The sequence below is a fragment of the Prosopis cineraria genome, unplaced genomic scaffold (genome assembly GCF_029017545.1).
Source record: "Prosopis cineraria cultivar Desert tree isolate PC_DT_omini unplaced genomic scaffold, ASM2901754v1 PC9, whole genome shotgun sequence".
NCBI lineage: Eukaryota > Viridiplantae > Streptophyta > Magnoliopsida > Fabales > Fabaceae > Prosopis > Prosopis cineraria.
The window spans coordinates 29,921,684-30,059,059 of record NW_026555340.1 but is presented as its reverse complement, the minus strand read 5'-3'; the positions used below and the strand labels follow the sequence as shown (position 1 = coordinate 30,059,059).

Below are 137,376 nucleotides of genomic sequence, written 5' to 3'. Positions count from 1 at the left end.
GTCACTATGGTTATCCCAATATCAGCACCGAATTCAGCCCTCAATGTTTCGAAGAAGCTTATCATTGCTGCTTTGCTTGCCTGAAACTCAGCGCAATTATAAGTTATAATCTCTGCTCAGAAATCATGTTATTTACGCACGAAAACACTCTTACATTGTAGAAGCTCAGCCCTGGAGTGGGGTACCATGCTGCGGTTGATGAAATCACAACAATCTTTCCTCTACTTTTTCTCAAGTGTGGAACTGCAAAATGTGCAGCATACGCCGAACCCCAGAAGTTCACGTCCTATAAACCAAATATCTCAAAGTCCAACGTAAATTTAGGAATGATGATGTCCCGCAGATGCAGTAAACATGAACTGATTAATTTCACATGAAATGGCAGAATCAGGTAATGTCGTACCATGATTGGAGTCAAATCAGAAAACTTCTCGGAGAATTCTTCAAAAAATTTGACTTGAACGATCCCAGCATTGTTCACCAAGTGATCCACTGTTGCACACATTCAATAGTAAGTAGTAACGAGGTCTTGTTTTCATGACCCATAATGAAAATAAACCATCAGTGTGAATAAAGTTATAGTTACGTTGGCCAAAATGGTTGATGGTCTTGTCGACGAAATGATGGGAGTCTTGAATATTGGAAACATCAGCGGGAATGATGATAGCATCCGGCGAACCCAGAAGAAGAGCTTTATCAAGCACTGAACGTAGACGGTCTTCTCTTCTGGCTACAAGGGCCAAACGAGCCCCTCTTCTCGCATACTCGTAAGCCAATTCCTTTTGATTTAGAGTTTACGTTATGAATCAAAACTCGAGGGGCTTTTTTGCATTTGAGAAAAGATTAGACTTTTGGAGAGTGAAGCGTTGAATGAGAATGAACAGAAAATATGAATACAGACCTCGCCAATTCCTGAAGAGGCTCCGGTGATGAGGACAACTTTGCCGGACACAGATTCTTGGGGTTTGCATCTTTTGAAGAGGAAAGATAAAAACTTGAACACATAAAAAAGAGGGACAAGCAAGAGCAAGGCGAAGAAAATCGAAGAAATAAGTGTTATGTTCAGAAAATCGTGAATCAAATCCATTACTTGCTTAAGCTGAAAATTGTGATGGAAAATAATTCTATATTTATATCCCCAGATAACAGAGAATAGTGCGTTGGCGGATTTGACTGTTAGACGGGCTTGAATGTTAAGCGACCAGGTCTTATTGAGAGACAGGTAACGTTTGTGGGAAAACTATGCAAAAGAATCCATGATTAAAATATTTCAAAGAAAGTATCAGCTTGAATGTGCGTTGCAAATATATAATTAATATCAATACAGATACTTGAACGCCTCTTAAAAATTTAATTGCAAATATTAATATCTTTAATAATTTTAAGAACTTAATCCGTTCTTCTAAATATTTCAATCTCTGTTCCTTTTTTTTTTTTTTGCAAATTTTGCCAAGGTTGAAGGTTGATTTTTTGTTCTAAAATAGGGATGCCAATGCCCCAGCACAGTGGTTGGTTGCTGCAGAAAATAACTTCAAGAAAAAAAAAACGTGAAAATAATAATTTATATATAAGTAGCGGAGTCTAAGAAATAGCGTGGTAGATATGGCTGTGATACAGGGAGATGGATCCATGAGGGGTAAGTCAGCACGTGCATAGGAGTTCGCAAGTAAAGAAACGCACGCGGAAGGTGCGTGGCATAAGTGAGGATGCAAGCATATACGAACGAGTGGGGTAGTTACGAGGGGTGTGATTTGACATGAAGGAATCTTTTCTTTTCTGCCTCTGTAATTCGTCTCGAAATCATTTTGGGTAACAGGCGTGAGATTTCCATCCTTAGTTCGGTGAAACCTGCCATATGTTGGAGATATGCCAAAATTATCGGATTCAAAACATCCTTTATGTAATAATGCATAAAGGGAATGATGAAGAATCCAATCCAAAAGATGGGAGACGGGAAGAGGTTCAAAGTTTAGAGACTTATCATGTCTACTATACTGTGACGGAGAGTGTCATTAGCACATATCGTAAATATGAGTATGCATGATAGTTGATCCCAAAAAAAAAAAAAAAGCTGGTTGCAAAATTAGGAAATATTTTTATTATCTAAATTTAACTATTGTGTAAATATTTAAAAAATTAATTTCAATAACAAATGCAGCCTTAAGAGTTTGGTGAAATCTGAATCAGGATCTTGTCAATTTATTCTGCAACTTGTTCTTCCATCTTTCTCGTCAAAAATGGAATCTGTGGAATTTGGGGTGTGCACTCATTATATTAAACATCAGAAGGGGAGTTTTGAATAATATGTGCTGGAGTCTGGAGTATACTGGAAGGAGAACAATGGTGAATTTGCCCAGAACGAATCAGAACTTTGATCCGAGAAAGAGTGAAGCGAAACTTGGGACAACACTCGTAAATTCACATCCTGGTAGAAATCATACAATGTTTCAAGTAGTTCATGCCGCGAGCAGGAACAAACATCATAAAATGGCCCATCACTGCTACAGAACAAATTCACATTCTGCTTAATTGTTTCTCTTTGCAACAGTATCATTTGGCATCTTAAAGTGAGACAACCACTCCAATAGACTAGGAAAAAGCCAGTTCAACCACACTCCGATTCTGAACCAAGATGGCTCAATCAAATACAAGTCACCCCTGCAGGTGCTCTTCACAATGGCCTCCGCACACCTTTCTGCAGATTCGACTGGCCATGTCTTGGGGTCAATCTATCAAATGCAATTACGTAGTATTCAATAAACATTCATGAAAACATTTCTTTTTCAAGTCAATAAGGCAACTCCTATGAAAATCTCAAGACTTCGGATACGAAAAGAATTCTATTTGCTAACTTGTCAAATAGCAAATGTGATCAGACATATAGTTAAAGAAGAGTATGACAGGCACGCTATACCAATAACTACACATTGACAAAGAAATGAGCTAATTATGAATTATCCATGACATGTTTTCCCCCTGGAAGACCTACTTATAAAAGGTTTAGTTCGAGACGAATCTTATTTACTTATCTTAAGATTGTTAGGCATGTAATGCCGTTAAATTTTTAACAGCTATGCGGTTTCTATGAAATAAAAATTTAGGATAGATACGTGTCAATATATGTATATGAGAACTTGACAAACTTCTGTCTTTCACTTGTTCAACTTATTTTCAGTAATACAAATTTCAAGTATTTTGGTTTTATTTTTAGATTCAAAAATATACTTTTTGTATATAGTGATCAATTACCATTTCTGACTTGACAGGCCCTGGAGTGACTATGGTTATCCCAATATCAGAACCAAATTCAGCCCTCAATGACTCGAAGAAGCTTATCATGGCTGCTTTGCTTGCCTGAAACTCGTCATAATCTTAAGTCATGATCTCTCCTTAGAAAACATAACATTCAACATTGAAAATAAACTTACACTGTAGAAGCTCAGCTTGGGAAGGGAGCACCATCCTGACAATGAAGAAATCACTACAATCTTTCCTTTACTTTTTCTCAAGTGTGGGACAGCAAAATGTGTAGCATATACTGAACCCCAGAAATTTATATCCTACCAGAACAACCATCACAAAATTCAACAAAATCTTAGGAATAATAAGGTTATGCAAATGCAGTGAGCAATAGCATTAAAACTGGCCTCTAATTTTTAAGGAGCTTGAAATGAATTGAATTGCAACGTTCAGGGCTCCATGTATAATTTTATATTTTGGATTAATTAATTTCAGAAGAAATGCAAGAGTGCAGTAATAAATGTAGTACCATTATTGGAGCTAAATTAGAGAAATTGACGGAGAATTCTTCAAAGAATTTGACTTGATTAATACCGGCATTGTTCACCAAATGATCCACTGACGCAGGAGTAGACCACTAATTAATTCATTGTTTTCTTTAGGATCACAAAAAGAGTAGCCGAGTCCAATCACAAATTAGAAGAAAATGAAGAAATCTTGTATATAATCATAGTTACGTTGGCCAAAATGGTGGATAGTCTTGTCAACAAAACGCTGAGCATCTTCAATCTTGGAAACATCAGCAGGAATCATAATAGCATCAGGCGCACCCAGGCGTAGAGCTTGATCAAGAACCGCACGCAGACGAACCACTCTCCTGGCCACAAGGGCTAAACGAGCCCCTCTTCTAGCGTACTGGTAAGCCAAGGCCTTTTCACAAACACCATTCATTCATTCAGCCGGCCAACGTAATGGGTAGAGAAGAGTGCAATGTTGAAGATGAATAGAGAAGAGAATTACAGACCTCGCCAATGCCGGAAGAGGCTCCGGTGATGAGGACAACTTTGCCTGCGAGGGTCTCATGGCGCTTTGATATTTTGATGAACGGAGAGAATAGAAACCTGAACAAGTGGAAGAGAGGAACGAACAAAAGCAACGCAGAGAAAGCTGATGAAGTCAACACTATATCCAGCAAATCCGATGTGAAACCCATTCTCTTTACTCCCAAAACCTGGAACGCTTGATTGCCCAACACAAGCTAGTGTTCTTGTTTATCCTCTGACCACAACTAATATTCTATTTTTGACCTGAGCCACATCTACTCTTCATATGATCATATCATATGCAGAGCCGTTGCCGCTTTACCTACCACTGTATTTTTTGGCCAATGTACCTACTGGCTACTGCAACATCACAGGTGCCTCACTCGACCAACCCTTTATGTTTTATAATAAACTCGACAAGATCTTATGGTTTCGCCACCTCTTCTTGCTCTAAGGTGTGGATGATAATAGGATTGACTCTATATGACCTAGATTCATGCAATATGTCTCGAGCTTGGCTTCCTTTTGCATATATATATATATATATAATCTTATGGTATTAGTACTCAGTATCAAGGGATACGAGAAGGAAAGAATTCACATCAGGAAATCAAATTTCATGCAGAATCATTTGGACATTAAAAATGAATGATTAAATCTTTAAGGGGAATAGTTGGCATTGTACACCAAGATACAACTTTGTTCAAAAAGATTTGCGGAAGAACTAAAAATAGACAAGGAGTACAATTACTGTCAGGTAACATCAGGGCATATTCTTCATTCTTCTCTAAAATTTAAACAATTTTTTTATACCAGATGCAACCTCAGAGTTTGGTGAAACCTGCATGAGGGTCTTGTCGATCCATGTTGGAGGATAAGCAAAAGTTATCGGATTCGGAATTCCGATAAAGAATTAAAGACCGAGGTCCCTCATCATTATTCCTTTGAGAACGTAGGACGAATAATTAAACGACTATAAAAATGGCATCGCTTCTTGCCTTTTGGATGTTTACTTGCTGGAGAGAAATTCATAGATTTCTTACAAACAAGGTATTTTCTGAACGAGCACTTAAATTTTCAAAAATCAGAAATTCTTGATCGCGTCATATTTTATGTATTTCCTATTTTCTGCTATAGGATGAGAAGTTGAAACCCAAAAAAATTATCATTTTGGTTTCAAGTAGTTGAACTGTGAAAACAAGCATTGATTAGCAATGCTAGCTATTCTTCCACTGTGCGTTAAACTCATTCTCCGAAACTGCTGCATTGTAAAAGGCTGAGCTCAAGCTTCCTCTGCTCGTTCACTCTCGCGATGAAAACATCAGCCCTTTTGCTCAATTCATCAGAATCAGAAGCCAAACCCACTTCACCTTCTTCTCCATCCGCATTCTCCTCCTCTACTTCTCCCTCTCTCACATCTGCATATTCTGAAGCTTGTTCCTCCATTTCTCTAGCTTTCATGAACTTGGAAGTTGGAGCTTGGGGCCTTTGGATTTGTCTCTCGACTCTGCTATTGATGAACTCGTCATAGTAAACATCAGAAGTTGAAGAAGAGGATTTTGAAGAGAAGACTCTGGAGTTCACTATAAGGACAACAATGATGAGGTTACCTACTATGAATAAGAACGTTGAGTCCAACAAGGCTGAAACAAAACTTGGGACGCATACAATGAAAAACTCTCTCAACGGAGAGGCAAAGTAAGGCAGCAAAAGTGGGATACTACAGAACAGAATGCAAGTCAAAGTAATCAAGGAATAGAAATAAAAATTATACAGGAATTGATGCCTCCTGTATCTCTTCATGGCTTGAATCTTCTTGATCTGGGTTGGATCCATTGAGAGTCTTGAGTTGGAGAAAATAGGGGAGAGTTAATCAGACCGAACTTGGAGCATGAGAGAATAAAAAGTGAATTATAGATTCGAGAAAGAGTTTTTGATTGGTCAAAATATTCACATGCTTCTTTATCATTATCATCATTGTATATTTTTTAAAAGCATGGCTGACTTTCCATAAAGCCAAGGGACATGGTGGCGTGGCGTTTTGTAGGTTCTTTTTCCCTTTTAAATTTTAATCATTTACCCTCCATCTCTGCAAACTATTCAGCCCTGTTTTGCTTTCACCCTATTGTGCAGGATGAATATGCTAGAACGATCAGCCAGAATACTTCAAATTGATTCTCTGATTGTGATCCCACACCAATGTACGTTGATTCTATGTGAAACAGTATCATCCCCATAATCTGTTCAGAGCAAACATGGCCATAAGGAAAGAAGAATAATCGCAATTTTCTCCTTTTATGGCGGTATTGGAAGAGAAGTGGGACGGGATTTCATTAAAGGAACCCTCATGCTTTTTCTTTTGGATATCTATCTTGTAGCAGAAGGCTCGTTGTCGAGTGGGGCAGAGCCGAATGTAGTCATTGGAACATGTATTCCATGTCAGAGAAGGAATATGATTGCGTTTTGTGTTCGTGGAAATTGAAGTAGCTGATCAAGCCTTGGCTTTAAAAGTGACTCGAAGCAAACTGGTAAGGGAAGTATGTGATTAGAAACTTGAGTTTAGATCTAACAAGAAGACAATTCGTGCAGGTTTCTCTTCATCTTCCGTAAAGATAACTTTCAACAGTTACTAGGCTTTCCAGGCTATCATGTCAATACAATTTTTTTAATTTTTGGTTAAGGAAAGAAAGCTTTGTGCTTAAATGAAATCAGTGGCAGATGCATTAAAATATAAATTGAGCAATGTGATTAATATTAGTTCAAACCCAAGGACGAAGAAAACAACCTAATATGAATATCAGCTGCAAGTGTGGGATTAATTACTCTGCTAGCTCAGTCATGTGATTACTTTATCAGTCTCAGGCTCTTTCAGATATGTGATGGGGCGATTTTATTTTTTAGTGTTCTGCAAAAGTTGCCAAAAAGAAATTTGTTTGGTCGGTATCCGGGCCCTCCCTTCCTAGAAAGGAAAACCAAAGACCATGGACAAAGAAACTATGGGACAGGACAACATTAAAGTTTTGGAGATCAATCATGTTCAAAATTCTGCAGTTTGAAAACAGAAGATTACAACATAAGGGGAAAATTGTGAGGTTTCCTCATTCCTAAACTTTAAAATCTCGTTGCCTTTCTCACGTATTTGAAACTTAATCCATAGGATATTATGACATAGTTAATATAGAAGATTTTAAATTCATGGATTAAACATGTTTTTACATCTTTGTTCAAAATTGTTAGAAATAGGTTTGAGTGCAGAAGAAATTACAATATCTTTAGTAAGCTCTGCTATATTTTATTATCCACGTAGCATTTATGAGATCACCCTAAATAAAATGGGTTAAATATGTAGAATAGAGCTTGGTTGCTTCTTTAAAGTTTGAGACCATGAACATGTTTAGTTCCTCCATAATAAGATGACACGTCATCAGAGAATAACCATCATTCACATCTGCAGTGCAACTATGTAAAACTTGAATTAAATTAATCTACCGGTCCGCTGATGGTGCCAGATTTATTAAATTTACAACTCATAACTAACCTACAGAGATGCCATTTCTATGATCGGTATGAGTTTCCTGAAATTGTTTACGTGTTACTTAAATAAACAGAAATGAATCGATTTCTTATCACGTCTCACATTACTACCTCGTATCGTTCTAGGTCTGTCAATTATTGTTCCCTTTCATCTTGCCTATCTATTTTCCTTTTGTTTCTTTCTTCTTCTTCTTTCTTCTTTCCCACTCAACATTTCACATCACCCGAGTATGACAAGAGAAAAGGTTTAAGAAAAAAGCTAATTATAGCAGCAGGGATCATAATAATTCTCAACTTCAAAAGCATTGAGAAAGAGAGGAGAGAAAGCATAAAAAGGCAACAAGTGGGCTAATATAATTGATAGCTAGAATTGGAGATTGGCAGAATTTATATTCATATATTTGATGGTTAGTTTGTTTTCCACTTTTCTCGCAAGTGACAATTCCATTCGCAGATACCAATATGGACTAACATAAAAAGCAACAAGTGTTGTGTTAAAATGAAGTCGCAATAAACAGTGTGAAATCAGCTGCGTTTTATGCTGCCAAACTTGCAACCTTTCACGCCTTGGGAGTAGGATCTGTGGGGGAAGACAAGAAACCGAAAGTACACTAACCCATTCTTATATTTTCTTTTGCCGTATATCGAAGATATATTGCCTGAACGACGTGGCATGTAACAATATAATATCCAATCAGCAAATTAAATTGAGTACAGAAAACATCAGGTAATTAATATAAGGTTGGATTATTGGAAACGTCTGAACAGAGTCCATCTTCCCGGGAGGTATATGGACGTACATGAGCTATGAAACAAGCAAATGATAGAATTCATGGGCGTGTTGGAAATTACATTGCATTACATGATACAAGAAGGTTAACAAAGTCAACAAGAAGTCATATTTAACAGTATAATAAAAGTTAAAACCAAGCAAAGGCGAAGCCGAAGGAGCGAAGTGACTGAGGATCGCTATGCATGCATGCATGGCTCCTTCAATAGGCCTCCTGATCTCCCTGTCTCCATAACAAGATTACATCAATGTGAGTAGCTATTGAATCACAAATGGTGTGCTAACACTTTTCAGATTTGGAAAACTTATAAATAAATGAGCTCACTTTCTTGGGGGTGATAAACTTCACGAACTTCTAGGCCTTGCCACCATTAGGTGACCTACTGTGGTGATGCGCTCTCTCAGTCACATACTTCCTGATATGTTTTCTCACAAACCTTTCATACAAGAATGCAGCTCCTTTGAACTGTGGCAGAACCAGCCATGCCACCAACAGCAGCTTCACATCGTACCAAAATGGCATCCTACATATTTTCGTACATGATTCTCACAAATCAAAATATTCCAAAACCTCTGAATTTATACAGCAAGAGTTATGAAATAAAGGAGAAGCCACCATTCTAGAACTGGTTGCAGAACCATTTCAGCAAGGGTGAGGAAGGAGTATAGGATCCAATAAGCAAGCCATTGCTCGTCATCCAGCTTCGACGCGCTCTCTATGGCCATCACCGATGCATACCTAAGCATAAATAAATAGCCCAACACCCAAATAATGCATGAATTTATTTACGTGGTGCGAGGAGCTAATTAAGGCGAAGTTATAGGACCGGCGGACACTTACAAGGGGTACAATAACGTGAGCACAGGCCTGCAAATTCAACACGGAGACTCATTTCGGAATTTTCGAGGACAAACTACAAAACAACAAAACGAAGACGCAGAGGGGAAAGGATAGATACCCGGAAAGAGAATGAAGCTGGGTGATGAGGGTCCAGAACTTTCCCATCTTGATAGACACCGAGCAGGAAGAAGCTAACAAAGAGAAAAACGACAAATCAAAGAGTAAAGTGAAAGTGATGATCAGTGAGGATTGTGCGAGTTTGAAAAAACGAAGGACGAGTAAGAAAGAAACCCGAGTGAGGGCCCCAAGGCTGGTGATGATTTATATCGAAGGATGAGGAGGAGGCCACGTGGGAGCAGAAGAGCAGGTATCGGATTCTGCCCTTAACGTGTCCTTTCATCCTCACCGTCTCATTCCAAAATTTTCCTCGGGGTTCCTTGCCCGAAGTGCAAGCCACGTGTTCACGCTTCCCGACCAATCTAGGTGGGTGACACGTGTCGACACATGGTCTCTTCTATTGTCGAGCTGGGCCCGTTCATGTACAGGCCCATATGCTTATGCAAAGTTCGGCAGAGGGAGAATAGCAATTAGGTCCGTATAAAAAAAGTAATTGTTATAAAGTTCATTAATAATTAATAATTGAATTAAATTATATTGATAATTTTAATTTAATTATTAATTAATTTTATAATAATTAATTTTTTATATTAAAATTTAATGTAATTCTTCTTTTGAAAAAAATTAAGGAGTAGCAAGTAAAAGTTAATTCAATTAACAAGAATTGTACCACAAATTTAAAAGTATTATTACATATTTTTATAGTATATTTATTAAAATAAAAATTATAAAATAATTTTAATAAATTTTTTATTTCTGATCTATTTTAGATTTAATCTAGTATTAATATGGATTATATACAGCATAACTTAAATTTAAATTGTACAAAGTATATTTGGATAGTCAATATATAACAATTATAAAATTTTAATATTAAATTAAGCTACTCAAATTAAATCTAAATCATATTAAAAATAAAAATTTATTAAATTATTTTATAATTTTTATAAATTATTAATTTAATAAATATAAAATAAAATAATACTTTAAATTTAATCTAGATGGTTTAGATCTTATCACACTAATAAACACCATCAGTGTGATGGGCACCAAAGTCAGGTTCAGGAATTTGAGTGATAAGTTTATAATCTATAAAGTCATAATATCAAATCTCGTTATTGATGTGAACACCTTCTTGATGAATTATTTATAAATATTTTTGTAAAGAAGTGTCTTGATCCTAGAGGTGGAGCCAAAAAAATTCATTAGGAAGCCAAAATGATAAAGCAAATATGATAAATGAAAGAAAATTAAATTTATATACATTATTAATATAATAAAATATTTCAACTGATATATTTATATTCAATTTTACACATATATATATAACAAAAATAAATATATACTTTTATTTTTGAAGTTTTGCTTATTAATTTTCATGGCACAAGAATAATTAATTATTATATCTACAAAAAATTTTTAACAATTTCTTTTTCAATATGAATCATCATTAAATTGGCAAAGATGTTACTTTTTCTATAAACATTGAATAACTTAATTGCATCATAAAAATATAAAGTTCTGTTCCAGCTAAAAAAAATTATTTTTTACTTACTGAATTTATTATTTAATTGTTTCAATTAATAATTTTAATAAATAAATATATCAATATCGCAATGATACTCAATTGTTACAAATTTTTTATGTGGATAAAATCTAAGTATATCATAGTAAAAAAAATATTCAAATAAAATATAATAAATTTTAATAACTTGGTTATTACAGAAAAATATTTTTTTTTAAGAACATATCTCAACAATAACCTCTTAATTAACTTTTAGATAAGTAATTTTATGGTATATATTAAGCACATGGAATTCAATATATCTTAAAATTTTTGTTACAGTACTTGACAAAATTTGTTAGTAATAATTATCATAATTTCTTTCATTAAATATAAAATAAAAGCAAAATCAAATAACATGAATGCTTTAAGAGTAACTGTAACATTATTTTGTTAAAAATAAGTAGATATTATGATAATTATATTTTTAAACTATTGAAATAGTTGAATTATATATACATAAAAGACTACTATGAAAATGAAATGAGAATTCTATCTAATAATATCTCAAGGCTTTTATAATATATTAACTCAAGAGAGTCGAAAATATATAACCCTTAAATTTTATTAGGAAAAAAATTAAAAGTTAGGAACCTTATTGGTCTTCCTTGCCTCCACCCCTTCTTGGTCCGATAAATTTCCCGGCATTCAACCCATCTAAATTGTATACTTAAAAAACTAAGAGGTGAAAATCCGATACAGCAACATTTTCTGTTTTTTAATTCCATGAGTAATGCAGTTCTGATACAGATAACCTGAACAAAACTTTACCCACTTTAACTCCCTTACTTTTCTTCCACTTCCGAGCCACCTTCTAAATTTTTAGAGTTATGGGTTGTTCCATTTTCGTAGCATGAGCACGCTACGCCATGATTGATTGATTAGTGTTACATTAATGCACATAAATTAAGAACTTACTTGCGACAGAGCCCATGCAAATCAACCCACCCAAATAATCCTCTTTTATTTTTGCGTGCAAGCTGACGATTATGGAGGCTTCTCCTCACTTGCCCCCACCCCCCCCCCCCCCAACGATGCCCTCTCCTCAAATATTAAATTTATTTCACCAATACATATTACGAACACAAAGCTTCCTTTTCCTCCTTTAGTCTCTGACCTGATTTATTTCTCAACCTAATTTCTCAACGAGTAGTTACACCTATATTTTATTAGTCTCTGAAAAAGACAATAATAATTTGCTCCACCTCACAAGATACACATACATGAGCTGCGTTTTATATGGACATCATTTTCATTTTCCCCTTGTAGTTGAGTTGTTGATCTTCTCGTTTTCTAATTTTCATTAATCACTACTTAGCGAGCAACCATGGCAGCAGCCACGGCCTTAACTTTTCCTGGAAAACTGATAGGCAGGAAATTAGAGAAGCAGCAAAATGGAAATATCTTGCAGCTGCGTTACTTTTCTTCAGCAAAAACACTCTCATTAAGGGATCAACGAAGATTGTCATCGATAACCCCGAGTGCTCGGAGTGATGTTGGGATATTAGGCACCGTCAACGGGAAAAAGTTGAACTGGAAACACGTGGCGAAGGAGGCTGTTACAGCGGGAAAGTTGGCGACTGAAGACGCAGCAGACGCAGCTCTCGTTACCAGCCTGCATGGAAGATTTGTGGAGAGCAAGTTCGTGTACAGGCAGATTTTCGTCATCAGGTCGTATGAAATTGGTCCTGACAAGACTGCCACCATGGAGACACTCATGAATTTTCTTCAGGTTAGCTGCAACAACTCTCACCTAATCATATATATACCCGAATCTACTTTTATCAAATAAACGCAACACAAACACGACCAAATTTGAAATATCTTGAGCTTTTATTTATGAGCTAGTGATTAAATGCTTCAGGAGACAGCTTTGAATCATGTCACGAGCTCTGGGATTGGAGGAAACGGATTCGGAGCCACCCGGGAGATGAGCATCCGGAAACTCATATGGGTCGTCACCCGTATTCAAGTGCAAGTACAGAGATATAGCAGCTGGTAATTAATTACGATGCTATTTTAAGTAACTTCACAATGAAGCGGGCACGTGTGTGTCTTAAGTTTGATGTTTTAAAAAGTGATTGATGAATGTGGCAGGGGAGATGTGATCGAGGTTGATACATGGGTTGATGCGGCCGGGAAGAATGGGATGCGCAGAGATTGGGTAATCAGAGATCACCACAGCAAAGAGATCATAACGAAGGCAACAAGGTCAAATATTTCAATTCATAGACAAGAACCAGAAATTACGTACTGCATGGGTACTTATATATAATCATTAACGGTCAAAAAATTCCTTGGTGGTGTAGCACATGGGTGATCATGAACAGAGAGACGAGAAAATTGTGTAAGATACCTGAAGAAGTGAGGCAAGAGGTTGTTCCGTTCTACCTCAACCGAAGTTCCATTTCCACGGAACAAACTGACTCTGAAAAGATCGACAAGCTCACCGATGATACAGCTGAGAGAATTCGATCCGGGTTAGCTGTAAGTTAATTAAATTAATTAAATTGCTTATGAAATATGATTTCCTTGTCCAAATTCAAATTGTTGTACTTATATGAGTGTTATTAATTACCTCAACTTAATTAGCCGAGGTGGAACGACATGGACGCCAACCAGCATGTGAACAATGTGAAATACATCGGATGGATTTTAGAGGTACCGGCCGAATTATAAGATAATGATTTTGAAAAACAAAAAGCGGGACATGCTAAACTAATGATTTGTCACATGTTGTACTGGTAGAGTGTGCCGACCAAAGTGTTGGGAGATTATAATATGACGAGCATGACTTTGGAGTACAGACGAGAGTGCAGGCAATCGAATCTGTTGGAATCGTTGACGAGTCCGACGGCCAGGGTGATCGGTGACTCCAATAATAACTCCATCAACAGAAAACCAGACCTTCAATACACCCACCTGCTTCGTCTTCAAGGTGATAAAAAAGAGGTGGTCCGAGCCAGAACTGAATGGAATTCGAAGAACTGGCACTGAATGAGTAATTCCATTCCCGGTATAAGCCTTTTTAATCTCTTGTCATTTCTACTGCACTTGCTGTTCTTCTCTGTCTTAATTTTGTGTTGAAAATTTAGTCCCTGTACCGTACGTTAAAAAGAGGTGATGATGAGTGCTATCTACCAATAAACTGATACTTTTGTTAGTGTTATTTGTAAATAATATCATATTGACTTAAGAATAACTATAAATGAAGAAATAATAGACTTTCTTTAGCAGCATGAATTGGAAATGGCGTGTAGTCAGCTTCACGACCATGATGATTTTGAAGCAGGGAAAAGGAAACGAGGAGGTTGAAGTTGATCAACTAAAATTAGTAAATTACTGATGTTTTGAACCAACATCACGTTGAGTAAATGGATCGCATTATGCTCCTCCTGACTTCAACCCATACCAAACTTAATCTGTAGTGCCAATTTTATGAAAAATTCTAGCAAGATCAGAGGGGGACAGGTTATAAAGTGAACCGTACAAGGAAACATTATCGTGCATGAAAACACCCAAGCTTTTGCTAAGTCATGATCTGCATGTTTTTAGTTATAAAACCCTCGTTGGCTAGCAACATATTGAACCCCATCCAGAGTGGCCCAATTACAATTTAAAACCCACAATTAAGTAAGCTAGAAAGCATCGCTGTTTCATTCTCTAATAAGACGTCCCATGAGCTTTTAGGCCTAACCCAATATTAAAACCATATCCACATACAAGGGGCAACCCAAAAAAAAAAAAAAAAACCTCGCATGTGGAGGAGTAAGTGGATGATCCAATGTTGTATTCTTTGAATTCTTTTTAAAAAAAATTAATCATTTAATTTATATAATTTTAATTCAATTATAACTCAATCTTTAAATTTTAACTCATTATAATTTAATTTTGATAATTTTAACTCGATTGTAACTTGACCTTTAAACTTTACCTCTTGCAATTAAATTCTTATAGTTTTCAACCACTTAAATATTGATTTTTATATTTTAAAAATAAAATTATAAATATTAAATATATCTTAAACTTTTGATATTTATAACATTTAAAATTGATTAGCCAAAAAAAAATTAAAGATTAAAATATTAAAATTATATTATTTTGAAATTTAATATTTATAATATTAGTAATAAAAATATTTATAATATTATTAAAATTTATTACTAATATTTTAAATTATTAAACCCTTTTAGTTCAAAATATTTTTACTTTTTATAATTTTATTTTTTAAAATAAGGACTAATATTTAAGTAGCTGAAATTATAGGGACTCAATTGCAAAATATAAAGTTTAGATTGAGTTATAACTAGATTAAAAATAAAAGATTATGTTACAAGTGAGTCAAAATTAAAGGGACTAAATAATTAATTTTTTTCTTTCTTTTATAATCATATACTCCATCCATCCCAAATTATTAAGTACTTTTGAAAAAGTTTCTCTACCCTAAAATATAAAATATTTTAGATATATTAAGGTTTCATTAAATATATCAATTTTAATATTACTCTTTTTTTTATAATTAATTTCCGTCAGTTTTTTTAATAAATTAAATTATGATTATTTTAAAAATTTTATTTTTATTTTAAAAAGATAATATTATTAAGTATATTTAATAAAATTTATTAATATGTAAGATTTTATTTAAAAATATTTTATAATTTAGATAAAGGAAATAATATAAAAAGGTAAATATAAATAAAGGAATGGACGAGGTGAAGAGGCATGGGAGTAAAAGGAAGAAATTTGTTATTGGGGAGTCATTTGAACGGGGATTGCTTTCCGTCCTTGTCGTTGAAAAGGGCCAAACTAGTAAACAGGCAGTGGTGGTAAGCAGAAACATTGAAGAATGAAGAATCCGGTGGGATCTGGTCAAAGCGGGTAATCAATTTCCGCTGCTACTCATTGTATGTTAATTAATGATTCTATTATTGCAGGAAATTTAATTAATGTGAATAATATCGTGAAATAGGGGTCCCTTCGTGCCTTGATTAGACACGCCACGCTAAAATGATTGGAATTGCAATGCCTCTCCCCCGTCATTTTGATTTAAGCACATGCGCTTTAAATTAAAGAGTCCTGCAAAATTAAATTGATGATAATAACATTTTTGACCAAAAAAAAATTTAAAGAACGTGTTGCCAGTATCAGTTTAAAATAGTTACGGAAGAAACTCAATTACAATCAAGATCACGTGTGAAATTTAAATATTTTACTTACAAAAATTTACAATTATTTAGATCAATAATTTTAAATTTTTTTGAAGAAATTATTAAGTGTGATTGGGTTTTATGGTGTGTTCCATGAATCACACATATCGTGGCCCTTATGTAGTAGCGTCATTGGAGAGGGGTCACAAACACTAGTGAAAATTTGGTTATCTAAGGCACCCTTTTTAAATCGGTTTCTTCTACATCAGTTTAGATAGAAACGATGACAGTGTCATAATACCTAGCTTCGCATAAGGACTTTCTAAACTGGTTGAAAGAGAAATCAATCGTAAATAATTTCTAAACCAGTTAGGTATTTAAGTGGTTTATCAAGTGTTTCTAAAAAATAAAAAATTTATTTTAAATTGTTGTCTTAATCAAGTTTATCTGTAATTGGTTCGAAAATTTTTAATATTTTTGAAAAATAATTTTCTTATTCATATTTTTAGACTGATTATTTTAAATAACCAGTCTAAAAAGTGTTATTTTTTTAAAAAAATATGTTCTTTATTACTTTCTAAACCAATTATTGTAAAAAAAAAACCGGTTTAGAAAGATCTTCAAAACCCATTCTGTTATTTCCCCCCCACTTTTCTTGCTCTTTGTTGAAAATTTCTCTTTGCCTAGTTCGCTTAGGAGCTTCTCCTCCCTAATCCCAATGATTCTCCTTCTCTAAATAGATCATCCTCGCTTGTGTTCACCTTCTTTGAGATTGGGTTAGTGTTCGCTTCACCTTCCGTCAATGGGTTGGAGTTTGCTTGTTTGTTCATCAAGTTTGGTTTCATCTTCTAAGTTCGCTTGGTTCTTCATGAGTTCTGGGTTCCCATGGTTTGTTCACTACCTAGAGCTTGTGTTCTTGACTCTAGGTTTCCTTGAGTTTATGTTCAGATATTTGGTTTTAATCACTTTCATTTAGTTCCCGGAGGCTCATGTTTGATTTTTGTGTTTGCTTTAATTTTTAAAGTTTTGTTGTAATTCTTGTGCTTAATTGCTACAATTTTTGGGTAGAAAGTTTAAGCTTCCATTTTCTGCTTGTTGCAATTTTTGGAGTCTCTCCTTCTTCTTCACGTGAATGTGCTACTTCAAGCTTCATTGTTTTGCTTTAAAGTATTTTTTATTTTTTTATAATTTTTCATCATCTAATTTGCTGGTGCTACTAGGATTGTTGATGGCTAAATATAAATTTTATTTTAACTTGCTATTGATCATAGTTTAAATTGAATTTTTTTTTCTAGTATCATAGTTTAACACTATTGGTGCTTGAATTATTGCCAAAATTATGTGTAATCTCGATTATTACTGAAGAAATATTGGGATATTGTTACAAGATGAGATTGGAATTCTAGACAGGGACTTTTTAATTTAATTTTTGTGTGACTTGCCCCTATAAAATTGTGGAAAAGTCTAATTCTTAAGCAAAACTTTGCTGAAATTTCTTATAAACTTATGCATGTAAGTTTTTTTTTGAATTGTTGACATGTTTTGGGATTATTGTTTGTCGAAATGTAATGTTTTCAATTATAAAATTATTAAAAAGTTTAAATTTTAAGGGAGATTCTGTCAGCATTTTAAAAAAAAACTTATCATTTGGCCCCTTCTTTTATTTGGAGAGGGCCAAAGAATATTGCGTAGTGTTCTTCAAAGAAATAAAAATATGTTAACTTAAACTGAAAATTTGAAAAAGAGCCCTAATAATCTCTCAACTCTGTTCCCTTTTAGGAACTTAACCATGGATTGAAGTTGGATGAATGCTAAACGATATACCAAAGAGTATGATAATGGGTGAAGGGTTTTTCAACTTTGCTAAAAAAAAATGTCGAAGATAACAATGGAAGTTTTATTATCCTTATGTGGATTGCTTGAATGAAAAGCGACTGAATGCAATAGAAATGCAGACACATTTTGATTTGCGAGGGATTTTACAAGAGTTATATAATATGGATAAGACATGGTGAAGAAGTGGAAAGAGGCTGAGTACTTTGCAACTGTGGATGTTGATGGTAATGGTGATGATGACATGAAAGATTGATTAGAGGACATGATTTATGATATAGAGAAGAGGCTTTTAAACAGTCACACACATATAAGAATATGAGCAGTAATGTGAAGAGGCCTTTATATCTAGGGTATAAAAAAGACCAACTATTGTCCGGTATTATTAAAATTGATGGTCTTGGAAGTAACATATGGATGGAGCAAGAGTTTTATAGAATTACTTGAATTAATTAAGGACTTGCTTCTGAATAAAATGTGTCGTATGATTGATATTATGATGAGCACAAATACTATGTCCACTAGGCATGGAAATAAAAAAATATATGTGCATGCTTTAATGATTGCATATTCTATGAAATAGAGTTTAAAGATGAGGAAGTGTCTAGTATGAAGCAAACACCAAGTACAAGAAAAAAAAAGCTCCTGCAAAAGTGTTATGGTGTCTTTTGTATCAAGAGCAAAGCGCTTTTTTACTAATGAAAGGGATGTAAGAAATTTAAGATGGCATTCCAATGAGAGGATTAATTATGAGAAGTTTCGGCAGTCAATCAATTCCACAATGGAAGAAAATTGATTGATTATTTCCTGAGTTCGGCAATGACCCAAGGAATCTTAGGCTAAGACTTAGTATGGACGACATGAATCCTTACAATTATTTTAGTAGCATTTATAGTTCATGGCCTATTCTTCTAGTAATTTGCAACTTATCTCCTCTATCATGTCTGAAATGCAATTACATCATGTTTTCTATATAAATCTCAGGACTAAAACAATTAGGGAATGACATAGATATTTATCTAAAATCCTTGATTGAAAACTTAAGAGTCATGGGAGATAAGTATGAATGTATTTGATGTTAATCAGAAAGAAGTCTTTAAAATGCGTGACATGATCTTTTGCACTATAATTAACTTATCTGCATATAAAAACTTATATGAGTGTAGTATTAAAGGGGCATAAAGCATGTCTTATTTATATAGAAAGCACCTGTTATCATCAACTTTAACATGAAAGGAAGATATTCTATCTTGATCATAGGATTTCTTAAACATGATCGCCATTATCATATAGTAAAGAAAGCTTTTTATTGTGGTCAAGAGCATGAAAATGCTCTAAAGCCATTAATCGAAGAGCAAATTTACAAAAAGGTAAAAGGCATTAATGCTATTTTTAGCAAGAAGATGAAGAGTATGAATGAAATGAATGTATGAAAGAAGAGGTCAATCTTTTTTAAACTTCTCTATTGGTATCCTCTTAATGTAAGAAATTGTATTGATGTCATGCATGTTGGGAAAAATGTGTCTGATAGTATTATTGGAATACTTCTCAACATATCAGGCAAGTCTAAAGAAGGTGGAAAGGCAAAATTATAGATTTAAAAAGATGAGAATATGAGAAAACTCACATCCAAGGTCAAATGATAAGCGAACTTATTGTCCATAAGTGAAACACACATTGTCTAAGGTCAAAAAGAAGAAGCTTTTGTGAATGTTCACATGGTAAATCGGTTGTGACCTTAACCAGTTAGAAGATAAACTTTCTAAACCGATTGTGACCTTAATCAATTTAGAAGAATGCTTTCTAAATCAGTTATAATTACACAATTGATTTAAAAGTTGTTGTTTCTTATTTATTGGATATCTTTCTAAGCCAAGTAAACAATGGTTTAGAAAATTATTTTCTAAACCAATGGTTTAATCAATTTAGTCTAAACTAGCTTTATCTGAATTGATAGAGGTTTTTAATCAATTTAGAAAGCATTTTCTATACCAGTGAAAGCTCAAATAATGGGAGACTTTCCAACTATATAGGTGACCCTCTTTAGCTCTTATGTATAATAAATTCTAGGTCCATAAATCCTTGAAATTGATTATGCTGATATGCATGTATTCCCCATGTCCCCTTATTTGTTCCTTAATATGCAATCCTAGATTACTGAAGAGGAGGCCATTAACACTAAAACCTTCGAGAGGTCGCCAATTACAACGGCATTGTCATGGTTGAAAATGAAATCGTAATGTTACCTTTGGTTGCCTCTAGGACACGTGATTCCTACATCTTGTTTGACTTGCCCCTATTACAACTTTTTTGTTATCTAAGAATAATTCAAAAGTGTTATTATAAGCTTGAAAAATATTGTTAAAGTCACAGGCAACTGTTTTCTTATCTTTAACTACATTTTTGTAAGACTGTTGCCTAAAATTATGAGAATAGGCAATAATCTTTGGGAGACCTACTACAACACTTTTCAAATGTTGCTTATCACATAAAATAGGCAACATTTAAGAATTATTGTGAAATAATTAAATAGTCAAAATTAAATTTTCTTCCTCCACGCCATAAATAAAAAACTATAGGCAACATTTACATTTTTGTTGCCTATTTGAAGAGGAAACATTTTTAAAATGTTGTCTAATACAAAATATAAATATATATTATATATATTATATACACACTTGTTAAATTAATTTTTTAATTCATCTAAAAATGAATTGAAAACTTAAGCTTGAATATAAAAAATAAAAAACATAAAAAAATTTTGTAAACCCATATTAAGCCATTAAAAATATTGCAAATAATTTTGTTTGAAGAAAAATTTTACTGTCAAACTTTTCTCTTAATATTTTTTTATTGTTATTAATTATTATGCTGAACTTCTTTTCTATTTTAAAAAATGTTTTTAATTTCAATTCGCTGAACGACATGCATGGGTCAATTTGTGTCTGCAGTTGCTGGCAGCATAACTTTTTGAGATTTGTTGCTGGGTAGCTTGGATCCTGGGCTTGGTCCCATGATTGTTTGTACAAAATACTTAAAAAAACAGTTTTTTCCATTTTTCGAAATATTTGCATGTGGTTGAAAAAAAAAATAAACAGAAATTTGACTTGGTAGTACTTCTCCCATTTTAAATGTAAAACATGTTGTGTAAAATCCTATATTTAATACAATGATATACAAGCTACTTTACAGGGTTCTAAAAACAAATAATAATTTTAGATTAAAGTATATTTTTAAGCCTTTAATTTTATATAAAATTTTAATTTAATTATTTAATTTGTAAAGTATTTTTTAATTCTTTAACTATAACATCAACATTTTCAAATATTGTTTCGTCAATCATTATTACTTTTAAAAAATAAACTTAATATGTCAATGTCTAATGTTTTGTTGATATTTAAAAGTTTAATGTAAAATTTATTAAATAAAATTAATAATGTTAAAGTTAATAATAAAAAAATATTTTATGGATTAAAATAAAATGTTTATAAAGCTAAATGACTAAATATATATTTTAACCTAATTTTTAGCTGAGGTATCCTAATAATATATCAAATCACTCGCCTTCTATAAAATAAATAAATAAATCCTATAGCATTAAAGAAGAGTAAAGTTAAAATTGAAAACATTAATTACAGGGCTATTTTCTGTCATTTGCTCGTTTTAGTTAAAAAGATTTAAAAACCGCCGACAATATTAATATAATGTATACGGGGATGAAAAGGAAGAAGGGATGAGATGGAGGTATGGAATATTGCAGAGTTTGGGCGTCACCCGTCCCGGCGGCTAGCCCTTTTCCCACAGGCCATACCACCTCTCCTTCCTAATGATATGGTCCCGCGTTGCCATCCTCGTTTCGTTCACCATTTAATTTAATTGTAATTTAATTTTCATGGAAGGATGAAGGGCCTCCTTGATTTTTCATTAGTGAAAAGTAAGTGTAATGAAAGTTAATTGCTATAATAAAATTTATATTTAAATATATTATTTAATAATTAATTATATAAATTGAAAGTTGTTTGCATTAATAATAATTTTATTTTTAAAGTATGTTTGTGAATATATAATGAAAAAAAACATTTATTATCATGATTTATAATATTTGCTATATAAATATAATATATTAAAGATGTTTAAAAACACGGATGGCATGGTCGATTATAAAATTAGGTATATATTTTTTTTCTTCATTAAATGCTCCCAACCTTCATGTTCGTTTGAAATTTAACTTAAAGTTGCTTTTAAAAATTCACCTTCAAGCCACATTATGGAGTACTTTTTAAAAGCATAATTTCCTACTCGTGTAATATTCAAACTTAATGTGCTTTCTAAATGCCAGAAGTGGTTTACACAAACAGGCACGAGCTTTTCGGTTTCCTTGGAGAGAAAGCAAGGATAGATTGAAAAGGGAGAATGGGTGGGAGAATTTCACTACAGGTTCCTAGTAGAGATTTAATTAAAATTCATGACAAAAAAAATTTGATAATACACTGCAAACATTTGGGACTACAATGAAAATCATTTATATAATAAATGATTAAATTACCTTTAACTTAGAGATGAAATATAAATTGACAAGTGATCAGGCATTATCAAGTAATGTTATTTGATTAACAACTAATATTATGTAGTTTACAATTTAAGACAATAATTTACAAGTAATATACTTGTCACGGTTTGATGTTTGAGAAGAAAAGATATCAAGTGTCATTTATTAATAAGTGATGACAGGCAATTAACAAGTGTTGTTATGAATTAATAACCAATAGAGTTACATAATTAATAAGTAATTTTAGTTAACTCTCTTAGCAATAGATTGAATAAGCCTTGTCATAATATTAACAAATTAAGTCAAGAAATTAACAAGTAAAATTGAACATTAACAAGTAATGTAGTTGAGCTTAGAGAATCATGGATTAACAAATAAAATTAAGTAGTCAATGAATATGTTGTAAAATTAACAAGTAACGTAGTTTAAATAAATGATTTATAAATTTAACAAGTGAAGTTAAGTGATTCACAAGTTTTATTAATGAATTAATAAGTGAAATTATGAAATTAACAAACGATTCAGCTGCTTTTTTTTTCTCATGCAGAATGACATTTCAGTCATTTCAAGTAACAATTTTATTTCATTTCAGATCAAAATTCTTGCAGAGTATTTTCATAATTTTTTGGACCTCATTAATAAACAACTCTGTTCATGGTCCAATATTACAATTCTCTCAAAATAGATTCAATATACTGTTTCTTTGCATTCTCGATCTTTTATTTTTTGAATAATTTAAATTAAGATAAAATAATCAGTTAAAACTTATCACTAGGAGACAGGGGTTCTGTGAGAACGAGCGAGTGCGTTGCCGTTGGAAATTGAACCCAGCCATATTTTTAAAAGATGTGCTTATGTTAAATAAAACTAGATACGAAATTCAAATTCCATACACACATATACATATATATGAAGTGATTATATGCAGTACTTGCTGTATTTAAAATATGATGGTCTTATTAGGAAAATACATGCATACAATAAAAAAAATTAGATACGCAATATAATATATATCTTACAATACTAACTATCACACTTTACAAAAGAAAAAAGAAATTTTTGAGAAAAATAAAACATGCAAATTAGAATGGCAAGAAGGGAAGCGTCCAAATTTAGGCAATTAATCGGTGGAAGGCGTGTGGGTGTTAAGCTTTTCCAACCTTAGAGCCTCATATATATATATATATATATATGTATATGTATGTATACATATTCTCCAGGATGCACCTTCCTCATCCTCACAAAATTAAAAAACACACAAGGAGATGGAGAACACAGTACATATAGCATGAAAGGGACGTATCTGAAATGGAGGAGCCGGATGAGTCATGAGGGGCATGGATTTTGGGGTGTTGCGTGTAGACCCAGAGCCTTTCCCACCTGCTCCTGAGTCCTCACCATTTTGTTCGAATCCTCGACATTACTTCTCTTTTATACCTGCAAATTTTGTTTTTTCTCTCTCATTTATTACGCACTCGGCTTACTAATCACTCTGGAGTTCTCACATTGCTAGTGCAGATTAAACCCCTTCCTGCAATTCTCTTCTCTGTAAAGCTTGCACTGAAATTCATCACACTCCTTTCACTTTAAGAACGCCACAGTTCTGGCTATATGTGCATCTCTATAAAATGTTTCATAATAATACTTTGAGTCGAGATCCATGTAATTGACCAAACCAAAAGTGATTAGTTAATTAATAAGACTTTTCGTGGAGAGTGACAAAAAGCATAACTATTCAGCAGTCTTTGCATGCATACAGCTAACAAAGTGTATGTATTCACCGTCTCTTTGAGTGCTAGCTCCCCTTAAGCGCCTGAAACTCTCAAAACGGTCTGTAAAAGACTTCGTGAGCGTTAGAGTTGATTAATTAATTGTCAACTGATACGGTGAAGATGGCAAGAAAATGAAAACAAAAATAAAACAGAGCAAACTAATCTGGAACCGTGGAGGGAGCATGTGAGGGTGGAATCTTTTAGTTCCCTGACCAAACTATGAAGAGAGAATTTCGAAGGATTATTATTAGTACATGGTTGCATGATTGACTGGTAATGTGTTGAGTGGTGTGGTCTGGTGTCGCGGCCATTGGCACGCCCCAAAAGCCACTTTGGACGACAACACGAACACCAACAAAGCATTGCATGTGCTTAGAATTAGATCACCCCCTTGCTCGTACTATTATTATTTGGTCTTATTCACTCGCCAGCCAGTCCCACTCATCCCTTTTACTTCCCTGCAACTTTGTCAGACATCCGGCTCTCTCTCTCTCTCTCTCTGTTTTTTTTTTTTTGCCCTTCTTTTTTTTTTTCGAGTCCTTTTGTTTTTTTGGGGGGGGGGGGTTTGATATAAATCATTGAAATCGATGAAAACCAGCTTGGGATTTTATCCTTTGGTTCTGTTAGGGACGTTAGGGGTATTAAAAGTCAGAGGGCAATGTTGCCCCAAGCTGTCAAAACTAGAATAAATTATCCGGACAAGACACCAGAGAAGAGCTTCCCATACACAAGAGGCTAAAACAAAAGGCATGTAATGTAGGACCCAGACTGACTTGCATTCACTTATTTGCCAATTGCAACCAGACCTGTGTTATGCAAATAGTAAAAGTAACAATAGCCGGGGAGGCGAGTGAAATATGGAGAAAGGGGCCCAGGCTAGGGAATCAGTTTGTTAGCTTGCATGCAGTAATACAGGACCTGCAAACAATGTAGGCGCTTTTGAGTTCTGAGATTTCCCAAAATCAGTCATTTCGCCCCTTAACTCCTGCCTGGGAAATTGAGACCAATACACCAAGTTAGGGTGTGGACGTCCGTAAAGTGGACACTACCGAGAATTTCAGGTGAAAAACTATGAACCGTGATTAAAAAAATAACATTTAAAAATCACTGAACAATATTTATATTTCAAAATGATCAAATAATTTGATAATGCTACTGCAGCTCTCTAGTTGTTTTGATATATTAATTTTATAGACAAAAAGATTAAAATGCCTTCATAATTAAAAAAAAAGATTCTATCATCCTCGATAGTTGGACCACCATTGGCTACGAGTAGCCAGTGGATGATCATCGAAGCTTCGACGCCAACAATATTTTATTTAAAATTGAGATTTTTTAGATGGTTAATGATGGATTTAATTTCATGCTAGCCATTAGGCCACCGAACTCTTTAATATATATATATCTCAAAAAAGTTTATAAGTAGTAAACCAAGTATAAAATTACTTTCAGTAATAACCTAATGTATGTTGTTAATTTCTAAACGAAACTTGTTATTTTACAAATATTATTTATTAATTTGACATGGACAGTTATAAATTGAGAGTTTCAAAACTTTACTCATTTTATATATAAACGTCCCAATGTCACGTTATCAATTATAAATAAGTTGTTAAATTAAATGGATACTTTTAATGAATGACTAACACACACAATTAAACCATTCTCATCATTTTTTTAACTTGTTAAAATCATAATAGATTCTTATTAATTGTAAATAAATTATTGTTATTTTACAAATGTCGTTTGTTAATTTAACATGAATAATTATAATTGAGGGCTTAAAATTTCACTCATTTTACTTGTTAAACATCCCAATATCTTGTTGTCAATCATGAATATAAACGGATAATTGTTAGTGAATGACCAACATGCACAACTAAAATTCTAATAAGTATTCGTTTGATTTTGACAACAACCTATTCATGATTAACAGCAAGACATTGAGATGTTTAACAAGTAAAATAAGTGAAGTTTTGAAATCCTTAATTTATAATTGTCCATGTCAGATTAACAAGTGACACTTGTAAAATAATAATAACTCATTTGAAATTAACAAGAATATATTATGATTTTAACAAGTTAGAAATAATGATGAGAAGGGTTTAATTGTGCGTGTTAGTCATTTAGTAACAAGTATCCATTTAATTTGATACAATCTATTCGTAATTGATAATAAAATATTGGGACGTTTAACAAGTAAAATGAGTGAAGTTTTAAAACCCTCAATTTATAATTGTCCATGTCCAAATTAACAAGTAATATTCCTAACATAACAAGTTCAGTTCAAAATTAACAACACACATTAGATTACACACATATATATATATATTAAAGGGCTTGGTGGCTATGTGGTTAAGAGTCATAAGATCAAATTCACCTTTTGATTACCTAAAAATTTTAATTTTAAATAAAATATTGCTCGAGCTCCAGTGACCTCGCGATAAGGTCTGACGACTAGCACCAACGATAATGGTTTTTTTTTTAACTATAAAGCATTTTGGTCTTTTCGTATATCAAATTAACATGTTAGAAGAACCAGAGAGCTACAATAATATTATCAAATTATTTAATCTTTTTAAAATATAAATATTATATAGTGACTTTTGAATGCTATTTTTTCATTAAAATTTCCGAGGGAGAAAAAGCCATTGCACGCACGATTGTATCGCGGAATTCACAGACAGAGGAAGACGGATGCATAGACGGAGGCAACCAGACACTTACCCGAGGAATAATCATACAATAATCACGTAGATGGTCGTGCCCTTCTGCTATTCCCTATACCCTTAGAAACACGATTCACTTGTCCTGATTGTGGTATATAAATCGGATTCGGATGTGTTTCTAATTTGCTCCTCACGCCGCAAAGCCCTAAGGCCGTGGCTAGTTTCGTTCCCGACCTTATCTCTTCTTTCTGAAACCTACCAAACCGAACACATTGGATTCAATTTCAGAGTACCCAACTCACCATGCCCTCAGAGTGACATGGAAACTTCAGCTCCACCTTCCACAAAAGGCAAAAACAGGAAAAACTAATTTAAGTGGAAATATAAAAGGTGTTGGACTGTTGGAGTGCGGTTATTTATATTTTCATTTATGAAGCAGTTGACCAGAAAGTACAAGTCTTACAAAAACTCCACAGCAGAGATGGTCTGTAGATTATACTTATAATTCTAACACAGGAAAAAGTACAGGGGCACATGTAGTGGGTGCAGGACAGATAGGCAGGGGTGGAAATCACCCAAAAATTTTCCTTATTCCCGTATTACCCCTCTCATTTCTCATTTTTTACATAACAGAGCAAGCATTTGGGTTCTCGTCGCTGAAGATCTGAGGCGGGTATGCGTACATCTCCATGGTATACCTCGGAGGATAATAGTAGTATTCGTTCCTCTTCAACTCCACCACCTTGGTCTCCTCTGTTTCTGCGCCTTCTTTCCCTTCGCTCCCTCTTCTTTTCTTCTCTTCCCCTTCCTTTGCTTTCTCTCCTCCTTCCCCTTTCTTCTCCTCTTTCCCTCCTTCCTCTGTTTTCTCCGTCTTCTCTTCAGGCTCTTGCTTCACTATCACCGCCTGCTTCCCGGTGCGTTTGTGCACGTATTCAACCAACTTCGCCGTTTCAAACACCCCCTTCACGCTCACCTCCGATTTCTTCAGGTCCGGCTCCGCCGATTCCACTCCTGCACCCAATCATGGAGTTTTTATTAATATATAGATTCGATACATTATTAAATTAGATCGAATGACCCGAAATTGGCCTCAACGGGACCACTTTCGCTAGAATCTCATGATTGTAATCTACACTATATTGTTTATTAATTTGAAGCACAGGGACGAAAATAATCTAAACTCGCAGGAGACCGTTATTTGATTTGCACGAACGAGGGAAAGGAGTGTGAATAAAAAGATTGGGAAAAAATATGAAGACTTTTTACACACCCTTCATTCTCTGGATGCATCTCTTGATTTCCTGCGCGCAGGCTTCGCAATGCATGTGAACTTTCAGGACGACTGTCACTATCTCAGGCTGCTTGACATGAAGTGTTTGGCCGTTAAGAAGGAAGAAAATGCAAGGGCAACAAAATAAAGGCGGCTGAAATGTTAACGAGAGAAAAAAAGGCAAAAACCTCTTCTTTCTTCTCCTCAGACTTAGGGTTCTCTTTCTCTTCGGGTTTTTTCTCCTCTTCCACCGGCGGTTTTGGGATCGGAGAAAGAAGCTCGACCTGTCTGTGACTCTTCCTCTGTACTCTTTCCAAAACCTTAAGCGGATCTGCCTTCTCTCCTTTCACAACAACTCTGTGGGCCTTACAATCCGTGATAATTTCTTCCACCCCTAAACCAGAGCACCCACGAACATACTCAGATAATGCCCTTTATTACTCCAATCAATCAAAAAAGGGTGCGTGATGAAGGCATCTAATAACTCACAGCACCTCACCTGGAAATCCCTTTAGCGAGCGACGAACCTTGCGAGCACAACCTTCGCAATGCATGTAAACTTTAAGCACAATATCAGGCGGCGGCGGCGGCGGAGTTTGTTCTTTAGATTCCTTGCCGTCGCCGGCGTCTTTGGATTCATCCGGTTTTTTCTCATCCTTGGCGTCATCGACCGATTTTTCCTGCTGCTTGGCTTCCTCTGGCCCTGCCTTCTCTGGCTCCTCAGGCTTTTTCTCCTCCATTTTGGTTTCCTCCGGTTTCTTCTCCCCCTGAATTCAAATTCAAAATAAATAATAAAAAAAAGAGTTAAGGAGAAGGAGAGATGGGAGAAAGAAACAAGAGAAGGAAGGGAAGAAAGATGAAGACCTCTCCCATTGGTTTAAGTTTGCCTGGGAATTCTTGTTTCGCAGGGTTGTCTTTGCCTTTAAGAAGGAGCGTGGAGTGTAGTGCGTGTGTGTGTGGGACTGGGCTCACTTCCTCTTTGCAGAGAGTGCATGCAGCAATATACAAAAAAGAAGTATAAAAAGCGTGGGTTTCAATCTGCGAGGGGCAAGAGATGAAGGCGGCGAGATGAGGAGTAGGGCCCACTGGCATTATCATCATCCTCATCGTAAGGTGACGTGGCACGTGCGGCGGAGGCGCGGTGTACTTGAGACACATGGTGCTCTCTGGTTTATTGGTGTATTGGGCTTTCACTGTTTTTGCAATTCCTCAGTAGAAATCCCTAGAACCTACAAATCTCACACTTTTGAATTTAACGGTACAGTTTCTTGGGAAAAAAAAAAAAAATCTGCTCACGCACTCGAAGTTCCAACCTTCGCTTCACGTAGACTTTTATTCTATGGGCCGTCACGTCAATCCGTCAAATTAATTCATGATCATGTATAGTATTTTTTTCATGGAAAAATATCATTTAAAATTCACCGAGAGTATTTAATATTTTGACATTAAGAAAATTAATTTAAAATAATTTTTAAATGAAAAAAATTCTAATACCCTTTTTTTAAATCGAGTAATCACTCATGAATTAATATTTATGTATTTAATAAAAAGTGATTTATTGGTTAATAAATTTAATAATTTTTAAAAAACTTAGTTGTGAGAATAAATAAATGTAAATTATATTTTAATAAATATTTATTTATTAATTAGTAAGTACCTGTTTTCATTTAACAAAAAGCCATGCATTTATTAGTTGACGAGTTTAATAATTTAAAAAAAACTTAATTGTTAGACAGGATAAATGTAAATTATATTTTAATAAATAGTCATTTGTTAAATAACAATTGTTCATTTATATCTAATAATAAACTATTATTGGTTAACAAATTAAAAAAAAATAAAAGTAGGGATGCTATAATCTTTTGTTATCTAAAATTATTTTTAAATTAATCCCTTAATCTTGTAATGATATTTAAGAATTTTTTGATCCTTAATGTTAAATTACTTTCATAGTCCTTAAAAGATTTTTTTTCCTTTTTAACCTCCTCGTGGATCAATCGTGGAAACGAAATAAGATGAGTGAGAGAGAGAGAGAGAGAGAGAGAGAGGACAAAGCAGAAGAAAGGAATGGAAGCTGAAGACGTTGGGGTCCAAATGATGATGGTGGATGGACCAAACTCCAATATGGCATCCAGAGAGAAGGTTTTCCGTTTCATTGTGTTTGGCTGCTTCAGCTCCCGCTATTGCTTCCCAAATCCCCATCGCTATCCGATCGCACTCAAAACTGATGTAAATCTATATATACATAACTTCTACTCTCTTTCTCTTTATACATAAAAAATCTTTTAAGGTTTTTTTTTTATTTCTAAACATGAGAGATTGTTGGCTTATTATTTAATGAATGAACTATTATACTCTTATTAAATTAAAAAATAAAATAAATACTTTCATTAATTTACTTTAAAAAAGATATTTATTTTTTATTTACAATAATTAAAAGTAAAATTAAAATATTAATATACTTTTAATTAAATAATTAATTTTTATTAATTTATATGATTTGATTAAAAATATTTTATATATAATAACAGAGGGAGTATGTTATATTATTAGCTTTTTGATGCTCATGTTGCTACTATCTAATTCCAACTACAGCCAAATTAAATCACATACAGCGCTTATGACTCTGCTCCGGCATACACACCGCATACATACTTACAATTTATAATAATAAATTGTACCTATACGATGCTTTCATCTGCTGACGCCTTTTCAAATGCACGGATATTACACGATAACCAAGTCATGTTAAACCTGTTCTGCTACATCTTAGAGAAAATTAATGACAATCAACATTAATCTGTTGTGTGAATGGCTTTCATCACGACAATGATTGAGAGTGTTGAAATAAAATGGATCATATGGTGAAAGCAAAGCATTCGAACCTTACATGTATGTTTGGTCGATGCGCCTAACAGGGGTCTAAATGTCCTCACCTCTCGGCGTCATGAGGGTCGGGTCAAATTAATCATTAGTTTCCTGCAACGATCAATTACTCCACTGACTCGTCTAGTTCACATTAACTTTTAATGCAATACTCACCTAGTCTTACAGTAGAGAAAAAGTATTTATGTTGGTTTTATTTATATGATACGTTAATAATTATTGTATCCATTGTTACTCTTTCACGCTTACCAAATAGTGAAAAAGTTATCAAACATTAGAGTATTTTTATTTTTAAATCACGTATATTTAATAAAATAAAGGTAATTTATTAAATTTGTAAATAAAATTAACGAAGTTTAATTTTTTATATTTAATTTTAATAAAATATATTAAAAATTTAAAGTGACTTATAAATTAAGATAAATATACATTATCACGTGAACGAGAAGAACATGAAATTTCATACATATGAATGATTGATGCGAGCAAAAAGTTGCCGTAATTGCAAGCTATTCTTTAACCGTACTGAGATTCGCGATGATAAACTTCGCCTAAAATTCACTGACACGAATAGTCATGCACTCTAGGGCCATGAGCATTGAATAATAATGAGGACAGGTGGGATCACCAAATTACAAGATGACGCTATTAAAATTAATAAAAATTAAAATTTATAATAAAATGCAACTTAAATTATCTCTCCAGAAATTAATAAATCAGTCATAATTATAAAAAGTTAAATAATGAAAAAAATTTTATGATAAAATTAATTTAAAAAGTTAATTAAATTAAAATAAATAAAGTAAATTCAACTAAAAAAATTATTAAGAACAACGGTCACAACTCAATCAACTAAACTTAATCCTTATCATCCACAAAATAAATTAATTTTATTTAATTTCATTATTTTGATTTTATTGTATATTTTTTAAATTATTTTTTAATAATTAAATAAAAAATTAATTCATAGATTAATTAAAATTTTTTTTAACCCACATCCTAACAACTATTTCTATACTAATTACAGTAAAAACAGAGCATAAATAATCATTCAAATAAGTTAAGTTATTATTATATTATTACATCAATTGATTATAACAAGTAAAACCTTAAATAAAATTTATAACTCAAAAATTACGTAATAAAATTATTTTAATCAACAATAATAATTAAAATATAAAATTTAGATGTGGGGAGAAGAAGAAAAAATTTAAATAAAGTTAAAATAAAATCTTTTATTATAATTTATAATTAATCACATTATAAAAATTAACTTTTTATAAAATTAAAAATCAAATAAAAGAGAGCAGCCATCACCAAAAAAATAAACAAATTGGAGGATAGAAAAAGAAGATGAAGAATAGCGATAGCCTCTCCTCTCCCATTCCTTCGCCAACTCCGTTTCCACCCTTCTCCCAATTCTGAAGGTGATGCCTCCGGCGCGTGCTCTGTTCCTTCCTTCACGTAGCTCCCGCCGCCAACTCTTTTAAATAAAAAGCCGTATGTCACGTGCTGCCCACTTTGTTAAATAAATCTAATAATTTAATAAAATTAACAAAACAATCCTAAATAATTATAATTAAAACTACACTAAAAAATTTAAAATAAATTTTAATAAAATTTTCACAATTTGATTCTTGATCTAATATTTAAGTATGCCCATATTTTTTATTTAAAATAATTTCTATCAATATCTTTTAAATTGAATCTAAATAATCTGTATAAATAAAATAAAATAAAATAACAAATGTGTAAAAATATTAAAGATATTGTTTATATTTTAAAATTTAGATAGTTAAAATTTAAAAGTTAAAGATTGGATAATAAAATTAAATAATATCTAATTAAACTTGATTAACCTCAACTAAATATTTAAAAGTTTAAATTAAATGGATGAAACTATATAAAATTATCATTTATTACAAGATAAAAAAGGGATGCAAAAGTTTCAAAATAAGGACAAAAACCTTGACTTAATTGATGACGGAAGGAGAAGAATATAATACTAGTGGTTAAGGGTAAGGGATAGGATAAGAAGAGAATTAGTGGCCTCTCATTCATATCCAAAAATGATCATATGTATCAAACCTCATCAGAGCATGTATTTTAGCGAATCAGAGTGCGATGCCACCTTCTGGCTTGACGTCCAAACAATTTTATTGTCCACTGTTTATCCCTCCATTACATTCCATGCATATATGCACCCTGTATCTCTAATATTCTAAAGCTTTAATCATTCTTCCCTGTGATCTGACTCAGTAATATACATAACTTATCATCAAAGTTAAAAGGATCATTAATCAAACTAGGTACAAATTTCGTGGACCCAACTCATAGCAGGAATCAAATTATTCACTCCCTTGCTTCATCTAGCGACAGTTCCACTGGCTTTGGGCTATGAAAGTGATACTCCAAATCTGCAGTAACAGACGCTAGCTTCAAAGGGTGACGTGTACGCACGATTTATCAAACAGCTAGTGACTAGCAGCAATACAGTTTGTAGTTATGTGTAGATTCCTAGAAGAGACTGTTTATGGAAAATGAAAGTGATCGTTCGAAAGCATACTTTCCAGTTAATTTTTGACTGGAATTTAATATTTTTATCAGTTAGGCAGGGCAGGATTATCGGCGTCAGTTGGAATATTAACGTGTCATTGGTTGGTGAATGGTGAGGGTGTCCCTAACCATCATCGACATGAAAAATCATGTATGGAGGGAAACAAATGGTATAGCAGAGTGTGATCCAAGGGGAATAAACTCTGAGAATCATCCCAAAGTGCTGGCATTCTCATGCGTGTCTGTCTCTGATATATCATCATCCCTGAGAACACGAGATATTCCATTCCAATAAGCAATATTGACTGTCTCTTCTTCTTCCTTCAACAGTAAGCCCCACTGTGCTGTGCCGCCATTTTAGTACAGGGGAACACAAGGAAAGCTACCAACCAGCTCAGTGCAGAGAAAGATGGCCACAGAAAGAGATGAGTGAAGGAGCACTGGGCCTCACCGATGAGGCCTGGATGGGCCATGTCATTTTCTTGATGAATCTTGTTGTGGAAACTATTTTCGTTGGGCTGAGCCATCAAATCAATCTCTTTCGACTTCGCATTGCACACATCATTCGTGTTTGTTTTGTTATGTTTCCAGGGAGAGTGACTTGGCGATGGAAGCCTCTAGTTTTCCCTTTTCATCGCAATTGAGCGGTTCTCGGCTTTTTTTTGGAATGGTGACTGATGATCTATGTTATCGTTGCGTGCTCATGTGACCAAGGCACTGCGAGTAATTTAATTATATATTGAATGGTATTGAGATAAATGAAATATACCTGACGAAGTTTATAGATCTAATGTTTATAATTCATAAGATCTTTGATGTGGTGATGGCCTGATGGGTCCGGCATATAAATGATTTATTACTGCGATTCTGGGCTGATCCGTGATTTCATCTATCAAGTCATGAATGAAATACTCTCGATCACTTTTGATAGTTAAACTACTCATTCTGCTCGTATTTATACTTCCTTAACTAATTCGTATGGGTTAGGAAAGTTAGTCAAAGCTAGTTGAGATTTTAAAATTACCGTCTTTTCACATATGCCCTTAGTTAAGTGTAATAAATTATAACTCAATTTACTCGTGTCTTGTAATTTAGTCCCTCCCCTACTATAATCACTCAAGAATGTCCATATCAAGAGCACTACTGAAAAAATATCAATTTTTTCATAGTTTCTCAGCATAACTCGCAAATAGGGAGAAAAGGCATACAGAAGGCGATTTATAAACAGGAACCAGGAGGGTATCTGGTTACCATGCATACCAGCAGATTTTATCTTTAACTCTCTGAGTGCAAGGAAAAAGGAGGAATAAAATTAAGAAATTATGCACGAGAGTAAATAATTTGGAAAAACATAACCTTTGGCTCCTAGACTTTGTTCAAGTTTTGTTATTGGTCCCTGTATTTTTTTTTTTTGCATTTTAAATTCTTACAATTTTGTTGTTTATTATTTTAGATTTCTTCAAGATCCCTACATTTTGTTGATTGAAGAATTTAAAACAATAAAAAATAAAAGTGTATGAATTTAAAATATAAAAAAATAAAAAAAATTAATTATAAAATTCGAACAAAATGTATGAATCAAAAATTATATTTTTTTAAATAATTTTTTGAAAAAGATGAAATCAGTGTGAAAGAAAGTTGATGGTGCATTTGATGGGCCTGGAGGCCGGGGGGGAAAGAAAAGGCGTTTTATAATTGAAGTTGGGTCAGGACTCAGGAGAGATAAGTTTTTTATTTTATTTTTTTTAGCAAAAGGGGTGGTAGTTGACTGTATTTAAAAAAAAAAAAAACGGACACGAGGACAGACTGATATATGTTGACGAAGACTCCAAATTCAATGGACGATTCAGCGGCCCAACAACTCGTTGTCAGCGTCAACCCTCCCACGTCTCCATGCTAGTTGCATCCTTGATGACTATATTCCTTAAGGCTTTGTTTGTCTCACAGGATTCTTTCGTGAAGGAATGAGAAGGAGAATGGGAATGGCCGAATGGGAACGATAATAATGGAATAGAAATACGAGTAGCTTGAAGTATAGAAAAGATTAAATGCAATTATGACATATTGATTTTAATTTTAGTTGATATTGAAATGTAATGATGTTTTTTTATATCGTATTAATGTTACAAGTTGCTTTGAAAAACTTTTCTTAAACATTTCAAATTGATAAAAAATATTCTACATTTTAAATTGATGAGATAATTTCTATTTTAGATCATTTATTCTAACATCATATCACCATATTAATCTTATCCACATGTTTGCCTGAAATGGAAATGATGCCAGAGGCGTGTTGAAGGAGCTGGTTCTCAATCAAAATGTCATGAATCTTATTATTCTAGATGAGGCATGGTATAATTTTAATCCAAACACCATCTCTGATGAAAAATTATGAAAACCCAGGAAACTTCAACTATCACGGAGAAATCAATCCACGATCCCAATAAACAATTTTCATATCTCATAGGTTTTTGCAACATCCTTCAATAAAATTTCATCTAGCAAATTACATGTTCCTCAGCATCCATTACATCCTACCAACATATAATTTAGTGACATGTTTGGATCAATGAGAATTTAGGTTTGGATTTGAAGGAAGTTACTCATCTGGATACACAAAAATTTATGAATTCACTTATGGTTTACGTCCAAATTCATCTCTTATTGCAATTTTTTGTAATTCAAATTATCTTTGTATCTTAATTATTTAAAATTCTATTCAATTTAAATCTTTTGTTTTCTTTGCCTTCCTCGTTATTGATGCATTGATGACTTTTATATCTTTTTTTTTTTAATTTTTAATTATTGTTTCTCATCGATTGAAAAATGGAGATGAATTCATCGTTCTCAATTTTTCATTTTGATTTCAAATTTCAACTGATTTCTTTTCTTCATTTAAAATTTATTAAACTATTAAAAAAATTATATATATTTGAAATCTGAGATTTAATTCAAATGCAAATATGTCCATCTGTATGCTACACGAGGCTGACTGGCTAGCTCCATAGGCACTTTTATTTTCCATGTTTCTTCTCTTGTCAATTTACCCTTTATTTTCAGTTATTCTTTCGAGGCCCACAAAAAAAAAAAAAACTTACTGCAGCATGTTTGGTACAATCAACATTGCATTATGGCTGAAAAAGTTGGCTGGTTAGCTTTTTAGGTAGGCTTATGGTAAAGATAATTACACATTATTACCATAAATATGATAATACTCATCCACAGTCATAGCCCTTGCCCACTGAATTTTCATTGCATCTCATTACTATCTTCTTATTCTAAAATTGCTTTCTTCCACTTTTGCTACCTCTCCCCACACCTCTTCCATCTTTGAATCACAGCCCCTCTTATCTCATCGTTGCCACTAATACTATTGTCCGCCTCCCTTGTTATCTCTGCAGTCATCTGTTCCTTCTTCCTTGTAACTCTCTCCATCGTTGCGACCGCCGATCCACCCCTCTTTTTCTTCTTCACCACTTGTGTCTTTTTCTTCATCTCTCTATCATCGTCAAGCTCTTCTCTCTCCATCTTCCCCCTCCCATCTTCATATAATGCTAATGATGGCGGCCTCCTCCCAGCCATTGCCAACCACGTCTGTGTCAGCCTGCCTAACTTCTTCAGGTATGGTAACCTTTACTTTCAATAACTAGGTCGAATGCCACCACCAACCTTCACCCATTCCCATGCTAGCGTTAACAACGTCCATGTGCGCGACAAATGTGGGTTTCCTTCTCCCCTGATTTGGCTCTCCGTTTGCGAGTCTATTCCAGTTCCTTCTTGTCATTCAAGCTTATTTTTGTGTTTCTGTTATTTTCCACTGATCTAGTTATTGTAGCATGTTTGTTTGTGGACTTTGTTTGAGGTTCTGGTTGATTTAAAATAAAAATTGTAACGGAAGGCTTTGAACAAAAGAAATTTAAGAAATGAATGACTTCACGTGGAAAAAGGTAAGAAGCAATTGAAACTTTCCAGCAGGTCATGATCAATAGGAAAAGGTATAGTGGAGGCATGATCGTGGAGAAGCAATGGAAAATTTCAATTATCTTTTAAGTTGAGAAGAGAGGAGGGATGGAGGATTCTTCTTGGTTGGGATTATTTTGGTCTTTTCATTTTTGACGCATCCAATTAAATATAAAAACCAGAAAAAATTATATTTAACCTCTTCTCATATGAATTAATTATAAATAAAGATTAACAACAAATCTCATTAAAAAAATCATATTTTAATTTTAACAATAATTTATTTTATATTGGTTTTCATTTATAATTAATTTTTTTAGGAGGTGGTTAACTATAATTCTTCTTAAAAACTAACCCATAACTACTAACATACCAAACAAATACATGATAATTAATATTACATTACATGGCATGGGGTTATTAGAACGGAATATAATTGAACCAAACGGGTCCTCCTTCCTCTCGCCCTTGGTTCATTCCTTGCTTGCCCTCCGAGTCCAAGCAATCCACGAGACAACAGCAAATGCAATATTTTCTTATTTATGTCAAAAGGAGAATGCAATGACATTATTTACTATTAATAATGAAAAATTTATCTTTTAATTCTCTAACTTTTAATTTACTTATAACTTAATCTCTCAACTATAACTTACTGTGACTCAGTCTTTCAACTTTTGAATCACTTATAAACTAGTCTTTAAATTTTTATTAATTTTTTTTATGTTAGCTTATATCTTATATCAATGAGTAAGAAGAGGATATTTTAGAATAATATATGAGTGTTTTTTTATCTCTATTATTTGATAAGAAATTTAAAAAAATTTAAAAATAAGGATCGAATTATAGGTGAATTAAAAATTGAGAGATTTAATTGCAATGAGTAATAATTGAAAGATTAAGTTGCAGTGAGTTATAATTAAGGAATTGAGTTATAAGTGGGTTCATAAAAAAAATTATAACTGAATCAAACGGGTCCTCCTTCCTCTCGCCCTTGGTTCATTCCTTGCTTGCCCTCCGAGTCCAAGCAATCCACAAGATAACAGTAGATACAATCTTTTCTTATTTATGTCCAAAGGAGAATGCAATGACATTATTTACTATTATTAAATTAATAAAAAAGAAAAAGTGTGTTGATTTCTTTATTGGCACATTTGCAATTTTGCATCTTGTTACAGGCACGTAGGAAAACTGGAAAAGTAAGCCTAATGGTTTTCACCCTTTATTTATTATTTTTGTATTCACTATTCATATTCATTATATTCATTCATCGTTCATGTGCCGAAGCTTAAAGAAAATCAAATATCTTGCCCTATTCTTCAAGTTATTATTATTACCCGCTGAAGTTGTAGCTTGAGTGAAAAATAAAGGACGTGGTGCTATATTTATTCATTTATTACCTTTTTCCAATTCCAGGTGCCAAAAAATCCTTTATTTTTTCACTTTTGAATTGAAGAAATTGGATAATAATCAATTACATGTTATTTTCCTTTATTTTTCTGGGGGAAAAAAAGTAAATCCATTTCCTTGCTCTTCAACTGTAGACGTCTGTCGGAAGATTCCCTCCGATCTTGACCGATCGCCTAACACCTGAAGTTTGCGACCTTGTCTCAAAGAATTTGCTCGATCTCAGGTATTGCAGTTTCGGAATTCTTTTTCCTCTTTTTCAATTGTTCGTCATGTAATTGTACGCGTGATTGTTCCAGTAGTTCTGTTTATACCTCGAGATCGAAACCCTAGTCTCTTATTTGTTACTGTCAATGTATGTTGCCTGCGATGACCACGATGTTTTTAGGGTTTCTGTGAAATTCTAAAATATAGAATCCTTTAATTGAATGTTTCTATATGTTTGCAAGTATTATCTGTGATGGATAGGAGCATGAATTGATTGTCAGTGATTCTTGTACTCAGGTTTCATTTTTTATTTTTTTTATGGCTGCGAATTAATTTGTGACCCTTCCAGTTTGGGAGACGACTCGGCTTAACAACTGCCCCCCTCCCAAGAAAAAAAGTTGGGATTTTTTCTGCCGCTGTGCCCATTTTTCTTCCTGTGTTCTGATATCCTGACATCTTACCTTCTCCATGTTCCCAGGCAGCTGAATCTGGGCTTGCGCTTTTTAGCATTGGCTGGAGCATTATAAAATATGAGCATATGCTAAAATATGCAGTCTACAGCGCAGATCTCTCTCGATTCTAATTCTCACCTTCATCCAGAGACTGTCTCAATTCAAAATGGTGGTCCTGGAGTTTCGTCATCCATCATGAATATTGTCTTGCCGCAGCTGCCTGGTCAGCTTTCATATTTGCACCTTATTATTATTATTTTCTTAATATAGACATTTTGATGCTTGTGATTGTTGAGACTTGAGGAGTGAATGGTTCCATTCTTAACAAACATTTACAGCCCCTAAAAAGCCGACAAGGCAGTGGGCTGCTTGGACTCGTCAAGAGGAAGAAAGCTTCTTCACTGCGTTACGACAAGTGGGCAAGGTAAGTGTGTGTGTGTGTGTAAATTGATATGTCCTTTATGTGATTATAAAAGTTTTTGCTAATTACATTATCTTTAAATGCAGAATTTTGAGAAGATCACTTGCCGTGTGCAAAGCAAAAACAAGGACCAGGTATCTATTGCTAGGCATAGTTCTTCCTTTTCCCATTTGATTTTTCCCAAGCAAATTTTGTTTGAAATTTTCAATAATTTCTTAAACTGATTTCTTTTTCCAATCCTTTGTGTTGGTTGCTCGATTTCAGGTCAGGCATTATTACTATAGGCTTGTAAGACGGATGAACAAGCTTCTTGGACCAGAATTGTGTTTGGATGCTAAAAACTCTAAAGATACAAACGCTGCAATGCTTCGCTGGTAAACTTAATTACACTATGACCGACTGTTTTCCATATGGATACTTGTTTGTCTGCAAGATAAAGAGCATCCTATCCTATCACTCAAAAATTGAAGTTTTCAGCAGAATGATAGATGCTTTCTGCTTTCTCTCATTTTTGTTGCAGGTGGTCATTATTAGAAAAATATAGCTGCAAAGCCTCAAAGCTTCACCTGAAGCCTCGGAAATTCAAAATATTTGTAGAGGCCTTGGTTAGTAAAATATCTTTGACCATCTGAAGGTATTATATTTTGTGTTTCAGTATGTGGTTGAGCTGACCTACATATATTGCCATGAAGGAGCACCAACTCATGAAAGACCGGAAGAAGAATGTGCGCAGGAGACCTTTGCAGGGGGAAAATTACCCTCCTGCTGCCACCAATACTGTCTCTAATCAAAATAGAACCTTGGGAAATGATGCTCGAACTGTTAAACTGGTTCTTGTTGATAGTCAAAACATTCAAAGCCTTGGAACTTCAAAAGCATCATTGAAGCGCAATGTAAACATGGGTATTAACCGAAACAACACTAAGGGAGAGTCAACTACCATGAAACCTTCAAGGCAACGAAAGAAACCAGGTGATTCTTTTTTCTGTTCCCCTTGTATCTTCTAACCTTCACGATTTATCTACTTTATACTAGTTTCGTCATTCATATTAGTATTGTTGATATCCAATAGAAAACATCCTACATAAATGCTTCTTATATTTTTCATAGTAAGGGATTTTTTATGACCCTTGAGACTTGAGTGACGGATTGTTAGCAGGCATGATCACAGCAGCTGCATATAAAAAATGGGAAAAGGCTGCAATGGCTGGTGTTTCTTTAGTTGCAGATGCTGCAGAACATTTGGAGCGGGTTGCCACTGTCAAGGACGTTGAACATGACCAGGGGACTTCAGGTAGTCATCTTGTTGGTACTTTTACCTGTTAGTTGCACCCTAAAGGACTTAAAACTTCAGAGATTTATGACTTCACACTGATTCTTCCATTTTATTGCAGTAGAAAAGTGTTTTGAACCTGTTGACAGTGTTCTGCCCCTATTGCCCAAACCTCCTCAAAATGACGTTGTTGATAACAACATACAGAATATCGTGAAACTTAAGCTCCAGTTGTTCCCGATTGATGATTGTACTCGAAGAGCCTTGGAAAGGGTGAGAACAAACTGCAAGCATCCAACTATAGAATTTCAGATGGCTTCTTGAATGTTGTATATTTATCTTGCCCCCTAATTTCTTTACAGGATAGTCACAATCCATACCTGGAGCTTACTCTTAGTACTCGAAAAAAGATATCATCAATAATAGATCATCTGAACCGTAAATGGGGTAATTCGAGCATGGCAATTGGACAATTAATGCTTTTTCCTTATAATATTCAGAAAGAGAATTTGGCTAGTTATCAGAGATGGACACAAGAATCTACTGTTAGTGCAGGAGATGTATATGGAATGATTGGAAGCCCACCTATATTCCGTTTGAGGTACCCCTTGACTGTTTTCCTTCTTCTTGGCTTCTTTGTTAAATTTGAAGCAACTAACCAGTAGCATTTAAGAAATTTAATGAGTATGATTTAACCTTAATAGTCTGTTAAATGAAAAAAATACTTGTGAAAATTTGTTGCGTATGTTTTCATCGAATAGATTTGCCTCATTATGATCGTGTTTACTGTTGTGTTTTTTGGCTAATGGGTAAAAATGTGGTTGTCGATGCAGTTCTAAGTCATTAGGGAATGGCCAGGAAAGAAAGACACGAGATAAAATTAAGAAATATCACACGGACCTTCAATGTTAAGTTATCTCACTCATTTTGGAATCTCTGGAGAAGAGTTAGAAACACAGATAAAATTTTCATGCAGAAGTTTTGAGATAATCAAATGTGAAGGTTGGATGGATTACAGTCACATATTTTATGTAGTACAGCCTACTTGTTTTTACTGAGAGAAGCCTATTTACTATGTATTGGTGAACCAATCGTTGCAAACCTTTTCCTTACCAGATACTGATTAGATTGTTATTATGTCCACTTTTTTTTTTTTTAATGAAGGTATGGATGGTTTTCCCATGCCGAACTTGGACCTTCAAATAATCAAGGGCCTATTGCATTTAACTGCATGCCTGGACAATCCAACATTAACACGGTCAATGTGAAGGGTCACATTGTGGATCCTTCTCTCCCTACAACATCAACAAATAATTATCACCAGGATTCTTGTGATGATCGAGGAACATCCACAGCCAAGAATCTTGCTCCTGCCACTACTTCAACTGATTTGCCTAATGCAAGAGATGACAATGTTTCCCTAAATCCAAGCATTAAGGAGTCTGGCAATGCTACACTCGCTGTTTCATCACAAGGAACTGATGCTGGGGATGAAATCATGACAAAACAAGTAGATGAAATGGTAACCCCCCTTCTCTTTCTTAATTCAAAGATATGCTGTAGATTTTCGTCTTTTTTTGAGTCATGAGATAATTCGTTTGCTTTGATGGAATAACATTTGTTCCTGCTTCAGAGTACTGAATTTTTACTCTCTTCTGAGTGTTATTACATAGCTTTTCTCTTTTTTGTGACCGGCAGTTGTCAGCTGTCTTACTGGCCCTATTGTTGTTTGTCAAGTGGCAGATTATCCATCATTGCTAGCATCCAAATCTATGTTGTCTTTCTGTTGATCTTTACCTTCTACTGTGTGCTCAGGACGAGTTGAGATTAAGCAATGGAACGGGTTTTTCAGCTGGTGAATGGGCTGATAGCCTTACCAACATAAGCGTAGGAGACCTACTTTCAGGAGCATCTGAGGATCTGGAAGATAGGTTCATTAATCCAACTGGTGCTGAGAATTGTAATGGTCTTCTCCAAATTCCTTTTAGCAGTGATTCTTTTGATGCTGCTATTGCCGCTCACATATCTCGACATCGAGAAAAGATGGGGCATCAACCAACTTTGGCATCCCATACATCTTCCATCTGGGATGCTGAAGAAACGTGTGATGCATTTTTGTTTAAAAAAGATCCTGTTTCTCGTGAAGTTGGTTCCTGTGTATCTCCCATTACTTCTCCCGAATCCCACAAACAGGTTCCAGGAAGAAACTCCATTTGCTCTGAGCATTTGGTTGAGGTAATACTTTATAGTTTTGGTAGTCTACTGCTACAAGTTTATTGGGAATTGATATTAACTTCCCTTCTCATTGCAGCAGTCACCTAAAAGAGAGAGGCTTGTGGATAATTTTGCTCATACTGTCCCTATAGATGGTTTTGAATCTAAGGCAGATTTCCAGGATCATTCAGCAAAAGATTTCAGTGGGCTAGTGGATGTGTACTGGGTATGTTGCTTCTTTCCTCCTCCTTTTTTGTTTTTTAGGTGAGGGGTAGGTGGCTCTTTCATACAACTGTTTTCACTGTGTTTCAAGCCCGTGGCCTGTATGCACCTTGTGAGGCTCATCTGCTGCTGGGCAATTTCAAGGAATAGGTTCATCACAGCCAAGCATTACAAGTTTCTTATTATCACAGTGTGAATCATTAATCAAATCAATGGAATCGAGGCAGCTTTAAAGATTTTAACTATTATACTGATTTAAACAGAAAATGAACTTGTATTTGATTTTTGAACTTTTTGAGTAGCTATTTGACTTGTTCGGAGATGTCATTTTATCATGTTGCAGCCTGATTCGTTGGGACCACTGGATTTAGATGTACCATCAACGAAGTACCATAGCCAAGATTTAATTTTAAGCGATAGTGGTTTGAATCGCTTGATAGCCAGCAGCCTAGATGCATTCCAGAATTGCTCCTTCTTTGGGATTGACAAAAAGGAATCCTGATGAACGATTGAAGTTTTAGAGAAACTGCCGTCTTTCAGATTTTAAAGTTGGAAATGGTGGTTGCGGCTCGATCTGCTCGGATGTCATCAAGTACTACCCCATTTGTGGCGTGAGCTTCGCTGGCAGAAGTTAGCTATAATTAATTAACCTTTTAACCTTTGACCGACTTGAGGGGTGATGTTCAAGCGACTGCTTAGCTTTTTGCTGTACATACTACTGTAATCAGGGTCCCTTCCCTTTTGTACAAAGAAATGGCCCCGTAGGAATTATACGATACTCTCTCTCTCTCTCAGCGTATGTACATTGTACGTGAAAAAGTAGTCTCAAGCTGATGCGCAGTAACTTGATTTACTGGTAATTATCATATGAATACTTTATAGTAAGTCTTGGAATTCACCATTAACCCATGTGGGGGCGCATGCATGCACGTAAGTGTGTAACTAATGCAATGAGACTCGCGACAACTCGACCTATTTCAAATGTTTGCTTCAATGAATCATGAAATAAGAGGTGAAAAGGCATGCAGCTGAGAGAAAGGCCTCGTCTATTTCTAAATCTTAGTCATCCTGCGCCTGAGTCTCCCCAGTTGAACCCGATTCAAGATGTTCCACTAGGCTTCTTGTTAGATCTTCGTCAGAGATTAAGATGAAAAGAACGTCATCTAGAAAAGTCATGTCATAATCGTAACAACCCCCCCCCCCCACCTTCCCGGGGGTGGGGGGATTTTTTTTCAGAAATTACTCTCCGTCGATGAGACGCTAAGCACGATATTAACAAGCCGCTGATTGCATTAGACTTGTTTAAATTTCATCTTACACCGAAAAGAAAGAAAAGAAAATGCGTGAAGAAGTGTGGTAAAAAATCAAATCATAAAATTGAGACATGTAGCAGCAGTTACAGAGCACTTAAGAAGGAGAGGTCAGGTTGGGACTAGAATCCCTTCGAATCCACCATAACTTGTGGCAGATATCACACAGACTGCAAATATAAGCAAAGCAATGCCAAAACCACCTAACATTACAATGTACCTTCCTCCATTCATCCTACTCCTCCTGTCTCCATCTGTTTCCACACAAACTGATTCCTTCCCTCCCTTCACCTTCGCCTCTTCTTCGCCTGACCCAAAAGGTGAAGACGACGAGGACGACGATGAATGACGTTGCCCCTTGAATCCACTGTCCTCGTCCTCTGAATAACAAAACGACAACGATCTCCTCGCATGACTCATGTCCAGTTCCTTTTCAGTTTCTCCCTCCATAGCCTCAAAAAGCCGCCGTCCCTTCATCTTCCTTCCGTCTCCGGCAATCTCTGTGGTGATGCCCTGAAGCTGAGACATGAGATGTCTTGGAGAGTTGTGAAGCAGTTGAACGGCTTTGACGGTTATGCATGAGTCCGCACAACAAGTGCGTGATGTTCCTGGGTTAGATTGCTTATAGGCGTTCCAGTCTCGTACCAAATTGTTGTAAAGCTCCTCCAGTGTCTCTGTTTCTTTCCCTTTCGCTTCCAAGCTTCTCATGGCGGCCTCTGCGTCTTCCTTTTCCTTCCTCAGTCCTCGCATCACATCATGGCCTTTTTTTTATTGGGCGGTTCGTTTTTTTTTTTTTTTTTAATGGGATGAGATTATAGCGGGATTATGACGAATCACGTTCTTCCCTTGTTTTCTTTTAAAATTTAAGAAAAAGAAAAATAGATTTGGTGCTATAGTTTGTTTTGATCATCTAGATTTTTATCCAAATTATAATATAATTTACAAATAAACAATATAATCATTGTGACACTAAAAGAGAACAGGAGAGATGGAGAGTAGAGCCCGATTTGTTTAAAATTAAAAAAAATAAGTAATTTTCAGGTAATTTAAAGATTTTAAAAAAATTATTTTGTAGAAATTTTATAAAAAATAAATATTATTTTATGTTTAGTTAGAATAAAAAGTGATCATTAGTTATTGGTTAATTATTTTTAAATTTTATGATATCTTCCTTAATTTTTATTTTATAAAAATAATTATTATTATATTATTTTAAAACTTTATAATATTTTTATGTATTCGTCTTTTTAAAATATTCTCTCTCATCCATTATATTAAATTATTTTTAAAACTTACTCAAAGTAACTTTTTAAAATAATCAAAAGTATATTTTTGTTGGAATTCAAATTTTTTAAAAATTTTAAACAATTACTTTAAAAAGTTACAAGGTAATTTTTTTTTCAAAAAATAAGTAATTTTTTTTAAAAATAAACTAAAACAAATGAGTTCTAGAAAAATATCAATTCTTTTAATCAAATAAATCAATTATTCATTCATCAGGCGAAAGAGATCAAAGAGTGCAATGAAGTCAACATATTCTTTCTGATTCTATTCATAAATTGCTTCAAACATATTTCATTAAAATCAAGAAAAAATTTAAATCTCATTAATTTTATTTTAAAATTTAATAACTTTTCATTTTTATTCTTAATAAATATTCTTAAATCTCATTTTTAATATTTTTATTTAAAATATTTAATAAGAAAAAATATAAAGAAAAGTATTAAAAATTAATAAATATTTTATAAATAAAATTAAAATTTTTTGCCCTTCTCTCCTAAAATTAGTATCAAAGGAGTAGGTTAGTTAATAATGCACGGCTTAGAGCCCGGGCCACCCCCCCGGGGGGGGGGGGGGTTAACGGAATTAACAGACTTGAAGAAATTCCGTTTGATTAGTGCATTAGTCCGGTAAGCTCATCGTGGGGTCCTTTCACGGCGTCGAGGAATTGCTATCAAAAAAGGCTCTCGCGTGGGGCCCACTATCTCGGTTATTACTCATTAGTCTTCCGCGGTCCTCGACTGGCCCACACTGACTGGTAAATAATAATGATGGAGCAGAAGCCAATTCTTGGATTGGATGTCAGATATGTTCGGAGGAGTTGGGAATGAAAATGAATGGATGGATGAAGGGAGGTGGAGGTATATGATGGAGTGTCGGTTCCGCGATATGAAACCATGTCCACGACCCATCTGGTTCCCGCACAGAATGCCCGCTTGCTTTCAGGGACAAACCCAGTTAGAAGATTTTTTTTTTAAAAAAAAAAATTTGGGCCTGAATAAGAAGAGTTATTTTAGATTGTATATAAAATATGGAATATAATGGGCATCCTAGTCTTCCTCAAAATATCCTCTGGATCATGAAAATTGAAATTCGTAAATACTCTGTGCAAGTGACGCATATGTTTCGGCATTGCTGAAGTGAAGATACCTTTCAACAGGAAGGAAGAGAAGAGAGTGGCCATTCCCAGCACATTTCTTGCGTGGCGTCCCCAAGTCAAGGAAGGGAACTGATCATTCATTTCCAAGTTGATGCCCCGTGTTTATTGAAAATCAATTTGGTCTCCAAAAACTGCTCCCCGATCTCGCTTTATTCACACACACACACTTGTCACGTTGTCAGGTTCTTCTTTCAATGATAGGCTGCCACGGCTGTGCACTGGGCAGCATCCAGTTTCAGGACACCCAATGCTTCGTTTCAACTTGCTTCCTCAACCGTCAAATACGGAAATACCACTTCTCATTAATTTATGATCTCCATTTTAAGCCCTGCAAACCTTTTCACTTTGACTTGCATTATTGTTTCCCATCGACTTGGACTTTTCATCGTTTTATCCCTTCCTTTAAAAAATATAAAAATTATTTTTAATCAAATATCATAGTCATTTTTTTTAAACTAGTATTTTTTATATTTATTTTTATTTAATAAAATATTTTATTTTAAAATAAATATAAAGTGTTTTTGTTTTTTTTTTTAATCGAAGCAGGCGATTATTGGAAAAGACTGACAATAGCAATTGCAGCTGCCACACTGACTGGCGGTTGTTGCAGTTTTAAAGCCCTTGTCTCTCTTTTCTCCAGCACCCCCACTTTACCCTTCCTCTCTTTCTCCTTTTACCATTTCCTACCCTTCCCATTATTATTTTTTCATTGTATATATATATATATATATATTTATATGTTTACTAGAGATAATTCTACTCCATATCTGATGGGTCATTAATCATGGACTTCCCTTCACTTGAAAAATTGCACACGCGATTTTTTATGTTATTTTCTATAACTAATATCCAAATTTGCACAGAGCATTTTAGCTCGCAGTCAAAGAGATAAACAAAAATAATTAGGGGAATGAGTCGTGTGCCCAACAAACGCTACATAAAATGGATGGATTGAACACCACTTTTTCCCATCTATTCTATCACACCAAACAAACTACTGTTGTTTTATCTCATAAAGATGGTGTATAAAAGTTAAAGTACTATTAAAAATATAAAATAAGAATTTTAGTAAGCAGTTTTTTTTTTTTGTCAAATAGCAAGTAGTGAAATTTATATTGCCTAATTTATCGAAAAGCAGAATTCAATTTTCACACTGACTTTCATCGTAACTTGTAAAATAACTTTCAGGTAGTCGTGTTTTTTTTTTAATAAAATCATTTCTGCTAACTTCATTAATGTCAATAAAAAATAAAAAAATGTAACATTTTAAATATATGTTCATGTAAAGGTAAAAAAAAATAATGTTATGTTATCTTTTTAAAAGATCATTTTTAAAATATTTTTAAATATTATTTAAAATATCACACCATAATTTATAAATAAAATTAAATGAATTTATTAAAATATGTTCTATATAAGATCAGGCAGAGTAAGTTTTACTACTCCGGCAGTTATTGCATGTTTCCAAATTCATCTTCAAAAGGTATAAAATAAAATTCAATTGAAAGGATATTTCAAGGTGGTAAAAACAGTAAATTAATTTGCATAAAATTTTAAAGTGAACTTCAAAAAGAGTGTGTTTTAGAAAGTTAACTTTTTCAAAATAATTCAGTAAATTAAACTTATAGTACTCTTTTTGTTAAAAAATATAAAATATTTTTTGAGAAATTTGATGTTAAAAATATAAGACATTTTTTATCTTTTGATATATAATTAATATCTTTTTTTAAAAGTGTCCTTATTGATAATAATATTATATTTATTATAGGATATTTAATAAGAATAAATATAAAAAGATAGGGTTAATTGAAAAGTAGGTACAACTTTATTAAAATGTGAGATTCGATTAAAAATATTTTATATTTTTTAACGAAGGGAGTACGTCCTTAGTAAAAGTTGGTCTTTGTTAGGAATGAATTATCTGAAATTAAAAATTCATAAATTTTATAAAATTTGTTGTTTAAAGAAAGAAAAACATTTGCTCCTTCCATTAAAAAAATATAAAGTATTTTTAATTAAATCTTGCCTCTAATAAAATAGTTGCCTACTTTTTAATTAACCTTATCTTTTTATATTTATCCTTATTAAACACCCTACAATAAATATAAAGTCATTATCAATGAGAGCACTTACAAAAAGATAATAATTATACTTTAAAATATTAAACATGTATTATATTTTTTATCATCAAACTTCTCAAAAAATATTTTATATTTTTTAATAAAGAGGGTATGTTTTATACAAATTAATAAAATTAATATGTTTAAAAAAAACTTGACCAAAAATTTAGGAATCAGAGTTGAAAAACGTGAAGTGGTGACCAATGACAGGATGGGTTTAGGGGGAAGCAATCAGACATGGAGGCCTCTTAAATTGAATAGAGGGAGTGTCCGCCGTTGGCCCTACCACCATGCATCATCATTACGCACTTCCAACTCCGACCGAACCGCTTTCAAATTTCTACCCTGCGTGGCCCTCTCTCTGACTCTCCTCAGGATCCATTTGGTATCTGGTGTGGATCCCATGCTTGGGCAATTGCAGGCATTAGATGTCTATTTATACATAACAAAAACTGCACTGTCTATTAAATTATGAAACACATGAATTCAAATTCATATAAATTTCTTAGACAATTCAAAATTCACATGTTTCTTCTACCCCATCAAATTCCTTGTTTATTGTTTCTATAAAATCTTCCCCCATTTCCTCTGACATTGAGCAACGAGTGAAGGAAAAACCAATAATATTATAATATAACTCCATTCATAAATAATATATAATATGAACTCATCTATCATAATACAAAAAACAGATACAAAACATCATAATATCACATAAAAATATTAATATAGGCATGAACTGTTTACAAAAGTTTTAAATTTTATGCAAGAAATATAGTACGCATTTACTATGTGATACTCCTTTCGTTTAAAAATATAAGACATTTTATTGAGGAGATGGATATTAGAAAATATGAGGCAATTTTTAATTTTTTAAGATGCAATTATTGTTTTTTTTTTCAAAAGTCTCCTATCGATAATAACTTTATATTTATTGTAGGATGTTTAATATGAATAAATATAAAAAAATAGAGTTAGTTTGAAAGTAAATAACTTTTTTATTGAGAAGTGAGATTCGATTAAAAATATTTTATATTTTTTTAACGAATGGAATATTATTTAAAGGATTTCATGGATTTTGCCACATGGTACAGGCATCCAACACTTTTGATTACTACACGACGTGATCCATAATCCTTTAGCATTATAAAATTGAAAGGTATGAAAATAGAGTTGGAGATCATATTTTAACTCATTTCCTATGTCCAAATTCTAATTTAAGGTGAAATCAAATTTTACTTAAAAAAAAAAAGGTTGAATTGATTTCTATCATTGACCCATGAAAATTTTCATATGGAAATGCCAGTTTTGACATTTTTCTCCTCCCATTTTTTCTCCCCCTCAGACAAAAACACTTCAGCGCAGGTGGCAGATCTAATTCTCACTTCGATCAAAATCTTTTTTTCCAATACCAAATGGACAAGTCTCCCCCCTTCTTTCAAATTATTGCTCCCTCAGCTTCCTCATCTCACTGTTAAGTTATTTACAACATGTTTTTATTAAAATCAAGAAAAATTTTAAAACTTAATAATTTTATTCTTATAAAACATACATTACTTAATAATATATTTTGTTTCACCAAAATTTAATAAAAAATTAAAAAATTATAATAAAAAATTAATCACATGACTTATTAATGAGATGAAATTTTTTTTTCCTATACATAGGACAAGAGAGAATATTGTTATATTATTTTAGAGATCATTTTCAATACATTTTGACTAAAATTAAGAACAAAATTAGTTTAAAATTTAATAATTTTTTAACTTTATTCTTATTAAATATAATTTATTTAATAAGATATTTTTTACCAATAATTAATGAAAATTAAATGAAAAAAATTAATGATATAATTTATAAATATAATAATAAAGTAATTTCTTTCACTGCCTTGAGAATAAGAAGGTAAGAGCAATATTATATTCTCTTAATGTTTATTAAAAAAACAAAAAGCCATGGAAAAGACATTCCATCAAATGTGAAACACAACGCCACATGGCCTGCCTTGAGCACCCCATACTTTGTGCTTGTTTCTTTGTATCTTCCCTTGTAAGTTAAAAGCAACCCCCACTGTGGCCTTATTATTTTATTAATTCATGTGTATCCCTACGCTTCCTTTCTCTGCCCTCTACATACTGGCAAGGCAACAACCCCTATATATGGCAATTCTATTCTATTCAATTCTATTCATCACCCCCTACTCTCTTTGACTTGTGCTCGCCTCCCTTGTCCCTTCCTTCCTCCTCCTCCTCTCTCTCCCACTCACAGTCACAGGTCTGTTTCGTTTCATTTCCTTTTCTTTTCTTCATCATTTGTACTTGGCCTTTTTCTACCTATTTTCTGCTCTTCCACTCTCCCCCGATTCCTCTAGCTTCCTGTTTCATAGCTTTTCCTTGTTCCCTCCATTTTAAAACTTGCCCCTTCCCTTCCTTCTGGATTCCCGGTTCCCCCGAACTCTGCTTTTGTCGCTGCTGCCCATTCACTCAAGTCTCAAACGCATGTGTTCCTGCTCCCTCCTGGGGGTCTCGCTAGTTTTTTTGACTTTCCATATAATATATAAATATACCTTTCACTTTCACTTTCCAGTTTATTTGATTTAGATTTTCTTTTCCTTTCTCTGCCATGGTTTCGCTATAATTGAGTGGTCCGCAATTGACGGGGCTCGTTTTCTCTGTTGCTTTGGATGCGACTGTGAGGCTTCATACATCATCCAGGGGATCAAGAAAACAAACGTAATCTTGATGGAGTGGAATTTGAAGGGTGGCTCCTGGGACTTGACGGAGTTAGATGGAGGAGGAGGCCTGCCCAACATAGAAACAACGGTCGATAATTATTACTGGTCGAGCACACTCGGATCAGTGAACCCGAGTGGCGGGGAATTTTGTGTCGATTTGAAGCTGGGTCGGGTCGGGAATTCTGGCACCGAAGGCTCAGGGCCCAAGTGGAAAGTTGCGGCCGCAGCATCAAAAACGGCATCCTCCGCTGCTTCAGGATCATCGAAGAGGGCTCGAGCAATTCAGAACGGGACCCAAACGGCGTCGTGCCTCGTGGATGGGTGCAGTTCAGATCTCAGTAACTGCAGGGAGTACCATAGGCGTCACAAGGTGTGCGAACTCCATTCCAAGACTCCTGTGGTCACCATTGGCGGCCAAAAGCAAAGGTTCTGCCAACAGTGTAGCAGGTACTATATCTCCCACTTCTTTGTTACACTCTATTTACATTGGCTTCGCGGTCGCTCAATGCTAGGATTTTTTAAATCTGAGACATTCAGAATTTTTAGTTGCCGAGAGGAAGTGTCCGAGTTCATAACTTTCGCCTTGTTCCAGTTCGAGGCAAAATTCCCTAGCGACAAGAATTGCATGACAAAGAATCCTATTCTATCTCGGCAACAAAATCCAAGCCCATGTGTATAACAATCACAACATTCTTGGTGCATGGAATCTAAGACTTAAAAGCGAATTGCCCGTATTTGGAATTTTATTTTGCAGGTTCCATTCCCTGGAAGAATTTGATGAAGGGAAGAGAAGCTGCAGGAAGCGATTGGACGGGCACAACCGACGGAGAAGAAAGCCCCAGCCAGTGCCTCTTACTCGTTCTGCTGCTTTATTCTCCAATTACCAAGGTTGGCTTTAGCTTAGCTTCCGATCGCACATTATCTGACTAGACCACTGGACCCTCGTATCGTACACGCCCAATCTACATTATCTTGTGCTGTATTTGAATTTTGAAGTGAATTGGTGTGTTTGTTGATAGTGTTTGGCGATTCACATTTTCAGGGAGGCAGTTAGTATCCTTGACATCATCGGACTCAAATCTGTATCCTTCCGGTGCTATGGTGAACCCTGGTTGGGAATGGGAATGGGATGGTAGGGCGGTGGTACGTAGCAATAGTAAGCAGCAGCTATATCTCGGGTCTTCTGAGAGCACCAGAATGAAGCATCATGAGAAGCCATGTGTTGAAGCTGCTTCTGCGTGCCACACGCTTCTGATGAGGATGACGGCCTCATCAGCGGAGGAGTCTCCTCCCCCTCCCCGTGCTCTCTCTCTTCTGTCATCACCGGCGCCGACGCACGCACCCATATACCTGTCACAGCAGCCTCTAGGCCCCACCAGCCATGAGGCTGTGGACGCTACGCCTCTGGTTAACAATGGGACTCATCTTTATGTGTATAACTCGTTCGGGTCTGATGCGTCCCAGGGGTTCCATACTTCCCAGTCACTCCCATTTCATTGGGAATAAAATTCAGAAGCACTTCGTTAAGTTTGAGCCCACTTCTATTCTAAAATTGCAATTAATTACATTTCATTTCCGAATATTTTTTTTATCTTTGATTTTTTTTTTTTTTGGCTTTCGTTACAAAAACTCAAGCATTTATCGCAACGACCAGTTAATTCTACAGTGTTATCGGTTAGTGTATGTGAACATGGCCCTGGCTCACACCGTGACTTGCTGGTTTTTTCTCTCTCCAAGATTCAGTCGCTCTCCCATTTTGCCTATACTCAGGAGTCAGGATGTTACTTTCTCATATTTTCATATTTCCATTTAAAGCAATCTACGCTGAGCCCCGTCTTTGCAGTGGCACCCATAGCTCCTTGTTGCGGCGCAGCCATGACCAAAATGTAAAACATCATGTTTGGAGCCTCAAGCATTAATGGATGAGATTCGCGTTTCTCACAGACATCCCAAAGTAATGCTATAGATTGAACAAAATAAATTTTAAAAAAAATTAAAATATTATTTTGGCATTCTTATTTTATAGTATAAGTTTTCAATCTGATTTTAAATTTTATAAAATATATTTTCAGTCCCCTAATCATAACATCGTTAACTTTAAATTATTATTTTTAGGCCAATCATTATTATTTAAACAGTTAAACTTAATATATCAACATTTAAAAATATTTTATTAATATTTAAAAGCTTAATGTATAATTTTTTTATAAAATTAATGGTATTAAAGTTAAATGATTGAAAAAATATTTTATAAAATTAAAAAAATTAAAATAAAATTTTAAATAAAATTAGATAAACAAAGATATACTTTGGCCATTAAAAAAAATAGAAGTTGTTATGCAATGTGATTGCAGCGGATAAAATATCGTTTGATCTCTCCAACGGTTAATAGTTATCGTGGCACCTAGTTGGCAAGTCGCGGCAGTGGTGTCGAGAATTTGCATCTTTTGTGTGAAATTTGTAATATATATATATATATATATATATATATAATCACCTAACACTTTTTACGTTGCCCAAATAGCAAAGAGATATATTTTTTATTTTTAAAACTTAGTACATTTTAGTATTTTAAAGATTCTGAAATATTTAATTTTCTATTTGGATTATGTTGAAATTTTTAAAGTTATTAATTTACTCTTATAATCTAATTCTCTACTCTCTCTCAGTTTTAAAAAATTTAAACAATTAAATATATCAATATTTAAATAAATAATAAAAAATTATTTTAAATTAATGGATTTAAAAAAAATAAATTTAAATTATTCTAAGAAATTTATTTTTTTAAATACTTATTTTATTTCTGAGTCAAAAATCCATTATTTTTTTTAATTGAGAATTTTTATATAATTACCTATTCTTTTTTTAGGATTTTATAGACATAGCTCGTGTTAATAGAATTAAATTGAAACATATTGATCTTTATATAATAAATAAATCATGAAATTGAGGTTTTTGTTCAGGATTCAAAATTAAAAATTCATATTATTTTGAACTTTATGATAAATAAATTTGTATTCAATGTTATTTAAAGTTAATCACATATGTAGGCATTTAAATAGGGATTAAATTTAGACATAGAATTATATAAAAAATGTTTATTATATTAATTTATGATATAATTAATATATATATATATATATGATTATGACAAAAATATGTGATATAATTAAAAAATATATGTAAAGCATAGAAGTAAATAATAATAATAATAATAATAATAATAATAATAATAATAATAATAATAAATAAATGTGGAACCCACATCCTGTTATAAATAAAACCTCCTTCTCATTTTTTTTTCTCACACAATCTTCCTCCTCCTTCCTCTTCTTTGCATTTCAACTTTTGTGCAGCGTTATTCATTATATTCAAATAAGGTTCTAAATTTGTAGATCATTTAAGTATTCAAAATGACTTTTATTTTTCATTATCTCTTCATAAAAATTTGCCACTCATCAAGAGCTATTTAACAATGACATTATTTTGCTGAATAGAAAAAAAATTAATTAAAATTTTTTATAGGATAGTTAATATGAAGTTATGATAATTTAAAAATAAATGTTGATATTGTTGGAGGTGTAATAAATGTCAAAGAACTTTTCTTTAATGTTGAAAATCAAATTTGAGAATTTTTGAATAAGATTCTAGACATGTATAATTGAGTTTATGCTAAATATGAGATGTTCTGATAGATTTTTAATTATTAGATGTTTATTTAAGTATAAATAAATGTCTTTTAATACTATGAAATGGTGATTTGAGGTTTGAGGGTAATTTTTGATTTTTTTATTTATTTTTGGACGAATTGTTGAAAAATAAATTGATAAAATTTTTACATTATGATTGATTTAAGACTTAAATATAGTCTATTGAGGTATGAGAATTTTGAAAAAAAAAAATAAATTAAATGAGGCACTAATTTTGAATTAGTGTTAATGTGAAAATTAGGCCTATACATTTTAACTCCTTGAATTAAAATTGTTTATTAATTTCAATATAAAAATTAGTATTTAGCACTATAAAATTAATATTATATATATTATTAAATGGTTATATAAATTATGTGGTCCAAGAGAGTGGTAAAATAGATGTTATATAGAGGAACATATTATTTCAAACAGAAGATAACCATTATTAATGTGTGATAGTGTATGTTTGTGTGATTAACTGCATGATTAATTGCTTCATGTGCATTATTATATATCAATATTTGATTATTGGGATTTTTTTAGGAGCAAGTTCGGTTAGAGAAGTACTTGAGGCATAATTCGGTGTACGAGATACCGTTTTCTAATTCAGCCGCTTTGTTTTTATTAATGATGTATATTATGTCAACTTAGGATAAATATATAAGGTGAGCATGTAGATTTTACTTATGAATTATTGCATTTTATATGTCAAGAGAATTCTATTTGTTTCTCATGGCTCGGGCTTTTATGAAGTGAAATTTTGACCAAGCATGTAGCTATGTGGTAGTTTTATTTGAAGGTAATCAATGTTTGAAAATGTATAATTAGGCCTAAGTCAAGTATTTATAATAAAAATATTGTACGTGAAGTGTTGCTCGTTTAACCATGATTTTGAAATCGTAATAAGGGTATGCATTTGAAGTATTTAATAACTATTTTTTTAATTACCATGATATGGTAAATTTATTATGTTTAAATATTTTTATCATAATAGACCTTTTTTTATTATGGTAGACTATTTATAAAATATTTTTATTATAAGAAAAACTCCTTTTTATCAATGTAAGAGTTCAAAATTATTAAAATAATTTACTAAACTATTAATTTGTGAAAAATAAGTGTAAAAATTTAGGGTGCACGTATTAAGCAAATAGTTCAACATTTGTTATATCTTGCATTATGATCGGTTTGTTATTTTTGTTAATAATATATTATTATATATTAATAATAAATGCCTTGTATGTTAGTGTAAACTAGCCACACTCCCAATTTTTTAAAAAATTAGTCTATATTTTTCAGGTATGGGATTTTTTTTTTGGCCAATGGGCCAATTTATCCTTTTTTTTATACAGCTGAGTTTTTAATAAACGCATTCATAAAAAAATTTAAAATAAAAATATATGCACTAATTTTTTGGATAACCTGAGTCATTTTTAGATAACATTTATATTTTAAAAGGGTTGTTTTAATTTAATATATGTAATTTACTATTTGGGTGGATGAAAAATGAAATCTTCGATTTGAATATTTGTGTTTTTATTACTATTCATAGCAGGAGAGATTTGTATGGGTTTTAAAAATAAAAAGATGTATCTTGGAAAATTAAAATGAAATAGAAGGAATGTTAAAGCATGTTAGTCTTATACATGCATTCTCTATACAAGATCCAACTCATTTATTAAGCGGTCAACAAAATTAATTATTTTCAGTTAGAGATGTTTAATTAAATGAATCTTAAAAAAATTAACAAAACTCTCAAAAGGTATACTTGCATTGTACTTTAATTAGAGATATACTGATTTAATAAATTAATAAACAAAAAAATTACCTAAAAATACGTGTTTAACATACATTAATTGATATATTTTTCGAAAGGTCTAACTTTCCTAAAAATAAAAATTAAACAAGCATATCATATATAAACTTGAACCAATTAAACCCAATGAGAACCTTTTTTTACGTTAAATTTTAAATGAGTCGGATCATAAATAATTATGACAATCAAGATTGGTCTCATAGTTTTAGAAGTACTTATAAAAATGCTTACATAATATTTAGTAGTATCATCCCCGCATCAACAACAAAATTTCAACTTACACTTTCGCTTTCACAGGATAAGAACTTATTTCATACCATGCTTTCTTTTAATCATATGATTGATGCTCTGCTTTTGATGAAATTTGAAGGTATAATTAACCTTAGGGTGGTATCTTTTCATTGCCTTTTTTTTCCTTCACTACTTCTCTACTATAAATTTAAACTGTAAAAATTAAAGTTATATTTTTAAAATTATCAATTTTAAATTACTAAATTCAATTTAACAATCTTGATTTGCATGATTCCTTCTCTTCTCTCCTTTGTAGAGGAGGAAAGCTAACTCCATTAATTTTACCTATACCAAGTAACTCCTAATCCCACCTGATTATAGAAAAAAAACTTATCACATTCATTCTATTGTGCCCCATCAACGTTATGATATTCAGCAATACATAATACTTAAACAAACTCAACCACAAAAACTAATCAAGACATTACTATAAAATCTTAAACAAGACGTTAACTTCTCATCACAAACAATCAGAATTTTTAAGAAATTAAAAAGTCTCTGATTATTTGTGCGTCAAATTAAATATCTTACCAACCACTATAATTTTGTGTTAAAAAAGAAAAAGGTAGAAACAGTAGGCCTGATATATGCAAAATCCAATTCCTAGAAAAATACACAAAAAAAAAATCCTGTTCACAATCCAAAGTATTAAAGAGAGAACCCATGAAAATCTGGAAATTGAGGAATTCCATTAAAGTTGGAAGCGTTTCATGGTGGTGTATGAACCAGTCATTAATTGTCAAAACTCATAACGCATCGCCTTCATGTTCCATAGAAAATGAACTCCTCCTATATATACTATATATAGAGAGAGGGCAAATTAAGTGCATTAAGATCACCTCGTCGGAGCATACGGCGGAGAGAGAACAATGAGACGGTTCAACGATGACATCATGCGCACTATTCTGGCGAGGGTCCCAGCCTTATCATTTGCAGCCGCAGCTTGCATCAACAAAACTTGGCGCACCGTAGTTCCACCCAAATTCTTTCCCGTCCCAAGCTCCCCTCTGCTTTTCCCCTCAATCCCTCCCTTATTGTATTCACTAATCACTATACACGCCTCAACAAGACAAATTTTTATTTAATTTTTTAATTTAAATTACTTATTATCTATGTTTGGTTGTTAACAGAATGCAGTGAAAGAGGTTCTTGACAAGGTTCTGAGCAAGCCAATTCGCCCCCACTTCGCTGTAGCGTTTATCAGATAACAATATGGTTTGAGACTGATTCATATGCTTGTATATCCATCTTTAAATACTTTCTCTTGCTTCTTTCATGTCTTGATTGCTCTTAGTTCTTGACTTGAATAATGGTTTATATGATGTTGCAGATTACTGACAGACTAAAAGCCAGAGTTCCTTTGGTTGTTCACATGAGCCATGGTGATGGGCAAGGATGCGCGCTCTCTGATGAACTTCGAGAAGTATATTTACGCAACTATGTTTGTTTTGATGAGCTGCATGCGTGCTTATGCGTGTCACACACACACACACACACATCACTAATGATAGTAAATATTTAAGATATTAAGAACGCGATTGAGGGGAAATGCAGGTGAAATGGGAGTACTTTCATTACAGTGCTAATCATCCTCGTGAGTGCAACGTATATGGCAATATGAATCAAGGGATTGTTCTGGTTCTTGGATTTGTTCCTGGACTCAAAGTTGATGCTATACCCTTACATATAAGTTCTCTCTTTGTTTAAAATAAAAGAGAGAGTAAATTACATCATTATCATGTAAAGCATTGAGTTAAGTATTCATTCATTTACTTCGTTTTTTCGTGTTGTGGTTACAGGATCCTGATGTTGACAAGACTGACAATTTTTCAACAGATATTAAGGATTTCACAGCCGCAGCTTCTGGCCGTGAGTCTCCCTCCGCCATCATGATGTTTGGAGTTAAGTGTTGCGTTGTTCCTCAACAACTTCCACAATCCACATACCCTGACGCATTGATGCTTCTTGGTATTATTATTATTATTATTATTATTATTATTATTATTACTATTTGTAATTATAGGATTGTAGGAGTGACTTAAATTCCGTTGTTGCCAAAATGGGTAATATCATGGTTTCCTTTCTATCTTCCATAATATCATGGTTTCCTTTCTATCATCCAACGCTATAAAATTATTGTGTTGGTTACTTCACATATCGATGATTTCATGGAGCAGACCATGCCATGCCAAAGGAGACCGTCGTGATCGGAGATGCAGGTGGTTGTTTTTTGTTCAACAGTTTGAATTATATGATAACTTCTCCGAATTCCTCTGTATGATACGCTGTCCGCGTTGGTGTTTGCCAAGGACAAAGACAAGTCTACTGGTAGTATTTGACTTACAGTTAACTAATCATAGAACCATATTAATGCCGATCGTATTACTGGTCAATAGCACAATGCGCGTACCCATATAGATTCATTGCATTTATTAATTATTTGCGCGTGGTTGCGTGCTGTGTGTGAATTGATCAGATAGTGCTGTACAAAGGACTGAACGATATTAAAGTTTAACTTAACCCAAAATGTAATTTCTTTTATAAAAAAATTAAATTAGGAAACCCATAATTTAATATTGTCTAATGATAATTTTATAGAATTGAGAGATTAATTCTGTTAGTTCAATACTCACTTAGCTATTTGTTTTACTTTTTTCTCTATGAGAGGCAATAATTTATTTCAATCTAATAAACTTAATTAAAATAATAAGATCACTTATAATCATAATAAATTTAAAATAATTTTCAATAAAAAAAAATATTTCAGTTACAATCTAAATAATTTAAATTTACAATTTCAACAAAAATAACACGCAGTAAACTTTAACAACACTATATTACAATAATAATTAAAAAATAAATTCAACAAATATTTATGCAGTCATCTTCTTAGCGTAAATTACATCTGAAGTATTGGTCAAAAATAAATTAATTATAATTATATTAAATAAATTAATAAGATTGAATTGAATTAAGTGATCCAGATGTCTAATTTTTTGTCCAGTCTAACCCGAAAAAATAGTATGATTTTTTTAATCTTTTTGACCTTGAAGGACTAATATTTATAAAGATAAAAAAAGATTAAATCATCTTAAATTAAATTGGGTCGACAGGATCAGAAAATTTTTGCACAGTCGTATGATCAGACGTTGGGGGAATAGAGTTCCATGTGATATTGACTGGGAATTTAATGCCATTTGGTCCACCATTCGAGGTGATCGTTGTGGGAATGAATCCTTCTCGAGAACGCTCCGTTTTCCCTGCTAGAATGGAAGGATGTCAAGTCATTTTGAGCAGTGACACACTTTCGGAGACACTTCTTGAAACTGTATGTCATTATAGCAATATTTCACGAACTCATGATGTGTATTATTCTAACAGTTTTTATCTTTTAATTACATTATATTAAAACAAGTGACTGCGCTTAATTAATTGCAGGTGAGTAATCCCCACTTTGAATTGTACATCGGTGCCGCTCAACGAAGAGGATGAGGAGAATCCCTGGTCTTCTATTGGCTTATGGTGTAAGACTAGAGTAATTAATTCACAAGCACTGATATAATGTATGATAAAAAAACTGATATATATTGTGGTACGGTGCAAAAACAGGGGACAAGGAATCAACTTCATGGTTGAAGGGACAGGCTTAAAGCCTGGTGATTCCTTTGTGTTTTACCATACAGACATGGAAACTGCACTAACAAGCAGAGACATAGCCTGCGAGAATCTCAGGACGTTGAGGGAGAGAACAGGTGGTGGGAATGAGAGTGGCGTGTTCGGGGGCTTAATATTCTCGAGTCATCACTGTGGGAAGGCATTTTTTGGAGAGGGCAACGTTGATGTGACGCCATTCAGTGACAACTTTCCAGGGGTACGGTTGCAATGGTAGGATCATTCTGCGAAGGAGAAATTGGACATGGTTGTTGTAGCTTCATCACTGGAGCAGAAAATGAACCTGAAACCACTGCTCGTTGTTCTCTTCATGCCTCTTCTGTTCTTTGTTTGGCTATGTCTTATGTTCCTGCTTTCGTTGGAGCTGATGATGATCACTGACATAACCGTTTTTGGATTCAGATGTTGTTTACAATCTATTATGACATGATGTTAATATTTTCATGTTTGGCATCCATGCATTTGCACAACTTCTGTTGCCCGCTATCAATCATTTTAAGTTGCGACTTTGTACTATTTGCATGCCTTTTTTATTTTTTCCTGAGTTTTTTTTTTTTAAGTTTTAACAACACACAAGGGTTTCCTTAATTACCCAATAATTCCATGAGCTTGCATTAGTATATACTCCATCTGTTCAAAAATATAAGGTATTTTTTGAAGAGTTAAATATTAAAAAATATAAGACATTTTTAGTCTTTTAAGATGTAATCATTACTTTTTTTTTAAAAAAAAAGTACTCCTAAATAAATATAAGGTTAGTTTAAAAATAGGTAACTATTTTATTGAGAGTGAGATTCAATTAAAAATGCCTTACATTTTTTAGCAGAGGGAGTATTTGAATAATGTGAATAATATGAGAAATAAGTAACATTTATTTGTTATATCTGAATAATGTGGCTTATTGATTGTACACACACACACACATGTTATTAAAATATTGAATATTATATGTTCATATTAATACCTATATCGTTTCTTGTCAACACTAATTAAGGATATTTCATCCAGGCTGAAGATTGTATTTAAATTTAAGAATTTCATTCTTTATGACGACTTTAAGCATGTCTTCGAATTTTTGATGTCCAAGATAAAAAAAAAGCATGCCTTTCAATTGCTGTTTTAATATAGGGTTAAAATGCAAATTTTTTTCTAAAGTATTACATGAGATGCAATTGATATTTTTAACTTTTAAAAAATACAATGTTGCCCCTAACCTTTCAAAAGCATTGCAATGTCATCCAAAATTAATAGTTCCTCAATGTTCACCGCTAACATGCATCTTGTGACTGTTTTTATGCTTTGGTGGCATGCCTTGTAGGATTGAGTAATGTCTGTACGGCATTTTTTTTATTAAAACATGTTCATAACAAAAAATAAACTTTTTGCGAAACTGTAAGGAAGAAGAACATGCAAGGTAGATTTGGATTAAAGGTGAAGGGAGAGAAGAGGGAAATGCATGAGATGAGTCCAAATTTAAAATAAAAGTCTAGATTTAAATGGAAGTCTGAAGCAATATTTATTTGGGGTTTGAAGTTCAGGGCTTACGACGTCATCACTTTCAAATTTAAGGTTTACAAACGACGTCATCACTTTCAAATTTAAGGTTTACAATATGTGAGGGAGGTGAAAGCAAGATGAAGTGTGACAGAAATTGTATAGAGGGATTAGGATGAGGGAAGTGGGACAAGTAGGTGGTATTGGAGAACCTAACAAGAGGTCTAGGCTATGGTTAGGGCCCTACCATTCTGGCGATGGCTGCTTGCACTTACAACACTGTTGTTTTCTATCTCAAAGGCCCATTTACTCTCCTTTATTTCTCTAAATCCACCTTCGATGAGCCTGAATGAGTTCTCCAAACTTGAAGATCTTGTTAAGGATTACAATTAGATCATGATATATTTACACTGATCCCCTCTTTTATTTTTTGTTTCCTTTTTGATGATTATCTCGTGATGTCGTGTATGTTGAATCTAAGTTCTAGTGTCTTGGCTTCTTCCACTTAATTTCATGGACAATCTTGTGAAGGTTCAAGGAATATGGAGTAATGCTGACCACAGTTTCAATTTAATGGAAGCATGTGCACTCATTGATTTCTTTGAATAGTTGCTGCTCCAATTTTGGAGGAATATTGAAGCCACTACTCTTTTCTAGTTGAAGGAATTTCAAAGCATAAATTTTCTAAAAGTGAATTTTGTTGATTTCTTGTTCCACATGATTATAAATTTCATCAGCAGATAAAAGCTTTAGCATTTATGTCGAACATGGTTTACTCTGATCTAGGAGTGATTTTTGCTATTTTTAGTTCTCTTTGTTTTTGTTTTTTAATTTCAGACTTGGTTTTCAGATTTAGTTTCTTTTTTTTTTTCAATTTCAAACATGGTTTGCTTATTTTAATTTTAATGGTTTTAAAATTTTATTTCAAATTTTATTTTTTTTCTTTCCCTTATTCTAGCCACGTCGATGTTACTGTCACATGGCATGTGCTAGATGTATCTAGCCAACAAAGCATTTTTCAGTCAAATGTAACTCATCCACAATCAACAAATGGGATCTGTTAGCTTTAGGCGAAATTGCACTGCTTTTGAAAAGTTAAGGACAACATTGCACTTTATAAAATTTAAGAATACAAATTGCTCATCGCGTGATACTTGGGAGGTAAATTTACATATTAATCCTTTAAAATATGTTTGTAAGTTTAATTCTTACTCAATTTTTTTAGTAGTTGGCAATATTCAATATAAAATATCAATAACGTAGATAGTCTTCTTATTGGTTAAAAATGATACAAAATGGGACATTTAAGTTATAAGAAAAGTAAGGAAACCGAACAGTTGAATTAAAAAAAAAAAAAGTTCCGTGGAAATAGAAGCCACTTATGTTTAAATGCTTGCTGATAAAAAAAATTCTTTTTTCCCTCGAATTTCCGTTTTTGAAATGTATTAACGAGTTTAATTCATCATGGTGATTTTTTTAGAATAATAAATCGTCATTATCGTTATTAAATTAAAAAAATACATCAAACAATATTAATAAATCATCATTATCATTATTAAATTAAAAAAATACAGCAAACACTATTGTTTATGACCTATAAATGGTTTATTTCATGTTAGATTTCGTGCGGGATAAAAAAAGCTGTTACATTTTCTGCAAAATTATAGATTGATTATTCATATAAAAATGGAGAAGAGAGAATTATTCTGCATAAAAAAATATTTATTTTGTATAAATTTCACTTTTTTTATATCTTCATTTATGATATAAAATATTGTGTGTGTGTGTGTGTGTTATTTCTGTGGAATTTTTTATTCTTTATTCATATATTTCTGTTTTATTCCTTTGCCTTTTTTTGGTGCCAAATATTCCTCTTTCTTTTCTGGATGCAGGACCTGTTTCTATTTTGGGTCATAGTACATAGATGAATTCGTTTAGGGCTAAAACGATGGGCCTTAAACCTGGTATGGAAGCCCATATGCTTCGATCCTTCACCACTACTTCCACTACTAATCGGAGACTGAATTCAGGGAAGCAGGACACCGATGGAGAAGACGAAGTCATCATCGACGGCCAGAGCCAAAGCTAAGGCAAAATATTCACCTATGTGTTTTTCGGGTTTTGATGCGATGAACGAGGACCTTCTCCTCAAAATTCTGAGCAGACTTCCTGCTCAATCCTTTGCTTCAGCTGCCTGCGTTAACAAATCCTGGAATCGCGTCTGCAATCGCGTACTTTCTCGTCCTAAGCTCGCCTCTGCTCTTTCTCTCAAACCTTCTTTGCACGTAAGCCCCCCGTCTCTGGTCATGTGCATTTCATGTTTTCTGGCAATCCCGTAGTAAGAAAGAAAGGAAAATTCCACAACTTAAATTGCATTCCATCATCAAATGGTTAATTCCTACATTTCTAGGAAATCAAACGCTGTTTAATGGTTTTCAATCACCATTTTGCCCCGCTTCGCACCTGACAACACAATCGGGGGCAAGTAAGCTATGACAAATTGGCACCTGATACTTAGGTTGATGACATGTTCGACGTTGGTTAGCAATGAAAATATAAGATGTGACTTACATCAATATGCACTCTCACCTAATAGGATGGTTTTGTGGAATGGGCTCTTCTCATCATGCAAGTCATTTAACTGGAATCAAGGCATGCTGTATTCTCGGTGATTTCGGTATTGCACTATTTGCATGGGGGCAGGAAACTAGGACAAAGCCAACTTAAATGGGCGCCCATGGTGGATTAGAGACCAAAGGGCCTAACTTTGCCAGTTTCCGAATCAGAGAAGTTCATAATCAATTATGAACAATTTTTTTATTGCTTTCGTTAGACGGTTTTTATGTCAAAATTTTCTTTTTTGTATTAAATAATGAAATATACCGATATACGTTGTGATTGCTTCCCTTTGATGATTAGTTGAGTTCCGTTTTGCTTCATACGTGGTATTAAATCTTCTGAGTTTTGCCCAACTAACAACTTACAACTTGCTTATTTCTCTTGGAAAATATTGTACATTCAAACAGGACGCTTTAAAAGAAGTGTTTGATAAGATTCTGTCTGAGCCGATCCGTCCACATTTTGCCATTGCAAATGTTGGCAGTGGATTTGAACTACAGATGACTCTAAGGCTTGTATGGAAATTCTCTCCTCTTCTTTTCTGAGTCCAAGCATTGTTTGTATTAAGCCATTGATCTTAAGGTCTACTGCACAGATTAGAATGAAACTGGGATGCCTTGTTCCCATCGTTGTTTCTGTGGCTAATGGTATCATTGGAAGGGATGCTCTAACTGATGAACTTAAAGAGGTTCAATATCTATTGACCTTTGTTAATTTTTATATTAGCAGTTTGGTAAACTAAAGTACTGACCCACAATTATTATGCAGGTCAACTGGCATGCTCATTTCAGTGACTTCAGTGATGAAGCAGATGCTGTACAGATGAATGAAGGCATAGTTATGACCATTGCCTTTTTCCCAGGATTAAAAATTGACGCTATTCCACTAGTTCGACGGTCAACAGTAATCAATTTACCCTTATTGGGGTTTAAGTTTGAACTTCAATATATGCGTTGTCCTTTATCAAATTTTGCCTTGCCTATTCTGATTGTTGCATATGCAATGTATGTTGTTTAGCCAGTTTTGAAAATGAAAGACCTACCAATTCAGGATTCAATCAGGACTATATTGAGCTTGATGTTGACCAAATTATTAAAGTTGTTAAATTTTATCCTACCAGACACCTCTAGAGTCAGCCATTGACAAGTTTGTAACGGATATCAAGGAGTATTCAGCATTCCCTGAGGGGATTCTTTTATTTGGAGTAAGTAGATGGTAGTCACTTATTCATCAGTTGTTCATTTTATTGGATTAAATCTTTGTTTTCCTTCATTTAAATCACTCCTTGGTATTGTTGCTAACACTATTTAGCTGCACAGGAAGGAAGTAGTGACATGAAACCAGTCATGGAGAAGTTGGGTAAGTGACATTTTACATGTCCTTATAATTATACACATTCTACTCTTCGCTTCTGCCAAACTTGCCTTTATGATCAATCAATTTAAGAATATCTTTGACTGCCTTGTAATAATTTTGTGTTACAACTTATCATTGTGGGGGATTTACATAAATAGATGTAAGTATGGAACAAATGTGTATTTTGTGTTAGTTCTGTAACCGTGAACGTGAAGTGAGAACTTTAGTAACTTCAACACACACCCCTCTGTTCTTGGCTTCTACTTGTTTAGCCTTTGTTGATGGTAAATGTTATGCAGATTACGCCATGCCCAAGGACACATTCATTATTGGTAACGAGAGAGGCTGCGTTGCATACAGAAGTAGAAATGACTCCAGAAATGCTTGTACTAGAACAGGGTACTCTGTAGAAGCCGTTGCTCTTGTTTTTGCTCAGGATATAAACAGATCTTCTGGTACTTCATGCTATCTTTTTGGTAGATCATTCTGCCAATACACAATACGATTGATACAATTGCTGCAGTTCATATCATTCTATTTTTTGTTGACGAGGAAACTGGATCTCTCATCCCTTAAGACTAGACATGTCTGCTCTCTCAAAGGAAAGTTCCATGCGAAATGCAATTGTGTTCTGTGGTGTTTCCTGGTTAAAAATGAAAGAAAAAAGTATTGTGAATGTTGTTTTCTGTCTCTTTGTCCATTGTTTTAAAAACTGGACCACATTGGCCAGTTCAACTAGAAAACTGGTAAACCAGTTATTAATTTGGTCTGAAACTAAGCCTAAACCGGCCTAAAAGAAAACTGGTCATGGACTGGAATAGCTTGTCAAAAAATGTTGAACTAATTAAGTACCAGATGGCTTATATAAACCAGTTCAAAAGAAAAAATTCAACTCTCAGGACCATGGGCCCTTAAAGGGAATAAGAACCCAATCCAAGGTTTATCAAATGAAGCTGCCCTCTCTTCCTTTATAGACTCAATGCCCCCACTTTCCCTGCATTTGCATGCTTACCCGATGACGAACCATGACTAAGAGGGTTTGCAAGCTAATTCCATTTCATTCTATGCAAGCTGTGGGAAAAGTTTATTTTCTCCCAAATAAAGCACTCACGCAAGAAGCTGCTGATTGTGGAATGGATTCCCTTTTAAGGCTCAAGTCTTCATATTTGGAAATCCTAATTACATATCCCTTGTCATGCACTAATATTTGTTGGCTCTTTATCCAGCTAGATGAAATTATTTTAACCTAGAAAAAGCACTAGCAAATGACAAGCCCATAAACTTGAAAAACCAATTGCTCTCCCAACTATAAAATAACTCTTAACCCAGATGAGGAAATATTCAAAATAAACTTAGAAGCGACTCATTCACATGAGTAGAACATTTAAGAAAACTCAAACTTCATTTTCTTGTTACCCAGAGTCCCTGCGCGCATGCCCCTCAAGCACAAAATTGTTCCTATCCAGCTGCACATCTTGTATGGACTTTGAGAGTGAGAGAGAGAGAGAGAGAGAGAGAGCAAGGCTCAAGTCATGTCAACAAATGTTTAATTCTTCTACTGTAGTGCCAATTAATTTGTTGGTTTAGGATTAAACTACTAAAATGGAAAAATTGATGTAAATCTCTTGCTGAAGGCAGCTATGAATAACCAGTTTTCGTAACAATTTAACATTGGCGTTATCTTGCCTCCACCCTTCTTTGTGCTACTTTGTATACTAGTCGATGCTGAAAAATAGAATCTCTAAGACAGATAACGTTATCAGTGTGCTTGGTTCAAGTGCTATGAGGCATTGTCATAGTAACATGTGGCTTGAAAGTCTTCTATTTGATTTTTTTTTAATATGTTTTATTTATTACTTATATATGCCATGGATTAATTAAAGCTCCAGGAGAAATTAAGTTCCACGTTGCATTGTCAAATGGTATTTTGCCTGTGGGTGACAAATACAAGACAGCATCAGTGCGAACAAGAAGCTCTGAGAGTTCTACATGGCTGACTGCCAGGAGGGAAGGCCAACAGGAAATTCTTGATGGTCAAAGAATATTGGATGGTGTTAACGATGAGGTTCACAATTCTCTCAAAGTTTTAAGTCGTCTTGTTTTGTTTTTCTGATGAACCAAAAGTTTGTTATGTTAATCACAGAACAGCACTAAACTTTTTATAAGGTCATTCATCTTGTTTTCTTTCCCAATATTCAACAAGACCAATGCAGTAAGGAGCTTGTGATTTCTTTGAAGTTCAAATGCAGTGAACATAAATAAGTAAATAAATCTAGTTGCTATTGATGCTTTCCTATTAATGGATTTTTAACTGATCACTTTTGAGTGAAATATGCGCATGCTATTACATCAGCCTCTGATTTGATGTTCTGTTGCATTTTTTACCTTCTCTCACGTCAGCATAACTTTCTTAAATTACATCAATGACAACTAATCTTCAATTGACACTGATGATGAGGGAAAAATTAATCACTCACTTGATTGCTGAATTGGAGGAAAAATGGAATATAAAATATTATGGTGCTAACTGTTACTCTGCTTTGGCTGGGAAGCCTTAATATATGCTGCAAGTATTTTGATGATAACCTTGATTTAACTTGTGTTTACAACTGTTATTTTCTTCTATCTTTTCTTTTTAACCTATGCATGTTTTTTGACGTTGAAAAATGTGGCAGCTAGCAAATCATATTGAGACTCCTGAATTGTACATCGGAGTATTCAAACGAAGAAAACTGTCCATTGGATCAGAGAAGCCAAGACAAGGAACATCTATTGCTTTTCATGGGGTTGTGAAGTATGTTGCATAATAATTGGATTAAAGAACAATTTACGAGTTGCCTAAAAATTTTTCAAATTTACTGAGTTTCAGATATTTTAATACAAGTTTCAAAATTTGTTAAAGTCAAATCATGTACTAAAATAGTTAAACCATGATGGGACTGGTGAAACATCCAAGTATATTGAAGATTGGATTTCAGACTCATAGCGATGTTTTTATTTTCGATTATTTTGATCTACCAATCTTCTAATTCCCAAATGATCATTTAGAGTCAGTACCACTAATTGAAATAACATCTCTTGTTTTGTACAGAGGTGATGAAGAATATCTGTATGTTGACGGGGTCGGCTTAAAAACTGGAGATATCTTTCAATTCTACCATTCAGATTGTAATACAGCATTAGCCTCATGCGCTAGAGTGTCTGATGAACTGAAGAAGATTAAGCTTGAAGCAAATTCTAAGAATCTCAATGTTGGGGCCAGCAATGGTACTTGTGTGTTTGGAGGTTTTGTTTTCGCATGTTGTGGTCGTGGTGAATCATTCTTTGGACGCCCCAATGTTGATAGCTCCCCTATCTCTGAGAATTTCCCTGGAGCACCATTGTCTGGAATGTTCTGTTGTGGAGAAATGGCCCGTTCTTCTTTCATAGTGGATGGCCAATGCGAAGGAGAAAACTCTATTGCTTGCTGTGTGCATGCTTACAGCAGCGTATATTTGTTGATGTCCTATACGCCGTCGCAGTAATATGGGATGCTGTTCATGGTCTTCGACACGAACGGTTCTTAGACGTTGATGTTTTTTGGTCCTCTGCTGTAGGCATAGATTTGACCTTCTAGTGCATAGTCTTCAACATGTACATGATTCAATCTTCCTTTTCAGGGAGTTTGGTGCAGAAAGAATCTTGTGCAACAGCAACAGATATAGACCGATCTAATGTCATCAATGCATGTGGTTAGGAATTAGTTCCCTTTTATATGCATTTATTTGCTTCATCATCATAAACCTAAGGGGATGTATGGTTTAATCCCAAGCCCCAGTTTAGGTGGCCCATACGGGTTGGATCTCAAAACTGACATTAGACCATTTTGATTTTTGGCTCAAAACTGGGTTTAGGTAATAAACCGAATTTTTTTTTGGAACTTTTGGCTTTTAATTTCTGTGCTTATCATCAAATAAGAAAAAAAAATTTAAACATAAATTATGTTGAATTGATTTTTGAGAAAAAATTATTTAAACATAAATCACATTACACAAATTGATTTTTATCTTAACTTCAATTTACAATCTTTAATTTATGGAAACTTTAATTTTAAAATTTTTTAGCCAAACACACCCCAAATTCCTAAGGTGACAAGGTTTACTCAACGGGATGGAATCAAGTCATTGTTTCCATTTTCCATCGATGGGATTTTGTTAAGGAAATTTCTTCTCAGTTCTTCTGGTTAACGGCTGTGGCTTTTCTGGCGTTTACTGTCATGTTATGTCTCAATAAATCAACGCTCCAGAAGTCATTCTTTGAGCTTTTCCCACGACCGATTCTTCAGTATTGTAATCAAGAATTGCCTTGCCATAGATTTACCCCTTGAGCACATCATTGGGGAATTTTAGTACTATAATTTTGCGGAACCAGGTTTCTCTCTTCATGTCCAGCTAATGTCTTGAAATCTTTTTAATAATATAGTGAAATATCACCTTGAATGATTCTTAACTTACGAGAGTTCTAATATGTTTTTCACACGGTTCATTATTCCCAAATCACTTGCAATTTTGTTTTTAAAAGAAAACTCGCACGCAATTTTATTATACATTTGCTATTAGAGTTCATGTTACTGTGCATTCTTTCGTCTAATTTACATAGCAAGTCCTCTAGTTTTACATGGACCCTTATTCCCGGCCAGAAATAAGCTCTGTGGGGAGGTGGAGCATGTAACATAATAAAAAAAAAAGTTAAAATTGCAATTTACACAGGAACAGGAGATAACTCAATGAGGAATGAGGGTCAGAACTTATTACTTGAAGGCATATAAAGTTATGTAATGTAAATCCAGTGCTATGCAATTAACAGCTATCGCGCTGTGTCGTTGCAAAGATATTGGCCGAGCAGGCCTTGATTCGTCGGTTTCAGCTTTTTAGTGCTCCTTTTGTGTTTCAAACAAATGGAACATACAGCATAAAATTTGGAGTTAAAAACACTTAAATGGTAATAGCATAGTATTCAAAGGTATCCCTTGAAAATTACTCCAGTTGATCATATAACACAACACTTTCAGAAGGGCAAACAAAAGAAACAGAAAAGCTTGCTCTTTGTTTGAATTCTTATTTCCTTACAAGCAAAATTCCAACTAAAAGAGAAGAATGACGAAGGGGCCATCTCATATTGAAATGCCCAAGGACTTCTTAAACTTCTCAACCTCCAAGTATACTGTGGAATAAGGAAGGAACTCTGAGAAATACTCTTTGCTAAGATCATTTATAGCAACCGCAAGTTTGGGGATTTCTAAGGTTTCTTCATGGGTCAAAGTCCTTACAAACCTAGCTGGATTTCCTGCCCAAAGTTCACCCGACGGAATTCGCCTCCCCGGGGGAACTACCGACCCAGCTTCAAGGATTGAGTGTGTCTCCACTAATGAGCCTTCCATCAGGATGGAATGCTGGCCAATAATGCACTCTGGCTCAATTGTGGAGGACCTCAAGAGGCTATATGCACCAATTGTCACAAACCTCTCTATCAAAGACGCAGCCGGCAGGCCTGAATTACAGAAGGATGCATGTATGATAAATAATAATGCATTCATTCATTATTAATTGTATCTAAGTATGCCCCATTTGCATTTTATGAAGGATCTTAAGTTTCATTTGAAAACTAAATTCAAATCCATAAAACATGATAAAAGGAAGAAAAAAAAAACCTGCAAATAAGTATGATTATAACTAACTCCACCAAATAACAGAAAATAGATCGTGCTAAAATTAAATGGAGGAGAGACATTGGAAGCTTTGTTTCAGGGAAAATCACAAATAAGAACAAGAGATCAAGCAAACCTCCTAGGGATAATACAAGGTAGCAGGAAAATCTTCGCTAGATGTTAATCTAAACCCACTTTAATATAATGGAACAAAAATACTGGCAGGTTGCAACTACTATAGTAACATTTGCTACAGACATACCACTGCAATGTACCTTCATATTTAAATAGAATGGATTCTCTGCCAGTCTTACTACCGCTGGAAAAATCGGATGTGGTAACTATTAAATTAAGATTCCACCAAAGACATGTTAAGATTAAGGCCTTTGACGTAAAATAACCAAATCAAATAGGGTTTTGCGTTGAAACTCCCATCCCCATATATGTTTAACTAAAATAAAGTTAAATATAGATAAGAAATATATTACCATATTAATTACGGCTAGTGACTGAATATCATCCCGGGTAACAGTACTTTGGTGGCTCCAAAACCAAGGGAATGAAAAAAGGAGCGATGTTATGATATACACGGGGATATAACTCTTACAGGTTAACCCAATAGGATTAGCTGATCCATTGAAGGAGAAAATACATCAAAGAGTAAGGACTTTGTAAGCAATCCTAAAGAAGATAAATGCAGCTAACTTGTACAATTCCAACAACAAAAAACTACATTTTTGAACCACCGCCAGCTATAGCGAGATTAAAAAGGGGGAGAAAAATATAGGGAATTGATATATACTACAATAATCAACCATGCTGCCTCAGTTAAACCGAAGTGATTAAAAAAAAAAAGAAGAAGAAGCAACCAGAACTAAGCAGAGAAGGCTCCAGCTATCCAGCTTAGAAGCAGCAACTATAAGATAATCGAGAATTCTCAAGCAGATCTTTCAACATAGAATGTGCACAGGCTATTAACCCTGCTTCCGGATTATTAATCACCATTGCACTTAAATTACAACCTAGACAGCCAAAGGCCTAACTGTGTTAGACTTAAGCTTATTCGTAAGAATTATAGGAATTCCATACCTAGTCATATTAGATTTTATTTGACCAACAACGCATTAGGATTCCGCGCAGAAACAGAATTTCCTCCTTGACGTCACATTTCCTCCACTTGAAATATGCATGAGAATCTAATGCTAAAATACACCGACAATCAAAATAATTAAGGCAAACCTGTGGGAGAAGACCAAGCGGCGTGAATAACACAGCGTTCCTGGACATTGGAGCAGAAGCCGACAGTGATCTTATTGAGATCGCCACGGAGGACGGAGCCTGGCCAGACGGAGGCTCCATCGCAAACGGTGACTTGGCCAGCAAGAACCACGTTGGGCGCCACGTAAGCGTCGACGGCGACTTTAGGGCTCCACTGCCCCAGTGGGATGATCTTGCGCTGACCTCTGTAGTCCCATTTCACCCGATCTGGCGAAGGTGTGATGGCCTTTGTCCCCTCGGTCGAGAGAGCACGACCTAATAGCTGCGGTTGCAGGTGGCGTTTTGATGCAAGCACGGCTGCTAGAGCTCTTCTGGAGAAGCGACCTAGAGTTGCCATGAGTCACAACTCACAACCGAAACAGAGTGGCCAATGGAACTACACGACAGGACAGTGAAGTGGAGGAACCCCTCTGTGGGCTTGAAGATCACTATCGCATTTCGGCCTCAAGCCCAATACCGAAGCCTTATTAAGAAGGAGAATATGACGGCCCAATTGGCAGCCCCACAAGCTTAACGGTGCTGGTGTCCAACAATCTAAGGACTTGTCTGCTTTTAAAAACAAAATTTTTTTAAAATTTTATTTGGATAAGTACTTTAATTTAATTATTTTTAAAACTTTTTTATTTTTTTATTTTAAAAAAATAAAAAAATAATTAATTTATTTTTATTTTATTTTTTATTTTTAAAATGCACTACATATGATTCTTGAAAATTGCAATTACTTTGACTAATTTATATCATAAATTATTATTATTAATCACATATAATTATCACTATCGATTTATTTTTAAATTTTAAAATATTTTTAAATTAATATAACTAAATGATTTTTTATTTTATTTTATTTTAAAAAACAATTCTAAAGTAGTTTTTAAAAATAGAAAATATGAATAAAAACGAAACAGACCCTAATTTTCTTTCCAACAAAGTCTCTCAACTTTTTCCTCTTTCTTCATTACCCTCCAATCAAATGCAAGCAAAGACATTGGTGCGGGCGGATTAGATTTGAAACACAACTCAACATCCAGGTTGAATCTTGTCATTATAATTCCCTGGTGAGTCAAGCCAGGTAGGGTGTGTTTGAATTTCAATCAGCGAAAACTGATTATAAAAAAATTAATTATCAAAATGTGATGGCGTTTGAATAAATATTCAAAAATTAATTTTGTTAAATTTAAAATGTTTAGATAAGTTTTTCAAAATTAATTTTAAATGAATAAATTATAATAAATGTCGGTCATTTTTATAATGTACTAATATTTTTTGACTAAATTTTTCATAATTCAATTTTGATTGATTTGAAAACAAAAAGAAACAAATTCCAAGTTGTGTAGAGTTCAGTACAATATCAGGAAGCATGGATCAACGTGTAATATATAAACGCACATATGTTCTTGTATTAGAAATAGAACAGTGGTAATAGTGGTGATTTTAAAACAAAAATGTTTATAGAAGAGATTTTTGTGTTTTGTCCGGGTCGTAACGTTTTTCCAAAAACATAGTTTAAAGGGAGAAGGTGAACTGATACAGCACAGACTTCGCAAGAAAGGCGAAGTTCTTTGCCATTGTCAGTGGGTGGAGGAGTAAAGGAAAAGATGCGAGTCGAAGTGGAGGGGAGGAATGAGTTTTAGGGCGCGTTTGCATTTCCGTTAAAAAATTATGTTACATGACATACAATTAATTATAAAATTAATTAATAAAATTAATTTTAATTGAAATTGAAAAGTAAATTTGAAAATCACTTAAAACCATTGTTTATATCCAAACACTTATGTTGCATGTTGAAAAACACATTTTTTAAAATATTCAATACTCATTATACATATCAAAAGTAAATATGAACTTAAAATTATTATTTTTTATATACATGTCAAAATTAATTATAAATCAAAATCCACAACTATCCTGTAGGTTATTATTATTTGCTTTTCAATTCAACTTTTTAATTATATATTTCTACAAATTTATCTAAAAATTATATAAACTATTTACAAATCATGCTTTTGGATTCAACATTGATTTGACATATATAGATGTGTTTGAACATTTTTTAAAAAAATCATAATTTTAGATTTATAATTAATTTTGTCATATATAATGAGTATTTAAGTATTTTTAAGAAAAATCATAATTTTAAATTCATAATTGATTTTGATATATATGAAAGATATTCAAATATATTTTTGCAAAATTATTGTTTTAACCTTTAGAATTTATTTTTTAAATGAAACAAATTTCAACTTATCTCAAATAGAGTTTTGAGAAGCAAATTGAGTTTGAGAAAATTGAGGTATCCGTAGAGTCATAGTGCATATCAAGAAGAGGAACATAAACCGTGAGCGTTACGGGAATTATTCACTGGTGAGAGTTGGGGGGAATGAGAAGAGTCATGGATAATTTACCTAAAGCATCAGTCTTGTAACTATATAAATATATTTTTTGAGGTGTGAGGAAAGTCAGAAAATAATTTATTTTTTAAGACATGTAAATATTAACAAAAATATATAAATTAAAATCTCTATCTCTGTTCTCTGGTTAATCAAAAGGTAACTAACTTCTGAATAGATTCCAAACTATGTTACACGTCTTTCTTTAAAAGAAAAACCCAAATACAAGGATCATTTGGTTTGCTCCTTTGCTTAACTTCATAAAACAAATGTTTGATACTTATATTTTTATTGAACTATATAATGGAATAACAAAATTTTGGAATAAAATAAAATACAATCAATTTTGAAGTCTTTTATAATTTTTAATTTAAAAAAATGTTCATAATAAAAATATATAATGAAAAAATAACTTTTGTAATGCTATTTTTAAGGTTGTAGATTTAGTGCTGTTTTTTCGGTCCACTGTCTTTTATACAAGGCTCAAGTTCATCTCATCAATTTTGGCTTTTTAATGTGTAATGGCCGCTTATTTTTCTTTCTTTTATGGTTGTCATTTAGGTAGCGTAAACTTTTTTCTTAAAAAAAAACAGTAATCAATTTTATTAATAAAAATATTACACCCACTAATAGGCAGCGTAAACTTTAATACAATCGTTTTTTTTTAATACTATCTGATCTTTCATCTAAAAAAGGTGTTATAGGGTTCTAATATTAAAAAGACCGAAATGTCCCTCGCTCAGCGACCAACTCACATCATGTAACTTTAAATTTTAATTTTTTTAATGGCAACTGAAGATTTATTTTTTCTTTTTGCAATAACGAGAAAATTATACATCAGTTAAAACATAAAGATAAAAAAAATTAAAATATCAACTTTTTATCAGTAATCACAAGATCACGATTCACAGTGCATGGGCTAAAATAAGCATGCAGATTTTCACTCGAAAAAAATAAAACACAATGATCAAACTTGGCCTGTCATTAAAATACATTTCTCACGGCAGCCTCTAACATCATTTTTACAAAAGGTGAGAAAAGTAGGAAAGTAAGTGAGAATCATATTCTGCGTAACAATCAAGGTCACTTTTTTTTTTTTCAAATGAAAAATGACAGACGTAAATCAAGAGATTACACATAGTTTGTTACACAAAAATAGGAACCATCATCACCCACCACCTCATGACAGTAAGATGGGGGTTGGTCAAAATAACAGAAACTACTCATTCTATCATTAACATTACAAGCTAAACACAAAGTGAAGCGCACTCAACATGTTGCATATAAGAGATATCTAGCTCCGTCGATAATATCTCTATAATCAAATTGATAACCTCATCACAGTAAGAGTAAATCTTGACTTCATGCAGGCCCAAGTGGCGGCAAAGTTCCTGAATTATATTTTTGATAAAATTATTTCTAATTTTTTGGATAAACAATTTTTCAGTACCATTAAAAATTGAAAAATTAAATTTCATCAGAACACCAAGAAGAGCACGTGGGATGCGGGAGAATTCCGAACTTTTTTCTTCATATGAAGACCTGTACTTATTCAGGTGTTCTAGTTTGACGACTAATGAAGATGTTTAATGCAAGCCACTTTATGCCGAAAAGAAAAAAGAAATCACACCACACTTGAACCATCATTTTGAAAAGGAGGAATGAAAGTTCAGAAAAGTGAAGCACCATAGCGCCACCAACGTACCAAACAATTTACATCGACACTAAAATTAGACCAGTAGACTTGAAGCAAAGCATAATACTACCGAACATTATATTATTCGATTCTTTTCCTCCTCCCACCATTCTTTCATTCTTTCTCAATTTTTGTTTTCGGTTTTTTAGGGTTCGATGGGAGATTTGACGATTTAGGGGAAATAAATTTGAAGGCAGAGAAAAATAATCAGAAACGCAGACATCCAGATCAAGCAAGCAAGCAAAAACAAATACACCTTTGATTGAGATCAAGGAGACGTAATAACAGTAGCAGATCAAAGACATGCAATCTTAAATTTGCGATCCTTCAGAAGTTTATACCGAAGAACAAGCACAGTTAACTAGCCAGTGTAGATGTGAACGCCAATGGCGATGAGGAAGATGGTGATGAGGCCGAAGTAGATGATGGCGTGAACTAGAATAGAAGCACCACTAGTACGCATGTTGCCGAACTCAACTACCCTGCCACCCGCCGGAATCTGAAACAGAAGACCCGGGCTCAACAGCACAAACAGGAGCACCGCAATGATCACTGGACCCCAATCTGCCATATTCCTCAAGCTTTTTGAACACAGCGACAGAAAGGATCACGGGATCTGGCAGAGAAAAGTAGGCGGTGAAGGAGATGGTAGAGAGAAGCTTTGAGAAGGAAGGATCTGTAACGCAGGAGTGGGGGGGCACAGTTGCTGAAGAGGATGTGAACCGACACATCGATTATTAGGAAAGAGGAGGGGCAGACGGGAAGTTTCTCGTGACACGTCAGATCAAGAGTGATAGCTTAGCGTGGCAATCGTGTCGCGTGTGACTTCAACGGTTCTGATGCTCCACATCACTATTCTGGGGATACTTAATCCCGAACTTCAAAACCTTTTTGGAGTTTACAACTTTTTTCCCTTATAAAAAATTCTAGTGTCACCGTACGTCCATTTCAAAAAAAAAAAAAAAGAGTGTGATCTGTTTTGTCCCCATCTCTCTGTTGTTTTACCCCCCCCCCAAAAAAAAAAAAATCTCACCGTTGCATTCCCTATAGGCCTATCGTACATTATTTTTTTACGTTATTTATAAAAAAAAAACATAAGACAATTAATTTTTAACTAATATTTCTTTTCAATATGTTCGGAGCAGTAATATTTGATACGATATAATAAAAATAATCCTATATTACAATGATCCTGTAGGCATGAGTAGAGAGTTGGTCAGGAAAAATGAGTAAATTTTATAATCTTTATTATTGAAAAGTTGTTAGATCTATATTATATTATGTAAGAAAGTTTATTTTAATTTTCTATTAAATTTTTAGACTGGTATACTTAGTTTTTATTTTGAGCTTAGGATGTAGAAGTTATTGAAAGTTACCTTGTTCACAGAATATAAATATTGCAGTCATGTTGAAAATACAACCCTTCCGGGCACTTCTAATCTAATCTAATTAATTAGTATAGGAAAACACAAAGTATGGATAATGATTGCGTTACATATTTGCAATGTTCATAGGTTTTTCATATTCCAGGTATGGCTAAACCCCAATAGATTAAAGAAAGAAATAAATTGGTTTAACTTATCCCGGATCATCAATTTCACCATCCGAACTCGAACATTATTTGACAGACATACATGGCTTTGCTACCAAAAAAAAAAAAAAATCAACAGAGCGTGGAAAGATAACAGAGGAACTGGTGAACACAGTGAAGACAAAAACAAAAGAAGGAAAAGAAGGAACGAAACAAAATAAAACCAACATGGTTTGGTTGAGAGTTGCGTCAGTTACACGATGAGAATGGGCAACAAAAGAAAAAATCAACATCGATCAAAAAAACACCTGAAAGCCGAAACAAGTGAGGCTAGGATGAAGATGGAGATATAGCTAGCCAGCGTGAATATGGATACCGATAGCCAAAATGAGAATGGTGAAAACGACAAAGTAAATGAGGGTGTGAACAAGAATGGCCTTGCCATTGGTGCGAAAACTGCCAAATTCCACGAGGCGTGAGTTCCCTGGCATCTGGAATAGCAGCCCCGGCGAGAGCAGTATGAATAACAGTAACCCTATCACCACAGGTCCCCAATCCAACATGGCTCTTTCTTCTCTATTCTCTTTCCCTTACTCACACCTGCAACACTTCAATCCTCAACAGTTACTTCTATTCTTATTCATGAGCATCATGCTTCCGCTTTATTAAACAACATTCTCACGCAAACCTCTTTTCATCTTTCTTTCCATCAAAGCAATGGATCATGTCCATGAAAAGAGTGCCCTCCAAGTTTAGCACATACTGTCGAGTTGTCGTTTTATTCAAAAAGTTTAATTACTTTTAAGCCATAACAAAATGTTACCATTCATTCTTTGATCGTATGTTAGCCTATTATTCATCAGAGAAATTTTGCCAACAAAACAATGCCCCAAGTTAGAATTTTTTAGAGATCAAGGGCCATAAACTTCGGTCACCAACTGCCGAATTCACCGTTCGTCACGTGGATACTGAATTTAGAGTTGTTTCTGATGGAGGATCGCTGACGTGGAAGATTACTATTGGCCCCACTATAATCGCTTTAAATTTCTCGTGCTCCAATTTTTCCAGGTCCTCTTCCCGCGCTCGCTCGCTCCCTATCATCTTTCCCGGTCGCCGGCTCGTCCGTGAGCCTTTCCGGGCGACAAGAGTACCGATCACTACAGTGCCATTTCCCGGACGAATTTTGCGCTTTCGAAGTCGCAATATCATTCTTCTCGTGCATGAACTCGGTATCGTAGTTTTTAGGTAATTTTTCAAATTTGACTATAACTTGGAATGTTATTAATAATAATCGCGCCTCAGTTTGATCAAGAAGGAAATGTAGCGAGATCATAAAACCGGATTTATGGGAGAACACCGTTCCTTTTTCCCTTCCCCTCGAGGATTCGGTTTTTTGGGCTTCGTTGGACGAAAACGAAAGGAGAAAGATGTTTTACGTTGTAATATTGCTTTGGTTGCAGCTACTGGACCGGATTGTATTGATTAGTTGGCAAAGATGTCCACTCTAGGAAGTCCTCTTCGAAGGAATAACTCTACACCGAACATTGGGCTGGCAAAGAAGAAACCCCATGAGAATGGATTTCCTGAATCCCTTGCTCGAAAATCTATTTCGTCTTCGCGCCCGCCAAAGTACGTTGCTCAGTTTTATTTTGCTATTCTAAAGACCTACCGTATTTTATTACTGCATATGGATGTCTCTGTACGTAGTCTATGCTCGTGCTTCTTCGAAGAGATGGTCCTCGTTGAATCAATCCTATTGTTACCCCTCTATGTATCAGGATCGAAATCCTTTTTCATCAAATTTTCAAATTAACGTATGTCGCTTTCATCATCCTCTGTTCTGTTTTTTTCAATGCTAAAGGGAAAACATAAATTGTGACATTCCGATATCATGATTATAGCCATTCTCTGCTATCAGTTATAACTTGTGACTTTGCACTAATCTTGTGACTTTGCACTAATCAGATATAGAAACAGCTGTTTAGCGTATGCCGTAATTGTGAAGGTCGGTCGGTATTTTCATGATATCAGTGTTAGACAAATGTGATTGTACAGCTTGTCCAATCGATTAGTTTACAATGATATGAATGAAGGTTCTTGATGTTGTACTTCTTCTGGATCAGACTCTAATCGTTATTTTCTTGTCATCGAAATCTGTGAGTCTCACTGCATTGCCATACGATGCTTGGGTGTGTGTATGCGTGAAGAAATCTTATCTAGAAGGGATTACATACTAATTATTAAGACTCTTGATTTAGAGGTGCTTTACATAAATATCTAGAGATTTGTGATGTACTTCTGCCTTTTTTTTAGTCCTCTGTCCCATTAAAGAATTTGGGTGAATGATCAGTGATAGTGAGAAAAGATCGTGCGATGCTATCTAATCCAAAGCTAATCAGAGATGAAAGACAATGGCAAATTCGTTTTGTCTAGAAGCTTGAGCAGAGATGCTTGAGCGCTCTTCACTTTGGAAAGAGTCCCATAATCATAGGAGTTGGTAAAACGAAAACATTCATTTAGAGAATTTAAATAATGCGATGATACCGTTGATTGTTTTGGACTTGGATTAGGGGATTAACGGGAGAGAGAACAGTAAAATCACTTAGGCTTTCAAAGGCCTTGACAGTACCTGAAACAACATCTGTATATGAAGCTTGCCGTCTGATGGCCGCCCGTAAAGTTGTTGCTCTATTACTAACAGATTCTAATGCTTTACTTTGTGGAATTCTCACGGACACGGTATGATCTTGCCCTCGGAACAAGAAAAGTTTGTATCTATTTGCTTGAACGCGCATGACTTTTTTTTTTTGGTTGTTAAAGGATATAGCAAAAAGAGTTATTGCTCGGGAGATTAATCTTGAAGACACACCTGTTTCCAAGGTTATGACCAAGAACCCAACATTTGTCCTCGCTGATACTCTTGCTGTGGAAGCCCTTCAAAAGATGGTGCAAGGTTGGTTTTATCCAGGGAGGCTCATACGCCTTTAAATGCTACTTGCTATTCTGTTTCTTGGTTTTTGAATATAAGGCTGATACATTTCACAGGACGATTCAGGCATTTACCTGTGGTGAACAATGGAGAAGTCATTGCTTTACTTGACATTGCAAAATGTTTGTATGATGCTATCGCTCGATTGGAAAGGGCATCCGAGAAAGGAAAAGCAATCGCAGCAGCTGTTGAAGGTATCGAAAAACAATGGGGAACACCGGCTTCTGGTTGGTTTGCCAAGCTCTTGCATTTTTATTCTGGGCATACTTTTGCAATTTGCAGTAAAGTTTTGGCATCTCATTAAACTGAGCACTATATTTTGTTTATGTTAATTTGCTTATTGTGCAGGCTCCAATGCATTCCTTGAGACTCTTAAGGAGAAAATATTCAGACCTTCATTGTCTACAATCATTCCTGAGTTTCCAAAGTAGGTAATACCTTCTTTTATTTGGATTGAAGAGAAACTTATGTTCAATGACATGTGTGCATGCTTGGAATACCATCCTAGTTCTTCCAACCGATAGTAACACTTTTCAGGCTCGTAAGAGTTTCACCAACGGAATCAGTTTCGACGACAACAAAGAAGATGCTTGAACACGGTGCAAGCGCTGCAATTGTAATGGTTGACAACAAACCTCGTGGAATCCTCACGTAATTATGTTTCGAGTGAAATTACCATCTGTCCCCTTTTCTTTTTATTTTACTCAAGTAGCTTTAGTTAGACTTTTAATTCCGGTTTATGAAATTGACAATTGGAGATTTTTATTGTCATTATGCATCGTTTGTTTAATTCTATTGGGATATCATCTATGCAAAATTCCAGCTCGAAGGATATCTTGATGCGGGTAATTGCACAGAATCTCCCCCCCGAGTCAACTCTTGTTGAAACGGTACTTTTTTCTTTTCATATGTGTAATTTCTTGAGATAATTTATTTTGCTAGCATTTTCCACTGTTAGATGATGAAACAACTTGTAGTATTTAGGACAATGTATTTCTTGCTGCGTGATAGAAGAAAAAGTGGCCATTCTGGGTGTTTACCCTTTTCTTGTCTTCCTTTCTCTCCTTTTTAATGCCTATACGACAAAATCTACAGGTCATGACCCCAAATCCAGAATGTGCAACAGTCGATACACCAATTGTTGATGCACTTCGCACTATGCATGATGGAAAAGTTTTACACCTTCCCGTGCTTGATAGAGGTAATGTAGTAACATATTGGGGGGAGGCTTTAAGTTTTGATACGATTTCTGATTAGGTCGGTTGAAAACAGATGGCAGTATAATTGCTGTGGTCGATGCGCTTCATATTACTCATTTTGCCATTGCAACGGTAAGTCATGTGTTAGCCTCCACTATAAACACTGCTCCTAACTACTACGAGTGTCTGTGAAGTCCAAGTTGCTTGAAATGGGATATATATATATATATATATATATAGCTCGATATGTGTGAAGTTTGCACCACACTCCTGTCAGCTTAAGTTGTGAATTTTATACTCATTGATTTTTTCAGTTCGCTAATATAAGATAAATTTTCGGGTTTCCTCTTCTAAACTGGTAAGTTTTAAGTGTCGTCTCAACTTGTATGGGTACTTTACTATAAGCAGTCTGCTTTCCGATCATAAGTCTGACAAAATAATGCTACTCATGAGAGCTTGGTGTTTTAACCACCAGAAATGTTTAACCTTCCAAGTTGAGTAATTGGTATTATCCTTGTTTCATTACATAGCTTACAAAACTGGACTTAAAGAAGAGAAAGGAACTAATGTTTCATGCAGAAGATGATATTTATTTTTCCCCTTCTTTTCCTTTTCTCTAATGGGAACAAAATGTAAATGAAAGCGCAATTTTTTACTTTACTTAATTCCGAACTTCTTTCCTTCCTTCAACATCCACCGCTAGTCATCTACTAAGACATGAAGGATGCTGGAAAGAGTTTTGAAGTTCTACAACCTGTTTCTGATTCAGAACAGTAGAGAGAATGGAGGTAAAGGAAGGAAGAAGAGGAGATACGAGACAATTAGGGGGAGCGATGAAGTTGGGAGATAAAACCGATAAGATAAATTAACTTCAACTTATCTCTTAGAATTGACACAACTAGTGAGAGCATTATTTAGAATTTAATAATGAAACAAGTCTAATAAACATTGGATAATACTGAACTGAAACTAAAGAAAGTTTGAAATGAAGTTTTAATATGCACTAAATAAATAATTTAGAATTTATTATACTTAGCGTAAGTCTTACACTATCACATTTCTCCTAAACCCTAGCTTCTCTTCCTATGCTCCATCAGTTTCCCTTTCATGACCATCAGAGTCCTGACTACACACGAGGCTTTTTTCTCATTAAGACGTTGATTTTGGATCTTGTATCTTTTTTTCTCTCCGACCGTTGTTGAGATATGTAAGACCATGCATGTGTTGTTTTTTTCTTGATGTTACATTTGTAGACACGTCGTTATAGGAGATATATATATTTATATATATTATTTAATTACTTTTCCCAAAAAAGAATGTATTAGCTGCCAACTGGATTGGGATTAAGGTTGATGTACAATAACAAATGATTCGGATAGGGGGAGGAACAGAAAACTCAATAAATGAGGGAATGAGTCCCCCCCCCCCCCCCAAAAAAACAACAAGTGCTCAATGCATAGGAGTGGAAAAGGGTTAAGAAATTAAGTTGGGAGCTTAGGACAGCTTTGGTTGAGATATCTGCTGAAGAATCAACATGCTGAATGACTATAGCTTCCTAACTAAACTATTCTGTCAACAGTCAAAGGTTGAATTTACAGACGCTGTGATGCCAAATCTGTTTTTCTGAGATCTAAATGTAATATATTGACAAATTCGTATTGATTGTTTCGTTTTCTCATACTAATCAGGTTGGAAATACTGCCAACTTAAACAACGAAGCAGCTAGCTCAATAATTCAAAACTTTTGGGAGTCGACCATGGCCTTAACTTCGACTATTGATGATGGTGATGATGAGTCGCGAAGGTTTTATATATGCATTGATGTTGTTGGTAGAAATAATCTCAATTGATTAGTGTACTCATGCATTATTCATGACATACCAGCGGCAGTTCTTTGAAGATGACTTTTGAGGTCGGAGAAACTGGGAGATCTACTGGTCAACCTTCGACTAGGATGCCAAATGCGTTTTCCTTCAAACTTCAAGATAAAAGAGGCCGAAAGCATAGATTTACATGCGGTATGCTACTTATCTCTGACAGCATGCAGATGATGGTATTGGCCTTCGCTGTTCACTTGCACATGACAGGGTTCATGTTGATGAGTTAATCTGCATGTCATTATATTTTTATTCAATGTTGCCCTGCATCAGCTGGAGCAGGACTGTAGTGCTAAGCGAACACTTCTTTATGTGTTTTTGAGTTATGAGCAAAGGGGGCTACCATACGACTGGATTCCATGTCAAAATTTTACTCCGAATCAGTAAAAAGGTAGGGGTTGAATGATTTTGATGTTGTTGGTTGCAACTTCAGATACTCTGAGCTTGGTAGAGGTTATGAGTTCAATCATCCAGAGAGTCAATGACGTTGACCCATACAACATGCCCGTAATTCTGGTATGCTTCTTCAAGAAGTTGTATTTTCTCCAGCTTGACTCAATTCTTCTGCTATTTTAACCCAAGCTGGTCAAATTTATTGTTTATAGTATGAGGATGAAGATCATGATCACATTGTAATGGCTTCAGACAATGATCTTGCTTCAGCTGTGGACCATGCAAGGATGGCAGGTCTAAAGGTACGGTATTTGTTTATGCTCTGAGGCACGCTACAAAATTTTTATTTAAAGCAGGAAAGATTAAAGGATTCTGAGAAGTTTCAGAATGGAATAGAAAAACCAGTAATCTGACTCTTTGAGTTATGAATTTTGTAGGCCTTGATGTTGCATTTAGACTATTCAGAAGTAGGACGTGGTGGGAGAAAAAACAGCGCGGGAAGCTTGGATTATGCTCATTCAGATAGATGGAACTCAGCATATGGTGCCGTAACTGCTGGAGCTGCAATTCTTGCTGTCTTATGCTTGTTCACGTACTTGAAGCGAGCTTAAACGACAGCAGCAGTGGCACTTTTTGACTCCAAACTGAGGTTCAAACTCGTGCAAAAAATTCTTATGGAGACTAAATCTCAGAGAAAACAAAGAGAATATACAGCCAATCAATACAAGGAAGTTTAAAATATTTCTAACATACAAAGGCTATGTTAACATGCTGGCATTTTGCCATTCTTTTTCGATGATTGGCCTATTGCCAGGGTGTTAGTTCTTGTACATGCGGTTCTTGTATGACAAAAGTTACAGTGTATCACTGCACTATACGGTCCGGAACTCAATGCGTCATTCATACTGGCGTCTTCATCTTGTCAAGGATAAATGATCTTTATATTACATTTTAAAATTGAGGTTTTTCTATTTTAAAAAGGCAGTTGTCAATCTTCTCAAGGGCTTCTCGGTCAGTTTAGGATTGTGGACTCGTGTGAGGCATATGTAGTTAGTTTCTTTGTTCCTCACAGGCGTAAAGACCCTGCCGGGCCTCCTTTTTCTTTTCTTTTCTTTTTTTGTCTGGCTCATGTTCTTGGGTCCGAGGGGAGGCCTTCTTGCAGAGGAGGGGTTGACTTTTAGCAGTCATCACAGTTTTTTTATTTATAGATCATGACATTATATGTCACCCCTTCTCCCAAATTATAATACACATCAAAAAGATTTGGCATTTTAAAATTAAGATACTTTAAAAAAAAATTTATTAATAATATTTTTTTAATATTACTGTTCTCATTATATTCTCCTTGTAGTATTCTTTCATAATGAAGTATATATTAATGAAGGATATTTTTAAAAGTTTATATTATTATTTTTTAAAAAAATAAATTTATATAGTATATTTAATGAGTTAAGTGCTCTTAATCACCCTAATATAATAAGGTGGTGTTGATGGAAGGAATAGTAATCAGCCTCTAAATCATGGCTACTTTAACAAGTAAATTAGCACATTGATTAGCCTTCATAAAAACAAAAGTTAGTCTAATATCCCAATCTGTACAAATGATATTTCTAGCTATTACTCTGTTTTTAAATGTAAAAGAAACTATTATATTTTTCTTTATAAACAAAATTACAAATTTAGAAAGCACTTATTATATTTTTTTTCAAATTGTTTCTCATGAAGTTAATACTTATTTGTTTCATTAGTTATATGGATAATTTAATATATTTTTTATTTTTAGATATAATTATTATATTTAATTAACTTTCTTAAAATGTATGAAGTAGTTAATTTCTTTTTATATATTTAAGAAATGAAGGGAGTAACTCAAAACATTAGAAAATGGGGTGGTCAGTTTGAGTTGAGGATGCCTATTAATGAAACTAATAGCTTCTGAATAATGACTACTGGTGGAGAATCTATTTCGGGTTCGCACCCACCAAACTAAAAGCACAACTTCATGTGCCACTTCTGGTCCACGTTCCCCCAATCTTGTGACTAACATTTCTGTTTCTCCACTTTCACTCTGTATCTGGCACTTCTCAGCTTCCACTGTAACAGTCCTTACCTCACTTTTTTGAATCTTTTAAACTAGAGCCTTAACCATTAACGCAACGAATCTAGCCTTTTCTAAGATGATATTTGGACTGCTCCTCACTCCACCAAAAAAGTCTTTTGGTCCACCAATCCCAGACTTCACAGATTCCTCTACCTACATCAGAATTCTCGGAATAGCTATCACAACCTTGGATCCCCTGCACTGCACACTTGGTCCCAGTCAATGGGGATACAGAGTTGCTTCATCGTGATCGTAGCAGAGTCTTCGGCCAGGCGGATAAGCTCTTGTGGCTTCTTCTTTCTTCTATGTAACATTTACTGCCTCTCTTTCAAGATACTTTAGACAAGATTCGGTATTTTAAAATATAAAAGAATAAAATTTTATTAATAATATTTTTTCAATATTCTTATTTTTTTTATATTCTTCCTCTTTAATATTTATTTATAAATGAAATATTAATTGAAAGATATTTTTTGAATATTTATATTATTGTCCTAAAAAAAATGAGATTGTCATTTATAAAATATAGTTAATAAATTTTATTAATAAGTATAATCTTATTTTAAAATATTTTATAAATCAAGACAGAGGAAATAAATCACAAAAGGTAGCCGAAATAATGATGCTCCATGGTTAAAGCTGTCAACTTAGCTTTTCTTGGCTCTGTTTCGGAGGGGAGTGAAAATAAAAAGGAGATAATATTTTTTTTAAAGTGTTTTTCCTACTATTTTTTACAGTCTTCCCTTTTTTCCCCCATCCAAGCAAAGAGTAAAACAAATAAAGTTAGATTTATGATCGCAAGTCCCAGCCATTCATTACTATCACTCTTTTTGTAATAATTTTTTGTTCACAGTAATATTTTGACCAGGAAGAGCACCGACAGGATGTAGTTTGGTGGCTGAATTTGGGAAGGACCAAGTTTGTCAACAAGTTGTCCTCCATGGACTTCACCGCATGATATTATTAGTTTCCATCTATGATAGATTCTTGGATGTATTTCATTTAACAAAACAAACTAAATTATAATTAAGGATAAATGAATCTAGAATATATCTGGCCCAGTGTTATATATACACTCATTCATTCATAGTTAATATGTCCTTTATATATTGAATAAGCGTTTCGCGTGCATCGTTGTTTATTGAATAGCAGCCAATCTGAGTGAAGATCGGCTTTCAATTACTGATCACCCTCAAAACGCGCTCATTTAGCAGTTCCGCTTTCCAGAGCCTCCAGAATTATTGTATTATTATATTATAATTACAAGCATATTAACACAGTCTAGAGTCAAGGGTCCCCCCAACATCCAGATAATGCCAGCCCTGAGAAATGCTTTCATCCTTATAATTTAACTTGAGATTCACGTCCTTCAAATCGATTCCTCCCAAAATGTACTCAGAATCTCCCTCAAATTCTGTTCTTTTCGTCTTGTGAAGCCAACTCATACCACACCTATACTATTTATTTTTTTATTAAAAACAAATTCACCTACCAATATTTTTATTCATAATCTGGTCCTTCGACCTTCGTTGCTCCTTTTTTGTCTTTTAGAAAAGAGATTCTCAGCGAAAGATAAAATAAAAAGCCAACATTGTCTCCTTCATAGTTCACATGTTTATGTGATTCCACTACGCGGATTGACTTTAGCCACGTAAGAGTGAAATCTGGGGGCCAAAAGACACTTAAAATCAATCGCTTCACCTTTGTCTGTAGGCGCCATCAAGGCTAAGCTAAAGCACACTAATCCCATTTCCCACGAAACCAGATGCTTTTAATCTAGTCTCTGCTCTCTACGTTCGAACACATTGATCTAGTAGACAGCATCTCGGGCTCGGGGTGATTGGATAAGCAGCTCCTATTTGTCCAGAGAACTACTTCCGGAATTGAACATTGCAGAGAGGAAAACCCACTTTCCTAAAAACACCATTTTTGCGAGCAAGAATGAGTGGAAGAACCAAACCCCGATCACCACATTTCCCCTCCTCGGTTTTCTTGTGCTTTCTCGTCCTGTCATGTGTGTTGCAATCGTGCCATGTTGCAGCTTCGCAACCCATCAAAACCATCGTAGTTCTGGTCATGGAAAACCGGTCCTTCGATCACATGTTGGGATGGATGAAGAAAGGCATCAACCCATTGATCGACGGAGTCACCGGACGAGAATGCAACCCGGTTTCTACCAAAAACCCGAGTGATGATTCCATTTGTTTCACAGATGATGCAGAGTTTGTGGATCCGGATCCGGGTCATTCGTTTGAAGCTGTGGAACAGCAAGTGTTCGGCTCTAGTCCCATTCCTTCCATGTCTGGATTTGTCGAACAAGCATCCTCAATGTCTCCCAACCTCTCTGAGACAGTCATGAAAGGATTTCGACCCGAATCCGTGCCCGTTTACGCCGCTCTGGTTCGTGAATTTGCAGTATTTGATAGGTGGTTTTCTTCAATTCCAGGTCCAACCCAACCCAATAGGCTTTTTGTGTACTCTGCTACTTCTCACGGTTCAACAAGCCATATTAAGAAGCAATTGGCTAAAGGGTATCCTCAGAAGACCATCTTTGACTCTCTACACCAGAATAAATTGGACTTCGGAATCTATTACCAGAACATTCCAACAACCTTGTTCTACAGAAATTTAAGGAAGCTGAAATACATATTCAAGTTCCATCAGTATGATTTGAAGTTCAAGAAAGATGCCAAGCAAGGGAAGCTTCCACCATTGACTGTAATTGAGCCTAGGTACTTTGATTTAAAGGGGTTACCTGCAAATGATGACCATCCATCCCATGATGTGGCAAATGGACAAAAGCTGGTTAAGGAAGTGTACGAGACACTAAGAGCAAGCCCTCAGTGGAACCAGACTCTTCTGGTGATTACATACGATGAGCATGGTGGGTTTTACGATCATGTGAAGACTCCTTTTGTTAATATTCCAAGTCCAGATGGGAACACAGGACCTGCTCCGTACTTCTTCAAGTTTGATAGATTAGGGGTTCGGGTGCCAACTATTATGGTTTCTCCTTGGATCAAGAAAGGGACTGGTAAGCTTTCTTCCTCATTCCTATTATCCTTTGTCATCTTCTACTCTTCACAGTTTAGCAGTGGCTAAACTTGTATTGGGAAGACAGTCTCATCTTTTTATTCTACTGGACTAACTTCAGTTTTAGAGGATCATTATTTTTTCATCTTTGTGTTAGCTGATAGTCGATACCTTTACTTTGTCATGTATGTTTTGACTTCTGAGTGGAGCACGTAGCAAGTGCTAAGCAGTGAATCATTTGGGCTTTTATGTTTGCATTCTCAACCTCTTGCCTTGTTGTTTTCATTTGGTTGCTTTACAGTGATAAGCAGTCCCAAAGGACCTTCTGAGAACTCGGAATTTGAGCACTCTTCCATCCCAGCTACCATAAAAAAGATGTTCAACCTGTCATCTAACTTCTTGACTCACAGAGACGCTTGGGCCGGCACGTTTGAGCACGTTGTCGGGGACTTAACTTCACCCAGAACAGATTGCCCAGGTATATCTATTCCCCACTTTCATCTAAACTTCTTCATTTATTGAGAGGCTAGAGAGGTTTCCAAATTCTAGGAGAAGTGAATAACAGGTTGAAATGTGTGACCTAGTGACATTGCCGGAGGTGAAGGCTCTAAGGAGCAGCGAAGCAAAAGAGGAGGGTGGGCTGTCGGAGTTTCAGAGTGAGGTGGTCCAATTGGCTGCTGTTCTAAACGGCGACCACTTCTTAAGCAGTTTCCCAAACGAGATGAGCAACAAGATGAGTGTGAAGGAAGCTCATGACTATGTTAGGGGAGCGGTTTCAAGATTCACGAGAGCCAGCAAAGAGGCCATCAATTTAGGTGCTGCTGACTCTGCCATTGTAGACATGAGATCGTCCCTCACAACTAGATCCTCAATTCACAACTGAAATGTGGTATTCAATGATTGCTTTGTATTGTATTTAACTAGATATTTCAACTCATGCAATGTACAGGTCCATACAAATTGGAAATAATTAATGAATTGTTCACTACATATGTGTGTCCGTGAATGAGTTGGTAATTAAAAATGGTGTCATAGATGTTCAACAGGTAAGAAGTTAGGCATGTCAAGTAATGAAACACCTTTGTCATTGTTTTTAAAGTTACTACTTAAGAAGTTGAATTATTGTTTTTCGATCTTTTTTATAAGTCATTTTTATTAATCTCATCAATATCAATATAAAAAAAAATACAAAGAATAAAAGTCTATTAAATTTTAAATATGTCCTTATATAACAAATCTAAAAAGTGATGTCATGTTATTTTTTTCTTTCATAAAGAATAATTTTAAAAATGCTTTTAAATATTATCTAAAAAGTTGCATTGTGGCTTATAAATGAGACCAAATAAATTTTTTAAAATGTAACTTATAAATGAGATTGTAAAGAGTAATTGAGATGAATGCGTATTTTAACCCCTGCATTGAATCCAATTTCCAAGGTTTATTTTGGTATCTTAGCAATGTAACACATGGAGTACCCATGCTTTGTTTACATTGACGGAATTTCAATACTGCTCTAAGGTTTGATTTATACTATTAAAAATTTAAAATAAATAAACATATTATGGTAGAAAAATAACGACATCAATAAAAACGCTAAGTTTTATTTCACTGAGTGAGATGAGCTTAATGTATCACATGACGTCTGTGTAATGTTGATAACCAATTCTTTAGATATAGTATTCATTAATAAATCCCATTCGATAATTCTCTTAAGCATTAAAGGGATAAATTTCATTGGACAACATTAATTGAAAATAACTAGAGTTTACCTTGTGCTGTGAGCTAGCTACTACAGAATATGTTTATACATTTAGTTTGCCTAATGGATGCAGATTTTGAAATATCTTTTTGTTGATGACATTCTTAGTATTTGGTTTTGCCATATTGTTATTATCATGAATTAGAATCTTGCGTCCTTGCATCCGTCTTTACTCTCAAAAGAGTAACCTAATAGATTACGCACAATGATTAGCTTTAACTTTGTTTATTGTTTCGCAAATGTGAGGGATAAACTGTCTTGCAAGACATTTGTTAGACCCATTTGAGTGAAATGATAATTGAAGCTTGAGCGGTATTTGCCTATTTGCAGCAAAGACAGAACAACTCTTGATTAGCCACCTACAACTGAGCCTTGGAATCCGAGACTGCAAACTATTTTGGCGATGATTGAGTCTGACATGTTACAAACGGATTAAAGACTGACAATTAGCAGTTCTAGAAGGTTGCACAATCGGCTATAGCATGCGTGGACGTAACTTGAATTTACCAATTGTCAGGAAAATGTGGAAAAGATTATCGAGACCAGTCTTATCCCTGATACTACAATTTCCCTACTAAGGAAAACGGCATGTGTTAATGTTATTTGAATGAAGGATTACATGATGCGGTTAGTAAAGATACAATTCATAAAGCGATGAACATTTACAAGTCAATGCATGCTCACTTCTCAAACTAGTTTCAGGAAGGTAGACTTTAAGCTATTGATAAGGCTAAATTGAAGATACTAGGAAGCATAGTTGCCATTTACAACACTCCATATCCAGGTTTCTGTTACCAGGCCTCACTACCCCATAATCGAAGTGTTCTCATTCAATTTTAGATTGAGCAAGGACTTTGCCATGTGGATATATCAGTGATAAGATCCCGCATCTGATCTATAAGAGCCTTCAGGTGGATGTTCTTGTTGGCAAGCTCCTATATTTATTAACAGAAGTTTAGTGGAAGCTGAACACAACAACTTTTGACTCATTCAAGAGCAGTAAAATCCTTAGGTAAAATTAAACTATTTCAGAAATAGCTTACGACCCAAAATAAAATTTTATTGATACTAGCCATTTGCGAACAGGATTTTACAAAAATCAAGTTATTTTCAAATTTCAATAAACTAAAACCTGGGTCCCAAGGCCAAAACGCCAATTCCTCCGTTTAGGCCTTTTCATAAGAACATGAACATAGAGGTTGAGGTTTAAACCATTAATTAAAACCTTATCACAAAAGTTACCTTTCTTAACCGCAAGGCTCGTTCTTCCAACTTCTCAATGTCAGTTTCATCCGCAGGGCTAGCAGCTGAACCACTATCAAATGCTTTAGCCTGTTGCAATTGAAAGAGCCGAATTAGTTTCACTGGGAAAAACGAAAGCCTCACTAGACACTAAAGTGGTTCAAAAGCTCATTCTCACATCACGCGTACGAATTTAGAGGCAGTACAATAAAACAAACAGAGAACCAAAAATAAAGTATGGCTGCCAATAAGAGAAACAACGTAGTGACCATAATTTTGACTGGTTGCATCATCTCAAGCAAAATCAATCCAAATTCCTCAAACAATTTTTTTTTTTTTTTGGTGCGCGCAGAGCGCAGAAAATCAATTTACTGAATGTCTTAGCGCAGATTCAGTTTAATAAAGTGAATAGCTTCAACTTCGAGGACATGCAAATTCCATCAATTCACTCATAATAATTTTCATACAAAGAAACACAGATGCCAATGATTTACAAGATACGTTAGACAAGAGAGTTTTATTACATTATTAATCACGCTTCCCAAATATGAAAATGAGAATAGGGCAGAAAAATTAAGAAAAGATAAAACAGATGAAGACATTACGCTCTGAGAGTTGGGAATTGCAGTGAGAATGGAACGAAGTGCGGCGACGGAATTCTTGTAACGAAACCGAGCTTCTTCAAGAGCACCTCCAGTACCGGCACCAACGCTACTCTCCGCGTGGTGGATGGAGTTATCGGAAGTGGCATCACTACTAACGGCGCCGCTAGAAGAGTGGGAGGAAGGCCCGTTAGGAAACAAATTAGCGGATGCCGCTGACATGGGAAATGTAGACCACAAGGAAGGGTTGCAGAGCTCGTCGTTCATGGAAGAAAGGATCTGGAAAGCGAACTCTATGGTTTCTTCCAGATACTTCTGGCCCTCCATGGCCAGCTCTTGCGTCGTTTTGGGGCCGGACATCATGCCATTTACGGAATGTTCTTCCATATCCAAACAGCTAGGAACCAGTGATCCAGTAAGATTGTTGAAATTCAGATCAAATTTATGTCTGATCCTTGAGAAAAACAGAAGCAGGTGCGATTATGGTAGACCTGTGGCTTAATCTGGAGATTGGAGAGGGAAAAATCTTTGAAACCCTAACTATTCAAAAATAAACAAAGAGAGAGTAGATAGATGTCAATAGCTGGATTGGATAGGACGAGTCGCGAGCCTGCGGATAAATCCGTTGACTCCACACCTAACCGTTCGGTTATTAATCTTCTGTGAGGTGCTTTTTCCATGGCCAAGTACTTCAGTGATTGATTGAGGATATTGGGAAAAAATTCACCACTTCATTCACCTTTTCCTGTCATCATACTCCTTACAGTCTTATTTTACAAGGCACATTTTAAAAAAAATTAAAATTAAAATATATTTTTAATGTTTAAATTTTATATAAAATTTTAATTTTATTCCTTAATTTTATAAAGTACTTTTTTAATTTTATAAAATATTATTTTAATCTTTTAATCTTAATATAATTAATTTTAAATGATTATTTTTTATATTAATCATTATTATTTTAAAAAAATAAATTTAATATGTCAATATTTAATAATATTTTATCAATATTTAAAAGTTTAATGTAAAAATTTATAAAAATAAAACTAACAACATTAGGGTTAGGATCAAAAAATATTTTATAAAATTAAGAGATTAAATAAAATATTTTATAAAGTTAAAAAATTAAATATATACTTTAGTTAAAATTTATTTAATTTCATTTATAAGTCAAAGTGTAGCTTTTAAAATAATATGTAAAATATATTTTTAAAATTATCTTTCATGAAGAAAAATAATATGATATCACTTTTTAGATATGTTATATAAAGGCATGTTTAAAAATTTATACACTTTTATTCCTATTATTTTTTTACATTGATATTAATGAAATTTGTAGAAATAACATATAAAGAAGACTAGAGGAGTATTACATTATAGTAATATACTCCTTTCATTTTAAAATGTAAGGTATTTTTAATCGATTTTTGCTTCGATGAAGTAGTTACTTGTTTTTAAACTAATACTATCTTTATATATTTACTCTTATGTAATAAAGTGTTTTATTCTAAAATGAAGACAAAGTTATTTTTTAATAGGTGCATTTAAAAAAAAGCTATAATTATAAATTAAAATATTAAAAATATTTTACATCTTTTAATATTTAACTTCTTAAAAAATATTTTATATTTTTTAATAAAGGAAGTATATGTATATATATAGAGAGAATTTCTTTAAGGAAAATTTGAGATAATGCAAATTTTATTATGTTAAAGGATTTTAAAATTAATTCTTGTGATAAATGTCCAATTACAAATAAACATAGAAATATTTACATAGTATACCTGGTATGCACTGTTGGTAAAAGCACAATAATATATGAATTTCATCACACCTAAATCTAAGCCACCAGTCCCTTCAACCTGCTAGAAGAATAACGCACTTGAGTTAATTAAATCTATCATTATTCTATCATAATTTTAGAAAACTTATTATCCATGAGTAACTTGAGGTTGGAGTAACTTCTTTTGACCCTGGGTTCGGAAAACAGAAATGATAATGTTTGTAAGGTAGAAAGGAGAATGGGAATAGCAAAACAACTGAAATGGATAAGGGAGCCCAGAAAGCATGAGCTTCATTGGCCGTCTTCTTCTCCCAATCCTTCCTTCTTCACCCACAATCTCTACTCTGCAACTACCGACTCCGATTCTGAAATCCCACAATCAAAACCCTACGCCCATCCTACTCTCTTTGGTTCTCGCTGCATCCTTCACTTCTCCACTACCTGCTTCCGCTATCCCTTCCCTCAATTCTCAGTCCCCTCCTCCCATCTCTCTCACCACTCCCTTTTCTCAATCTAAGAACTTGCAGCTTGGACTAGAAAATGGGTATGTCAATTTTCAACCCGATACTCATTTTTCTTTACTTGTTGGTTTATTTTCAATCTTTCTTGGTGTTCTTATGCTGGCAGAAAAATTTTACCTTGCCCTTCGGTCAATCCGGGCTGTATATCCACAAACCCCAGGTCATCATCGTTTGCATTTCCTTGGGTGATTCCCGAAAATTCGTCGGATGATGTAATTCAGGTCACTTCAAGACTGTTCAATATTTCCAATTTCTCAATCTATTCATGTTTTCATTTGGATTATGTTAGTCAGCATTCCTGATTGGTAAGTGGTAACAGTTGTTCCCATTTTCCCTTTTTGTCTTCTCCAGAAATTGAGCGAAGCAATCCAAAAGACCCAGAAAAATGTGAAATTACAGCCTGTGGAAGACACTCCGTACGGTAATGCTAACCCCTAGTTTTTGGAATCTGATCAACAACAAATGCTTTACGTACAAGATTATGGAAAAACAGCAAATAAATGTGGCATTAAGCCCAAAGAACAAGCAGAAGAAACCCTGTTGTCCAGCAGAATGCGATACTGGAATGAGGAAGAAACTAGTATAGAGTTCAGGTCTTACAGTCGTAGTTTTGTATTATGAAAATGAGGGGTTTGCAGGATAATAATATGGCAACCTACTTTGAAGTGATAACTTCACTGATAATAAAGTGAACGTGCAGGGAGATATTTACAAGCTGAGGTTGATGGGGGATTTGGCAGAGACGTGCTTGAGTTTCTAGTGAAAGGAGATGTGGTTACTTACAGGTGTATGGCTACAAAAGTAACTTACGTGTATCCTTTCACTACGGCTTTTGGAGATTCCAAGGGTCAAGAAGCAAGACTCGAGCAAATTAGGGATCAGTTAGGCTGGTATGCTCCTGGTTTTGATTCCGAGGAATAATGGCGCTTCTTGTTGCTGGATTAGCTCTCTGATAATGACTTGACGTGTTGCCAAATGGCTCTGTTTCTACATTTTGTATTGGAATGAGTCCTCTACCTTTATTCAATCCCACAGTCATTAACCTGCCTTTTTTTCTTCTCGTTCATTTTCCTTTTTGTTTGCACCATCTTTTCCTGCGTCGTGCTTAAGTCAATAAAATTCTACAGGGTGCTATAGAAATATCACAGCTCAGTTCAACAGGACATAGCACGATGCCACCAATAGATTCACTGTGAAATCCATTCTGGTTCTTGTCTGCCATCGCAGCAAGCAGTTAGTTTCGACCGAGACTTCACGGTCATGGTATGTTTCATGGTTCACGAGCTGTTTTGTTGCTTTTAAAGGACCGTTGATTTAAAAAAAAAAAAAAGGAAAATAAGATAGGAGCTTATGGACTAGTTTCGAAGGCATGTCAACATTGTTGTTGCTTTTTTGATAAGGCAGTATGGAACTTTGGATTTGTGGTTCTCCTTCATAAAGATTCTGCCGGGACATGGATATCGTTCTTGATTGTTACGGAAAGGCTATGTAAAGACCAAACTCGTGATATTTCCCAGCTCCTTAAATATCTGATTCCATCTCAACCTCATCGGAAAAAGATGTTGTGAATTCCATTAAATATCTCCTATTGAAGGCATTCTCCAAATAATTCGTTGCTTAAATTAAATTACATCGAGAATCATCCTCCAAACACTCTTAAATTTTTCTGAATTGTATTATTCGTAATTAAAAAACCTTTTTTATTGACGAGCTAAAAAAGCAAGGAACTTGAATAGAAGAATAGGAACACGTCACTAGATATTTAATAAGAGTGTCCCTCCATATATATATAAATTATATTTATGGAGAGAAGCAAGGAAGAAGAGAGAAGAGAATGGAGAGGAGAGAGAGTGAGAAATGGAAGGGGCTGATGAGGGAGAGATGGGTGGTGTTCGTGTGTTCGATGTGGGTGCAGTCATTTGCAGGGATGGCTTACATGTTTGGGGCCATATCTCCGGCCATCAAAGCCACCATGGGTTACAACCAGAAGCAGTTGGCTCTCTTAGCCGTGGCCAAGGACTTGGGCGACAATATAGGATTTGTCGCCGGCAAACTCAGTCAGGTTTCGCCCATCTCTCGAGTTTTGATCGTCGGGGCTCTTCAGAATTTCGCCGGTTATTTCCTGCTCTGGCTTGTCATCACCCAAAACATCCCTTCTCTGCCCCTCTGGGCGGTAAGTCACTTCACTTTCAAAACTCGTCTGTGACGTTATAGGAAAAAAACAAATAGGATGGTATTGGGTGTCTTGCCTATAAGGCTATAAACTTACATTCTGCAAAACCCAGGATCTGGACCTGTTTCAACTCTGCTTTCTCATTATTTCTCCTGTTTTTAGAATATTCGGTGGATGTCATGCTCCCTCTTTTGCGGTGTTTAGGATGGCCGAAGAGAATATAGGAAATAATAATGATAATAATAATTAAAAACAAAAAAACAAAACTTTCTTTGAATCTTTCCTATGTTTGCAGCACTCCTTTTGTCCTCCACCAATAATGGACAATATAATATATTAGCCTTTGATTGCTTTTTAAAAGGCGAAAAAATCAATCCCGTGCTTATCATGCCTTTGCATTTTTCCCATTAATTACTTTTTAACTCCAATGACATGACAGGACACGTCAAATAAAATCCTAGAGCGAGATCTTTTCTCACATAATAATGTTGGAAAATGCCAACGGACAGCTTGACTCGGTTATATATATATAGCGCTGTGAATTAGAGTTATGCTGATTCTAAGAAACACCTTTAAAGAGTCAAGATTTAAATAGGTTGATTCTGTTAAATTTAATTATATTTTAAAAATTTATTTTGCTTGACTCCACTCTAACCTTTGAAGCCTTGACCTTTTATATTTTTTATTTTTTAATTTAAAAATTTAAAAAATATACTCTCTCCATTAAAAAATATAAAATATTTTTAATCTTTCAAGATGTAATTATTATCTTTTTTAAAAAAATTTTTATTAAATATCTATTTTTATATTTATTTTAAGGTGAAACACCTTATTAAATAAAAGTAAATATGAAAAAATAAGTTAATTTGAATACAAATAATTATTTTATTGGGTGGTGAGATTTGGTTAAAAATACTTTACAATTTTGACCTGAGAGAGTATTTACAATTTTTAAAAAGTTAGTACGTATAACATTCAGTCTATAAATATAAATTTAAGAGAATACATATGATAACAAATTCAAGTATAATCAAAAGTAGTAACACTACAAAATTAACAACGATAACAATTAAACTTTGCTAGCATTACTAGCTAAATTTTAATAATTTTTATTGCCATCAATGTCAATATAATCTAATTATTCTTTTTATGGAGTCTCATTAGTGGCAAAGATATTAAGCTTTTCATGTATTCATTTTTCATCATCATTATTTGTAACAAATAATAAATTAAAAACATAATTTTAATATATTTAAAACATGAAAAAAAATTTAAATTAAACCAATAATAACAAGTTACCATTCAATTCAAAACCATGCAAGGAACATGAATAACGAAAATCAAACGACTGTGAGGAAGGCAAGCTAGGATTTTCAGTTTTTTAATTCTTTTATTTTTATTGTGTAGTGGTTATTTTTATACTAAATTTTTAAAAAATATATAAGAGAGTTTAAAAGATCCAACCCTTTTATTTACAACAGTTTTAAATTTAATTTATCATTTTACACCTCAAAAGAGCAGCTTGTCCTCTAGTAAAATTTGTGTAGATCAAGTTTTCCACAACAAAAGTAAAATATATGGGAGTGGGGTCTTGGCTCTCCCAAATAATTTGTTTCAATCAATGTAGTTCGTTTTAAAAAATTAGCTTTTTTTTTTTTAAACAAGGATGACATGTTGATGTAGGCATTTAAAACAGCAGAAGAGTAAATTTGCTTCAAAATTATAAATTTATGAGTGTCTATAATCCTAAGCTTAATCTTGGTACAGTGTTTTCTTTTAATTTTAAAAAATGGTACGAATCAAGCCTTATCAAAAAATTAACTTTGACCTTTACTTAATTAAAAAATGACCTCAAAAGTAAGGGGGAAACCAATGAAATTTTCTTGACCTTTTTCTGTAATTTTTTGAATTATTGTCCATAATTTTGTAGCATTTGTATGTAATTTTTTGATCATTTTTTATAATTTTAAGGTAATTTTTTAACATTATTGGTCAACTAATTATTGATCAAATTTAATTTTTATTAATAGTAGAAGTTAAATTATATTATTTTTAAAAGTTAAAGTAAAATATTACATAAAAAATGAGTTTGAAATCTCTTAAACTTATAGTTTAAGAGTTAATTTGTCATTTAATTTTGTAATTTTTTTATTTAAATTCGCTGAAGTTGAGATCTGAATTTTTGTTAAGTTTGCCTTTATTAAGAAAAAGAGAGAAGATGTTATAAAAGAAATAGGGAAAGAAGAGAAGATTTTATAGTTCATAAAAAATAATAAAAAGAGAGAGAATGTTTAAAATTGAAAACTTGACATAAATTCACAATATTACTTCAGGATTTAAATCCATAATTTTTTCTCTCATTTAAGAGTACAAATATTTCTTCCTCCGCTATGGCCCACAGTCAAAAGAAGCTTAATCACTCATCCTAAATCTGTTGACACATCAGTAGCTTAATTATTCATTAATTCTTATGCGTCAGGGATTGATTTTGACTTGGAGTATGGTAGGATTAAAGTAATGTGTTAACCAGGTGTTAATTTGCAGTTATGCATCTGTATTTTTGTGGGAAATAACGCCAGCACGTACTACAACACAGCCTCGCTAGTTTCGTGCGTAAAAAACTTCCCGGAAAACAGAGGACCCGTGGTGGGGATATTGAAGGGCTTCGTTGGGTTAAGCGGTGCAATTATGACTCAGATTGTTGCCATCTTCAACGCTCCTGATCAGGCCTCTCTCATTTTCATTATAGCTGTTGGACCCTCCATGGTTTCTCTGTCTCTATCCTTCATCATCAGACCCGTTCATAATCACAAACAAGCTAGACCCTCCGACGGTCCTGGCTTCTTGTTCATCTACTGCGTCTGCCTACTTCTGGCCTCTTATCTTATGGGAGTTTTGATGCTGCAGAATGTGATGGACTTGAACCAGACCACCATCAAAATATTTGGAATCATTCTCATCATTCTCATATCACTTCCCATTACAGTTCCCATTTTATTAGTTTTCTTCTCAAAACCCAGGTCTCCAGACGAGGAAGAGACCCTTCTTGTTGACCCAGCAATGCCAGAAGATGAGAGCGAGACTGCTGTTGTAGGAGATACAGTGGAAAATAAAAGAATTTCAGCAGCGGAAGGACCCAGGCAAATTGTTCAATTGCAAGCTCAGATTTTCCAGGCATTGACAGAAGCAATGAAGAAAGTGAAGCAGAAAAATGGGCCACAAATAGGAGAAGACTTCACCTTGATTCAAGCACTGGTCAAGCCAGAGCTATGGCTTGTCTTCTTCGCTCTGGTGACGGGGTCCGGAACGGGCTTGACAATTATAAACAATATGGGTCAGATTTGCCAATCTTTGGGAGATAACAATGCAAATGTATACGTATCCATGATCAGCATATTCAACTTCCTCGGTCGCGTCGGTGGAGGCTACTTCTCCGAAGTAATCGTAAGGTGCACATTCAATCAAACTCATCACTGCTTTGGCAAAATTGAAAGGCTTGAATTTTAGAAGATTTATTGAGAGAGAATTATGTATTTGAACAGAAAATTTGCGTACCCAAGACCAGCGGCGTTGGCGGTGGTTCAGGCGGTCATGATAGCGGGAGTGTCATATTATGCTATGGGATGGAGTGGGCAATTGTACGTGGTGACCATATTGACTGGGCTTGGATACGGGGCCCACTGGGCCATTGGGCCAGCAACAGCTTCGGAGCTATTTGGGTTGAAGAATTTCGGGGCGATCTACAATTTTTACACGTTAGCAACTCCAACAGGCTCTTTGATTCTCTTGGCTTGGTATCAAGCACTATATACGATTATTATGCAGAGCAGCAGCGAGAAGCTGCGTCAAAGGATGGGAATGAATTGCTTGTTTGTGAAGGAAACATATGCTACTCCTTGACGTGTGTAATCCTGGCAGGGACTTGCTTGTTCGGAATAGTGTTAAGCTTGACCGTAGTTCACCGGACTAAAAGGGTCTATGCCCGACTCTATGGAAAGTCTCCTCTGACTTGAGAGGGGAATCAATCAGCCATATTCACGTTATACGCATGTGTGCATACCTGAAGGGCATGTTCTTTGGTGGTGTGATTCTGTGTGTGTGTTTCTTTTCTTTTCTTCGTTTTTTCGCAAGATTGGAGGGCACGCTCTTGAGGATCCCTTGCTGGCTCTTACGACCATTGGCAATGAGAGAGAATGGTTTTTGTTTGTTTCTGAAGCCATTCTTTCATGTATGATTCCTTTTCTGTAATTATAGTGGATATAGAACTCGTCGGCACATTTTCTTATGGTGTCAATAATGAAGGAAAGTTCCGCGCTTCAAAGATGTTCCCTTTCTTGTAATCTCGTTTATGCCCCTAACCTTTTTATTTTCTTGCTTGATCTCCCGCAATCGACCGAGCCCTTCAGAAACTGATCCATTGATTTAATTTCTAAAATGTTAATATTATTTTCCTTTTCTGATATCAATAAAAAGCTACAGTACCAATGTACCGTTTGAGATTTTTGTCAATACTACGTTTGGCCAAAAAAAAAAAATCCATACATTGTTCCCATATCTCCAAATTTAGGGATAAAAAATATCGCGACCACAGTGGGAGTCGAACCCACGACCTTCTGATCCGAAGTCAGACGCGCTAATCCACTGCGCTATGCGGTCACAGATGTTGTAGGTCTGCTTTTAAAAATTATAATAATCTTATCTGATCATGCATCATTAGCATACCTTCCACTGCTCCAAAAAACATGTTCTCTGAAAACACTGGGACGTGAGAACTAAACTTGTCATGCCTTGTTTGTGTTCGAGATGTTATCGGGAAGGATCAAGCAAGGTCCTTATGTTGTGACAGTTTCTTTAAATCAATATGTCATCAATTAATGGCATTTAAAGTATATAGTTTATGCCAAACTTTTATGAGAGTGCTAGTTGGAGGCTTATGATATCAGTAAACTCTCACGTTTCATTCGCATTTGTTAACAAAAAGCAGCTCAGGCATGGAACAATGCTGCTAGTTGATTATTTGATTCAATGTATCCCCCTTGGCTATGTGATGCAGAATGGGGAGGGAAAGGGGACAGAGACAGAAGAGTGAGGATGGAGACAACAAGAAATAAGGGGAAAATAAGACAAACTCGAGGGATTGGGTATGGTTGATTTCAACTTTCCACCTTTAATATTGCTTTCGGGCCGTTAATATAATGCGTATATCAATTACTCGGTTAAGGTGCGTTGGACAAAAAGTGAGACATAACACTATAATCTTGGTGTTGCTGTAGCTTGATTACTAAAATGAAGTTGGCTGCGACCATATAAAAAATTTTTACTGCAAAAAGTGTGTGTATTAAATATTTACGATTCTGTTTTTCAGTTCAAAATAATTAGCTTAACCATTTACTTTGAATTAGCATGCCCGTTTTAGTTAAAAGCCTTGCTTACAAAAACACCTTAATCAAAAGCATGATGCAATCTGCTTGGGTTCAAATAACTTGGCTAATGGATGGCTGAAGTCTGAGCTAATAAGTGATGCAATGCATTATATTTCAACCGACGTGCCCTGTACTCCAATTGGATTTAATCCATTCCTTTTCCTTACAAGATTTTATCTGTCACAATAAAATATATTTCATGTCTCGAGTCATTTATGTATCTCTAATTTCCAGGCCCAGCTTGGAATTTGCAATGTTGAAAAGCATCATGATCTTGTTGATATCCTTGCCTAGCAGTTTACTATTAATCCAACTTGAGTAATCTATACAAGGACTCTTGAATCAGGCGTTAGAAAGAACAAAAAGAAATATTGGAAACAGTTTATTTATATTGATGACCAATTATTGTTTGGTTATGCATATCAATACAAGGAGTCTGATGTATACTCTCAAGATTTTAGCCATATTAGTAGCAATGTACACTAGGGAGTAGGTAGGGACATTATTTGCTTGCCTCCTTATTCATATTTGGATCAAAGAATCTGTGATAGACCACCACTATTAGGGGGAGGGAGTTTACAAGATATGCACATTTTAATGCCTTTGATTCACACACACTTATATTAATGGCTTCTTTATATTATTTTTTGAAAAATTCTTGCAAAGACGTGGTTCGCTACATTATCTATATTTTATTCAATAAAAAGATGCTATGTAAAATGATTGTAAATATAAATTAATTTCATCATAGATGATGATAAAGAGAGTAAATACAGGAAATTAAATATGCACTCTATTTCAAAAACAAAGTCATTAAAATAATTGCATATAAAATTTTATTTAATTGAATTGGTATAATTTTATTGAACAGATCATAAATGATATGGTGTGCCGGATCTAGGCAAAAATTTCTCATCATATATATTCAAGAATATGTGATTTGAAATAAAATATGAGCTTTAAATTGAGTACATTTTAAAATCCTCTAACAATTAAATTCTGGTAAAAAAACAAGAACATACAGAATCTCTAATAATTAAGGCCTCCTTGTATATAGGATATTATCATTTATTGATATAATAAATGCTATTAACTTGAGTAAATATCTAACCACAGTCATGTATTTGGATATAGCCAAAAAATCAATTAAAAAAAAGCCTTGCCGCTATGCAAAATTATAAATACAAGGCAAGAGAAAAATATTTCATAGCTTATTTTCAGGGTAGCCTCTTCTTACACAGCTGAAAAATATTTTTACCAAGAGAAACTGAAGTCACGATTCTTTCTTTCAGTGGTTGATCTGGATGTTATAACTGAGGGCGAAATCAATTTGTGATTAAAGCCTCATCAATGCCGGTGCTGCCAATCAAATATCTACTTGTAGGTAAATTTTCGTATCTACTCCAAAATTCTCATTCAACTATAATGGAATATGGTGTCTATTATTGCTTCTCCGTCATGAAATTTGTTGTCATTGGGTAGAATCTAGGGTTTAAATTCAAAACTATTAAAATTGAGGCATATTGGGTGTATAATTATTGCTAGTTGTCTAAACCTGCTGAAACTTCGACTTTAAGAAAGAGATTTTAAGGCTCTTAGAATACATGTTTGGCGTCTTAAAATTTGAGAGTGAATGTTCTTATACCATTTTTCGTGGTTGTTTTTGTTTTTCATTTTCTAAAGCTGTCTCTGAGAATTTACTTCCACCAGAAGTCTCCCTTGTTTTGTTTTTCAATTACTAAGAACAATAATTATAATAGTTGTCTGGTCTTGCATTTTTCAAATTTATAATGCGTTCTGGTTTTCTTTGCCAATGAAACATAAACTAATCATTTTGTTTAATCAGAAAGGTTTTGGCAGTTCCAAAGGTTAATTAGAGAAGATAGTCAAGATTGAGGATATGAAAATATATTGGGAACATCATACCAAGAAACATGTCATTCTTATTTAGAAGCTCAACATGAAGTATATTGAATTTGTGGATCACTTAGTCATTTTGTAATTAAATAGTGTGTTAGTAAAATCTGAGAATTAATGTATCACACTGAATAGAATTTGGATCTCATTTAATCGCTATATATGTTATTTTATCAATACTTTCACTTGTCCATTGATAATAAGACCGTTATGCCATTATCTGTTTGTTTTTTCTTTCCTTTCACTGCCAAAGTTGTTCTTTCATTGCAGACTAATTATTTCTCTTGTTAGGATCCTATAATCGAGAGAAGCACCTTTACTGTGCATGTGAATTTGCTGTATTGTGCATGTAAGTATCAGTTGCCAAGTCCTCATTGATATCATCTTGGCGCATAAGTGCGGAAGAGCAATTAAGGAGGAATAGTTAGAAGTCATCTAGAGAAGTAAAGAACCAAGAATGGAATGCAATAAAGAGGATGCCATGAAGGCTAAAGAGCTTGCTGAGAAGAAGATTTTAGAGATAGATCTTGCTGGTGCAAAAATGTTTGCCCTAAAGGCTTGAGACTTGTATGCTAATCTTGGTGGTCTTCCTCAACTGCTAGCAACTATCGAGGTTTATGTCTCTGCTGAAAGAAGAATAAATGGGGAAGTTGATTGGTATAGGGTTCTTGGAGTGGACCCAATGGTTGATGATGAAACTATTCGAAGACATTACAGGAAACTGGTTCTAACACTACATCCTGATAAAAACAAATCAATAGGTGCAGATAGGGCTTTTAACCTAATCTCTCAAGCATGAAATTTGCTGTCTGACAAAGAAAAGAAAATCTTATATGACCAAAAGTGCAGTTCATCATGCACGCATGAAGAAACACCGTATGGGAAGCCTTCTGTACCAGCTGGTGGAAATGGTTTCTATAATTCCTTCCATAGTGCTAATTGGAGAGATCGAGACCCTAGGAGTTTTGCTCATCCCAATCCTCCTCATATACCTCCTGTGACCCCAAAGCAAACATTTTGGACCATGTGCAGTTTTTGCAGGGCACAGTTTGAGTACCCTTCAGCCTATCTTAACTGCAATCTTGCATACATGTTCTGTCGTAGGCTCTTTGTAGCTATTGAGGTACCGACCCCATCTATACACAGTAATACTTCATCCACCTCAACAGGAAGAATAAAGAAAACTCCTGCCAAGAACTTATCAAAAAGACTGCATAGATCGAGTCCTTTCTCCTTGCCAAGTGGTATTTCTAGTGTACCAACACCAACTTCATTTTCTGGCACAGTTTCTAATGGTCTCAGGGTATCATCTCAGAATTTGAAGAGAGGGCGTGAGGATAAAACACCTCCTGTCGTGATGGAGGAGGCCTATTGTGGGAAAACTCAAGCTGTTAATACATCCGATGCTGGTTCAGCTTTTCAATCCTCTTGTTTTGGCTCCAATTCCATTCTAAAAAGAGACAGGCCAAGGAAAAAAAAAGGCACATAGATAAGTACAGAGACGATAATGATAGAAGAGAGATAGAAGCAGTAATGGCATCTAACAATGAAGGAGTAAGGATTGGTGATAAGCATGGATCTCATAAGGGTAGTTGTGAGACACGGAGAGTTAATACTACTAGAAACTGCAAGGGTGATGGAATGAAGGATATGCCCCAACTGCAAATAAGGAACATGTTGATGGACAAGGCTCGAAAGGATATTCAAATAAAGCTTAGTGAATTAAGAGTTGCTTCTGTATTAAGGAATTTAGACAAGTCGAGGTATACTAACAAGAAAGTAAAAGAGGACAAAGAGCAGAGTGGGAATGCTGTAAAATCTGGTGTACAAGAATTTCAAGAACTAGCTGATTCAGAAACCAGGGGCAAAAAGTCCTCCTTTGCTGATACAGATATTCCTGCTGCTGAAGCAATTGTTTCTCTATCCATAAGTGTTCCTGACCCAGACTTTCATGATTTTGACAATGACCGCACCGAAAAAGCCTTTAGTGAGAATCAGGTTTGGGCTGTTTGTGATGATGATGATGGCATGCCTCATTACTATGCTTTGATCCATGATATAATTTCTTTAAAACCCTTCAAAATGAAGATTAGCTGGCTTAACTCTAAAAGCAATGATGAACTGGCGCCAATAAAGTGGATTGGCTCTGGCTTTCCCAAGACTAGTGGCGATTTCCGGATAGGCAAGCATGAACTTAAGCTCTATGAATTCTTTTTCTCATAGGGTTAAGTGGAGCAAAGGTAAAAGAGGGGTGATACATATATATTCGAAGAAGGGGGATGTTCGGGCTTTATATAGGAACTGGTCTCTGGATTGGAACGAACAGACTTCTGATGAAATCATACATGAATATGACATGGTCGAAGTACTTGACGACTACAACGAGGGACGAGGTGTGAATGTTGCTTCACTTGTTAAAGTCGAAGGTTTCAAGACAGTATTCTGCCGGCAAGTTGATCCTAAAAATATCAGGAATATTCCCAGCGCTGAGATGTTTTGTTTATTGCACCAGGTTCCTTCATACTTGCTTACTGGTCATGAAGGTGTTATTGCTCCTAGAGGTTGCTTGGAGCTTGATCCTGCAGCTATACCCATGGAACTTCTCTAGGTGGTAACAGAAGCACCAGAGCAGGGAACAGGAATGCAGATCGAAAAATCTTTAGAAGATAGGACAGGGCCTAGACAGACTTCTGGAGAAAATGAGGAGGTCCAGACGTTTCAGATAACCAAGGAAAGGGATTATGTACCAGATATTTTGAGGAAAGCAGTTGCTGTAGCAATGAAAAAGAAGGGAAATATGCAAGAGAATTTGATCGTATATAGGTGGAAACGTACAAGGGGAAATAGAGAGATGTAAAATGGCAAGTACTATGTTAGCGTCACCTCTTCTTGGTCAGGCTTATGCAGAGTTTCTTCCATTTATGGTTTCACAGCAGGGAATAATAGCAGATATCAATCTCACCAAATCCATACCTTACCATCAATAGTTAATATAAATTAGTCCAGAATTTGATGTTTATATTTTGTTTTTTTTAATTTCTCACAAGTATGCTCCATGTATTTTGTTTCTAGTCATACATTAGAGTATGGATTCGGCTCCTCAAATTTGAAATTTGTTTCAATGAGCTAGAAGCTTTTGTTATTGCTGTTGACTGTTGAGTGTAAGTTGTCTTGCAACTTTGCAGAGAAGTTCCCAGCTTTCTCTAAGGATAATTCGAGCCAGCATTTCATTTTGATTCAAATAAATAAAAACAAAAATACATTTAAAAAATAAACTATTTTTTTATCTTGAGATAGTGTTTGGTTGGAAGGAAGGGGAGGTTTTTAAAAAAATTTTCTCCCTTCCAAAACCTCCCCTAAATTTGGGAGAATGCCCTCCTCCTCTCTCCTTCCCTCCTCTCCTCTCCTCTCCTCTCTCCTTCCTCTTCTTCCATTCCCTCCTACTCTCTTCCCTTGAATCAAAGACTTTGAAAATTTAAAATGACCAATGATGCATGAAGCCATGAACTGGGGAGTACTATTTTTTTGGAAGCTTTTTTTAATAAACTAATAAGTGATTGATATTTTCTTTTTCAAAAATCACAGGTAACTTTTGATTAATTTATGCGCATTTATGTAACAAATAGACTGATTGATATCGACATTGATTGAAGTGGTGCACATTTAATTAATTAATTAATAATATTCTAGATTCTGGTGCATAAAACGGAACCTGAATCGATTGTCTTTCTTTATACTTGGTCAAATATTATAATATTATATCACATCTGGTTTACTCCATCGCTATGAAGTTAAGAAGTCTCAAATGTTTCATTCTTGCTTCTTCTTTTCAGGTAAAAAAAAAAAAAAAATTCTTGCCTTTTCTTTTACAAGAATTTTCTCAAAGATTGACAAGCTTCGGGGAGTAATAAAACATTAAAACACAATAAATTACTCCTTTTATTTTTATTTATAAAAAAATTATTTATTTATTTATTTATTTTTTACATAAATAAAATTACTTATTTCAATAAATATTTATTACATATTTTTTAAATTACCTTTCATAATTTATATTAATAAAAAGTGATTAATGCATGTCTATGTTAATTAACATAGGATATTTTATTTTAATTTTTTTATTTTTAAACATAATTATTATAATCAATTAACTTTTTTAAATTATATAATATAATTTTTTTATATATAAAAAGTTGTTCTGTTCATTTTTTGAAAAAGATTTTTTTTTGGTAGAAATAAACAAAATAAAAAGTAAGAGATGATTCACTTTGTTCTTGCATAAAAGTCTCATGCAACACATGATAATATGATGGATAGGTAAGTGGGGGAGGTGTGGCAGTAGGGAAAGATTTATCTGGGGCCAACTCGTAAGCAATAAAGCCGAATGAAATCGCTGTATTAGCTTCCTTAATCTTTGTCCAAAAAGGAAAAATCTCCGAACAAACAAACAGGTCGCAACGGGAAAAAGAAGGAAGGACGGTAAATTAGGGTGAGAAGCAAAACAATGGAAAGAGGAAAGAGGGGGAGACGATAAAATAAAAATCAGTAGCGACCAAAACAGAGGGGGAGGGATCCCGCTTGTCTGGGTTACACCTTATCCCATCCATCCGGGCATCACATTCCAATAATCATCCAATACGAATCCGTTTGGTTTTGTCGTCTGTCACACAAAAATCAGAAATCCCCCGAATCGTCGCTTGCCCTTCGATCAAACCCTCGAAGAAGAGGATACCCATTTGGCCAATTCCTGAGAATCCGTTCCCCCATGGAGAACAACCAGCAAGCCCAGTCGTCCTCGTACCCCCCTCAAACCCCTGCTGCTCCTCCCCCTTTCCACCACCTTCTCCAGCAGCAGCAGCAGCAGCTCCAGATGTTCTGGTCTTACCAGCGACAAGAAATCGAGCATGTCAACGATTTCAAGAACCACCAGCTCCCTCTCGCTCGAATCAAGAAGATCATGAAGGCCGACGAGGACGTCCGCATGATCTCTGCCGAGGCTCCCATTTTGTTTGCCAAGGCCTGCGAGCTTTTCATCCTCGAGCTCACCATACGGTCGTGGCTTCACGCCGAGGAGAACAAGAGGAGGACCCTCCAGAAGAACGACATAGCCGCTGCCATCACCAGGACCGACATCTTCGATTTCTTGGTCGATATTGTGCCCAGAGATGAGATCAAGGACGAGGCTGGCCTTGGTGGCATTGTGGGCACCACGGCCAGCGGTGTCCCTTATTATTATCCTCCCATGGGCCAACCTGCTGGCCCCCCCGGAGGCATGATTATTGGACGGCCGGCGGTGGATCCCACTGGGGTGTACGTGCAGCCCCCCTCGCAGGCTTGGCAGTCGGTATGGCAGACCGCTGCTGAGGATGGATCATACGGTAGCGGCGGCAACAGTGGACAGGGCAACCTTGATGGTCCGAGGTAGGATCTTACCCTTTTGCTTCTTCCAAAGTCCCCAAATGAGTAGCCTTCATTTTTATTAAAACTGAGAGTTACGGGTGAAATTTGGCGCTTTTTCTTGCAGATTTCGATTTTGGATAATTTCGATTGCTATGTTGTTGAGAAACAGCTAGCTTTTCTATTTTTCCTGTTGTTTGGATAGTTTTTTGTGTTTGGAAAAAATTGGAATGAAATTAGAGTGCTTTTGCGTGTTTATCTTTGATGAAGTGACGGATTTTTTCTTCGTTGTTGTGGTGCATGGCAGAGGTTTGAACCTTTTACATAGTAACTTCTGTAAACTACTCAAAATAGCATTTTCTTTATCTGGGATGATATAGGATGGAGGATTTTAAGGCCACCTGAGTCTTCTGTGGCAAACTAGGAGCTCAATGTCATGTTTGTTAGTCTCGTATAAGCACTGGCGTCCTCCTCAACTTTTATATCGTCCATTACCACTTGAGTGTGGTAGCTCAGGGAAGAACTTCAATGAACAGAGGGATTTATGAAAGTAATAGGCCATCATAGGAAGGGACTTATAAGAGCTTCATTCTGAAAAGCTTTTAAACTTCAAGGGGCAAGGTAAAATGTGGGAACGGTCTATATAAAAGTCAGATGTTTTGAACATAAATATAATTATATAAATGTGCTACATATTGCCTATAAGCCAATTCATGAAATTTCGTGATCTTACTTTATATTCATTGCTTTATATTGAACCTCTCTTGTTGATTTTTATTTGTTTCCCAGGAAGATATTAATGCTGTTCTACAAGTGTCTTGCATTCTTTTTATCTCTTAGTCAAACGGATCTTACCCTCCGCTCTATGATATAGGTTAGGACCTTGAGAATAAATGATTTTAGATGCTGGCCATTATCTTTGCTACGCTAGTTTGTCGTATATAACTTGGTTTGAATTAGAACTGGAGGATTAAAGTCAATTGTTTTCTTGAGCTTGATGTTACCTCCCATATCGGAGGGGCTTGGAAAGTGTCTTGAACGTGTAAGCAGGTGCGCTGTACATCTCACTGAGTTAGCTTTTTGGAGAGAGAGTAATGACCCCATTATAAAGTGGTATCAAAGCCGGACCCGGGTTTGTCTAGTCAGTGGGTCCTTTGGGCGTGGGCCATCCATGATGAGGGCGTCACAGATTGGCGGGATAAGTTGTCACTTCCCCCATCAGAGAGACTTGGAGAAGAACTTGGGCATATACGTATGTGCACGGCCCATTAAGTTAGGTTTTTGGAAAGAGATTAATGTTTCCGCAACATTGAGCTAACTTTGATTGTTAAAGGATTTTCCAGCATCAGCTTTACCAGCATGTTCAATTGTTTCATAAAATCTACAATAGTCAGATTAGGAGAGATGTTTTAGACTAAAAGTGTGGTTGACGAGATTTTTTAGTCTATTTTTTATTATCTGACAGTGAAATTCCTGAGAAGATAAATAGAAATGTAATATTCAAATGCAATATTTTTATTGAGTGGTGAGATCTGTAATTATATGGAATGCTAATTTGATGTATTGGCATAATTCATCTTCTTTTCAAGCATCTTATGACTTATCATGAATTACCAGTTATTTTGATTCTTTTTGATGAATTATTCACTAAGCTTTTTCATGCACCATTTGCATACCTTTAGGCTCTACGGTCATTTTCAGAATTAAAATATGCTTTGAAGGAGTTATTTGTTTTGTGGAAACATTTATAGGTTGACCATGTACAAAGATTGATGAATTATTCACTAAGCTTTTTCATGCACCATTTGCATACCTTTAGGCTCTACGGTCATTTTCAGAATTAAAACATGCTTTGAAGGAGTTCTTTGTTTTGTGGAAACATTTATAGGTTGACCACGTACAAAGACGGAATTACTAGATTTAGAGTTGGCCAGTCTGTAATTTTGAGGATGACTGGAACAGTTGATGATGAGAGACTTGTGCATGCAAGTTCACAACTTTAGCAACGGTAGAAAACATGTTCTTTTTCCTCGTCCGTACTTCACACTCATAAAGTGTATATCAGTAAATACTCATTTTGTGGCTGTTGAGGAATCCACCCTCAGCCCCACGTCATATTTTTATATTGTTTTTCTTTCCTTTTAGTCAGGGAAGAGATGAGGATTGAAACACATTTCAATAGCAACCTGATTAGTCTATTGAACTTGTTCCTATCCCTGCCAACCCAAATCTTAAAGGGAGAGAGATCAAAAGCATGTGTCATTGGAACTTAAAAGATATAGACATAAAGTTAGTGATTGTGTAACAAATATTGAGGAATAGAACTGATGTCACACACAGTTATTCAAACACAAACAGTGAGTAAATGGGAGAGGGAAGCAGAACAGAAAATGATATAAAGGAGAACGAGAGACAGGGAAGGAGAGATTAAAGGGGGGGATCTGAAACAGAGAGGGAGAACGAGAAAGAGAGGAAAAGGGGGGCGGGGGAGACAGAACTGAAGGGAGAGAGCGCTTTCAGAAGTTAACTCATAATATTCATTCATTCAACCAAAAGTCCCCTTACAAGAGCAAAGCCTAGTCTATTTAAACTAAAGTTGCCTGCCTATTAAGGAAACTTTAATCAATCATCCATATAAAGCCACTTTTCATATTTCCTTTTACAAAATATTAAAATAATACAAAGGATACAATAGATTAAAATAACACAAGAAAACATATTTCTTCCTAAAATAATAATAATAATAATCTACTAGCCTAGGTTTTTTCAAAATATATTAATTATTATATTTCATCATGAACTGTGATGCTTCTTTATTTTATTGATGTTGTTGATGCGGGTCCTTGGTTGCATCAAGTAATATGAACTGTCATTCCATTAATGGGTTAAGTATATTAGATTTGGAGCACCTCAACACATAGATTATTCTATAGATTTTATTTCCCAGAAAAAATAGTTTGCAAGATTTTTCGACAATGTTTATTATCATTGTTGGATTTGTGTGTGGCTGAGTTCATAAAGTAACAGTTAGTCCTAATTGGTCCTTTCAATTTTAGCAACCATATAAACTGTAAACATGCCATTCCTTTCTTTATTTACCCTTTACAAATTCCCTCTTGATGCAACATTTTTGTTGACATACCGTGAATGGAAAGTTTTGTAGCTCATCATTATCTTTCAGGGCTGTAAATGATGGATTATATTTCAGATCACTATATTAAACTCCAAAAGACGACATTTTTACCCTTGAAAGCATTTTAATACGGGTTCAAGCTAGAATGAAGTTGCTGCATTAATGCGACTGAATCTTCCCTTCATGGAATACCAATAATTTGTTGCTCCGCCTGCATACATCCCTAACCCCCTGGAAAATTTGATATGGTTTCCCCTGAACACATATGAAATGCAAATTTCTGAGGACTATAATTTACTGGTCGAACATGTGTCTCTGCTGCATTACGAGATGTTGATTGTATGAAATATTGTTTCATCATGCATCGGCTTTAGAACTTTTAGAAGAAGAAATACTGGATTGAAATATTTCATTCAGAGATGCGATTAAGTGGCCTTTGTTGATCATTTCTTTTATTATGCTTGCTAATGACCATAAAGGGTGCTGACGCCGTTTGCGATTTCCTTGTGTTTTCTGCAGTTGAGCAACAATGCGAATGATGCAGTGTTGACTGTTGGGGTTATGCAGATGGTGGCCTTGTGCTTGGAGTTTTTGATTGCTTGCGAGAAATGCTTTGTTAACTATTAATTTATACAGGATAACGTTCCAAACCTGTTAACTTGATTTAGCAAATGAACGACATCATAATTTAACTGTTTGATGTACAAATATTCGTAACTGAACGCTGATCCTCTCTGTCTAATGCATGCCGCAACATGTTTGATATGACCCTTTCATTCCCTGGGAAGTATCCTCCGTGATTACTTGGATTTGTGTCTGTCGTTCATGCTTCTTGGTGTTTGATATCTATGGCTGTCTTTTGTTTATCTGTTTGTCGATGAGTCATTAGAAGTTCTACTAGATTTTTTACGATGTAGATGAAAATTAATTTTAATTCACATCGGATCGTATTAGGGAGTCATAACTCATAATGCACTGGTTCTGAAGAGCATTTTTTAACCTTGAACTTTCTTTGAACATTTGGCCCAAAAAAAAAAAATCTCTGTTGGACATATTCCTTAATCCAAGTTCGAGTGGTGTCTCCTTAATGCATCTGTTGTCTATTTTCTCGGCCATGATGTGTGTATCTATTGGTTTATCATTTTTGTAGTTTATTCTTCATGGGAAAGGGAGAAGAAGAACGTGTCGTTTTTCTTCAATTTTTTATATGTTGTGTTTGCGGTCGCTCTTATAATTAATAAACGTGTAGTTTATCTTATTACAGAAATAGTGAAACTTCCAAATATTCTTTAAAATAAAATATTATGTCTTCTTACTACAGGTTTAACATATTTTGATATTTTAATCTGCTTTTTAAGTTTTATCTAAACTAACTTCTTATCTTAATGGAAAATCATGTGTCTTTAAAATTTTACCTAAACAAATCTACACAATTCAACAGGAATAAATATTTTATAAGTAAAATTAAAAAAAATTTATATATTTAGCTTTATATATTTAATATGTTTGTTTTTAATTAAATCAAGTTATGTATCTTGTATAGAGTATTTATTCTATAGTTAATTCTTGTCATTAATTATATTAACATATTAAGATTCACTTATCATGATTTAATTGGATATAAGTATATTAAGTATATAAAGTTAAGTGTACAAGTCTTATTCTAAAATTAAAGCTTAAGAATAACATTAATATTTTAACTTTATAACCAAACAAATCCAAGATATTAAAAGTAGGAGGTCATGTTGATCTATATCTTTATTTATACTTCAAAGTATATTATTACATTTTAAAAGCAGTGCATGATTTTTTTTTTGTTTTGCCAGACTGCATGATAATTTTTAACACTTATATCAATTTACTTGTTGTTAACGAGTTAGACTCACAATATTGCAAATCAAAATTTGAATTCTCGTACAAAAACGTACTCACATTTGTTCAATAGTACTTCAAATGAAATTAATTGTTTTGGAGGATCTCATGGTAACAAAAAAAAATTACTTATGGTCTAATTCCACTTAAAATAAGCTTACATTTTAATTTTAATCAAATGTAACAAAATTATGCTTTTATTTAGAATTCATAAATTTTTGTTAAAAATTATATATTTTTTATATTTATATTAAAATTTAGAATAAAATATGCTAAGAACTATTTGTAACACTTGAGAACTAGTGGAAAGACACATCGTACTGGCCAAAAATAATGATAAAGACAACTTGTTATGGAAAGAAGTTGTTTGGAGAATGGAAATCAGCTTTTTTTTTTTTTGACCAAAATTGAAATCAGCCTTTTGGAGATGAAAAATCAGGGTGAACATCGCATGTTTTATATATATATATATATATATATATATAAAACATATAACTTTTAACACTCATCCTTGAAAAAGGGGAGGGGGAATTAATGTTAAAAATAAAAAATTTATTCAAAATAAAATAAAAGACTGCTGCAAGGGCATTTTAGTCAGTCTGGCTAATGGCCTTCCAGTTTTGACCTGCGAGTGTGAAGCCGCGACTGCGGGATAGCTATTAGCGAGCGCAAAACGCGTGCGGGGCGAATCATCGTTGGCTTCTGATAAACAAATCTGAATTCCTAAGAACTCTCTGCCTCTGCCTTCAGATCTGCCGCTATCTGTGACGATGGATGCCATTGATTCCGTCGTGGATCCTCTCAGAGACTTTGCCAAGGACAGTGTTCGTCTTGTGAAGCGCTGCCACAAGCCTGATCGCAAAGGTAAATGTGATCTTCCTTCCTTTTCTTGCCTTTTCTTTTTCTTTTCTATTTTTTTAATATTTGGCCATCTTCAATTCGTTGAATTTTGGTGCAGAATTCACAAAAGTAGCAACCCGTACGGCTATTGGTTTCGTTGTGATGGGGTTTGTTGGGTTTTTCGTCAAGTTGATTTTCATTCCGATCAACAACATTATTGTTGGCTCTGGTTAGGTAATTTTTCGATCCTTGTCAATAATGCCCGTGCTTGGGGATAACATTCTCTAATACGAGCTGGTAAACTATTTTTGCGATTGATGGGTTAGAAGGTTGAGGAAGAATGCTAGCATGATTTACTCTTATTTGGGAAACTATGCATGCGAATGAATAAAACTTTTAGCCAAGTTTTTATTTCACATACATATCTCGAATATCCGGAGCCTTTAATCGTCGATGAGGGTCAAATTAATATCGTAGGGGTTATACGCGGCAAGGACTTTGGGTGATTAAACGGGGGAAGCGCATGGACCTAGCACATCCATTTTTACGAGATTAAGTTGGAAGAATTAAAAATTGGGGAATTTGTCTAAGCAATTCTTCTAGGAATCCTGTCTAGTAGCTACTAGTTGGAAATTTTCGCACTTGGCATGTCAATAAATGAGAAAAGCCCTACTATGGTTCATTATTTAGAATGCTCTTGTTAGACCTTTCATTGTCCTAAACTTCATAGTATCAATTGGTGATAGTCAAAGCCAAACATCTGTTATGTAATGTTCAATCTCACTAAATGTGAAAGAAAATTTGAATGGTGATCTGAACTGCTTCTTCGTGCTGTATAATTTCCATCAACCAAGATTTTTGGAGAATTGTACTCTAGGTTGGCTTTCAAGTTGGATCATCCTTTAATTGTTTTGGTAGAAGTTTCAAAAATTTTAAGCAGGAGACGGTGTAGACATAATGTGGCATCGACTCTCAGTCAATGACTGTTTTATAGAAAGTGTCTTGTCCTTTGCACTTGCATAAGGATTAGTCTATGTTTCATTGGAATTATGCAGTCAAACTACTAATTATGAATTTTTGCATTGGGGTAATTGTTAATCGTTTTTGCAATGTTGGCTTTATTTGTTTCGTTGGCTTTCAATTATTCCTTTTTTCGTCCAATTGCAGGTTAGATCGAAGTACGATAAGGGGTGACCAGGTTGTATCACATACTAGTTCATAGCTTCTAGCTCGATTTGTCCTTATCTTCCGTTATTGATTGAACAAGAACTTCAGAGCTTTTTAATTTCAAAATATACGAGAATTATGTGATTTTTCTTGCTATTCTGTATTATTTTTCCATGCTTATTGTATTGACATCAAGCGTCTCATATCGTACTTCGTTAACGACCATGTAGAAGTATTGATTTATTAAAGGGAGAATGAGATATAGTGCCACTGGAATAGGGTATTAACATGCAAGTCTCATAGATGAGCTAATTACACTGGAATCCTTGAGTTATTTTTCAGTAAGTCTCACGGAATGAGCTAATTATACTAGAGTCCTTGGGTTATTTTTTTATTAAGTTTCATGAAATGAGTTAATTACACTTAATTCTTTAGGTTATTGCCAATGTAACATTAATTTTTCTTATCAGATTACCATATTGCCAATAATATGAAATTACATTGGAGTTCAGTAGCAAGTTTCGGATAAGAATTGATAACTTTGATTATGACTAATAACAACTATAAGTTTAGCAATGATAATTACTTTTCATAAATAACTAGGTTTGAAGTGTTAGATCTCCATGTGATAGAATATGGGATAATGTTTAATTAAGATAATTAAGATTATTATTAGAGATATTTAAATAAAGATGTCTATCCATTAGAGTCATGATTTATTATTTATTTTATTGTTATCTTAAATATCAATGATGGAGAGGATTCATCTAGTAACTTGGAGTATTTAGTAACTGGTGAAGGAGAACAAAATTTGTCATTCTATTGAATAATACGTGATAAGGAGGTAAAGGAAGCTCTTAAAAAAATGGCAAATGGTAGAGCCAACGGACCTGATTGTATATCTATTGAAGTGTGGAAATGTTTAGGCGAAGAAGGGGTGAGATGGTTAACTAAGCTATTTAATGTGATTTTACGGTCCAAGAAAATGCCTGATGAGTGGAGGAGAAGTACATTAATTCCTATTTATAAAAATAAAGGAGATGTTTAGAATTGCACTAACTATAGAGGGATTAAACTCATGAGCCACACAATGAAACTGTGGGAGAAAGTAATTGAGCACAGGTTGAGATTGGAGACAAGTATTTTGAGAATCAATTTGATTTTATGCCAGGTAGATCAACTACAGAGGCGATTTATCTACTAAGGGGATTAATGGAAAAATATCGTTGTAAAGATAAAGATCTACACATAGTTTTTATTGATTTGGAAAAAGCTTATGACCGTATACCAAAAGAAGTGCTTTGGAAAGCGTTGGAAAAAAAGGGAGTACGGATTGCTTATATTAAAGCCATACAAGATATGTATGAGGGGGTAAAAACTAGTATAAGAACGCCTAGTGGTCAATCAAAAGATTTTCCTATAAAGATTGGACTACATCAGGGATCGTCTCTGAGTCCTTATTTGTTCAACTTGATTTTAAATGTTTTGACGGAACATATTCAAGAGGAAATCCCGAAATGTATGCTCTTCGCGAATGATATAGTTTTTATAGCAGAGACAAGAGAAGAGGTTAATTGCAAACTTGAGTTATGGAGGAGGACATTAGAGTCGAAAGGTTTTCGCTTGAGTAGAAGTAAGACGGAATATTTATATTGTAAATTTGGTAAAGGACTATTCGACAATAATTTGGAAGTGAAATTAGAAGATTAAATTATACCTCAAGTGGAAAAGTTTAGATATTTAGGAGCCATTATTCAAAATGATGGCGAAATCAGTGGAGATATTTCACATAGAATTCAAGCTGGGTGGTTTAATTGAAGAAAAGCTAAAGGAGTTATTTGTGACCGTAAGGTGCCTAATAAACTTAAAGGAAAGTTTTATCGCACTGCTATCAGACCGGCAATGTTATATAGTAGTGAATGCTGAGCTCTAACGGGACAGCAAGAGCATAAAGTTGGAGTAGCAGAGATGAGAATGTTACGATGGATGTGCGGACATACACGTAAAGATAAAATTCGAAATGAGCACGTACGCAAAAAAGTGAGGGTGGCACCTATTGATGAAAAAATGGTAGAAAATCGGTTGAAATGGTTTGGGCATGTACAAAGAAGACCAAGGGAGGCACTAGTGAGAAGAGTGGAACATATAACTTTGAGTCCGATTGAGAGAGGTAGAAGAAGGCCTAAGAGAACACTCTTAAAAGTTGTTGAACGCGATCTTTTAATTAATAATATTCTTAAAAGCTTGATAATGATAGAGCACAATGGCGTCTTGCAATCCATGTAGCCGATCCCACCTAGTGGGATAAAGGTTTGTTGTTGTTGTTGTTGTTGTTATCTTAAATATCAAAATTTTAAGATTAAATTTAGATTTGGGATTTAAATTTAAGTTATTATTATTTTATTATTTTTATAGTTTTATAAATAGAGTTAGATTTTTTATTTGTATTTAATTGAATAAGAGTTTCTGAGAGTTTTGGCTTTTTTACTCCTTTTTCTTTCTCTCTCTTCCCCTTTTCCCTTCCCATTTTACATTACCATGATAAGTTCATTGTGATAAATAATAACTTTCATTATAAGATAATGAAATTATAATTTTGTCTGACAACTTATTTTAAAAATTCAACTTTTAGGTTTTAAAGGCTCGCAATTACCTTGACCTTAATGACAAGAAGTTCGGTGGTTACAATTACTTTAGAAATTGAGCTTCTGGTTTTTGGTTTTAAAGGATTAGTAATTAGCTCATTTTGTTGTATTTATATACCAGTATCATGTTATAGTCGTTCTCATTTGATTCTCCTTGATTTTATTAATACTGATTTTTTTTTTTTAGATTAAATGAGCAAGTTACCTACTAAAGTTGATCATAGATTTTGTACTTATTTATTATGCAAATTGTTCTTTTAACTTTTGAAAATGATACAATCTAACTTCTGTTATTAATAAAAGTTAATTTTAATCATTAATTGATCATAAAATGATAAAAAATGTCTTAAAAATTGTAGAAAACAAAAAAGTTGATTTTAATTGTTAATTGATCAGAAAATTATAAAAAATGATCTAAAAATTATAGAAAATAACAAATTACAATGAATGATTTAAAAATTATAGATAATGACTAAATAATAATGAAAATAGAACAATTTTTTTCTTATTTTTTATAATTTTGAGGTTTTTCTTAGTGAAGTAATGGTTAAAGTTAATTTTTGTTAATGACAAAAGTAAAATTATATCGTTTTTAAAAGTTAAAAAAATAATTTGTATAATAAATAAGTTTAAAATTTATGGGGTTATTAGATCTAATTCATTTACTTTTTTTTTATTTGGATTCATTGAAATGAAAAATATAGTAGAAAACGGGAGAAGGATTTGGATCCAACGAAGTTATATATACGCTCACGTGTATTATGTCCCATTTTTTAAATTTTAGTTTTGAGATATTTTTATTAACTTAAAAAATTCTAAATTATGTGTGAAGAGGATACTTAATTTTATAGTACTTCTTCTAATGTATGAAATAGTTCAAAAGCTGTAACACTTTCAATTTCCTTTGTATTCCTTATTTAAGTGTTGAAGAGTAAAAATACTCATGAATTTTTTTTTATTTAGGGGCATCCAGTATATCTAAATAAAAGAAAGTGTAAAAGTGCCCTTAATATTAATGTAATGAGTGCAAAAGTGTCCAAATTGATAAATTTAATTAGCATCTGTTAATGTTGATTGTTAAAAAAGAAAAGGCAAATAAAAAGTGCAAAAATATTTAAAAAAATTTGATCTAAGTGTAAAAATATCCAAATTATAACATTATTTTATTTTATCTTTTCTATTTTAGTCGATTTCCGTCTTTTCTAATTGTAATTTAATTTTATTAATCATAAAAAAAATAATTCAAGTATTTGAACTAAATTCATTTGAGTTTGAACTTGACTTGAATTTATTTGAGTTTAATTAGTGTGGCCTAAATAATTTCAAAAGAAAGAAGATTTTCTAAACTCTCAAACCCAATGCTAAAATTTTTTGAGCTTATTCAGTTGGCACGTTAGACTTAAGTCAAATTATCAAATTTAACATTTTTCAATCTATTAAAATAACTTAATGCTAATGGTGAAGTTTTAAGAGTAAAACTTAATGGATTGAGAAAGGTTGATTTATCAATCTATACTAAGCCTAAAGCCAAATGAGCTTAACTTAAATATTGAAATTTTATTAATAATAAATTGAAATTAAAATTAGGTTAAAAAAATAAAATAATATTTTATAAGTTGGGTATTTTTGCACCTAGATAAAAAGTTTATGAGTATGTTTGCTTTGTTTTTTTTTTTTTAAAGTTCAATGTTAATAGACATTAGTCAAATTTAATGGTGTGAGCACTTTTGCACTAATATTTTTAATGTTTAAGGTACTTTTAAACCCTCATTCACTTAAAAATGTCGAGTGCTCTTGAAAAAAAAAATATAAATATTTTTGCACTTTAACCTTTATTTTAATTACATCAAGTTAGTCTGAGGAAATTAATTGCATGGACAAACCAAGTTTCAATTTGACTTAACTGAATCATAATAGGTGCAAATGTGTCAATGTTTCTTGATAAAAGGTAGATTTCACTGATTTAGTTCATTATCGTCAAGATGTTTATAAATGTAAAATGATGCGAAATCAATTAGAAAAACCCTAATCTAAGAGGAGGTTTCTTGCTCTCCAAAATTCTAAAGCAAACAATCAAAGGTTCAAAAAATAATTCCGTTCCAATTTGTTTTCCCACTTCATGGAATCATAAAATGGGGCATCATTATCAAAGAAACCACAGCCCTATTTCCAATGAAAACTCGTCGGCCTGTTGAAACCAACTTGCATCTCGGGGCAAAAAAAATCGAGAGGGAAAATTCCAAACTAACCAATACACCACCAATCATTGCTCATCATTTCTAATAATGAAGGCAAATTAAAATATATGAATCCAGGAAATAACATGTACGGAAATTTGAAAGTGACTCATAAACCACAAACTAGCTTTCTTCGAGCTCACTCATCACATCAAAAAAGACGTTTAGATTTCACAGATAATGAACCGAGCATCCAATATCGTTAAGACCCTTGTCGCATTGTCAGTATCCCAGAAAACGATTGGCCAGAAAACGCTTTGCAGAGTGGAAGACGCATCTACATTTGTTTCTCAAGTTCGACAAGGTAACCAACCGCAGCTGAATAAAAGAAAGGTACGCTTGTGTCAAAAGCAAAAACCATCCCTTCTCCCCTACTCAACAAGTTGCAGAAAAGCCAAACCAGAACAGCCACTTTCATCAAAAACCCAACACACCTAAGCTATGAGAAGGATGTAATTGTACTGCCGTGTTGCTCAAAGGGAAGAGAGAAGAAGAAGAAGAATCCAAAAATGCCACCGGAAGTACTTTATTTCCGTCCTCTCTTGCCATCCCTAGTTCAACTTTCTTCTCCGGTCACAACTCAACCACAGGAAAATCAACCTTCCCGTCACAAATTGTCCCAAGGAACCAACAGGATGAGACTTACTAAAAGGGAACTCATCCCCTTACTTATTCTGATTCTTTCAGTCATGTCAGTTTTCAGACTTCTGAGCATCATCGTGACTACTTCATCTTCCTCCCATGGACTATCTGGTCTGTCTCCAGGACCTCAACACCGTAGGGTTACCCTACATGCACCTGAAACTGGATCCTCAAAGAAGCCTACAACGCCTCCCAGAGTCACCACCCTGAAGAAAAAGGAATTCAGAGTCTTATCAAATCTCATTGCCCACAAAGTCCCCTGCAACCTCCTTATATTCGGGTTTCACTCCCAGTATCTTGCCCTCTCTTCTATGAATGCAGCTGGGAGAACCATCTTCCTCGAGGATGACCCTAAGAAGATAAGCAAGGCAAGAGTTGGCTCGAACAATACCCGAATATACAGAATTGAATATAACATGCCAGCAAAAGACGCTTACGAACTGCTCAAGGACGCGAGGCAGAACTCAGCTTGTGCACCCACTAACCCCAAAGTGCTTCGAAAATCAAAATGCAAACTTGCATTGAAGAACCTGCCAGCAGAAGTGTACGAGAAGAATTGGGACGTTGTGGTAGTAGATGGACCTGATGGGGATTCGCCGGAGTCACCGGGCAGGATGGGACCCATTTATACAGCTGGTGTGCTGGCTAGAGCAGGGGATGTCTCTAACGTGGTAGTGCACGATGTAGATCGCACCATAGAGAAATGGTTTTCCTGGGAGTTCCTCTGTGACGAGAATTTGCTGCATTCTAAAGGAAAATTATGGCACTTTAGGATATATCACTTCAATTCCACAAGATTCTGCACTGATGGAACACAAACCAGGCAGCAGAGGCATCCTGCAAGTGACAGAGATAGTAAGATGAGTTCAACAGATCTCAAAAGTCAGTGAGCATAATTCACCTCAAACAAGTTCCAAAACATTACTGTTTGATGCCCTGGCAAACTTTGTTTTAGGCAGCAATACGTCCCAGGATCACGGTTGCTTGCATGATTGCAACTGACAATTACAGAGGGATTTGAACAAGCACTTCTACATCACTGCCACGCAGAGCCACGCAAGGACAGCTGATTCAGCTCATATGGGCCTGAGGATGAGAAGCAGCAGTTTTTTTTTTTTTTTCATTTTCAATTTTTTGGGACATAATTCGAGGTTCAGTCAAAACTGGGATACCTATTACTGTTGTTATTATTATTATTTTATAAATTCATTGCCATGGGATGATTGAGAGTGATTATCATTAGTATTCTCTTATAGATTGAATAGCATTCTCGTATAGATTGAATGCACACACTTTTCAGCAATAGAAAAAATATTTATAACTGAACAAATCATGGCCCATTAGTTGATAAAAGACTTAGTTTAATCAACAATTCCTCAACTAGCCAGAACAAAACTCACTAAAATACACACTACTCTGGATGTGCGATGGTAACATTCCAGCTGCCTATTTGAAAAATGGGAAGTACTACAAAGTTATCCCTATCCAGGAATGTCAAAGCAGTAATCCCTGCACCCAACATCAGGCTGGTTAGCAGAAATACAGAACACCTAATACCGCCACAACAGTTTGGTTGATCAATCATAATAAAATTGATGTTATAACTTAACATATATTCAAGTAACAGCACAAGAAGTGAAGCAAAACGGTCATTATGACAGCATTAATTGTTGCAGATGCCAGACCAACAGCTCCCTCATTGCTCGATCCATTGATATATTTTAGTGCAATATTATTTTGGGTACTTGTATGCACAGTCCATGCGGGCACTTTCTTCCCAGGAAAATTTCACAGAAATTCACCATGTTTCATTGTGCTGATTTCATTCAGCCTCAAATCCAGAGTTGAAAGAATGCAAAAATGGGGCTTTCCAGTCGTCAAACAAGCTGTCATCAGAAAATTCACCCGCATATATGGCCACCATTATTATCCATTTTCTGCAAAGGAGAATAGATAAAAGAAAAGGATTTAACTATCTAAAATTTAATCATTGAAATATCAATGCAACTGATAAAATTAAAGTCTACTGCAGGAAAAAAAGCCTATATTAAATTAGTGACCTAGTCCAGACCCATGGATACTTCCACTGATTTTTAACATCTTTAGAGGAGGATTAAGTACCTCGTAATTACAACCATGGAAACTTAAACGTTATTTTATATTTTTAACAGCAAGAAAATATAAAATAAAGGACCACATAACATAATCACATATAACCCATAAATGACAGTTTCTCATCATAAAACGGTTTCCCATATCAGCAAATATTTGTAATTTCTCAGTCATGAGGAAAGGAGGGGGGAGTGAGGAACTGAAAAGCCATTAACATTAAAGAATCTGGACCAATGATCTTAGAACATATAGCATGAGATAAAACTCACCATTCTTTTGCTAACATAAGGCTGTATCTTGATTGGTATTTCTGGTTCAACCTCAACCCTGAATAACTTCTGTTTCTCCCTCTCGAATTCCTTTCTAGATTCTTTTCTGGTGCCAGATTGCCAGAGTCTACCAAAATTGGGAAGCCAATTAGCATCATACTCCTTCCTTACAGTCTCTCCCCTCTTCTCCATCTCTAGCTCAATCTTTCTCCTCTCTGCCCAAGCTGCTCCTATACGTTTTGGATTTAACTTTCTAGACTTCCTAGACTTGTTCAAAGAGGAATCAAGATCACCTAAGATGGGTTTATCGTGTATATGGAGTCCATCAGTTAACCATGGAGGAGGAGCTTCAGAAGGAACATTGCTGCCCACTTTTTCCGCACATCCATAAGAGAATGGTATGGGATCTGGCAAACCTGAGAAAGCAAAAGGAGCGGAAGAATATATAGCTATATATATAATATGCATGCAAGCTGACCCCAATCTCAGGTCTTCTTCAAAATCACTAATGAACTTCTAGGTTATGATGTCTTAATGTTTTCTTCATATGGATAAATGATACTTTCTCACTGAATCTGTACATGCAAATTCACTTGCCCCATGCACTTCACAAACTTGGATGTTAAAAAATGAAGCAAAATAAATTATGAACAAAATTAAAAAGAATACCTTCACAACTGCTCTCCTTGCTTAACATTCTTCTGTCCCTAGGCACCTGGAACATTCAATAAGAAAATAGATAGAAATTATGCATAAAGAGAACAGGAAACAGAGAAAGCAGAAAAGGAAATAAAATGCTGATCAAAACGTACAAGCATGGAAATTGGAGTGAAAGATTAAAAAAATATTCAATTACCAGGACATGAGAACTAAATAAGAATCCATCAAGAGAAACTCCATATCGGTTGATCATTGAAGCCAATAATATAGCTAGGGGTACTTTTCAATTTAAATAATCGCTTACAAGAAATGGACCACAGGAACTACAAACTATTGTTGATTTGAATAAAAAAGTAGAGCTACCAAATATTGATTGTTGATATGTAGTCAGTCTCTATGATTAAGAATTATCCCATCTGAAAAAAAAAAAAACGGATGAGGAACTTACCTCGTCAGTACTGGAGCAACCATCACCAGACCATTGTCTACCACTACAACGGAGAGCATGGCAGCTCCCTTCAACCAAGTCACAACACAAGCAAATAAAAGATAAAATCCAGTTTCAGGGAATCCTCTGAGATGTAAGTCTGAATAATTTCAAAAAGAAAGTTAAGGTTCCATAGACAGAATATGCATACCTACAAAATCTTTATAATGAAAAGAATTTGCACCAGAGCTGGTTTCCGAAAGTAGAGAAGAGGTATTATAATAGGGTAACACACAAGCATTGCTAGTTCCTGAGATTCCTGAATTGGATACCTGACACTCATTTGTATGATATTGTAAAGGCAAAACACTATTTGAAGGATGTGAATTTACAGAATGGGAATAAGTAATATCAAATTTATCAATATTTCCATGATTGAATTGATTATGGATATCACTTGAAGTTCCAGAGACTTCTCCATGACATTCCTCACTCGATAAAACAGCTTCTTTTTGTAGGGTCATGCACTTCTTCTCCCACTGCAGCAAAAAAAATTGACGATGATGAGCAAATATATTCTAAACCATAACAGGTATCTCTTCCTAATCACGTAGATGTTAAGAACAACAACAAATCCAGAACATGGAATAAAGATGAATCATGTACTTTTTTTTCGTTGAACTGAAACATGTACATTAAAACACGACCTTAGCAACATCGGCGTCCGAAACCGTAAATGCCTCCAATTGATCCATGGCACCACCATATTTCCAGGAGAATTGCTTCAAATTCTTCAAATGATTGACACTTGCCAGGTGATTGATCGCGTTAGCGCTGCAACAAGAAGCAACAATCCAAATTACCATGGAATCACCAAAAGCGCGCGCATGATTGGACCTTGAAAGGTAAGGGGATCAATGCAAACTCCCGAAGATTATTAATTCAACTAAATTAAGATCTCCGTGAAATTTAGCACTCCTACTTTCGCAAGTAAACTAGAGCGATTGGCAACAATTTTGTGAGCCGCAGACGCATTATAAAAACTCAAAAACAGATTCAGGGATCCATACCAGGCAAAGGAACTAGCGAGTTCGTCGACATCAGTGTCGCAGAAAACGCACCAAAATCGATTGCGAGAAGCGTGTTCTAGCCTGAGAATGGTAGGATTTTTAAGGAAGAAGGATATATCGGAAAATTTCTTTCGGAAGCGGGAGAGGAAGGTCGAGAGGGACTTCTTGTGGCTAGGAAAGTACTTGTGTCGCAGACCTTGGTTGTGATTGAGATTGCAGACCTTGCAGAACTCGAATTCGCCTTTCTTGTCAATGCTTCCATGCTTCACAGGCTCGATTCTAGGGTTTGATTTGTCTCTCTGCAATTGCTCCCCCATTGCCGAACGGACCCTTCTCTGCACAGTGAGATTTGTTGGGAGTCGCGAATATTTATTTTCCGGCTTCTACGTTTTACGAGCGAAACCCAAACGACAATGCAGTACTAAGCATTCACAACGCCGGCGCCAACGCGATGCCTAACAAACTATCAGGTCGTTTAAGGGTTTTTTTGGGGTTCTTCCATGAGGTTAGTTTCAATTTTAAATTTTAAATTTTAAACTATCTCTTTATGTTAAATACGTGTATGTAATTATCTCATGATGCCTTTTTTTTTGTTCTCATTTTCGTCTTAAATAAAAATAATTTTAAATAAAATTTTATATATTAATAAATTTCATTAAATTCACTCAATAATCTTATTTTTTTAAAATAAAAATATAAATTTTTATAAATATTTATCATTTAATATATTAAAAAAATAAATAAAAATTAATTATAAAAAAAGTGATATTAAAATTATTGTATTTAATAAAATTTTAATTTATTTAAAATATTTTATATTTTAAAATAAAAAAAATTTTAAAAATATTTTATAATTTATAACGAAGGAAGTATGTTTTTCATGGCCGAAATTGTTGCCAGTTTTGGGCCAAAGGAAAACTTGATGCTAGTTGCATTAAATGTATTTTAGTCTTTCAATGAATGCGGTGTTTTTATTTAGATTTATTTTAGTGTACTTATTTTTTTAGTTCCCAGGATATCAACATGGTATTGGTAGCCACTAATTTCTCGGGGAGCAAGGTTCTCTCCTTTTTTTTCCCCCAGTTCTCTTCCTTTTTTTCCTTCTTTAATTTGTTTTATAGTAATTAAGGAAAACAACAAATAACAAAACTAAAATAAATGGATGAAACTACGGAGGTTGCAGAATGGCTTCGCTAGATGGGTCCTCTGGTAGGATAACATGAAAGCCTTTGCATGCCGATTTGCATCCCAATTACTAATCCCAAGGTATTAAAAGTTGAATTGTTCATTGAACCAGCCAAAATTAAAAGTCAGAAGTTAAGGGTTTAACTGATGTTGAATTAAGAGTTAAATTAAAATTAGATCAATCATAATAAAATAAAATAATTTAAATAAAAATACATTAATTCTTAACATATTTATTATATCTGAGACTTAATATTCCATACATACACAATAATAATTTTAATAATAATAAAACACAATAACATTTCAAATATTTATCCATACACTCCTTCCATCATCAAAAAGTTTTAGAACTCATAATAATCAATACCAAAATTATCTTCAAATAAATAAATATAATTTTAGTTTTATATAGATGATCTCAAATAAAAAATAATATAAAAATTCAAATAATAATAAGAGTAAAGTTAAAAAATAATAAATTAGTTTCTAAATAATAATAATAAAACTTAAATAGTTAAGATATAAATATAAATATGTAATTAAGAATGAGATATAAATAAAATTTTACGCATTATTTAATTTTTTAATATCAATCCATGTAAAGAAATAATAATATAATTTTAAAAGTTATTTATATTTGTAATAGGATGAGGATAGAGGCTGATGGGCATAAGAAAGTAGCTCATACTTTTTTTAAAAAAAGATTTCTTATATTGGTAGTAAAAAGATGTAAAAGTGGCTGAGTTATACGTTAATAAGGCATTGGTTAGCGTGAGGTATGGAAAAATGGAACAGCTCAGAAGTCCGAAGTTGTAAAGAAAGAGGAGAGAATGAGCAGAAGAGGCGACTGATGTTCACCTGTCAGTGTTGGGTTTAAAATACGAGAGAATGAATGTTAACGTTCAGGCGGCGAGCTTCTTCCCCTCCATTTTCATTTTTTTTCTAACTTTTCATCAGCTTTGTTCAATGATCATCCTCTTCTTCATGGTATTTACTGTTCTCCTTTTTTTTTCTATTTTCATTATTCTTTTTCTTTCTTTTTGTTCTGTAATTTGATTATTTTTTATTGGTTTTTCTTCCTTTCTTTCTTTACCTGCCCAACTCGAACAGTCATGTGAGTTAGTCTAGGTCAATGTCAGGTCAACAAGTGCTTTAAGAAAACAAAAAATTGGGCTAGACACATAGACAGTTTGCCAGCTCGACCGATCAATTCGGTCCAATTTTACAAACAATGATTAATCCTATTGATAAGTTGAACTTCCGTAGTCCACTCACATTGGAAAATCACCTATATCTCCATAATCTTGTGCCTACATTCATGCATCTCCAGATTATCACCTACAGCCCCTGTTACTAAATCCTCACAATCACAATACACAACACACTTCTTAATCCTAAAATCCCATGAGGCAGGCATAAATCCACTCCTTGATGTATCGAAAGCATCCCTTTCTTAAAGTTTCAGCATAAATCCACTCAGTTGTTAGTTTTTGCCATCTACAATAACCCCTTGCATCCAACCACCATGGTAGATTTAGAGAATATACCATCAACAAAGACACGATGGCAGTCTCCCCTATAAGCATAGTCATATTAGCCTGATTATACCTTGTAGTACAAGACCCGTATTAGCCACCCTCCTTGATGTGTGATCTATGCATTTCATGATTCCCTTGGCGTGAGTTACTATTAAAGCCCTTAAAGCAATTACCTAATGAAAAATTCTTTCATTTTTCATATGCCACAATAACCAGCACATTACAGAGAACCAAGCACTTTATTCACCACCAATTCTACCTATATTATTACTAAAATTCCAATTGCACCAGTCTCGTGCATCAAGCTCAGAAAACCTCTTCATATGTTTGATTCTCACCATCTTCCTCCAATCTTCCTGGGCCTCGGTACAATCATGAAGAACATATATTAGATCCTCAATCCCAAAATTACACTATGTACATCTCGAATCTACACACTTACCTCTCTTATGTCAAAGTTCATTAGTAAGCAACCACTCATGCAAAACTAGCCACATAAAAGTTTTACACCTCTATGGAATATTCAGTTTCCACATCTTTACCCTAAGTTATAGGTATGTCCATGTCATCTTCCTATATGAGAGAGTAAGCTAACTAATAGAGAGCAGCCCATTTTTCACAAACTTCCATCTAACATTCCTTTTGCCATTACTCATGGGAACTCCTTTAACTTGGATTCCAAAAAGTCCTAGAGCTCAGGTCTCAATCTATCAACTTAGGGCAAAAGATCTTGTCTACATTCATACTTGTCTTGAACCACTCTAACCCATAGGGAGTCCCTATGATGTATGATCTCCCATCCCTTCTTTATGATGAAAGCTTAGTTCTAAGCTATCAAGTTCTACATCCTAACCCACCTTTCTCTTTAGTTCAATAGACATTTTCCCAAGCCACTTAGTGATTTTTCCTCTCAAAATACCTTTTCCACTTCCTCACATATAAAGTTTGGAAGCATTGCTGTCTACATGAGAGAGGCCATAAAATTAATCAAAGTACTTCTCCCTACTAAAGCCAAATTATATGCTTTCTAGCTATTGAGCTTACTCTTAACCTTATCCACTATATACCCACAAGTGTTTTTTGTGACTCTATTATGATGAATAGGTACACCTAAGTACTTCCCCAGGTTAGGTGTACTTTAGAAACCATGTAGCTGACAGAGCTGAAGAACTTTATAGTGCAAAACATTCGATGAAAGAAGGCTCTAGTTTTTTCTTGACTCACTTTTTAGCCTGAAGCTTCACAAAACTTCCTTAAACACCTATTAATAACCTCTGCCTAATCTACCTCTGCTTAGGCAAATAAAATTAGATCATTTGTGAAGAAAAAATATGACAGAGCCGGCCCATCCTTAGTAAGCGAATAGGCTTCCAAATTCCCTCTTGTATCTCATCTTAGATAAAGTACGCTAGTTTCTCTATGCACGTCTTAAAGAGGTAGGGTGATATTAGACCCTCTTGCCTCAACCCACAGAATAGATTAAAAGTCTTCGATTTACAACCATCCTAGAAAATTTGCATTTGGGAACTAAATAGATATCATCTAACAATATCAATCATTACTATAAGTAACCGTAGCTCCTCTAGACAGTCAATGACAAAGTCCCATATAATCTAGTTATATGCTTTTTCTATATCTATCTTGATAGCCATAAACCCCTTGTTCTTCTTGATATTCCTCATGGAGTGTATTACCTCTTGTGCCACAATAATGTTATCTGAGCTAACCCTCCCTAAAATAAAGCTACACTGATTTGGAGAGATGACCTTCAGGAGGACCTTTTTTAGTATGTTAGCTATAATTTTGGTAATCATCTTATACACCACATTACACAAACCAATGGGTCAAAAATCATGAATAATCTCAGGATCTTCTTTCTTTGAAATCAAAATAATGAACACACCATTAATATACTTAATAAGCAAGGGGTTACGAAACACATCCTATGCAATCTTAACAACAAAGAGCCCATATAGCTTTGCTAAGCTTGGAAAAATAGTGCATTTAAGCCGTCTGGCCCAAGGGATTTCAAAGGACCTATATCAAACACAACTTGCTTCACTTCAATATAGTTAAACAAGTGGGAGAAAAGACTAAGAGATACATTTTCAATATCTCAAAAAGAATGCACAGTATGAAGCCCATGCCTGGTCCCTCCTTTCTTTGTAAAAAGCTTATGGAAAAAATACTTTACATGTTGGCAAATTTCCTCCATCTCATATAACCAAGTACCATCCTCCTTCCTTTGTATTCTTATCCCCCATTTGAAACCCATCGCATTTAACTTTATGAGCCCATATAATATTTTCTTATACCAGGACCTCCTTAAGCTTTCCCTGTAACTTAGTTTGAAGCTCTTCTAGATCTTGCCAATTACAACACTATGGTTCAATTACAGTTAGCCCCTCTAACCTCCTGATTAAGTAGTTTTTCCTCCTACCGAGATGACCAAAGACCTCCTCCTTCTATATAGAGACAATGTCTATAAACTTCCTCACATTATCAATCCAAACCTTATTCATATCCCAACTTTCCCTTAAGAATCGTTCAAAATCATCATAAAGGAACCCGGAAGCAATAACCTAAAAGGGATGTTCACTATTAGGGCAAGAACTTACTTTTTCGTCCAGCTGGAGAAGCAAGGAGAGGTGGTTAGATTTAAAAAAAGGCAGGTTGACGATCGCAGCGTTTGAGAACAGAGATTGGCCCCGTTCATTATAGAGAACTCGATCAATCCTGCTTTGACATTCTTGTCTCCTTCACATATAAAAGGGACCTTTGCATCTAAGATCCTATAAGCCAAGCTCTTCCACACATTTTATAAAATTTTGATCTGCCCGAGTAGCATTACAAGCAAGAGAATTATGTTCAAGATCATATAATGTGCAATTAAAATCCCCTCTTACTACTTAAGGACATCAATTTTCTCATATAGCCTCCTCAGTTCCATTTATAAGAGCTATCTATTTATCAGGTTTGGGCTCACATAGACAGCAGTAAGGTACTATGTCACCATTTCATTATGAACAGAAAGATGAATGAATCGGGGATGAGTTTCTAGAACTTTAAACATGAAATCATCATTGTTCCATAGGGCCCATACACCACCACTAAAGCCACAAGCATCAACAATCTCTACATTGGTGAATCCCAATGTCTTGGAAATACCATGGGCCTTGTTTCAAAGATGACTAGAAAGTCCACTTTATGCAACCTACATAACTCATTTATAAGGTCTAGGAAATTTTTAGACTCCGTGCCTCTTACATTTCGAAAGATGCAATTCATTAAGAACCCAATTTAAACAGTTTAAGCTTGTAAGCCCATTTCCACACTTGCAATATTGCCATTCTTCCCTATTGCCTCATCATTACCTTTCATATTAACAAGTCCAATAGCTATCATTCCTCCATCTTCCTCCAGATTATGCATATCTCTTGAAAAATCCTTTATGACATCAGCTTGTTAGCCTACCTCTAAATTAATCAACCTTATCTCATCCTCACATCATCCACTATCTGGTAAGACTTCCTTAAGAACACTATTTAAGATAAAAATTGATTCTTAGTGTGGTCCCGATTAGTTCCAACAATTCCCTTATTCCCTATTATTTATACCACCACCTGTTGTTCTATTGCTAGTGCCAAGTTTTACTTATTTTTCGATTTCATTTTTACAGGTCCCTTCCTCTTAGATCCTACTATCACTGGGACCTATTTATCTTTTTGGTTATTTATGACAGTGCCAAATTTACGTGCCCCTTCCACTTTCTTCGCAATCTCATGACTATCCCTTTATTCATCTTCTTCCTAAATTGGTTACCAACCACAGATCTCCTTTGCCCATATTTTTACATGATCCCTGTCGTATTCCCCTAACAGTTTCGAGCCAGTTGCTCCCCTGTGATCTGGTTTTCACCTATGTACCTTGAAAATCTCTCCTAACTAGCATACCTAGCTCGAATTTCCCACTCATCTCAATAATCCCATCGACGTCATACTTTGATATCTTCACTGTCTCAACAACTGTTTATTCCCTCTTAACGTCCTCAACCTTTTCATTACCTTTGCCAATGGTGGTATCTCCCTCAACAACATCTCCCTCGACCTGTCCAGGAAGCCCTTTTAGATTACTTTCGTTCTTAATCACTTCCTCCAACTTTGCCCCTATATATGCTTTTCCCGAACAGACATTCATATAGTGCCCATACCTTCCACATTGGAAACAAACCAAATGGAGCCTTTCATATGCAATTTGGTACTCTTCCCTAAACACCGTAAATGATGGCATCAATTGTTGACTTACGTCTAACTCCACACATAATATGGCAAACCATCCTTTATCCAAAATTGACATAGAATGATCAATCTTCATAGTAGTCCCAATCATATCCCCTATCATGTGAAGGGATTTGACATTATAAAGTTCCATCGAAACATTAATAAGATGTAATAGATTGTAATTATTAAATCAGACTGCAATTTTTTCCCTCTTTAATTATCAGATAATGATTCAGACAATTTAGATTTAACCTTATGTAAAATTATTATTAAAATTTCACATTATAAAAAATATAAACAATAAAATTCAAACCGCTAAAATTTAATATAAATAATTAAAAATTAAAAAACATATTAAGAACATGATAAAATACAATACTTTTTAAGAAATTAAATCTCAACCATCTGGATGTTGATCTAATAATTCAAAATTAAAGGGGGGGGGGATGGAAATTGGAAAGAGAACAAGATACTTTCCCAAGTCCCTATATACTGTGATTATGTTACTTGAATTTTAAGGTGAATTGGACTAGAACTGCCACAGGCCCAAAGGTCAAGAGGTGGGCAAACCCAGAATGTGTTCCATTGGTGTAATTCCCTTCCACTGTCCCCCACCCCCCCCCCCCCTTTTTTGAGCAGCAATTCCATGCTACATTGATTTTTTGGATAATTAAAGTATAATCAAATCTAAATGTTGACACAATGAACTAACATGAGAAAAAACGTGTAACTTTTAAAAAGCTGTGATTTTTCTTTTCGTTTTTTTTTTTTTGCCAGCACAAATTGGAAATGAACGAATGA

General features: G+C 34.4%; 21 protein-coding genes, 1 long non-coding RNA gene, 1 other non-coding gene and 2 pseudogenes across 32 annotated transcripts in view; 14 read left to right on the top strand and 11 right to left on the bottom strand.

Moving 5' to 3' along the window:
• LOC129320538 (11-beta-hydroxysteroid dehydrogenase-like 4A) overlaps nt 1-1,118 on the bottom strand; it is a 1,979-nt gene extending 861 nt beyond the window's left edge. The window contains exons 1-5 of the mRNA XM_054966044.1: nt 902-1,118; nt 587-779; nt 404-492; nt 155-286; nt 1-80 (exon numbers count right to left, since the gene is read on the bottom strand). The exon at nt 1-80 is cut by the window's left edge and continues 49 nt beyond it. Coding sequence (XP_054822019.1) covers nt 1-80; nt 155-286; nt 404-492; nt 587-779; nt 902-1,087 — 680 coding nt within the window. The 5' untranslated portion in view covers nt 1,088-1,118. The remainder of the gene's footprint in view (nt 81-154; nt 287-403; nt 493-586; nt 780-901) is intronic.
• Nucleotides 1,119-2,387: 1,269 nt separating this feature from the next.
• Nucleotides 2,388-4,805, bottom strand: LOC129321008 (11-beta-hydroxysteroid dehydrogenase-like 4A). The gene is made up of 6 exons (XM_054966732.1): nt 4,265-4,805; nt 3,978-4,170; nt 3,770-3,858; nt 3,429-3,560; nt 3,250-3,354; nt 2,388-2,729 (listed from the first exon to the last, which is right to left on the bottom strand). The coding sequence occupies exons 1-6, from the start codon at nt 4,451-4,453 to the stop codon at nt 2,526-2,528; spliced, it is 912 nt and encodes a 303-aa protein (XP_054822707.1). The 5' UTR covers nt 4,454-4,805; the 3' UTR covers nt 2,388-2,525.
• Nucleotides 4,806-5,433: 628 nt separating this feature from the next.
• On the bottom strand, nt 5,434-6,767 carry LOC129321009 (uncharacterized). The gene has a single exon (XM_054966733.1). It carries the CDS (start codon nt 6,117-6,119, stop codon nt 5,529-5,531), a length of 591 nt encoding a protein of 196 aa, XP_054822708.1. The 5' UTR covers nt 6,120-6,767; the 3' UTR covers nt 5,434-5,528.
• A 1,778-nt stretch (nt 6,768-8,545) lies between these two features.
• On the bottom strand, nt 8,546-9,718 carry LOC129321010 (HVA22-like protein e). Its single transcript, XM_054966734.1, has 5 exons — nt 9,567-9,718; nt 9,449-9,475; nt 9,224-9,346; nt 8,933-9,131; nt 8,546-8,830 (listed from the first exon to the last, which is right to left on the bottom strand). Exons 1-4 carry the CDS (start codon nt 9,611-9,613, stop codon nt 8,963-8,965), a joined length of 366 nt encoding a protein of 121 aa, XP_054822709.1. The 5' UTR covers nt 9,614-9,718; the 3' UTR covers nt 8,546-8,830; nt 8,933-8,962.
• Nucleotides 9,719-12,385: 2,667 nt separating this feature from the next.
• Nucleotides 12,386-14,292, top strand: LOC129320873 (palmitoyl-acyl carrier protein thioesterase, chloroplastic-like). Its single transcript, XM_054966531.1, has 6 exons — nt 12,386-12,861; nt 12,994-13,127; nt 13,227-13,340; nt 13,439-13,616; nt 13,722-13,790; nt 13,878-14,292. The coding sequence occupies exons 1-6, from the start codon at nt 12,457-12,459 to the stop codon at nt 14,124-14,126; spliced, it is 1,149 nt and encodes a 382-aa protein (XP_054822506.1). The 5' UTR covers nt 12,386-12,456; the 3' UTR covers nt 14,127-14,292.
• A 13,220-nt stretch (nt 14,293-27,512) lies between these two features.
• Nucleotides 27,513-29,491, bottom strand: LOC129320935 (heavy metal-associated isoprenylated plant protein 7-like). The gene is made up of 5 exons (XM_054966621.1): nt 29,234-29,491; nt 28,869-29,136; nt 28,558-28,763; nt 28,370-28,457; nt 27,513-28,110 (listed from the first exon to the last, which is right to left on the bottom strand). Exons 1-5 carry the CDS (start codon nt 29,474-29,476, stop codon nt 27,722-27,724), a joined length of 1,194 nt encoding a protein of 397 aa, XP_054822596.1. The 5' UTR covers nt 29,477-29,491; the 3' UTR covers nt 27,513-27,721.
• A 9,551-nt stretch (nt 29,492-39,042) lies between these two features.
• On the top strand, nt 39,043-44,849 carry LOC129320907 (TSL-kinase interacting protein 1-like). Of its 5 annotated transcripts, XM_054966582.1 has the most exons (15): nt 39,043-39,184; nt 39,313-39,401; nt 39,861-40,057; nt 40,173-40,258; nt 40,342-40,389; nt 40,520-40,629; nt 40,776-40,860; nt 40,948-41,227; nt 41,412-41,549; nt 41,650-41,801; nt 41,891-42,129; nt 42,693-43,050; nt 43,344-43,763; nt 43,840-43,968; nt 44,308-44,849. In XM_054966582.1, the coding sequence occupies exons 3-15, from the start codon at nt 39,931-39,933 to the stop codon at nt 44,464-44,466; spliced, it is 2,331 nt and encodes a 776-aa protein (XP_054822557.1). In that variant the 5' UTR covers nt 39,043-39,184; nt 39,313-39,401; nt 39,861-39,930; the 3' UTR covers nt 44,467-44,849. The 5 variants fall into 5 exon arrangements, with proteins under 5 accessions (XP_054822557.1, XP_054822560.1, XP_054822556.1 ...); XM_054966585.1 differs by lacking the exon at nt 39,043-39,184 and having other exon boundaries at nt 39,217-39,401; nt 41,653-41,801; XM_054966581.1 differs by lacking the exon at nt 39,043-39,184 and having other exon boundaries at nt 39,219-39,401.
• Nucleotides 44,850-52,021: 7,172 nt separating this feature from the next.
• Nucleotides 52,022-54,229, top strand: LOC129320715 (squamosa promoter-binding-like protein 13A). Its single transcript, XM_054966276.1, has 3 exons — nt 52,022-53,015; nt 53,323-53,456; nt 53,611-54,229. The coding sequence occupies exons 1-3, from the start codon at nt 52,576-52,578 to the stop codon at nt 54,072-54,074; spliced, it is 1,038 nt and encodes a 345-aa protein (XP_054822251.1). The 5' UTR covers nt 52,022-52,575; the 3' UTR covers nt 54,075-54,229.
• A 5,007-nt stretch (nt 54,230-59,236) lies between these two features.
• LOC129319753 (F-box/LRR-repeat protein At5g63520-like) lies at nt 59,237-61,859 on the top strand. The gene is made up of 7 exons (XM_054964826.1): nt 59,237-59,335; nt 59,498-59,557; nt 59,698-59,808; nt 59,922-60,032; nt 60,167-60,335; nt 61,529-61,695; nt 61,806-61,859. The coding sequence occupies exons 1-7, from the start codon at nt 59,237-59,239 to the stop codon at nt 61,857-61,859; spliced, it is 771 nt and encodes a 256-aa protein (XP_054820801.1).
• A 3,684-nt stretch (nt 61,860-65,543) lies between these two features.
• Nucleotides 65,544-71,250, top strand: LOC129320258 (F-box/LRR-repeat protein At5g63520). Its single transcript, XM_054965605.1, has 10 exons — nt 65,544-65,818; nt 66,560-66,667; nt 66,748-66,840; nt 66,921-67,055; nt 67,273-67,356; nt 67,472-67,511; nt 67,808-67,963; nt 69,392-69,573; nt 70,184-70,302; nt 70,600-71,250. The coding sequence occupies exons 1-10, from the start codon at nt 65,579-65,581 to the stop codon at nt 71,030-71,032; spliced, it is 1,590 nt and encodes a 529-aa protein (XP_054821580.1). The 5' UTR covers nt 65,544-65,578; the 3' UTR covers nt 71,033-71,250.
• Nucleotides 71,251-72,471: 1,221 nt separating this feature from the next.
• On the bottom strand, nt 72,472-74,846 carry LOC129319522 (gamma carbonic anhydrase-like 2, mitochondrial). The gene is made up of 2 exons (XM_054964632.1): nt 74,434-74,846; nt 72,472-73,037 (listed from the first exon to the last, which is right to left on the bottom strand). Exons 1-2 carry the CDS (start codon nt 74,807-74,809, stop codon nt 72,661-72,663), a joined length of 753 nt encoding a protein of 250 aa, XP_054820607.1. The 5' UTR covers nt 74,810-74,846; the 3' UTR covers nt 72,472-72,660.
• A 3,056-nt stretch (nt 74,847-77,902) lies between these two features.
• On the bottom strand, nt 77,903-79,284 carry LOC129320722 (uncharacterized). The gene is made up of 2 exons (XM_054966287.1): nt 78,897-79,284; nt 77,903-78,250 (listed from the first exon to the last, which is right to left on the bottom strand). The coding sequence occupies exon 1, from the start codon at nt 79,124-79,126 to the stop codon at nt 78,917-78,919; it is 210 nt and encodes a 69-aa protein (XP_054822262.1). The 5' UTR covers nt 79,127-79,284; the 3' UTR covers nt 77,903-78,250; nt 78,897-78,916.
• Nucleotides 79,285-80,703: 1,419 nt separating this feature from the next.
• LOC129319856 (CBS domain-containing protein CBSCBSPB1-like) lies at nt 80,704-87,499 on the top strand. Of its 2 annotated transcripts, none has more exons than XM_054964945.1 (15): nt 80,704-81,331; nt 81,547-81,715; nt 82,657-82,825; nt 82,907-83,039; nt 83,132-83,269; nt 83,424-83,502; nt 83,613-83,726; nt 83,899-83,965; nt 84,171-84,276; nt 84,348-84,406; nt 85,963-86,078; nt 86,159-86,292; nt 86,585-86,667; nt 86,757-86,846; nt 86,982-87,499. In XM_054964945.1, exons 2-15 carry the CDS (start codon nt 81,582-81,584, stop codon nt 87,153-87,155), a joined length of 1,596 nt encoding a protein of 531 aa, XP_054820920.1. In that variant the 5' UTR covers nt 80,704-81,331; nt 81,547-81,581; the 3' UTR covers nt 87,156-87,499. The 2 variants fall into 2 exon arrangements, with proteins under 2 accessions (XP_054820920.1, XP_054820919.1); XM_054964944.1 differs by having other exon boundaries at nt 80,705-81,331; nt 83,132-83,302.
• A 2,844-nt stretch (nt 87,500-90,343) lies between these two features.
• Nucleotides 90,344-92,666, top strand: LOC129320482 (non-specific phospholipase C6-like). The gene is made up of 3 exons (XM_054965963.1): nt 90,344-91,679; nt 91,980-92,156; nt 92,263-92,666. The coding sequence occupies exons 1-3, from the start codon at nt 90,587-90,589 to the stop codon at nt 92,559-92,561; spliced, it is 1,569 nt and encodes a 522-aa protein (XP_054821938.1). The 5' UTR covers nt 90,344-90,586; the 3' UTR covers nt 92,562-92,666.
• Nucleotides 92,667-93,959: 1,293 nt separating this feature from the next.
• Nucleotides 93,960-95,992, bottom strand: LOC129320024 (mediator of RNA polymerase II transcription subunit 30-like). The gene is made up of 3 exons (XM_054965151.1): nt 95,285-95,992; nt 94,680-94,769; nt 93,960-94,372 (listed from the first exon to the last, which is right to left on the bottom strand). The coding sequence occupies exons 1-3, from the start codon at nt 95,666-95,668 to the stop codon at nt 94,274-94,276; spliced, it is 573 nt and encodes a 190-aa protein (XP_054821126.1). The 5' UTR covers nt 95,669-95,992; the 3' UTR covers nt 93,960-94,273.
• A 566-nt stretch (nt 95,993-96,558) lies between these two features.
• LOC129320025 (uncharacterized) lies at nt 96,559-98,293 on the bottom strand. Its single transcript, XR_008595602.1, has 3 exons — nt 98,122-98,293; nt 97,703-98,033; nt 96,559-97,143 (listed from the first exon to the last, which is right to left on the bottom strand). It is a non-coding gene; the product is annotated as an uncharacterized LOC129320025 (long non-coding RNA).
• Nucleotides 97,199-98,651, top strand: LOC129320023 (thylakoid lumenal 17.9 kDa protein, chloroplastic). Its single transcript, XM_054965150.1, has 4 exons — nt 97,199-97,608; nt 97,692-97,806; nt 97,937-98,006; nt 98,286-98,651. Exons 1-4 carry the CDS (start codon nt 97,349-97,351, stop codon nt 98,504-98,506), a joined length of 666 nt encoding a protein of 221 aa, XP_054821125.1. The 5' UTR covers nt 97,199-97,348; the 3' UTR covers nt 98,507-98,651.
• Nucleotides 98,652-98,898: 247 nt separating this feature from the next.
• Nucleotides 98,899-104,081, top strand: LOC129320022 (protein NUCLEAR FUSION DEFECTIVE 4-like; annotated as a pseudogene).
• A 259-nt stretch (nt 104,082-104,340) lies between these two features.
• TRNAR-UCG (transfer RNA arginine (anticodon UCG)) lies at nt 104,341-104,414 on the bottom strand. The gene has a single exon. It is a non-coding gene; the product is annotated as a tRNA-Arg (tRNA).
• Nucleotides 104,415-107,555: 3,141 nt separating this feature from the next.
• LOC129319752 (uncharacterized) lies at nt 107,556-108,587 on the top strand. The gene is made up of 3 exons (XM_054964825.1): nt 107,556-107,631; nt 107,701-107,822; nt 107,943-108,587. Exons 1-3 carry the CDS (start codon nt 107,556-107,558, stop codon nt 108,585-108,587), a joined length of 843 nt encoding a protein of 280 aa, XP_054820800.1.
• A 44-nt stretch (nt 108,588-108,631) lies between these two features.
• LOC129319751 (uncharacterized) lies at nt 108,632-109,955 on the top strand (annotated as a pseudogene).
• Nucleotides 109,956-111,463: 1,508 nt separating this feature from the next.
• On the top strand, nt 111,464-116,404 carry LOC129320575 (nuclear transcription factor Y subunit C-1-like). Of its 5 annotated transcripts, XR_008595807.1 has the most exons (4): nt 111,471-112,519; nt 112,876-113,116; nt 113,285-113,369; nt 116,148-116,404. XR_008595807.1 is itself a non-coding variant. In XM_054966092.1 (3 exons), exons 1-2 carry the CDS (start codon nt 111,864-111,866, stop codon nt 113,367-113,369), a joined length of 741 nt encoding a protein of 246 aa, XP_054822067.1. In that variant the 5' UTR covers nt 111,468-111,863; the 3' UTR covers nt 116,148-116,404. The 5 variants fall into 5 exon arrangements, 4 of the variants coding, with proteins under 4 accessions (XP_054822066.1, XP_054822067.1, XP_054822069.1 ...); XM_054966092.1 differs by lacking the exon at nt 112,876-113,116 and having other exon boundaries at nt 111,468-112,519; XM_054966091.1 differs by lacking the exons at nt 112,876-113,116; nt 113,285-113,369; nt 116,148-116,404 and adding an exon at nt 114,384-114,513 and having other exon boundaries at nt 111,464-112,519.
• Nucleotides 116,405-118,118: 1,714 nt separating this feature from the next.
• On the top strand, nt 118,119-119,710 carry LOC129320738 (protein transport protein Sec61 subunit gamma). Its single transcript, XM_054966316.1, has 3 exons — nt 118,119-118,364; nt 118,459-118,574; nt 119,508-119,710. The coding sequence occupies exons 1-2, from the start codon at nt 118,271-118,273 to the stop codon at nt 118,572-118,574; spliced, it is 210 nt and encodes a 69-aa protein (XP_054822291.1). The 5' UTR covers nt 118,119-118,270; the 3' UTR covers nt 119,508-119,710.
• Nucleotides 119,711-124,569: 4,859 nt separating this feature from the next.
• Nucleotides 124,570-125,921, top strand: LOC129319750 (uncharacterized). Its single transcript, XM_054964824.1, has 2 exons — nt 124,570-124,722; nt 124,869-125,921. The coding sequence occupies exons 1-2, from the start codon at nt 124,570-124,572 to the stop codon at nt 125,919-125,921; spliced, it is 1,206 nt and encodes a 401-aa protein (XP_054820799.1).
• A 424-nt stretch (nt 125,922-126,345) lies between these two features.
• Nucleotides 126,346-130,050, bottom strand: LOC129320142 (TITAN-like protein). The gene is made up of 7 exons (XM_054965361.1): nt 129,570-130,050; nt 129,207-129,333; nt 128,711-129,038; nt 128,521-128,588; nt 128,082-128,127; nt 127,413-127,828; nt 126,346-126,968 (listed from the first exon to the last, which is right to left on the bottom strand). The coding sequence occupies exons 1-7, from the start codon at nt 129,884-129,886 to the stop codon at nt 126,933-126,935; spliced, it is 1,338 nt and encodes a 445-aa protein (XP_054821336.1). The 5' UTR covers nt 129,887-130,050; the 3' UTR covers nt 126,346-126,932.
• Nucleotides 130,051-137,376: the final 7,326 nt, after the last annotated feature.

Excerpts from the sequence above, each read along its gene's own strand:
- LOC129321008 (XM_054966732.1), bottom strand. The coding sequence starts at position 4,453 with ATGGGTTTCACATCGGATTTGCTGGATATAGTGTTGACTTCATCAGCT. Across the intron at positions 4,171-4,264 it reads CCTCTTCCGGCATTGGCGAG|GCCTTGGCTTACCAGTACGC; the intron begins GTCTGTAATTCT and ends GTTTGTGAAAAG. Across the intron at positions 3,561-3,769 it reads CTAATTTAGCTCCAATAATG|GATATAAATTTCTGGGGTTC; the intron begins GTACTACATTTA and ends TTGTTCTGGTAG.
- LOC129321009 (XM_054966733.1), bottom strand. The coding sequence starts at position 6,119 with ATGGATCCAACCCAGATCAAGAAGATTCAAGCCATGAAGAGATACAGG.
- LOC129321010 (XM_054966734.1), bottom strand. The coding sequence starts at position 9,613 with ATGGGAAAGTTCTGGACCCTCATCACCCAGCTTCATTCTCTTTCCGG. Across the intron at positions 9,347-9,448 it reads CTCACGTTATTGTACCCCTT|GTATGCATCGGTGATGGCCA; the intron begins GTAAGTGTCCGC and ends ATTTATGCTTAG. Across the intron at positions 9,132-9,223 it reads CTGCAACCAGTTCTAGAATG|GATGCCATTTTGGTACGATG; the intron begins GTGGCTTCTCCT and ends GAAAATATGTAG.
- LOC129320873 (XM_054966531.1), top strand. The coding sequence starts at position 12,457 with ATGGCAGCAGCCACGGCCTTAACTTTTCCTGGAAAACTGATAGGCAGG. Across the intron at positions 13,128-13,226 it reads GTACAGAGATATAGCAGCTG|GGGAGATGTGATCGAGGTTG; the intron begins GTAATTAATTAC and ends TGAATGTGGCAG. Across the intron at positions 13,791-13,877 it reads ACATCGGATGGATTTTAGAG|AGTGTGCCGACCAAAGTGTT; the intron begins GTACCGGCCGAA and ends TTGTACTGGTAG.
- LOC129320935 (XM_054966621.1), bottom strand. The coding sequence starts at position 29,476 with ATGAGGATGATGATAATGCCAGTGGGCCCTACTCCTCATCTCGCCGCC. Across the intron at positions 28,764-28,868 it reads CTCGCTAAAGGGATTTCCAG|GGGTGGAAGAAATTATCACG; the intron begins GTGAGGTGCTGT and ends GCTCTGGTTTAG. Across the intron at positions 28,458-28,557 it reads CTGAGGAGAAGAAAGAAGAG|CCTGAGATAGTGACAGTCGT; the intron begins GTTTTTGCCTTT and ends CATGTCAAGCAG.
- LOC129320907 (XM_054966582.1), top strand. The coding sequence starts at position 39,931 with ATGCAGTCTACAGCGCAGATCTCTCTCGATTCTAATTCTCACCTTCAT. Across the intron at positions 40,861-40,947 it reads AAATATTTGTAGAGGCCTTG|GAGCACCAACTCATGAAAGA; the intron begins GTTAGTAAAATA and ends ATTGCCATGAAG. Across the intron at positions 41,228-41,411 it reads AAGGCAACGAAAGAAACCAG|CAGGCATGATCACAGCAGCT; the intron begins GTGATTCTTTTT and ends ACGGATTGTTAG.
- LOC129320715 (XM_054966276.1), top strand. The coding sequence starts at position 52,576 with ATGGAGTGGAATTTGAAGGGTGGCTCCTGGGACTTGACGGAGTTAGAT. Across the intron at positions 53,016-53,322 it reads TTCTGCCAACAGTGTAGCAG|GTTCCATTCCCTGGAAGAAT; the intron begins GTACTATATCTC and ends TTTATTTTGCAG. Across the intron at positions 53,457-53,610 it reads TTTATTCTCCAATTACCAAG|GGAGGCAGTTAGTATCCTTG; the intron begins GTTGGCTTTAGC and ends TCACATTTTCAG.
- LOC129319753 (XM_054964826.1), top strand. The coding sequence starts at position 59,237 with ATGAGACGGTTCAACGATGACATCATGCGCACTATTCTGGCGAGGGTC. Across the intron at positions 59,809-59,921 it reads AAGTATATTTACGCAACTAT|GTGAAATGGGAGTACTTTCA; the intron begins GTTTGTTTTGAT and ends GGGGAAATGCAG. Across the intron at positions 61,696-61,805 it reads CGGAGACACTTCTTGAAACT|GTGAGTAATCCCCACTTTGA; the intron begins GTATGTCATTAT and ends AATTAATTGCAG.
- LOC129320258 (XM_054965605.1), top strand. The coding sequence starts at position 65,579 with ATGGAGAAGACGAAGTCATCATCGACGGCCAGAGCCAAAGCTAAGGCA. Across the intron at positions 66,668-66,747 it reads TACAGATGACTCTAAGGCTT|ATTAGAATGAAACTGGGATG; the intron begins GTATGGAAATTC and ends TCTACTGCACAG. Across the intron at positions 67,512-67,807 it reads ACCAGTCATGGAGAAGTTGG|ATTACGCCATGCCCAAGGAC; the intron begins GTAAGTGACATT and ends AATGTTATGCAG.
- LOC129319522 (XM_054964632.1), bottom strand. The coding sequence starts at position 74,809 with ATGGCAACTCTAGGTCGCTTCTCCAGAAGAGCTCTAGCAGCCGTGCTT. Across the intron at positions 73,038-74,433 it reads CGCTTGGTCTTCTCCCACAG|GCCTGCCGGCTGCGTCTTTG; the intron begins GTTTGCCTTAAT and ends TCTGTAATTCAG.
- LOC129320722 (XM_054966287.1), bottom strand. The coding sequence starts at position 79,126 with ATGGCAGATTGGGGTCCAGTGATCATTGCGGTGCTCCTGTTTGTGCTG.
- LOC129319856 (XM_054964944.1), top strand. The coding sequence starts at position 81,582 with ATGTCCACTCTAGGAAGTCCTCTTCGAAGGAATAACTCTACACCGAAC. Across the intron at positions 83,727-83,898 it reads AAACCTCGTGGAATCCTCAC|CTCGAAGGATATCTTGATGC; the intron begins GTAATTATGTTT and ends GCAAAATTCCAG. Across the intron at positions 86,668-86,756 it reads ACAACATGCCCGTAATTCTG|TATGAGGATGAAGATCATGA; the intron begins GTATGCTTCTTC and ends TATTGTTTATAG.
- LOC129320482 (XM_054965963.1), top strand. The coding sequence starts at position 90,587 with ATGAGTGGAAGAACCAAACCCCGATCACCACATTTCCCCTCCTCGGTT. Across the intron at positions 91,680-91,979 it reads TTGGATCAAGAAAGGGACTG|TGATAAGCAGTCCCAAAGGA; the intron begins GTAAGCTTTCTT and ends GTTGCTTTACAG. Across the intron at positions 92,157-92,262 it reads ACCCAGAACAGATTGCCCAG|TGACATTGCCGGAGGTGAAG; the intron begins GTATATCTATTC and ends TGTGTGACCTAG.
- LOC129320024 (XM_054965151.1), bottom strand. The coding sequence starts at position 95,668 with ATGGAAGAACATTCCGTAAATGGCATGATGTCCGGCCCCAAAACGACG. Across the intron at positions 94,770-95,284 it reads CAATTCCCAACTCTCAGAGC|GCTAAAGCATTTGATAGTGG; the intron begins GTAATGTCTTCA and ends CAATTGCAACAG. Across the intron at positions 94,373-94,679 it reads GAGCCTTGCGGTTAAGAAAG|GAGCTTGCCAACAAGAACAT; the intron begins GTAACTTTTGTG and ends TAATAAATATAG.
- LOC129320023 (XM_054965150.1), top strand. The coding sequence starts at position 97,349 with ATGAGCTTCATTGGCCGTCTTCTTCTCCCAATCCTTCCTTCTTCACCC. Across the intron at positions 97,609-97,691 it reads CAGCTTGGACTAGAAAATGG|AAAAATTTTACCTTGCCCTT; the intron begins GTATGTCAATTT and ends TTATGCTGGCAG. Across the intron at positions 97,807-97,936 it reads CGTCGGATGATGTAATTCAG|AAATTGAGCGAAGCAATCCA; the intron begins GTCACTTCAAGA and ends TGTCTTCTCCAG.
- LOC129319752 (XM_054964825.1), top strand. The coding sequence starts at position 107,556 with ATGGAATGCAATAAAGAGGATGCCATGAAGGCTAAAGAGCTTGCTGAG. Across the intron at positions 107,632-107,700 it reads TTTAGAGATAGATCTTGCTG|CAACTATCGAGGTTTATGTC; the intron begins GTGCAAAAATGT and ends CTCAACTGCTAG. Across the intron at positions 107,823-107,942 it reads GAAGACATTACAGGAAACTG|TGCAGTTCATCATGCACGCA; the intron begins GTTCTAACACTA and ends TATGACCAAAAG.
- LOC129320575 (XM_054966091.1), top strand. The coding sequence starts at position 111,864 with ATGGAGAACAACCAGCAAGCCCAGTCGTCCTCGTACCCCCCTCAAACC. Across the intron at positions 112,520-114,383 it reads GGCAACCTTGATGGTCCGAG|GTTGACCACGTACAAAGACG; the intron begins GTAGGATCTTAC and ends AAACATTTATAG.
- LOC129320738 (XM_054966316.1), top strand. The coding sequence starts at position 118,271 with ATGGATGCCATTGATTCCGTCGTGGATCCTCTCAGAGACTTTGCCAAG. Across the intron at positions 118,365-118,458 it reads CCACAAGCCTGATCGCAAAG|AATTCACAAAAGTAGCAACC; the intron begins GTAAATGTGATC and ends ATTTTGGTGCAG.
- LOC129319750 (XM_054964824.1), top strand. The coding sequence starts at position 124,570 with ATGAACCGAGCATCCAATATCGTTAAGACCCTTGTCGCATTGTCAGTA. Across the intron at positions 124,723-124,868 it reads CGCAGCTGAATAAAAGAAAG|GGAAGAGAGAAGAAGAAGAA; the intron begins GTACGCTTGTGT and ends TGTTGCTCAAAG.
- LOC129320142 (XM_054965361.1), bottom strand. The coding sequence starts at position 129,886 with ATGGGGGAGCAATTGCAGAGAGACAAATCAAACCCTAGAATCGAGCCT. Across the intron at positions 127,829-128,081 it reads CAAGGAGAGCAGTTGTGAAG|GTTTGCCAGATCCCATACCA; the intron begins GTATTCTTTTTA and ends TTGCTTTCTCAG. Across the intron at positions 126,969-127,412 it reads CTTATGTTAGCAAAAGAATG|AAAATGGATAATAATGGTGG; the intron begins GTGAGTTTTATC and ends TCTCCTTTGCAG.